Genomic DNA, 144,179 nt, shown 5'->3' with positions numbered 1-144,179 from the left:
TTTCTCAACACACAGTGCCCGAACACTTCTAACGCTGGATCTCCGTAGCCGACGACTCATGTATGGTCCAATATTAGGACACGACGTCGGCAACTACGAGTGAACTGGGCACGTGACCATCGGCACTGGACTCTGGCGCAGTGGCAGAGCGTTGCACGGTCTGATGAATCTCGATACCTTCTTCATCAAGCCGAACGGAGGGCGGGAACACGTCGTCTTCCAGGGGAACAGTTCCTTGGCACCTCCACTGCGGGACGGAGACAAGCTGGCGGCGGCTCCATTATGCCCTGGATGCAAGGCGCCATGACGGCCAAGGCGTTTCGTACATTGGCTGCAGACCACGTACACCCCTTGACGACGATCATGTTTCCCGACGGCAGTGGTATTTTTCAACAAGATAATGCGCCATGTCACAAGGCCAGGAGTGCGATGATTCGAGGAACGCAGTGGTGAGATCCGGTTGATGTGCTGACCCCTCGAAGCGCCAGATCTGAACCCGATCGATCACATCTGGGATGTGATTGAACGTGGCGTCAGAGCTTATCGGTGTCCTCTCCGGAATTTACGAGAAGTAGGTGACCTGTGTGTGTACAGATGTGGTGCCAACTCCATCAAGCGACCTACCAAGGCCTCATTGCTATCACGCCACAACGCGTCGCCGCTGTTATCTGTGACAAATGTGGACATACCGGCTGTTAGGCAGGTGGTCATAATGTTCTGGCTGCTCAGTGTAGTCAGCAACTGTACCACAGTGCCATTATCTGCACGGAAGTAGCATCGCAGGACGATCATAATGAAACTCTGGGAGACCTGCACACTATCTGCACATTGTTCAAGACGAGTAGCACCTCTTTTCATACGAGGAAAAATACAGAACAATGCCCAGCATGAAGAGAAAACCCGATAGTGTCCGATTACAAGACCGATGCGTGCATACATAATCAGTACGTCACACCGCATAATTTTTCTAGGGTGCCACTAGGGAGTTATATGTAAACGAATGAAAACGTAAAATCAGTTGTACTTAACTTGTTGCTATGGTTCCCGAGAAGTGTAGTACATCTATAAAGAAAATCACATGCAAGGCTACACAATGAACAATTCTACAGTATTCCTGTCGTTTTCGCAGTCCTTATCAAGTAATCATGATAACCGACATCTAACTGTATAATTAATTAGTATTAACTGAAATGTTGTCTTTTACTGATATTTGGTGTTTTACAGTGAGACAGTCTGGCATCCAGCGACGCCTGTATGGGCAGTCACTCTTGTTAGTGATGCAGCCAAAGTGATACAATACGACCTACTCAAATCAATACGACCTACATAAATCACCATTCATGCGGTGTAATCGATTAGATTAATGAGATAGTTCTCCAGGAAACGTATTACGCCTTTATTCAATATGAGTACTCTTCTGTTCCAATAACTGTTAGTATAATTTAGCATTTTCACAAAAGAGAGGACTAGTTGTATGTGTTGGCGTACCTCACTACAGCGTATCCCAGGAGGGCGGTATGTACATGGATATGACATGAACGATCGTTCGAAGCAAAAATATCTACTAAACGTGGGCTCAAAAATACATACCTTAAGACATATGAGCACTTCGTCATCTTCGATACTGTAAAACACGTCTCTCCACTGCTAGCTCTTTGTTTTCCACATGCTAGTAGGGGGTAGTATGTAACGAAATCAGAAACGATGTCCAATAAACATGTGCTCTAAAGTGCATACCATGAGAGATATGATCACATGTTCATTTTCGCTGGTGTGAAACAATGTCTTCTACTGAACAAAAGCTCGTAGCTCGTAACGTATGCATTTCACAACCGATGTTTACTGGACAATTTTTGTTGTTTTGGTCCATATGACCGCATCAAAAAGTATGGAAAAGAAAGAGCTTGCAGTATAAGACATCTTTTTCGCAGTATCGAAGATGAAGAAGTGCTCATATCTCTTAAGGTAAGAATTTTAGACCTATGATTACATGACTTTTTTGCTTCGAATGATCGTTGCCGTCATATCCCTGAATACTAACTATTCCTCGCGGGAAATCATTTGTACTCACAACAGCAAATGGTTTTCTACATGACTATGGAAGAAAATATCTGGTTCTAGAGGGCGATATTCCTAATGAGGACATGCCTCAGGAAACTATCGCTCAGAGCATAATGAGCAAAAAAAGGTCGTAATAGGACACACAAGGCCGAAAATGCTTTCCGAGGATGGTACACCTACTTGAAAGTGGAGATAAAAACCTTTGACAGTGTGAGTTTCAAAGGTTGAAAGCACACACGAGAATACACCAGGCAAGTGGGAGTGTTCTGTCTCTGCTACAGTATTAGCTGTCCAGTCAAGAGGGGAGCACTACGGACCGCACTCTCCACTGTTGTCACGGACTCACTCTGCTGTGGCCGTTCGCAGTGTTGCGCAGCGCTGAGAGACGATGGTCCGGTACACCAGTCAGGAACACTTCGGCAGGGTGGTTCCATACAGACAGGCAAATGGCAACGAGCAGGTGGCAGTACGGCTGCACTGGGGAAGTACGCCCAAGGACAGCTACCGCAGCATCAACTGTTCGCAGCAGGGTCCACCGTTTGCGTGAGACGGGCTCGTTTACGGCAGTGGATAAGCACTAAAGTGGGTGCGCCAGTGCGTACACAGGCCTTGCAAGGACAGGCGTTGAACACTGCAGAATATGACCTCGATACCAACACCGAGTAGGCCAGCAACAGCAAGCCAGACAAATGCGTAGAACCGTCTCCACCACACCTGCCACTATCCGTAGGACTTACGAGGCGTGCAGGCCATGTTATGTATTGCCACCGCAGCGACGTTTCTGTTGCTGGTTCGTTGCAAAGGCCAGCACTGTGATGGGATTTCTGTTCTGGACTGGACAGGACGTGGTCACAGGTGAGGCTACCATTACGAGCGACTGCACCGTCAGCCTCGATGACACCCTCCTGTGGGGTACAGAGAGTCCCCACGGTATGGTAGCACCGAACTATCAGCACCCTTTCGGCCTCAGTGTGTGGCGACCGCCTCTTGGAGTGAGTCATCCTTCCACAACGCCTCACCGGCATAGCTGCACTTATTGCAGGTGACAGTGCCTCCCTTGCTGTAAGACCGGCCACACGTGGCACGCAGTGTAATGCGGCTACTGCGCGATGGTGCTCCAGCTCGCTTCCACACACCCATGCGAAGTCACCTCGACAACATCTACCAAAGCTGATGGATCAGGCGACTTGGTTCAGTTGCACGTTCTGCCAGGTCGCTGGACCTCAGCGCTTTAGCCTGACCGAGGTAGCACAGCGGTTAGCACGCTGGACCCATTCACGACGCGTCTCGACATACAGATTTGGATCTCAGGAATGCAGGGACTGTTCTTTGAAAGGGTACAGCCGATTTCCGTCCCCATCCTCTTATGACCCTGATTTTCCTTCCTTCAGCCCTTGAGATTTGTACTTGTGGGGCCCCTGAAAGAAATCGTGTGTGAGGGGCCCACTGGAACAGCGCATTCGTGCTTGCTGTGATGTCAGTTCAGTTGCACGGCTGCGCATTTGAACGAGTATGTCAGTCGCTGCTGCAACGTGTTCGCGAATGCTTAGAGGTCCGTGGGGGCTGCTTAGATCACTTTGTCTACGGTGATCTCACCAAAGCATTTCGTGCACTGCAATGTACATTAGAGATACGATGAATTACTAAATACCTTGTAGCACATGCACCGTGCATTTCCGTCTACATGCCCGGATGGTAATTGGTGCGCCTTTATCCTCTCAGAGATCTTCAGTTTGTCCCCATTCAGCAAACTCGCCCTGTGTGGACACTGAGACTATTTAGATGTGTGCTTATGCCCATAACCTAGCAACTACCAGCAGAATACAACCAATTATTTGGAGAGCGGCCGTTACTCTTCCACCGTTTTAAGGCTGTTGACTGTGACCTCTCTTCGAGGCCACAGTGACATTATCTTTTGACAACATAGTGCAAAGCTCTACTCGCCTGGATGAGAGAGTTTTCAGCTGCTGTCCTGAGGAGCACGTTCTCCGTATCTCTTAGCGACTGAAAACATCAGGACGCTGGTTGCCGAGAGACCAGCGTTCCGCCACTCGTCAGAGGCTACGGCTGATTAACTCTTGAGGCACAGCTGAAAGAGCGCGTACCTGTCATCTGAGTTCGACTTCACTCCCAGCTGTCGTTGCTGCTGGAGGAGGCAGCTCCGTACTGCAAATCTCGCGCCCTGTAGCCTACACTCCAAAACCACTTGAATACATTATCATGTATTCTTCTTTGTGTAACATGTACGCTCAATAAGAAACGTATCGTTATTTGGTAATTTTTCCCAATATTGCATCCGTAATGGCCAGTAGGACAGGCGTCCTTAAGGGGAGCGGGCAGCGAGAAGGGGGAGGGGGGGGGGGGGGGTTGCAGGGCACTTGCTCACTCCTCGAATCTGGGTTCAGCCTTTCCATTCATTATAGAATTCTCTCGAATTTGTAGCAATCATTCTCTACGACACGACTAAAATGCGGATTTGACTTTTCCGATCACGCCGAGCGGTACCGCAGTCTTAGGTATCATCGTTCACGGACCAGTCACATTAATGCCACCACTGCCTACGTTCGACGTCAACGTTCAGTAACGACTGAGAGGCGGCTCCTGGCAGCACTAGCAGTGGAGGGTATATAAAGCATGTCGGAAGGGGACGCGGAAACGGAGCGATTTAGCTGACGCCCAAAAGGCGTTATCATTGGCTTTCGGGCCAAGGTAGGAAGCATTTCCGAAACAGCTAAGTTTGCCAGCAGTTCGCCTGCCGCCGTGGTTAAAGTACAGGGTGATCAAAAAGTCGGTATAAATTTGAAAACTTAATAAACCACGGAGTAATGTAGATAGAGAGGTAAAAGTTGACACACATGCTTGGAATGACATGGGGTTTTATTAGAACAAAAAAAGTTCACAAAATGTCCGACAGATGGCGCTGGACAGCAAAACTGCTGCCATGACGGGTGAGAGGTACGCCGATATGTTACAGAATCGAATCATCCCCAGCCTGCCTGATGAACACCAGCTGGAACGTACGGTGTTTATGCAGGATGGCGCTCCACCCCATATTGCTAGAGCCGTGAAAGATCTCTTGCGCGCGTCGTTTGGTGATGATAGTGTGCTCAGCCGCCACTTTCGCCATGCTTGGCCTCCCAGGTCCCCAGACCTTAGTCCGTGCGATTACTGGTTTTTTGGGATACCTGAAGTCGCAAGTGTATCGTGATCGACCGACATCTCTAGGGATGATGAAAGACAATATCCGACGCCAATGCCTCACCGTAACTCCGGACATGCTTTACAGTGCTGTTCACAACATAATTCTTCGACAACAGCTATTGTTGAGGAATGATGGTGGACATATTGAGCATTTCCTGTAAAGAACATCATCTTTGCTTTGTCTTACTTTTCTTCTTCTTCTTCTGCTTTTACGGCCTCATTGGACCACTTCAGTCAATCATTTCTGGTCCTCTTCTTTGGTATTTTCCCCTTCCGAGTGGCCCAGTATCTCTTCATTCGTTCCGATGCTTTTCGTCGTTCCTTATCTGTAAATACCCTTTTCATTGTATGTCGTTTGTCAATTTTTGGTTTAAATCTTATTTCTGTGTCCCTCAACTTCTTTAAATTTGGCGTTTTGTTCTGCAAATCATCCAGAGTTATTTCCAGTTCTTCCATATCCTCTCTTATTTCCTTAAGCCATCCTCCTTGTTGTTTCAAATTCCAGAGTTTCTCAATAATTTTCCTTGATAATCTGGTTTCTGGTGTCCTCAGAATGTGACCACAAAAAGAGATCCTTTTCTTTCGTATAGTATCAGTGATGGGCTCCAGTTCTCTGTATACCACTTCATTTGGAACTATCCGCCATTGCCCAGCTTTTTGATATTTCTTATTTATGCATGTTCTAGCAATTCTTCTTTCTACTTTTAAAATTTTGTCAATTCTGTTTTTCTGGGTGACTTTAAAAAGAGTTTCACTTCCGTATGTAACCTCTGGTTGAACCACCGTCTTGTAATGTTTTAATTTTGTTTTAATTGATAGACATTTTTTATTGTACGTAGACCATGTTACTTTTTGAGCTTTTACCATTTTATTAGTTCTTGCTCGCCATGCAGGTTTCTCGTCCAATTTATGTGTTATAATTTCACCCAGGTATTTAAATTGTTTCACTATTTTAATTTCCCTATTGTTCACTGTGATATGATCTATTACAAGTGGATCCGTTACCATTATTTCAGTCTTTTCAAATGATATCTGGAGTCCTAATTTTTGTGCTATATTTTGTAAGCTTGTTATTTGTTTCGTGGCTTCCTGAATATTATTAGCTAGTAATGCTAGGTCATCAGCAAATCCCAAGCAATTTAGGTTTATTTTATCTTTCTTAGTTCCAATTTTAATATTCATAGGATTTTCCTTGTACCATTCTCTCATTACATATTCAAGAGCACAATTGAATAGCAATGGTGATAAACTATCTCCCTGTCTCAACCCTGTTTTAATCGTAAATGGTTCAGATATTTCTCCTCTAAATTTTTTTTTAAATTTTACTTTGGATTTGGTGTTTGTTAAGGTTAACTGTATCATTTTTATTAATTTAGGATGAAGTCCAAAATTCCTTAATATTTTCATCATTGAAGATCTATGGATGCAATCATACGCCTTTTTGAAATCTACAAAGTTATGACTAGTTGTTTTTGCCTTCTTTTGTAGACATCCATAACTAACTTCAAGGTGATTATCTGTTCCGGGCAGCTTCTCCAGGATCTAAATCCTCCTTGATATTCTCCCAGTTCCAGTTCTAGTTGATCTTTACAGCGGTTGTATAGTATTCTTGACATGATCTTATACGTGCAGTCCAAAAGGGAAATTCCTCTATAGTTGTCTGGATTTGATTTTTCTCCTTTCTTATGTAATGGATGTATTATAGCAGTAGTCCAATTTTCTGGTAATTTCTCTTCATTCCAGATTTTTACTATGCATTGGTGTAATGCTATCTTTACTGGTTCTGCTGCATATTTCCAAAGTTCAGCAAACGTTTGATCTTCTCCACTTGCTTTGTAGTTTTTGAGTTCTTTAAAAGCTCTGTAGACCTCATTAATTGTAGGTGGATTTATATTTTCTGCTGGTGTTTTAATTGGGGTTTCTGTGTTTATCTGAAGAAGTTCTGGGGGATCTTCACAATATAGTAACTTGTTAAACGTTTCTGCTAGAATTTCTGTATTTTTACTATTGCTATGGGCTAGGTTATTATCTTTATCTTTTAACATTAATGTTGAAGGATCATATCTTTGTAATTGTCTGCCAAATATTTTGTAATAGTCTCTTGAGTTTGTTTTTTCACTATTTGTTTCTATCATTAGAAGTATATCTTTTTGGTACTGACGTTTAACTCTCCTTATTATTTTTTGTGTTGTCTTCCTTTGTTTTGTGAGTTCCAAATATGATTTTTCTGTTTTTTCATTTTGATGCCTTAACCAGGCTTGGTGTCGATCCAACACTGCTTCATCACATTCATCGTTCCACCACTGGTGTTTTTTCCTTGGATTTATAGGGGCAACTTGTTCAGCTATTTGTTTCAATTTGGGAATTATTTCTTCCAGATCATCTGTTATTTTTATATCCCTGGTTTGTGCTTCATAATCCTCATTTTGTATCAGTTTATGCGGGTCATAGGTTCTCTTCTTCTACTGGTGGGATTTTTTCTTTGCTAATGGGGTTAATTTAATTTTAATTTTTATCATGTAATGATCTGATCCGGTATCTGTCCCTCTCAGTACTTTCACATTGTAAATTTCCTTGTGGTAATTCTTATCCATGCAGTCATGGTCCAGTTGCCATTCTCCTTTTTTCCAGTCTGGATGTTTCCAAGTTTTTAGTTTACTTGGTCTTCTCTTAAAATACGTCGACTTTGAGATCATGTCATGGTTTCTGCAAAATTCCATTAGTCGTATGCCATTTTTGTTTGTTCTTCTTTGTGCTGTCCATTTCCCTATTATGTCTCTATATCTCTTTTCCCTTCCTAACTGGGCATTGAAGTCTCCAATTAAAATTTTGATGTGATTTTTATTAATGTTATTTGTCTTACTTTATTATGCTAATTATTGCTATTCTGACCAGATGAAGCGCCATCTGTCGGACATTTTTTGAACTTTTGTATTGTTTTGGGTCTAATAAAACCCCACGTCATTCCAAGCATGTTTGTCAATTTGTACCTCTCTATCTACATTATTCCGTGATTTATTCAGTTTTCAAATTTATACTGACTTTTTGATCACCCGGTATACTGCGCATGGCAAAATGGTGCTATCCAAAAGCGAATAAGTGTGGCGCACCACGGGCCGTAGACGACAGGGGTGATCAATTGGTACAGAGATGTGTACGGGCGGATAGAGATGCAGATGTTGAGCGACTGACCGCCCACACGAAGCAGTGCCTCCTCAATGACCGTCGATGTGTGTGGGTCTCCGCCTCGTTCACACACCTACGCTGACTGCTATTCATTGGCGACGACAGCTGGAATCTGCACGCCTATACCACTGAATAGCGACAGGTAGTCAGTTTCAGATGAATCACGTTTTACGGTCCGTAGGACAGATGGCCACAGGCGTGCACGGCGTGAAACGTCTGAAAGAAAAACACCGTGGAACAAACGTCTGAAAGGTACAGGCCGGAGGAGAGAGCGTTATGGTCTGGGGAATGTACCCGTGGCATTCCCTCGTAGGCACAGTAGATCAACACAAGCTTACATCTGTTCTTGGGGACCACGTTCATCCCATCGACAGGATGGCAGCTACCAGCAGGACAGTGCAACGTTTCGCACAGCTCGTAGCGTACACGCGTGGTCCGAAGAGCACCGGGGTGGGTTTACTGTACTCCCCTGGCCACCCTGCCCTCCCGGGTTTAAACCCACTGGGTCGGCTCCACGCGCCACGGATCCTCAGACGCGAAATCTGTCGCAGCTGGTCACGGCACTGGAGTCGCCGTGGCTCGACATCCCAGGCGAACTTGCCCCCCTTCTAACAGCCGTGTACCGCAAGTCTCTAGAGGAACGGAGGGTTCCAAATGATTGGAAAAGAGCACAGGTAGTCCCAGTCTTCAAGAAGGGTCGTCGAGCAGATGCGCTAAACTGTAGGCCTGTATATCTGACATCGATCTGTTGTAGAATTTTAAAACATGTTTTTTGATCGCGTATCATCTCATTTCTGGAAACCCAGAATCTACTCTGTAGGAATCAACACGGATTCCGGAAACAGCGATCGTGTGAGACCCAACTCACTTTATTTGCTCTTGAGACCCAGAAAATATTAGATACAGGCTCCCAGGTAGATGCCATTTTCCTTGACTTCCGGAAGGCGTTCGATACAGTTCCCCACTGTCGCCTGATGAACAAAGTAAGAGCCTACGTAATATCAGACCAGCTGTGTGGCTGGATTGAAGAGTTTTTAGCAAACAGAACACAGAACACAGCATGTTGTTCTGAATGGAGAGACGTCTGCAGACGTTAAAGTAATCTCTGGCGTCCCACAGGGGACTGTTATGGGACCATTGCTTTTCACAATATATATAAATGAACTAGTAGATAGTGTCGGAAGTTCCATGCGGCTTTTCGCGGATGATGCTGTAGTATACAGAGAAGTTGCAGTATTAGAAAATTGCACCGAAATGCAGGAAGATCTGCAGCGGATAGGCACTTGGTGCAGGGAGTGCCAACTGACCCTTAACATAGACAAATGTAATGTATTGCGAATACATAGAAAGAAGGATCCTTTATTGTATGATTATATGATAGCGGAACAAACACCGGTAGCAGTTACTTCTGTAAAATATCTGCGAGTATGCGTACAGAATGATTTGAAGTGGAATGATCATATAAAATTAATTGTTGGTAAGGCGAGTGCCAGGTTGAGATTCATTGCGAGAGTCCTTAGAAAATGTAGTCCATCAACAAAGGAGGTGGCTTACAAAACACTCTTTCGACCTATACTTGAGTATTGCTCATCAGTGTGGGATCCGTACCAGATTGGGTTGACAGAGAAGATCCAAAGAAGAGCGGCGCGTTTCGTCACAGGGTTATTTGGTAACCGTGATAGCGTTACGGAGATGTTTAGCTAGCTCAAGTGGCAGACTCTGCAAGAGAGGCGCTCTGCATCGCGGTGTAGCTTGCTCGCCAGGTTTCGAGAGGGTTCGTTTCTGGATGAGGTATCGAATATATTGCTTCCCCCTTCTTGTACCTCCCGACGAGATCACGAATGTAAAATTAGAGAGATTAGAGCGCGCACGGAGGCTTTCCGGCAGTCGTTCTTCCCGCGAACCATACGCGACTGGAACAGGAAAGGGAGGTAATGACAGTGGCACGTAAAGTGCCCTGCGCCACACACCGTTGGGTGGCTTGCGGAGTATAAATGTAGATGTAGATATCTTCCAGAGCCTCATTTTCTCTCTTTTTCTGCACGTCTCACAGCTGACCGCGATGCGAAAGGTGGTTGTTCAGGGTTTGTACAGGTGGTTACATTAACTGGACGGCGCACATCTTGAGTTCTCCTACTTGTCGCTCTGTCCATGAAAGATCACGCCGAATCCTTGGTGCGGCTGTTATTTCGACGCTTATCTGCAGCCAAGATGGACACGAACCTTCACAGAACCGTGCCGAAATAATGTCTTCAGTCTTTTCGCGTTGCTTCCTTGTTAAGTCCTTGCCGAGCAGCAGAAAGGACCCAGTCTAACACCTCGGAGCACGGGTTCCGTCGCCGTTGACCAACACGCAAACATGGCAGTAGCATACCCGTCATTCGTCTGTCCGCAGTTCCCATAAGGACACTCCTTCCCCTTGATGTACAACGAAATTTCAACAATAATTTACTATTTGTTTGTGGAAAAAGAAAACTCTTGATGGATTACTGATTCTCCATTCAGCTTCACATAACAGAACTCTCCTAGTACACTCCGAACAATATAGTCATGCTACACTGAAGAGCCAAAGAAACTGGTACACCTGCCTAATATTGTGTAGGGCTCCCGCGAGAACTCAAAAGTGCCGCAGCACGACGTGGCATGGACTCGACTAATGTCTGAAGTAGTGCTGGAGGGAAGAATCCTGCAGGACTGTCCAGAAATCAGTAAGAGTACGAGGCGGTGGAGATAACTTCTTAACAGCACGTTGCAAGGCGTTCCACATATGGTCAATAATATTCATATCTGCAGATTATAGTGGCCAGAGGAAGTGTTTAAACTCACAAGAGTGTTCCTTGAGCCACTCTGTAGCAATTCCGGACGAGTTGGGTGTCGCATTGTCCAGTTGGAATTCCTCAAGTCCGTCGGAATGTACAATGGACATCAATGGATATAGGTGATCAGACAGGATGCTTACGTACGTGTAACCTGACAGAGTCGTATCTACACGTATCAGAGGTCCCATATCACTCCAAGTGCACACGTCCTACACTATTACAGAGCCTCCACCAGCTTCAAAAGCGCCCTGCTGACAGGCAGGGTCCATGGATTCATGAGGTTGTCTCCATAGCGCCGGCCGGTGTGGTCGAGCGGTTCTAGGCGCTACTGTCCGGAACCATGTGACCGCTCCGGTCGCAGGTTCGAATCTTGCTTCGGGCTTGGATGTGTGTTATGTCCTTAGGTTAGTTACGTTTAAGTAGTTCTAAGTTCTAGGGGACTGATAACCTCAGATGTTAAGTCCCATAGTGCTCAGAGCCTTTTTTTGTCTCCGTACCCGTACACGTCCATCCGCTCCATACAATTTGAAACGAGACGCTTCCGACCAGTCAACATATTTCCAGTTACCGGCAATCCAGTGTCAGTATTGATGCGCCCAGCTTTCTGTCGTGCAGTCATCAAGATGATGTTTCGTTGAATGGTTCGCACACTGACACTTGTTGATGGCTCAGCATTCAAATCTGCAGCAATTTGAGGAAGGGTTGCAATTCTGTCACGTTGAAAGATTCTCTTCGGTCGTCGTTGGTCCCGTTCTTGCAAAATCTTTTTCCGGTCGCAGCGATGTCGGAGATTTGATGTTCTACCGGATGCCTGATATTCACGGTACACTCGTGAAATTGCCGTACGGGAAAATCCCCACTGCATCGCTACCTCGGAGATGCTGTGTCCCATCGCTCGTGCGCCGACTATAACACCACTTAAATCTTGATAACCTGCCATTGTAGCGCCAGTAACCGATGTAACAACTCCGTCAGACACTTGTCTTATACAGACTTTGCCGACCGCAGCGACATATTCTGCCCGTTTACATATCTCTGTATTTGAATACGCATGCCTGCACCACTTTTTTTGGGGATTCAGTGTATATTGTAGGTGTGTACATCTTTATTCAATCGAAAATCGGAATAAAAAATACAATTTTTTCCCATAGAAGAAAGGGAAAATAGGCGAAATTTCAAGGTTGAAAAAAATGTGCTCTCTATGACTGGACCTTCTCAGAGTGTACGTTTGCAACAAAGCGCCACATGTAGTGTCACAGCCACGTCTCCTGCACTCCAGTTGGCGTACTGCACGGTAATGTGACAAGCTGGAGATACTGGACATCCCCCGTGCAGTTCTCAGCTGCTAAAACTTTATCCTAACGGCCGATTTGAGGATGGTTTCCATAGAGTTCGAACGTTTATCTAGTCGCGTATTGGCACTAGGATTAACATTACCAAAGGAAACTAAAAAGAAAGCAGCTTTCAAAAAATATTTTATACAACTTCAGTAATGCCGTAGAAGTCGTTAAAGTAATGCAATAAGTCATTATCGTGAACAGACGTGCAGCATTGTGTGTGGCATCAACGTCGAATAAGCCTTTAAAAAGTTTGTTCCGTGTTTCGCCATTTCTAGGAGTATTGATTTGGCATTTTTGTTGATACCCAGCAGGATTTTCTCAGTCGTTCTGACATTTTTCCCCATCTTATGGTTTCAGTTTTTTGTTTCAATGTAAGAGTATAGATGTATGTATAAATTATTTTGTGAATATTTTCTTTCTTTACTTAGTAACACGTTGGATACCCTGCATTTAATTACAAGATGATCTAATCTCAGATTTTTGAATCAAAAGCGGCATCCATATTTACACTAATAACGTGAAAGGAATATGCTTCCTGGTTTTACTGTTGAAATACGCCAATCGTTTAGGTAGTAAAGTAATTTGCTCTGAAAATACTAAGTACATAGCTATCAGTCTTTTGAGATACAGTAAGCTTTCCGTACTGCTCGTCCAATTTTGGTTGTAGGGGCACGATAAATTTTGAAACTCACCTAATCAGTTATATCAAAACTGACTTTGGAAAACCTTCTACGGATGCATTTGGGCAGCAGTGTATCAGAATTCCCATTTTGATCAAGGAATTACCTGAAAATGAAATCTTGAAACAGGCAGTGAAATAAATGAATATACTGAATTTTAATCTGGTTACCGTGAAAGTGCGAACACGACTACGAAATTATGGCTTCAGTGCAATGGTTTTCGTTATCTTTGAACCACGAGCCTATTCGGAACACAGTGTCCTCCTTTCCTGTATGGGTATTACAATTATGGTTTGTGGGAAAACTTCCACGGTTATTTACTGTTGCAGATCACCTTTCCTTTTCCCAAATTCTTTTCCCGATTACGCCCAACCATTTGACATTGCTCTCAGTCAACACGCTCCCATCTAACATAAAGCTACAAAATGGGAACCCCTCCCAGTTCAAAACAAAACTGAAAATAAAGATCATTAGTCAATCCCGTGTCAGAGTAAATATTTAAACATTAAGTTTCCAACAGAAGTTAAGCCGCAGATGTTTAACGGAGGAAGCCATTGTTTTGTTTTCCCAGAGTTGCATCTTGCCTTCTGATTAGATTACATTTAGGTGGCGTAAGCGAAAATAGTATTCAACAGGATGGTCACAGTTTATTGTTAATAGAGCTGCTTGTTCTTTATTAATGTATACCTTAAATATGCTCACATGCTTGACAGATTTTTTTTTTCTCGAACGGATCTAAGGAACATGTCAAATGAGAGACTGAATCTCCAGTGGAAAGCAGTAGATTGTCCAGTGCGTAAACTTATCGGCGATGCCCGCCACACATACTCCGCACTCGCTACTAGCAATATGCTGCAGAGTGATCCATAGCGCCAAATTACTGTATTCCAGACACAGCTCGTCCCTGTTTCAATTTCTCGACCAAAATACCATTGCACTAATTTCTTTGCAATGGTGACGGCAAAATTTAAGTCGCAGAAATTCAGTCCCCTGCTGAAACACAATTTCAGGGACTAGTTGATGGAATTCGTGACCGCATTCTGGCGTCTCTTTGATTTACATCTACGGGTGTCTCTGAGTCTCCTTGTCAACATCCGCCGACCTCGATCACCCGAGAACCAGTTTTCGTCCAGAACTACTTTTCGCTGGTGTCATGTATGGCGTTTTTACCTTGGAAATCCTTTGGTTCGATCTGGGTACCACGCCTGCCGGTTTGCGATACTCGTTGCGAGTAGCCTCAATCAAGCAATTCGCCTCGTTGAGAGTCATAGATTTTTCCATTCTGTCCCTACTAAACTTTATCATTTGCAGTAGGTTGCGCGTAATGTTCGGCTCGTCGGTTACTCGTTCGTTAGATTGTAAAAGCATTAACCACAACACACGAATAATGAGTTTGTAAAACTCGGGACAAATCTCCACGCCTCACCTGGATCCCATTTGCATTTGTTACTGAGTCTGCAACGAAACTGGCTTAGTCCAAGGCCATATTTATACATGGACTGTTGCACACCAAGCAATGGCGCGTGATGACAAAAGACAGTAAATCGCTTGCGTTTATAAGAAAGATAAATCAATGAGGTTGTAAGAACGATAATACGACAGACGAACAAGTATTAACGTTATGTCGGGCCTGGCGGTATAGTGATGAAGCACGTGCCTGGAAACTGAATGACTACGGGATCGAATCCCATTCGGACTGGAAAAAAGTGCAGTGAGTTCTGTGTGCAAGAAGGGTAAAAGAACGGTAGCATAAAATTACAGGCCGATATTCTTAACATCGGTTTGTGCAGAGTTCTTGAACATGTTCTGGGTTCGAACACATAAATTTTGCCGGCCGGAGTGGCCGAGCAGTTCTAGGCGCTACAGTCTGGAACCGCGCGACCGCTACGGTCGCAGGTTCGAATCCTGCCTCGGGCATGGATGTGTGTGATGTCCTGAGGTCAGTTAGGTTTAAGTAGATCTAAGTCTAGAGGACTGATGACCTCAGATGTTAAGTCCCATAGAGCTCAGAGCCATTTTTGTTTTTCGTCAGCGTGATCATCATCATTGTGGTGTCACCGCGAGGCACCACGCTGGCCAGGTTGTAGGCATCAAATCGGCCGCGGTCCGTCAGTACACATCGGACCCGCGAGTCGCCACTGTCGACGCTAGCAGACCGAGCGCCGCCACTCGGCTGGTCTTATGAGACTGCCCAGTTCTACAGCCGACTTTAGTAGGAATGGTTCACTTGTTATAGCTTCGGAAATCTCATTTGCAGAGACGCTAGTTAGCATAGGCTTCAGCTAAGTCAGTAGCTACGACCTAGCCAGGCCCCACATACAGTTTATGCATTGCCAATTGATCTATATTTGTGAAGCAGTCAGAATTGTAAAGCAGTATTGGCAGTTCAGTCTATAACTGCACTTGTAAATATTATTGTACAAAGTCAAGATCGACGATCACCGCTGATGCGGAATTAAAGCTAAGTATTTAAATGTATTCGTGTCTACTAACTTTCTAATTCCCTAAGATGTTCCAGATACATTCCGTCAAGTATAGTTCATTGATACTCAGGTCAGCAAACGTGATCAACGAGTGAAATTAATTGCCACACCTCGTGATCAGACTAAGAGTCAAATTGCGTGACTCAGCCGGGTCAACCTTTTTCCATGAGGCCCATAGTTCCGCCTCATACATAACAATCATCATCATCATCATCATCATCATCATTAGATATTTGATGTTCTTCTGTGAGTATCCGATACTGGTTTCCTTGACTGTACACTGTTGGACTAGTGCACTACCAACACAGATGAAAGGTACGTAGTACACGCATTTCTCTCTTTTAAACCAATTACCGATGACACAGATTTTCTTTGGTGAGGAGCGTTACGTGGACTTGAATGATCTAAAACGCCGATTGTGAGCCATATTTTCAGTGGTAGCGCCTCCGAGGGCTGTTTAAAGTGTCTGCGGCGTAGACGACGGAAGGTAGGTTTCTTCTACATGGATGACGCTTCTGGTTTATACGGTTACCATTGTGAGTCATCCAACAGTAGCGTTATATTAACTGCGTGCGGCTCAACGGCCTGGTTCAAATGTGACTAACGGAAAGCCATTTCGCCAGCTTGTGAGTCGCTAACCTACGTCGGTATTCCTACAGGGAAAGATGACCTACAGTTTAGCGTGGAATTCGAACCACGTTCCTGCCGAATCTTCTCATCACGGAAAAGGGAAGGCTAGGTTAAAGGCAGATTGAAATATTCTGCAGTCTACATCTACATCTATATGCATACTCTGCAAGCCACCGTATAGTGCGTGGCGGAGTATTCCCTGTACCACTACAGGTCATTTCCTTTCCTGTTCCATCACGTATTTTGGTGGGTTTGGTCGTTTTCTAATCATTCCTTCTCACAGCGTTCACCCTAGGAGCTTTTCGAATTGGGTTGATGCTAAATATAAAATCAAATGACAGAAATAAAACCACAACAATTAAACTAAACAGCGCAACCGAAATTCTTGTATAAAAAAAATATCGTTAGGATGAGTCCACTCACGAATGAAAACACTCGCAAGTTTCGCAAGCTGGTATTTTCGAGCAAAACACTTGTACCAGAAGCTAAAGTTTGAGCCAGCTAACATAGCGAACACCAGCTTCAATTCTGTGATGTCATGGCAACTCCCCTTGTTATACCTCCTTTTTCGAAATACTGTGAAATGGAGATACCTATCGCGAGAATTCATTACCTGTCCTTCGTCTGGTGAAAAGCGATTCATACATACATACACACATATGTACATTAATACCTGTTCCATATATCATGAATACGACATTACGTAATGATGTGGAATGTGTCACTTAAACATAAGTTTTCTTTACACAGTATATATATATATTCTTTCGCTTGTGCCTTTATCCCGCAGGGTCGGCATGGTTAGGTACGGATTTGGCAAGATTAATGTTAAGGAGTGGCGGGATGCCCTTCCTGCAGCCACCCCACATCCCCCGGGATGAAATTAGTGTACCCCAGCTGTCTGCATCTAGTGTAATCCATGGAATAGTGCGAACGTGTTCAGACGTCTGCGAGTCGTGTAACTGAGGCGGGATTTGGGGACCAGCCTGGTATTCACGTAGGGGGATGTGGAAAACCGCCTAAAAACCTCATCCATTCTGGCCGGCACACTGGCCTTCTTCGTTAATCCGCTGGGTGGTTTAGATCCTGGGCCGGTGCGCCTACCTGAGTCCAGGAAGCAGCGCATTAGCGGTCTTGGCTATATATATATATATATATATATATATATATATATATATATATATATATATATATATATATAGCCAAGAGCGCTAATGCTCTGCTTCCTGGGCTCGGGTAGGCGCTCTGGCCCCGGATCTAATCCGCCTGGCGGATTAACGAAGGAGGCCATTGTGGGTTTTAGTCGGTTTTCCACATCCCCTTAGGTGAATCCTGGGCTAACCTTGGTACAGCAAGGAGTAAATTATACTGCCACAAAAATCTTTGGAAAAATCTTTTATCGTTTGCCATATAGCATTATTTTTAGATATGATGTAACATATATATTAATCTGACCTTGGTGCAGCAAGGAGTAAATTATACTGCAACAAAAATCTTTGCAAAAATCTTGCTGTACCAAGGTCAGATTTAACCCAGAATAGTGAAGATCATCCTTTCTTCTAGTGTTGTAGCTATGCACTTTTTGAATTGTTATTAATAACAAATTCCGTAAGTGAATATGTGTATTACGAAGGTATTTTGAACAGCCCGAGTTCCTTAAATAAATGTCTGTAAGGTGATCTTGGGTGGCCTCCATTCTAGTAACTTTGGTTTATCTACAACAGTTGACTCCGAACATGTAGCACAGGTGTTCAGGTCATGCAAAAACGCAGAAAATTCTTTTTCCTGCTACTAATAAATTACAACGAATATTAACTCAAAGATTAAGCAGTAACTCATATCACTTACTGGATTCAGGCATAAATAAAATTATGTACAAAATTTATTAATGCTAAGACCGTCACCAGATACTGTAAACGCAGTAACCATTCTCAAAAACGAATGCGAAAGATAACTTAAAGTTGAACAGAATTCGACTGCATCGATGTGCTCTTATAGTATTCAGATTTCTATTTTTTTCCGTCACACATCTTATATCAATGGCAACACCCCTGAAATGTATGAGACCACAATAACGCATGTCCATCCACATGGAGCTGTCACAAAATTCGAGTACTGCAATGCAATACACGAAAATCGTAGTGTTTACGCAGGAGCATAACAGGTGCAGTATTTTACTCTCAACATACTGACCACTACGTTTACTACGCGCAGAATAAACTGCAGCAGTTCCAGGCGGTAACTCTGACTATTTCACAAAGTTGGTCCAAGGTAACTCGTTACATACTCAGTGAATTTAAGCTCACTTTGCCTAAAAGGAAAGGTCCTTCTCAGCGACCCTGAACGGCGTCATATTAGCAGTTGCAAGGTTAACTGAGGAACGAATTGCGAATAACCGAAGCCCTACTTGAGCGCTGCTTATTTCCACCGTTTATTGGACGGTAAATGATGTTCCTACTTAACAACATGGACAACAGAATTATTACACGGTTAAAAGAGCAGAAAAATATATTTTGTCATGCACGGAAAGGAGCCACACAAATATACAAAGTTGTTGCATGTGTGATAAAAATCAGAAACTTTGAAGGGAAATACTTTTATTCATAGAAATAAGTACTACCTTTTGACATTTGCTTCATTCGTGAATTGTATCTCTTTGTCGCTAGCATTTAAGCAGATTTCTCTCTCTTTTTCTCTGCAATATCACTGTTTTATGTACGCATCCGCTACAAACTACTGTCTTAAACATACTAAGATGGTATCTGTTCTTTCGGTCATGTCCGAAAGAACAGATACCATCGGTGACCATGCAGCTCGTTAGAATGAAATTACAATGAAATGAACACCCTTAGCTGCTTACAGGAGTTGACATACGTCAACGGGGACAGATGAAAATGTGTGCCCCGACCGGGACTCGAACCCAGGATCTCCTGCTTACATGGCAGACGTTCTATCCATCTGAGCCACCGAGGACACAGAGGATAGCGCGGGAGGCGTGCCAGAGATAAATCCCTGCAGTCGCGCTATCCTCTGTCCTCGGTGGCTCAGATGGATAGAACGTCTGCCATGTAAGCAGGAGATCCTGGGTTCGAGTCCCGGTCGGGGCACACATTTTCATCTGTCCCCGTTGACGTATGTCAACGCCTGTAAGCAGCTAAGGGTGTTCATTTCATTGTAACTGTCTTAAACACTGCAGCCTCCAGTGAGTGTCATATCCAACGGGATGTATGGTCAAATCTTGCGCATGAACTTATTTGGGATCCTAGGCGAAAGTGATAAATTGCAACGAAGGCATCAGTGTGGGCTCTAGTATTTTATAGCAACCTTGGCCTATCTGCTTCCGTACTACAGTCCCAGCAACGTTCTACATCTGCGTCAGTACTCTAAAAGACACGTGACGGTGTGTGACAGAGGGTACTTCTGGTTCCACTATCTGTTCCCCCCCCCCCCCCCCCCTTTGCTGTTTGATTCCCGAATGGTTGTCAGAAAGCTTCTGCATTAGCACTAATTTCTCAAATCATCTCGCTGTGGTCATTTTGCGAGACGCATGTGGGCGGATGTAATTTGCCGTACAACTCTTTCCGGAAGGTACTCTATCGAAATGTCAACAGTAGACCTCTGCGTGATGCACAACGGCTCTCTTGTAGCGTCTGTCAGTGGATTATCTTGAGCTTCTCTGTGTCGCTCTCGCGCCGACCAAACGATCTCGCGACGAAACGCACCGTTCTTCGTTGGATCTCCTCTATCTCTTCTGCCAGTTCTACCCGGTGGGAAACCCATACTGATGAACAATAGTCGAGAATTGTTCGAACAAGCACCTTGTTATTCACTTCTTAAACAGTAACAGTCACGGTCCTCACACATTTCCTTGGGGTAACGCCGAAATTACCGGTACCTTTAAATGTGACGATTTTGTTACGCAAAGAGAGACGTTTTGAGTTCTGTCTGTAAGAAAGTCTTGAATCCAGTCGAAAATGTGGTCTGATACTCGGTAAGCTTGTATTTCTTTCACTAAACGGCAGTGCGGGGCAGCGTCAAATGCCTTTCTGAAGTCAAGGAACGCGGCATCAATCTCAACGACGATGTCTGCAGCGCTGTGGAGCTCACGAAGAATCAGAGCGAATGAGTTTCGCAAGTTCTCTGTTTGCGGAATCCATATTAATTTTTATAGAAGAGATTTTCGTTCTCCAAAATGTCGCAGTACATAAGCATAACTCGTGTTCTGTTCCAGAATTCTAAAACAGATTGGCGTCAACGATACAGGCCTATGAGTATATGCACCTGTCTTATTACGTTCATGAAAACGGAAATGACCTGCGCTTTTTTCCAGTCGTTGGGTACCCTTTGCTACTACAGCGATCTACGATAAGCTGGCGCCAGAAGATAACACGTTACTAGCGGGTAAACAGATTTAAAAAATGAAATTTCTGAAATTTGATATAAATAGGAAAATAAGTTGTAATCGGGATAGATGGTGGTTGCTCGCGTGTTGCAGTCCGAAAACAAAGGAAGTAGGTCACAGTACACTTGTTCGCCCACTGCTTGAATACTGCTCACCGGTGTGGGATCCGTACCAGATAGGGTTGATAGAAGAGATAGAGAAGATCCAACGGAGTGCAGCGCGCTTCGTTACAGGATCATTTAGTAATGGCGAAAGCGTTACGGAGATGGTAGATTAACTCCAGTGGAAGACTCTGCAGGAGAGACGCTCAGTAGCTCGGTACGGGCTTTTGTTGAAGTTTCGAGAGCATACCTTCACCGAGGAGTCAAGCAGTATATTGCTCCCTCCTACGTATATCTCGCGAAGAGACCATGAGGATAAAATCAGAGAGATAAGAGCCCACACAGAGGCATACCGACAATCTTTCTCTGCACGAACAATACGAGACTGGAATAGAAGGGAGAACCGATAGTGGTACTCAAGGTACCCTCCGCCACACACCGTCAGGTGGCTTGCGGAGTGTGGATGCAGATGTAAATGCAGATCAGCAGTACGTACGACTGAGCGCAAAAAAATCATTCAGCGCTTCAGGCTGAGTTCTGCGACAAGCGGACACCGTCAAATTAAACTAATCGTGGGAGCCTGTGTCCGACTGGTGTAACATCATTGTCAGAGGATGAATGACCGAGTCGTACAATGTATGGCTTGTAAGAAAAATTCCACAAGATACAAGAAATAACCGCCACAGATATACTGCGTAATGCGCAATGAAAAGCAACGGCAGCACACGGTGAGAGTTCCGTCACTAACGTCCACTAAAAGTGTGCCGTCGGCTCCTCTCTTCCAGGCGCGCCCTTCTGATCACACATCATACGAATTAAAAGAACATAGAGAGATAAGTTATTGTATGAACAGTTCATGCGTGCAAATTCTGGTAGATGAAATGTAATTATACGAAGGGGAGTACGTTCTTTCGCATAATCTCTGTAGAATCCTACAGCTATCTCATCTGGTCCTGATGCCTTGCCTCTACAAAGAGATTGCAGTTGTATTTGTAGTCTGCAGGCAGTCACCTGAATGTATGCCTTTTCTACGTTCGTACGGACGTTTCTTCTATTCAGTTATTTACTCACAGACAACACCAATTACATACTGTGATGTACACGGAAGTGGAAGATACTACGTCATGAAAACCTACACTGAATATTGCCCAACTGGTATTCCAGTGTGTCCGTGCTCGTGGGGTATAATGTTTAAAAATTTCATCCTTATGAAAGCTTATTTTCCTTACAAATAAAAACTGTTCCTACGTAGCGTGAAAAGTGATGTGGGTAATTGATGGCTCTAGCGTGGGTCCAACGTTATGAAGCATGTCAGGTGGAGGTTGCAAAGCAGGGCGCTGGGTGGCGTGCGCGTGCAGCTAGTCGCCGTCTTTCGGATTCGTATCCGTAGATGATCTGGAGGAACGTCGCACGACGCAGCTATTCTCGAGACCTGTAGCTCTGCAATAACTCGAATCGACGTGTGAGGAGCTGTTGGATATGAGAACAGGGCTGACTTGGTGATTGTCAAAGAGAGGCTGAATACTAGCCAGTATGTGGCAAGTTTGGTAAACGCTACTATCATACGATTCATGACCAGGGCACCACATGGCATATTCCAGCAAGACATTACGAGACCCCTTGCTGCAATTCAGATCACACCTGTCTGGAAGAAAGGACGGATCCTCGACTGGTTTTTCAGGTCCCCTAATCTGTCGCCCACAGATGCAGTGGGGAGACGTAGGCTATACCTTCATATACGACTCCAGCCAGCAGTCTTCATAATCTGACACGGTATGTGTTTCAGGCGTGGCAAGAAATTCCTCGAGATGACACTTGGAGGTTGTTCCCTCCCGTTCCACAATAAATAAGTGTGCATTCGTGGCAGTGTTTTCAGACCACATGCTGGTGTTGGTCATGGGCATCAGTTCCGAAGTTTAATTGTTTCGCAATCGTCATGTGCTGAACATCACCACAAAGTCTGGTAATGGCCGGACTGGTGTTTCTTGGTCCGACACTTCCTACTTACGCTAGTGCGATTCCCTTGAATTCAGCGCTCTTTTATTCAATCAGAAATCGTTCGACGTATAATCGATTGTTTCAGACTGAAAGCTCCTTTTTACTAATACCCTATGTCAGTAAGTGCTTATAATTGCTTTTAATGTAGGGTAATACCTTTGCTTACAACAAGAACTGTACACGTACCGCAGGCTAAGGTAGACCATCGGAAGTCAGCGTAGACTACGGCAATTTTCCTAGTCGTGTTGGTCAGTTAAGATCGCAACCGCGCTACCTGTACGCAGGTGTGTTGCATACCTATCGGGCGTTACCTCGTGACGATCGCTTTGTTTGCGTATGTGATCAGTGTCGATTCCCCTACGGAAACGGTGAACCGCCGAGAAAGTGAGTGCGGATGTATATAGCGCCGCATAACCTACGAAACATGTTTGTTCTACGTATGTAATTATTCTCTTGTGAGTTACTTAAAAGTAGACAGTTTTTATAGCAAAATTGAAAACTTCACTCTTTAATTCACATTTAAATCGAAAATTCTTGATTTATAACGCGAAACGCAGGGATGTTGTAGTAAAAATAAAGAACAATACAAATTTACCACATAGCGCTAGAAAATGGACTTTTCCCAAAAAAAGTAAACTTAAAAAAATACGCAACAAAAACATACCAAACATGGCTACAATACTTGTATGAGCTTGCACAAAACATGATGAAATTTTTACTCTGCAGCGGAGTGACCGCTGTTACGCAAGTTCCTGCCAGATTAAACCTGTGTGCCAAACCGAGAGTCGATCTCAGGACCTTTTCCTTCCTCGGGCAAGTGCTCTACCACTTGCATTTGTCCGCCCTTGTCAGCAAAAGGCAAAGGTCCCGAGTTCGAGTCTCGGTCCAGTACAAAGTTTTAATCTGCTACAAACTTTTATATAAAACATGTCTCTGTTATTGCTAAACAACTCTCGCATTTGTCAATAATAACAAGAAACTCTTGCCTTTGATCATGGTGAATAACATTCTACTGAGTACAACATAACTTTACAGGTTTTTTTTTATGTTTGAGCATGCAAACTCCATGAGCAGTAAGAGTAATTGCATTAGTTGCATAAAAGCGTAGAAGTTACATGGTGAAGTAATTTTTATTACTTATAAAATGAAATTTATATTGTGTAAGAACGTAAAATACGCAATCGACTAACACTGAATGATGTGCGGTCCTCATTATGTGCAAAATAAACGACCAAACAAACAAAAACAAACGAAGTCGTCGGTTCGCATTTTCTTCCCTTAGACATTCATTTATGTTTCTTTAGCGACCAATTCTACCAATACTACCGTTAATACTACCATTTACTACATCATTTATGTAGCACACCAAAACTATCGACCCATAGTTTTGGAAGAGCGCAACTCTACTTAGGACATAAAAGTGCTTCAAATTATTCGTCTTTTTTCCGCAGCTGTCATTTAACCTACACTGGTGAGTAAAAATATCATGAAGACTGCCCACCGCAAGATAAATACCGCACGGTGACCTTTAGGACACGTAACGCTGTGAGCACAGTATGTTGATGGAACAGAGACGAGAAAGGTGAGGAATCAGTCTAGGGGCGATAAGGGACTGAAATGAGGAAATCCACTGACGTCAGCAACTTTGTAAAAAGGGCAGATTCTTATTTACCAGAGCATCGCGAAAATGGTGAATCTGGTAGGTTGTTCACGAGTTGTTGTCGTGTGCATCAATGGAAAGTGGTTGAAGGAGGACAAAACCACGAGTAGGCGACGAGGTTGGGGGCCTTAACGCTTCGTCATGCCCGCGGAGGTAGGAGGTTTGTGTTACGGCGTAAAGTCAGCGCCGGCACGCCAGTCGGGAATGACAGGGAAAAGAAGGCAATGAGAAGAAAGCCATTCGCACGCTGACCGATCTCCTTCCAGGACGACAACGCGACAGCTGCCCCTACGTGAAGACGACGTAGGCGTCGCTCCCAACCGTTGGCAGCCCCCTCGATAACAGTTTCAACGTTGGCCACTTTGTTAGCGACGCATCGTAGCCTTTATCTCTCTACATAGCACAGGCTTGTGGTTGTCTATTCTGAGGAAGACTGATTATTTGTATGTCGCTCGTTGCTTGCGACACGTCTATCAAAGTTGAGTATTAAAATTGTCTTGGTTGTAATAAAACTCACTAATACAAGTTCTTTGATTGTTTATCTAGCAAACCGAATATGCTGCACTCCTAGACACAACAACATTGGCGACGGTGTGAACCAATACCACAGCAACAACCTGTTAACACAGCCACCAGCTGTCACAGATTGTCCGTTTTTTGTACTGGGCTTTTGGCTTTTGTTGGTGCCTTAATTTTACCTTGTCTTTTCCTTGCAGTGGTGTGTTTACATCTTTTAAGTGTCCCTTATAGTGTTTTTTTTTCTGTTCAGTGTTTTCAGGTGGGCGTTGCAGAAATTTTCTTTGCTTGTGCCCTTATTTTTATTGCTTGCATTGTCTCTTAATTGAATTTGCCTATTCCAAAATGAGCAACCCACCTCTCTCACTCCCTGGTCTGGCGCCTCAACTGCAAGTGACAGATGCAACGCATCTAACACAAATGTTTCAGTTTCAGACGCAACAGATTGCAACCCAACTAATCATGGTACAGCAGTTACTGGCCAACGAAGCGAAATACGCAGAGAACCCAAGCAACCAACATGCAATAACTGTAGCTCTGAGTGCTGTACTGCCTTTCTGCCATTTTAACGAAAAACAAGAGCAATGGCTCTAGTGGTTGCAACAGTATGAAGCCCACATCATTGCTCACAAGGTATCAGGTCTGTGAAACTTTTTGTAAATGGTAGAAGTGCACTCTTTCGCTTCATTCAGAAATTGTTCCCTAACGCCGCTCCGAGTGAACTTTCCTATGATCGGATTGTAATTTCCCTAATATGGCCAACAAGTGAATGTCGTGGCAGCTACGTACCATTTACTTCGTTGCAAGAAAAGCTCAGAACAAACTTATCGCGAGTGGGTAACATATTTGCAGGGTATGACGACGAAATGCAAATTCAGATGTGCTTGTGGTGCTCTATATTCAGATGTTATGTTGCGTGATGCGGTCGTGTACAACGTAACTGATGTTAAACTTAGAGAGCAGATTTCGAAACAGTTCGATCCATCATTTCATCATGTAGTGCAAATTCTAGATCAGTGTAATGAACGAACCATAGCGGCCAATAAATTTGGGCAGCCACCAGTTTGTCGGACTGAGCCGTCCCTTGCTCACGACCGGCCCAGAAGGCAGCAACAGCGCGTGTGCTCCAAGCTGCGTAAACAGTTCTCTAAACAGGTGGCTACATCAGTGAACAGTATTAAGTCAAGCCCTCAGTCCTGTTCCCAGCACAAACGCCAAGACTGCCTGCCTGGACAAGCATAGCGTTAGGCTTGCGGCAAGAAAGGTCACGTACAGTCTGTATGTTTAGAATGTAACAAACATAAGAATTTGGCCCACTCACAAAAATCTAGTCACAAGGCGTATGTAATCAATGGAGTGCATTCAAAGCCTACTGCAGGCATTAGCAAAACTAGCAAGCAGACAGTTTCGTCAGTGCTACGCCAGTCCAATAAACTTTTTGTTCATTTGCATCTTAGTGGGAAACGCGTGAAATTTCAGTTGCACATGGGTGCCTCTGTTATATTGCTGAATCGTTACACAAATGAACTGTTAGGCCCCCCTCGCCTGTCTAAAACTAGCACGCACCTGACGGCTTATAATGGACAAGACATTCCTGTTCTCGGAAAATGAACTTTGCCTTCCATGTACCGCTCGCATCACGTGATTGTGAGAACATATTTGGCCATGATTCGTTTGATTTGTTTGACTTTAAAATTCAGGACAGTCTGTTGTTAATGACGGCATTAAATGCCAACGACAGTGTAGCTCGCTTGCTGAATGTGCGCCCATACAAGCTAGTCACTGGGCAAGTCCACTGGTTTTGCCCCCCAAAACTTCAGTCGCATTCGCCTCTGTGTTGACTTTAAGTCTACAGTCAACCCATAAACTGGGTTTGATACTTACCCATTGCCATGCCCAGAGTATCTCATGGACAGATTAGGCGCTGGTCACTACTTTTCAAAAATTGATTTGCGCGACGCATATCTTCAAATACCACTAGATGAAGAATCTCAAACCGTGTGTGTTGTGAACACTGATTTGGGCTTGTCTAAATATTTTCGTTTGCCTATTGGCAGTGCTTCCGCAACCGCCATTTTCCAACGGTGTTTGGAACACGTGATTGCTCAAGTACCAAACTGTTCAAACTATTTGGACGATATTGTCGAAGCAGGTCGTACACCTGAAGAACACGCTGCAAATTTATGTGCTATGTTTCGTGTGTCATCTGATGCAGCACTAAAATGTAGACTGGACAAATGTGATTTTTTTAAACCGGAAATGCAGTGTCTTGGTCATGTCATAAACAGTGAAGGTGTGCATCCTCTTCAGTCACACTTATTAGCCATACGTGGCCTGCCAGTTCCTCGCAATGACGCAAAATTGCAGTCAGTCTTAGGGAAAATGAATTATTATATTCAGTTCATACCGAATGCTACACAAATCGCAGCTCCCTTGCATTGCTTGCGTCGCAAGAACGTCCCTTTTTTGTGCGGATGAGTGCCAAGAAGCTTTTTAAAAACTTAGAGTTGCATTGCTCAGTGATCGATGATTGGTTCACTTTGATCCTGACAAACCAGTTGTCTTACAAGTTGACGCTTTCTCTTACGGAATCGGTGCAATGCTTTCGCACAGACTTAGTGATAAAGACAGGCCTATTGCTTTCGCATCAAAAGTGTTGTCCAAAGCTCAGTATAACTATTCACAAACAGGGAAAAGACATTGGCCATTGTGTATGGTGTCACCAAATTCCACCACTATTTGTATGACAGAAAATTCTACTTAGAAACGGATCACAAGCGTTTGCAGTGCTTGTTTCAGCCGAAGAAGCCGATTCCTGTACGAACTGCCCAAAAACTGAAAAGATGGAGTTTGTCTATGTATCAATACCGGTACGAGCTCAACACGGTAATGCGGACGCACTTTTATTCCTTCCGATTGCCCCTGATACAGACTTCGACACTTCTGCTGCGTCTTGTTGTCACATCAATGCTCACTATTCTGAACCGCTTCAATCCTTCCTCTGAACTATAGGAAAATTCTACAGGCCACGGAAACTAATTCAGATCTGAACCTTTTGCTAAAATACATTCGCACTTCTTGGCGTCTCTCATTGCACAGCATCAAGAACTCTGTAGTGCGCCGATACTTTTCACGTCGGCATAGCCTCGCCATACAGCAAGGTGTGATTCTTGTTCAAAATGGCAGTGGACAGCCAAGTGTGTTGATCCCCAAAGCTTTGCAAAAAGAAGTATTGCAGTTACTTCACCGGGGACACTGGGGGATTGTTCGTGCGAAACAGTTAGCACATGTACAATGAAATAGAACGGATGACGTCACAGTGTCACGCATGTGAGGAAAATGAGTCCGCTCGGCCACAAAAATTCTCTGCTTGGCCTAAGTCGCAATCACTATGGCAACGTGTGCACATAGACTTTGTGGGACCTTTTTGGAACACGGGTTGGTTGATTATGGTAGACACTTGTAGCAAGTTCCTTTAGCTGTGCCAATGAACTCGATAACGTCACATAGCACAGTTCAGGCGTTGTCCTCTATTTTTTGCCTCGAACGTTTGCCTGAAGTCATAGTGTCGGATAACGCCCCTGAGTTCACGTCAAATGAATCTGAAACAATCTGTGAACGCATTGGCTTACAGCATCTGATTAGTGCACCGTTCCATCCACCGTCAAACGGCGAAGCGGAGCGTTTTGTCATAATCTTCAAGCAGCAGACGGCCAAACTTTGCACCGCACCCACCAGGGATCAGGCACTGCAACTGTTTCTCGTCTCCTATCTTTCGCGTCCACGAGACGGACCATCGCCGGTGGAACTGCTTCACGGCCGCCGCCACCGGACACTGCTCCACCCGCTCCACCGCCCTGAGCATCTGGCTCCGAAGCAAGGCCGCAAGTATCGTTTCGCGCCGCATGATATTGTGTTTTCCAGGGTTTTTTAGCGGCAGCAGGCGGTTGGCGTGAGGCGATATCCTTCGTCGACTTGGCGCATGCATGTAACTCATTTCAGGCCCAGACGGATGCAGCGCCGCCATCACAATCAGATTCACCACTGTCATATGCACGGTGATCCTTCTGTATCTCTTCCTCCAGATTCACGCATCCCGAGGACAGCGCGGCCACAGCAGCCGCCAGAGCGTGTCATCACGACACCGCGGGACGACCCCACGGAGACGGAGCCTTCATCTCCTCCGTCTCCTCTCGTCTTACTGCCCATGGCGCAGCGGCCGACGCCTTCTACATCATAGTATGGACCTGAGGAACTGGGCGCGTATCCTTCTGGGCGTTTTCCGGGAGACGTTTCCACCAGAGCCGAGGCCGAATGGCGGAGTACGACCGGAAGTCTGACGTCCCCTGCAGCCACCGCTTCCGGTCCTGAGAGCGGCCACGCTCCTGCCTCCCCCCACTCCTCCCCTCTCCCCCGTTGTGGTGCTCCATATACGACGGTCTGTCGCTTTGAGGAGGGGATAGGGGAGTGGGGAGAAGGATGTTACGGCGTAAAGTCAGCGCCACAGGGAGCGACAGGGAAAAGAGGGCTATGAGGAGACGTCAGCCAATCGCGCGCTGACCGACCTCGCTCCAGGGCGACAACACGACAGCAGCGGCCCCTGCGTGAAGACGACAAAAGCGCCGCGCCAGATTGGTGGCAGTTCCTTCGATACCAGCTGCAACATTGGCTACTTCATTAGCTACGCATCGTAGCCTCTATCATTAGTGCTCTCTATGTAGCAAAGACATGTGTTTGTCTACTCTGAAGAAGACGGATTATTTGTATGTCGCCATTTGCTTGCGCCACATCTATCAAAGCTAAGTATTGTAATTGTCTTGGTTGCAATAAAACTCATTAATACAAGTTGTTTGATTGTTTGTCTAGCGAACCGAGTAAGCAGGATTCCTAGATACAACAGTTTGCCCACTCTATCAAGTAGAGCATACGGCGATCTATGATAGATCTCACACCTTCAGATAATGCTGTGGCAGGTGCAAGTGATTCAGAGCACATTGTTTAACACTGGACTTCTGTATGTGCCTTGAAGGAACGAGGACTGTCATGAGTTCAGCAACGCCCCAGTTAGAAACTTAGTTGACATCCAAACGCTTACATCTTTCAGTTCTTAAGACGGCTATTGTTAACATTGGGAGGCGAAGGATTCCTTAGGGACCAACACACAAAACGTTAAATGATTAATTGTTCCCAGTAAACAAACTAAATTTCTGGAAATGATAACGTACTCACCCGTCTCATGGACGGAACATATCGTATTTCTCATAGAGAAGATTAAGCCTTATCTCAACGTCTAGCGATAGATCACAAGTGTATGCTGGGGAGCGTATTATAATATTATTCCGCTAATATACATAACTCTAAAGATCCCTAAAATCGACTATGAAAGCTTGTTGTTCTGCAGAGGCAATAGAAAATCATTTTAGAAACCAGAAAATATCCAATTTAGCCGCAGCAGGACTTGATTAGGAGCTATACCGTCCACGCCAACAAATACACTGTTAGCAGAATCCACAGAAATGCTCAACGTCTTACAAGTGAAAATAATGACGTATCCCCCTTAAAAGACTTTCTCAAGTTGTACGCCCACAGAAACTCAACGGCTTGTCTCAAATAGAAATTAATACACAGAGAATAATCATTGGCCAAAAATTATGTACATGCTTCATAGATTTATAGAAACATTTACCTATACTCCACAGAACGCCAACATACGCTAACTCCGATTACTAGTATAATAAAATAACTTCAGTAACCGACATTTTGTATCGTCCAAAAAAACATACGCCACTAAAATCCCGCATTGTTGATAATTTCCCCGAATATTTCTAGATATACAGAGTCATTCATAAACCATACACACTTCGTGGGCGTAATGTATGCATGAAAATAAGAGTAAGATGTTAAATAAATTTTTGCCTGAAATTGCTTTATTTCCGAAATATAGTGAATATGTCATTTGAGGTAGGCATTACACCATAGGCCAGTAAAGACTTTTGGCGTGTCGTGTTAGCCTGCATATCGAATGATGTTGCTTTGTACACCCCTATACACTGCTCGGTTGATTCCGGCACGAAGTGCGTTTACTTGACTTCGATTTGGTGCATTTTATACTATGGCGCTGTTCTGGTGTACGGGCACCGGACGTACTATGTATATTCGTCCTGTCGATTGTTCACAGACTGCAGTGGTTGTGCACGGTACGATGGCGTTCTCAGACGGCGAATACGCGGATGTGCTCCACTTTTATGGCACAGCAGAAGGAAAGACACGGGCAGCAACACGACGGAGTCGACCCGGTATTATCGCGCCCGGGAGAGAGGGCGCTTCCGTCGGCTTATCGTGAGTTATTATCGTGATATTTCACGAGTACACGCTGAAACACTTGACAGCAGATGCACAACTGTCTCGAAATAATTCACAATGCGATTGAATTTCCTTAGTCACAACTGTATTTGTTTACTGTGACGTCATCGCGTGGTTCTGGTAACGGCCACGGGAGACCAAGTGCAGTAATTTCATCGTCGGGTAGTATACGGAAATGTTTCAAAACAGAAGAGTACCAAAACGTCAGACTTTCACAGCTGTGGACACGCATTTAAGGGAATATGGCATTCGTCGTGCACAACCGTTAGGTCGGCCTGAACTGGATGGAGTGGGTGTCCTTTATTTATTTAATCGCATGCACCGTGCTGGCGACATAGGCCGGTGTTGTGTTTCGTACATTCGCCTTGACATCCATCGGATCTGTTATGATAATCGAGGGCGCTACAATAGCTGCTGACTGCGTGGTCGTTATTGTGGACCCCTCATACTTGATGTCTTTCTCGACGGCAATAGCATCTTCCACCAGATTAACTGTCCATGTCACAAGTCCAGAATCGTTCCACAGTAGTTTCAGGAGCACGATGGTTAACTCACTTTAATGCCTAGGGAACCCAATTCACCTGATCTAAACCAGTGGAGCGCATCCGGGACGCAGGTGCGTGCAAGGTCTGCGCCCACAACCAGCGGCCTGTTCTGCACGGGAACAGCGTGCCCCTGGACTGGGCCTTCGTGCAGCGCCCTACTGTGCAGTACGGCTGAAATGTCGGCTGTGTCAGTATACCACTATTTTAAGCATTTTGTGAGATAACACAGCGCTACGTCCACAGGGAGTTTATTGAGATTGTTTATTACGTACGGAAGATGGGAAACATTACAAGACCGTAATATTTCTGGCTGTGAACGGTTCGAGTTCACCTTCCACATAATCTTCTGCACACCTGAAAAGACGTAAGTAGTGCTAAACAGTTCTCTTCGATTGTAGACCTTACGTTATACACCGAAGCGCCAAAGAAAGTGGTATAGGCATGCGTCTTCAAATACAGATATGTAAACAGTCAGAATGAGGCGCTGCGGTCGGCGATGCCTATGTAAGACAACAAGTGTTTGCCGCAGTGGTTAGATCGGTTATCAATTTTATGTTATTAGTGTATTTCGTACTTTTATACTTTGACGATAGCGTCATATTATGAACGCTGATTGGCAGTTGTGAAGAAGTGTGAGAGGAAGTACGCGGAACCTCTGCATATTTAAGCTCATGCTCAGCACTCATAACCATCAGTTGACTTCGTAGCAGCTGAGGAGAGCTCCGCCTACCATCCTCCGAGGTAGCCATGGGTACAATAAGTTTTATTTTATCTTGTTAAAATTTTGTCGTTATTAGACACTTTTCATTTTATTTTAAGATTGGTCTCTAGTATTTTCTAAAATTAATTCACGGGTCTGAAGATGGTTATATAAATATAACCTATGTTATTCAGACATAAATGTTGTGATCAAGACTGAACTTTAGTTAAAATATAATACTCTGTTGATTACTGATTCCAAAAATGTTTACCAAAATTGTACATACCATGCAGTCGCATAAGTGACGGGAACTGCATATTTGATGAAAAAATGACAATGCCATGCAGAAATAATTTAACGATTTACTTGACAATGAAAGGGCAAAACATTACAACGATCCACAGGCCGGATTCATTGTTCTGTTCATCAAGAAGCACTTTCTGCTAAATTTGCAGGCATGCAGCTCGTGAGGAATTTGGTGGTACGTATAGTAAAATTTCCCAAGTCGCACGCATTATTCCACTGTCAGGAGCAACAGCTTTCGATGGGAATGAACGAAGAGTATGGACACTATATAAATTACTGCAAACTACTTTATGTAACTTAAGGAGCGTGCCTGGAACAAGTTTTCGGTTTGAAACACGCCATTGTTGAATTTATGAAGGAAAAAGGGGTGCACGAACGAAATTTAGAACAGCCGGAGTGGATTGCGGTTGGGTTGTTTGAGGGAAGGAGACCAGACAGCGAGGTCATCGGTCTCATCGGATTACGGAAGAACGCGGAAGGAAGTCGGCCGTGTCTTTTCAAAGGAACCATCCTGGCATTTTCCTGGAGCGATTTAGGGAAATCACAGAAAACCTAAATCAGGATGGTTGGACACGGGATTGAACCGTCATCCTCCCAATCCGAGTCCAGTGTGCTAACTACTGGGCCACCTCGCTCAGTGGAATGGATTGCAAACCTCGCATTTTAGATGGAGATGACTGCACATTGCCCACAATAACACTTTCCAAGGTGACAAACAACTTCTCTTTGGTTTGATGGGATGAATTTAAAAAGAAAATCGCACTGTAGAAGGAACACACTCTGAGCTAACTGCCGTTAAAAAAATCGTGAGGTTCGAGAATTCATTGTGATCTTGAAAGAATATCGAGGATAGTTTCCTAAACATTTTGAAGACGCAGCCAATCTTACATCTGTTTTCGAGACCGTTTGCTGTTTCAATTGTTAAGTAGCCCTGTGTACGTTCAGATATAACTGACTGATCTGCAAGGTAGTTCCCGTTTCAATGAGAAAGCCTCAAACGTTCGAAACGTCCAGGTCCGCCTTTCCACCAGAAGCTGTTCGAAGACTGAAACCAAGTGGTGCTTTTCCTCCGAGGCTTTATGGAGATCCAAAGATCCATGAGAAAGGTGTTTCTCTGCGTCCGACAGTGAGTAACATTGGCTCTCTAACCTACGACTGTGCCAAACAGCGTCGTTATTAAGGCCTCTGGTGGGAAAATCCGCTCATCCCATACTTAACTCTGTGGACTTCATTGGCAAACTAAAATCAGTCAAACTGAACAGTACTGGTATGTAGTTTCGATATAGTGTCGTTTTCTGGAAGGAAACTGTTTCAGAATCATTATTTCTCATTGGTAAAATCTTTGATAAAGAGATTTCAGCTTTGTTTGAACATGTTTTGACATCGTCATATTTTTTATTCAGCAACGAATTTTATGAACGGACTATCGGTGTCGCCGGCCGATGTGGCCAAGCGATTCTAGGCGCTACAGTCTGGAACCGCGCGACCGCTACGGTCGCAGGTTCGAATCCTGCCTCGGGCATGGATGTGTGTGATGTCCTTAGGTTAGTTAGGTTTAAGTAGTTCTAAGTTCTAGGGGACTGATGACCTCAGTAGTTAAGTCCCATAGTGCTCAGAGCCATTTGAACCATTTGAACTATCACTGTCGCCGTGCGTAGTCCTTCACCCTTATGGAGGACTTCGAGGAAAAGGCGCTAGCATTTGCTGGCTTGAAGCCCACAGAATTTTGGAGGTATGTTGATGGCATGATTGTAGTGTGGTGCTATGGTGAATAGAACAGAATTTTTAAATTATCTGAATTCCATACATAAACAAATTAAGCTCACGATAGAAATCGAAAAAGATGGTGCCTTACATTTTTGAATGTTTTAGTCAGACGCAAAGATGATGGCACTCTGGAACATGCAGTTTATCGGAAACCGACCCATAGGGATTTATATTTACGTGCAAATAGCTGCCAGAGCACGCGTCATTGCTGACGCGAACTGTCTGGAGGACGAGCTTCTACACTTGAGAACAGTTTTGGAAGCCAACGGGTGCTCTCCGCTGCGGATATGTAAGGCACTACGTATGAAACCAACAGTGGGCTTAAGGAAAGCAGAAGAAGACACGGAAAGTTGCTTTTCTGCCATACGTGGGTGGCCTACCGTTAAAAATAGGATGGATCCTCAGAAAACACAACGTGAAAATGATTTTTCGCCCTCCATCAAAGACAGCAGCATTCCTGGGTTCCTTTAAAGATGATCTGGTGCTTCGGAAGCCTGGGGCATACAAGAGCCTCTGTGAATGTGACCACTCACACATCGAACAGAGGACAAGTACAGGCCATGAGAGACACAGAGAGTACCGCAGGTACACACGGCTCTTACAACCTAATAAATCTGCTGTGGAAGAGCGCTGTATTGACACTGGGCATTCTATGGAGTACCATAACGTCGAAATTTTAGCCTCGATTCCATCTTTCTGGGACTCAGTACTGGTAGAAGCAAATGAAATTTGGCTGGCGAGAAATCATGGAATCCAGCTCTTTCTGTAACAAACTCACAAAGACGTCGCAACGGTGCATCTCGCTGTCATACATCGATATCACCATCTGGATCGACCGCGTACCCATATACCTAATTTAATGCATATGTTGTACCTCTTTGCCGCCGATCGACTTCTATGGCGCCTTGTGTAGTGGGACGAAATTAAACGTCACCCATCCACCAAGTCAGCCCAGTTTGCAGGTGACTATAAGTTTAATTTAGTTTTTGTTTATGTGTTTTCTTATTATTTGTAATAAATGTGAATTATCTAAAAGTTTTGTATTTTTTTTATGTGTTTCATGTACGGAGAGATCGGCGCAACGAACGGGGACAGCATCTTCGTTGCCGCGACCAGAGAGGAAATTGCTGGCCGCTATACGTCGCGGGTCGACAGCCAAGGAGCAACAGAAGATCCTGGAACCGAGTTGTTGCGTCGTGTTTCTAAAAAATTAAAAATGAAGTTTTATACTCTTTTTGTACAACAATGACATCATGTAGATCTTAATCTTATTGAAATGTTAGTCACTGTCTGTCAACGCTCAAGTTCACATCTGTATGTGTAGGAAGCTAATAAAATAGTGTATGTTACTAAAGGTGAAACACGTGTCGTGAAGATTTATTTATGAAGAGTTATGTGAACGGATTAATAATATATTTGACAAGATTATTGATTCAGACAGCGTTGGCCGAAACTTTGAATCTAAAAAGTTTATTTAATGTGTGATTCTGATATCGATTAGATCAAGATAACGTGTGTCGATATAATTTTCTGAGGAGAAACAAACGAACTTTAAATTCGAAAAAGTTACGAAAACCAATTGGCCCAAGTGATGTAATTCTCTGCACACGACTCAACTGATGTTTTACAGTTTCGTTCAAGAACCATTCTATGACAATTTAAAAAGAATATAAATAATTTTTTGAAGTGAGTGTAACTGACGTGGGTGACGAAGTCTGCACATGGTCATACATATATCAAACGAAAACCTAAACACGTCGTTACACTACACCGTGGCGACCTTAGAAACAGGACTTGTGTGCAACTAAGGCACACAGGTACGAAACAAAGCATCAAGAGTCCTTCGGAAGTCAACGCGAGTTTCTTGGAGCCTTCACCAGCCAGCGGCGACTTCGTGGGTGTGGGCATCTGACGGAGCCGCAGCCAAGCAGTACGGTCACGCAGTTGTTCCACGAGAAGGCGCATCTGTTGGGCAGCAGCTGAACGCTGCAAACCCCGACAACCTTTTTTCTCCCTAAACTAGTAGGCCCAGTACGTCAGCTGCGGGGCGTTCCTCCGGCTGGTATTAGAGGTGTTGCTGAGGGCTTCGCCTGTCTACGGCGGTGCCGGGCGTGGTTGCAGCCAGCGACGTTTCCGGTGTTCGACTCAGCGTCCTGCCGGTTGCGGAAGCGGGGTCGCAGCATCTCAGCGGCTGCATCGACGGCTGTTACATCTGCAGCCCATAGCAGCACACTGATCATCGAGAACTACAAATTACAATATTAGTGTCCGGTGAGTTTGTTTCAAGTTGGAAGTGGAGTGTTGTACATAGGGAGTGTGCTTTTATAGGATTGTTGATTGCAAATCTGCGTGTGTAAATAGTTAATATTTTACAATAATGTCGGGAAGTGAAATGTCAGACGAAGAGCAATCTATGTCCGATAGGAGCATGAGAGCCCTTTTTAGGGCGATCGCTAAATTAAAACAGTCTAACGAGGAATCTACTGCTAGACTTAAAGGGGAGCTAATAAAATCAACAGACAGGTTGCAGGAATATCTTAATGAAACCAGTCGAGAATTAAGTGATAAAATAGTCTTCTAAAGTTGAAATGCAGGAAAAATTAGTAGGACTTAGTAATAAGATTGCTGATAATTGTAAAAGGTTAGAAGAACATATCCAGGAATCGCGCGAGGAAAAAGCTCGCATGCGACACGATATTGCTGACTTATCCGAGAGACTAGATAGTGTCAATATCTTAGTTGTAAATGAAATACAGAAAAATAACGATATGTTACGAGATGAATTTTCTATGCAAACAGAAACTGTTCGCAGAGAATTATTGAAATCTATTAAAGAGGTCTCTACCAAACCCGTAGAGATTTCTTCAATAGATAATGTAGAATTAGAAACATTAACTCATCAAGTAGAAAAGGACCATACCGAAATCGAAAACATGAAATTTTTAATTACTGAGATATGCAGTAATCTTGAGACTGCCAAAGATAATAATATTGACGAAGGTACAGAGCGTTCACATCGTGAACACAGTGAAGAATCGATATTAGCTAATCGCGTATCCAATACAGAAATGCGGATACAGGAAATTACTAAACGGTTGTCGGAATTAGATAATAGCGAGAACATTTCAGGTAGCAGAGGTAATAACATAATCAGAGACAACAGTCGCATCGAATTTGCTAGCACGGATGACAACAATATGAATAAGGCAATCACGGCAAGCCAATCCGATGCAACTCCGTCTCTGCAAGCTAAACAAAATCCGACTATTTCTCTCGCAGAATGTCTGGATGACATAACAACAAATTCAAATGTAGCAAGTCGATTTCCTGTATTCAAACCAGGAGGCGAACTGCACCCTATAATCTTTATAAAAGCTTTTGAAACATCATTATCTCCTAAATGGAGTAATGAAAAACGCATTCAATTTGTAATAGGACATTTAGAAGCAGAAGCTGCGGAATGGGCAGTACTGCATAGAACTGAATTCAGGGATTGGGATGATTTTGTTAAGCAGTTTAAACAAAATTATTGGTCAAGACGAAAACAACAACACTTAACTTTAGAGTTGTTAGCCCCTCCTCCATATTCCAAACGGTGGAGAGGTTATAGGAATTATTTTGAATGGAATTTAAACCGTGCCAAATTAATTGAAAGTCATCTAATACGAGTCCTAAGTAGTAGGTTACCGTATTACATAAAGGAAAGAAAAATGTTATTCTACGAATTATACAAAACCTTAATAATGGGGACGAAACAGTTAACACCCGGGGTGTGTGGTTATATTTTAACGACTTGTTGTATTGGAAAGCACAGAGGGAACACCAGAGATGGAAAATCTGCATTCCGAAAACTGTTGTGGACGAGTTAATTACTTATATTCATGAAGGTTACGGGCATTTTGGAATTCATAAATGTATTAAACATCTAATGAAGTATTATTATTTCAAAAATATGTCACGTATTGTGAGAAGTATTATTAGGGCTTGTGAAACCTGTCAAAAGGTTAAAGTTAATAACAAATCCAAGCGTTATAAATTATATGCTGTAATTCCTCGAGGTTTGTGGGATCTACTGTCATTAGATTTTTTCGGCCCTCTGCCTCGGAGTTCAGGAGGATTAACATATGTGTTTGTTGTAATGGAATGTTGGTCCAAACATGTGAAACTATATACTTTGAAACGAGCGAATACAGCAAGCGTTATACGCTGCCTCACCCGAAATTACTTTGTTAACTGGGGCATTCCTAAACGACTTATGTCTGACAACGGTAGTGCCTTTATTAGTCAAAGATTTCAAGATATGATAAGACAATATGGAATCAAACATATCTTAATTTCGAAATATCACCCTCAAAGTAATTTAGTAGAAAGAGTCATGAAAGAATTAGGACGATTATGTAGAACTTATTGTGCACATAAACATACTCGGTGGGCCAAACTAATGCCTGAATTCGAAAAGATATTAAATGAATTGCCTCACCTAACGACGGGATTATCACCTATAGAAATTTTAGGCAAACGAATTATAGGTGAGCCTTTACTAGCTGCTTTACCTTGGCCACCAGTAAATGAGATACAACAAGATATTCCAGACGAAAAAGTTTGCGAACAGATTGTAAAAAATGCCGAACGGAGAATTAAAAGTTATAATCAACAGGCTATAGAACCCTCATTTCAGGTAGGAGATCTTGTGTTAGTACGATCTCATCCGAAAAGTTCTAAGATCGATAAGGAATGTAGAAAATTCTTCTTTATCTTTGAAGGTCCATATGTTGTACATAAGATTGTACATCCCAAAGCATTACTTCTTATGGAACCTTCATCAGGTGTAATTAAAGGATTATATAGTGTTGATCAAATGAAACCCTTCATTCCTAAATAAGTTAATAATTAGTATATGCCACACACGGAAGAGCATTCATAGTTTATTCATGTGAAGTTTTTCGTGATAGTTACGTATTATTTTAAAGAATGAAACAGAAAGCTTAAACAAGTGTTCTACAATAATCTACTGGTACTTCAAAAAAAGAGAAAGATAACCAAAAGGGGGATTTATATGGAGGAAATTTTGCTCTTAGGTCTAAAGGAATTTTGCGTATTTTAAATTTACTCGGATAGTAGGAACCAAAGGGGATGGTTGATAGTTTTAGGGACCATGGGCGTCCAGAGCTATAGGGCTCACGAGAACATAGCAGAGTGCCTTTAATAGAGGTTTGTAATAGTGTTAATATAGAACACACCAAACGGGGCTCTCTCGCTTGTTTCTCCTAAATAAATGGCCATTACCCAACAAGGTGTCCGAAGGTAAAGAAAGCCGTGCCGAGATTCTAAAGAAAGTTTTGCTTGATTTCTTCTTGACCTCAGGCATAAATAAGGCATTAGGGAAAAGAATGACGTAAAGTAAATAGTACTATTAGTTATTGTGAGAAACGTATTGGTAATATACATTCTTGGAAAGAATAACTCTAGTAAATAAATGAAACTATAACTAATCTATCACAATTTGAATGCTCTGTCCTAATGTACAACGTTAAAAAACGTACTAAATTAGTATTTATTAGCAACTATTAACTGAAGAGGAGCAATCTCCCTATATTCGGCTACGAATTACCATAATAGCACAATTAAGAGTAAATGACAAATAGTCACAACAATATCGTATTAAAAGGATTAAATCTATCTAAGAGCAAGGGCTCTAGGTTACGTAAAATGTGAGAAAAATGTATTAACAGTTAAATATTGTATATTGAAAAGTTTTAATTTCGGTTAAGACCTGACAAACTGAGCTTGTGGGTGGGGTATGTAGTGGGACGAAATTAAACGTCACCCATCCACCAAGTCAGCCCAGTTTGCAGGTGACTATAAGTTTAATTTAGTTTTTGTTTATGTGTTTTCTTATTATTTGTAATAAATGTGAATTATCTAAAAGTTTTGTATTTTTTTTATGTGTTTCATGTACGGAGAGATCGGCGCAACGAACGGGGACAGCATCTTCGTTGCCGCGACCAGAGAGGAAATTGCTGGCCGCTATACGTCGCGGGTCGACAGCCAAGGAGCAACAGAAGATCCTGGAACCGAGTTGTTGCGTCGTGTTTCTAAAAAATTAAAAATGAAGTTTTATACTCTTTTTGTACAACAATGACATCATGTAGATCTTAATCTTATTGAAATGTTAGTCACTGTCTGTCAACGCTCAAGTTCACATCTGTATGTGTAGGAAGCTAATAAAATAGTGTATGTTACTAAAGGTGAAACACGTGTCGTGAAGATTTATTTATGAAGAGTTATGTGAACGGATTAATAATATATTTGACAAGATTATTGATTCAGACAGCGTTGGCCGAAACTTTGAATCTAAAAAGTTTATTTAATGTGTGATTCTGATATCGATTAGATCAAGATAACGTGTGTCGATATAATTTTCTGAGGAGAAACAAACGAACTTTAAATTCGAAAAAGTTACGAAAACCAATTGGCCCAAGTGATGTAATTCTCTGCACACGACTCAACTGATGTTTTACAGTTTCGTTCAAGAACCATTCTATGACAATTTAAAAAGAATATGAATCATTTTTGAAGTGGGTTGTAACTGACGTAGGTGACGAAGTCTGCACATGGTCATATATCAAACGAAAACTAATACGTCGTTACACCGCACTTGCTTACCTTTGGCCGCATGCGCAGTGTCACGGTCCGCGGGTTTAAAAGGACACAGCCAGTGCTGGAGCGTGTATCGGCTGCTAAACCCGCAGTCGTCATTGCCACTGCAACACGGCATCGAGCTATCCCTAACTTGGTTTCGCCCACTGTTGGAGTATGCGGCCGTGGTCTGGGGGACAGCCGCAGATGTTCACATTGTGACTCTGCAGCTTATACAGACTCACCCCCAGAAGACAGCCATTCATCTTCTGAGGCTGTCCACGAGGACACCGGGATTGGACCCGCGCCACCGCCAGGAGGTTCTACGACAAAGCGGGAGACTCCCGCAACCGGCTCATACCAGGACTGGGCCAACAACCTCACCGTAGGTTAACCACGTGTTGGCCTCACCTGCTGAGGGACCAAGTTTTACTAATCCTCCAGCATAGTCCGTTTACTTTGCCCGCAGGTACCCACCAGCAAAGATGAACCGAGAAGCCAGGTAATATATTCTCTCCCCCTTAGGAACTGCAGAAATGACTGCACCATCTCTAGCCAAGGACCTGGCTCGCCACATAGAATCAGTGTCAGCGTCTGGAGCGTGTCACCTTGGCTCATTCTGAAGATAGCTGGACGGTATACAGCCGAAATATAAGAAGAAGTGAAATTTGTGCAGCTGCACACCCGAAATTTTATGAAATAATCATTGCCCCGCGAAAATGTGAGGATGCACATCGTTATAATATGCTTTCACATAGCCTTATTACTTCCGTATGTACTACACAGCTACTGACTAGCTCTGCTAACCAGAGTCTAAAGTGGCAAATAACATTGCCCCCTTTCGTCCCCTCGACGTGGGGTCATAGTTCTCCGCACCTCACACTCTGCTGACGTCGAATCTTAAATTAGCACTGACAACTTTCATCGACTTCTATCAATTTCTGCCAAGCGGATCTACTGCGTCTATCACCAGAACTTGAAATAAAAGAAACGGGTTAAACAACATAGTGATTACCATAAATCGGAAGGATTTTAATGCTTTAGATTTTAGAGTGTCTCAGAGTTTCATTCATAGTGATGTAACAACAGAAGTTGTTTCGAAAGGCGTAAAAACACCCGGTGGCTGTGTCCTGTTGACACTTACCAATCACCGAGCGTGTTCCTTTAGAAGAGGGTTAAATGAAGAATAGAGTCTGTGGAGATTTTCTACATCTACATCTACATGGATACTCTGCGAATCACATTTAAGTGCCTGGCGGAGGGCTCATTGAACCACTTTCACGATTCTCTATTATTCCAATCGCGTATGTATCTATATCTTTCCCTAAGAGCTCTGATTTCCCTTATTTTTATCGTGGTGATCGTTCCTCCCTATGTAGGTCGGTGTCAACAAAATATTTTTGCATTCAGAGGAGAAATTTGGTGATTGGATTTCATGAGAAGATTCCGTCGGAACGAAAAACGCCTTTCTTTTAATGACTTCCAGCACAAATCCTGTAACATTTCTATTACACTCTCTCCCACATTTCGCGATAATACAAAACGTGCTGCCTTTCTTTAAACTTTTTCGATGTATTCCGTCAATCCTGCCTGTTAAGGATCCCACACCGCGCAGCAGTATTCTAAAAGAGGAAGGACAAGCGTAGTGTAGGCAGTCTCCTTAGTAGATGTGTTACATTTTGTGTCCCGCCAATAAAACGCAGCCTTTGGTTAACCTTCCCCACAACATTTTCTATGTGTTCTTTCCATTTCAAGTTCTTCGTAATTGTAATACCTAGGTATTTAGTTGAATTTACGGCTTTTAGATTAGGGTGATTTATCGTGTAACTGAAGTTTAACGAGCTCCTTTTAGCACTCATGTGGATGACCTCACACTTTACGTTATTTAGGATCAACTGCCACTTTTCGCACCATTCAGATATTTTTTCTAAATCGTTTTGCAGTTTGTTTTGATCTTCTGATGACTTTATTGGTTGATAAACGACAGCGTCATCTGCAAACAACCGAAGACGGCTTCTCAGATTGTCTCCCAAATCGTTTATATACCGGGTGATCAAAAAGGCAGCAAAATTTGAAAACTTAATAAACCGCGGAATAATATAGATAGAGAGGTAAAAATTGACTCACATGCTTAGAATGGAATGGGGTTTTATTAGAACCAGGCGCTCCACCCCATATTGCTAGACGCGTCGTTTGGTGGTGATCGTGTGCTCAGCCGCCACTTTCGTCATGCTTGGCCTCCCAGGTCTCCAGACCTCAGTCCGTGCGATTATTGGCTTTGGGGTTACCTGAAGTCGCAAATGTATCGTGATCGACCGACATCTCTAGGGATGATGAAAGACAATATCCGACGCCAATACCTCACCATAACTCCGGACATGCTTTACAGTGCTGTTCACAACATTATTCCTCGACTAAAGCTATTGCTGAGGAATGATAGTAGACATATTGAGCATTTCCTGTAAAGAACATCACCTTTGCTTTGTCTTACTTTGTTATGCTAATTATTGCTATTCTGATCAGATGAACCGCCATCTGTCGGACTTTTTTGAACTTTTGTATTTTTTTGGTTCTAATAAAACCCCATGTCATTCCAAGCATGTGTGTAAACTTGTACCTCTCTATCTATATTATTCCGTGATTTATTCATTTTTCAAATTTATACTGACTTTTTGATCACCCGGTAGATAAGGAACAGCAAAGGGCCTGTAACACTACCTTGGGGAACGCCTGAAATCCATTCTGTTTTACTCGATGACTTTCCGTCAATTACTACGGTGACCTCTCTGACAGGAAATCACAAATCCAGTCACATAACTAAGACGATATTCCATAAGCATGGAATTTCACTACGAGCCGCTTGTGCGGTACAGTGTCAAAAGCCTTCCGGAAATCCAGGAATACAGAATCGATCTTAAATCCCTTGCCAATAGAACTCAGCACTTCATGAGAATAAAGAGCTAGTTGTGTTTCACAGGAACGATGTTTTCTATACGCATGTTGACTGTGTGTCAATAGATGTCTAAAATATTTCTTCACACTGATTACATGAAGGGGGTTTCAGTGCTTAGCGTGACTGAGATTATGTTGTTTGAAACGTAGGTAAACCTATGGATTCGGTTTCTTTCATCTTTAATAATTCAATGATCAGTAGGGAGGGATTATAACCATCTCAGTTACGTAGCGACCCATCAGGGCAATTAAATGTATGTGTAACATGGAATGACGGAGTTTGTTAACCACTAGGATTAATGGTTGGGAGCAACTGATAATCAGAGTTGTATCTTTTTCGTTTCGGGGAGTACGCCTGGGAGATGCGACGGGACCCAAGGCCGAGGCGACAAGTCAAGCGAGGATTAGCAGTTCTCGGAAAGCAGGGTTCGGATCACCCGGCCTGACACAAGACACAAAAGCGGGGACCGCACCGTATTGTGGAGACCGGCGGCGTCCATCGGCTGTCATGTTTTCTGCGACGCTGCGGGACGTGTTTTGTTCGGCTCGGGCGGCGCTGGGGCATTATCAGCTGAGGTCAGTCTGGCGCCTGCCTAATGTGTCGCTGTGGGCAGAAGGGCAGTGCCTGCCGCGGTGGAGGTATCCAGTCAGGCCCCAGGGTGGCGTGGGTGGCAGATGGCGCCTGCAGCGTTTCTGGCGCGGGAGTGTTGGCGCGCGCGCCGGATGACAACGGGGCGCGGTTGGAGGTCCGCCGCTGACGTCAGAGCTTTGTAGGGATGTGCATAGTCTTTGGCGGCAAGCTTTCCCTTTGCAAGAATACTTCATGCCGTGTCCAGGAGGGGTATCTGGAGTTGTGTTGTAAGTACGCCACTGGCGCGAATGCGCGCGCCGCTTGGCGACTGGAGACGATAATTTTCGCGACGCTCCTCGTGGAGGACGTTGCTGAGAAGTCAAGAGAAAAGAAAGATTTTTTGGTGCATTCGAGGCAGAGTGCAGTCCCGGCCGTGATTCTCCAGTCAACTTGGATGCAAGTGAGCGTTGTTCGCCGTGTTAGCAGTTGGGCACCTTCGAGGGGACTCCACATTACTCGTTGAGCCGTTCACTAGTGAGCAGATCTGCAGCCCGTGCGAGTTATCTTTGTCCGAGGAGCGTAGTTTTCACTGCAATGAGTCCATCTGACCTGCAGCATTTGTATTTCAGCCAATGTATGTCTATTGAACGTTCCCGTAGAGGTTCATGATCTCTGTCAGATCAACGTACAATATTCAGATAGCGTTTGTTACAATTATTATATGGGAAGCGTCATGTTAACGTGACCACCCCATTCCCCTTTAATAATTTTGCCAATTGTCAATAACATCCATGACCGTGTTTCGTATTTGTTTTTCAGTTTTGACCAGTCATCTATTTACGAGTATTCACATGTTTTATATTACAATAAAACTAGTTCTGAGGAAAGAAATATTTCGTTTCAGTAGCTTTTTCTTCCTGATCATTTATGAATTTATTAATGTTCTTCTGATCTGAGGTTATGTTACGAGGACAGAGTTCGCACACTAAAACACTCAGCTTAAAGGCAATACTGGCGGGCTACAGTTTCATTGCTAGTGTTGTTTGGTCCGTTGCGTGGATATTATCAGCGGTGAGCCTTAAGGGTGGTTCTGACATGCGAAGGAGATTCCGGGTCAGGTATCCTAGTAATGTAAATTGACTTCAACTGTAACTACTTGTAAACCACCCGGGGGCATTTCGTACGTTTGTCCAGCTCATTGATCTCATATTTCACAGTAAGTTTTATTTATTTATATTTTGGACTAGTGAAACATTATTAGATCATGCTAAAATCACATGGCAATAAATTCAACTTTTGTATCACCCATTCAATATTAAGATCAGGCTGTTACCATTTAAATAAATCATAAATTGCCTGTTTCTAGTGCCTTTTAAACCCATTAAAAATAAGGAAGATAGACCCGTTGGGGAAAAATACTTCAAGGCTGGAAATGTGGTTTTACGCACTGGAGAGCCAAAATAAAAAAAAGATAGATCTGCTTAATATCGTGTAGGGCCCCCGCGAGCACGCAGAAGTGCCGCAAGACGACGTGGCCTGGACTCGACTAATGTCTGAAGTAGTGCTGGACAGAACTGACACCATGAATCCTGCAGGGTTGCCCATAAATCCGTAAGAGTGTGAGGGGGTGGAGATCTCTTCTGAACAGCACGTTGCAAGGCATCCCAGATATGCTCAATAGTGTTCATGTCAAGGAAGTTAGTGGCCAGCGGAAGTGTTTACATCAGAAGCCACTCTATAACAATTCTGGACGTGTGAAGTGACGCATTGTCCTGCTGGAATTTCGGGATGCACAATGGACATAAATGGTTGCAGGAGATCAGACAGGATGCTTACGTACGTGTCACCTGTCAGAGTCGTGTCTAGATGTATCACGGGTCCCATATCACTCCAACTGCACACGTTCGCCGGCCGAAGTGGCCGTGCGGTTAAAGGCGCTGCAGTCTGGAACCGCAAGACCGCTACGGTCGCAGGTTCGAATCCTGCCTCGGGCATGGATGTTTGTGATGTCCTTAGGTTAGTTAGGTTTAACTAGTTCTAAGTTCTAGGGGACTAATGACCTCAGCAGTTGAGTCCCATAGTGCTCAGAGCCATTTGAACCATTTGCACACGTCCCACACCATTACAGAGCCTCTACCAGCTTGAACACTACCCTGCTGACAGGCAGGGTTCATGGATCCATCATGTTGTCTCCATAGCCGTGCACGACCATCCATCCGATACAATTTAAAACGAGACTCGTCCCACTAGGCAACATGTTTCCAGTCAACAACAGTGCAATGTCGGTGTTGACGGGCCCAGGTGAGGCGTAAAGCTTTGTGTCGTGTAGTCATCAAGGATACACGAGTGGGCTTTGGGCTCCGAAAGCCCATATATATGATGTTTCGTTGAATTGTTCGACGCTGACACTTGTTCAAGGCTCAGCATTAGAATCTGCAGCAATCTGCGGAAGGTTTGCACTTCTCCATGTTGAGGATGTTTTTCGGCCGCAGCGAAGTCGGAGATTTGATGTCTTACCGGATTCCTGATATTCACGGTACACTCGTGAAATGATAGTATAGGAAAATCCCCACTTCATCAGTACCTCCGAGATTCTGTGTCCCATCGCTCGTGCGCCTACTATAACACCACGTTCAAACTCACTTAAATGTTGATAACCTGCCATGGTAGCAGTAGTAACCGATCTAACACCTGTGACAAACACTTGTTCTCTTATATAGACATTGCCGACTGTTACGGCGTATTCTGCCTGTTTACATATCTGTGTATTTGAATACGCATGCTTATACAAGTTTCTTCTGCGCTTCAGTGCATATAGGCCTACTTCAATGTATAGATTAATCTACGTAAATGAACTGAAAGTGTTTCATTATTCATTTAATTACTGCAACGTAATTGCCATGCCCACAGGGCTGTGTGTGTGTGTGTGTGTGTGTGTGTGTGTGTGTGTGTGTGTGTGTGTGTCTGTGTATACGTGAGGAGTATTGGGGGGGGGGGAGGGGGGGGCACAGCTCACGCTACTTAATGGTCACTTGCTGTTATGGAACTAACTAAAGGAAGCAACAAGGCTTAGTGAAAGCGCGTTACAGCGACGTTCAAGTTCACATGTGGTACTTCTTTGAATCTATGAAAGTGAAATGAAAATAAACCAGTGCCACAGCGCAAGTTCAAGCAGTTCCCTGCGAAATGGCTAGTGCAGTGCCACTTAATGATCGTTCGAGTAGCTGCCTGAGAAATACTCTCAAGCGCCAGAAAACACACTACTGCACACGTGTAGCTACGGTGACGCAGTAACACCTTGCTCGGTGTTTGCTCTGCTGAAACGCTTCTCGTCCCACTTCTGCTAGGAATTACGTGCGTACAGGCGATTTCGTGCCACTGGGCAGCGCTGTGACATATTGTTGAGATGAGGCGTACGGAGTTGTTGCACTCAGGGCAACTATTTTATCGTATCCTGTATTACAGTGGAACTGGGATGGGAACAAATTATAACACAGTTGTGGGAAATCATGACTTGCCATGGGCATAAAATGAAATACACGAATTTAATTCAGATACTGGTAACTGTGTGATGTTTTGTTTCGAGAAATAATGTTTGTTAAAGTTCCTTATGTAAACATTTGTTTGCTTTCTGCGGTGCTCACAATTACTCAATTATTAGGTATCATGATAATGCAAAGCACCCGAACTTACGACCCGTAAATTCTCACGCAAGTAACGATTCATTATCCAGGGATCACGTCACAATGATCTAGGATTTGTCATCTTAATACAATGAAATTAAATTATTGGTACTCAAAATATAGATACATACAGCAAACATAAAGTTTAGTTGTGCTGAAACATTGCAGTTCTGCAGTGAGCAAACATAAAGTTTAGTTGTGCTGAAACATTGCAGTTCTGCAGTGAGATATGAAGCGTAAACACGCAAATACTACAGAGACGGCTACTGCAATAGCTTCGAAAACGAAACGCCACAAACAGTTAACACGGGTACCGCGGAAATTACTCCCACTAGAAATCATACAGCTATGCGCATCCGCGAATGCTGCAACTTGCAAGCGCCAGAAAAAAAATTTTCTGGGAGCTTCTGGTTACTTGTTAGTCGCTGCTCAGATCGTTTTCAACCATACCCTCAGTACTTGTAAAAATACATATCGACACAGTGCAGTCATATAAAACTATTTATTTACAGCCGATTTCTGTCATAAACCATTTTCACGGTGAGAAACAAAATTTAGAGTGGTGACATCACATCTGTTCACGTATGAAAAATAACAAGGGCAAATCAGAATATGATAATTATTGCTTTACCAAAGCAATGTGACATATATGTCATGAGAGATAGCCATTGTAAAATTTTTCTCCACCAGGAAGATGGTCTATGATCGATACCGGTTGCAAATAAATAATTTTATAAGACAGCGCTGAGTCATCATGCATTTTTCCAAGAATATCGATGGTTCCCTGAAAATAATGCTGCACTCCAAGTAGCGAGAACCGGGAGAAGGCACTGCCTAAACGCGACTTGAGCTTTGCGCATACGTTTGAGCCTGCTGAAGGTGGAAAGCGTCACGAAAACATCCGAATTCTGTCGACGAATTCCGAGCAGTACTAGGAAGCATTGCCTCAAGAAAAGATGTTAACGGTACGTGAATGCAGTGGTCCCTAGCGTACAATGTAAGAAACTGCATTGTTACATGAGGTAGACATTTATGTACGATGCAGGTTAAGTCTTAGAATCGCTGTCACATGAGTGTGAAAGAAAAGGAAATGGTAATTTACATGTCCACTACTTTCACCTAGAAAGAGAAGCTTTTCGATTTTACATAAAAAGTGCGCGTTATTTTTGAACAGTAGTACCGCAACACACTTTTTAATTTAAACCCAAAGACATTCAAAATATAAGTGTAACTCATACCCCGATCACACTAGCGAACTCCGTACAAAACCTTCAAAGTTATTAGTTATCTTGTAATTAATAAAAAATTGTGCTTTCTTTAATGGGTCAATCTTTTGGAGTGTTACCAAAGTCAGTCTGCAGAATTTTTAATCGTTTCATTCTACGTAATTTCTCACTTTTCAGAGTACATATCAGAAAACACATATTCATGAAAACCACCTTTTGCAAGAAACGATTGCTTCATGTTTTTCAACGTACAGAAGGAAAACTGGAATACAGAAATACAACAAGCTAGCTTCAGTTTGACGTCTAAGTCTGATGCAGTCAGTTCAGCAGGTAACTACTATTCTGGTAGTGTTTCTCCATTTCCTCGTCCATCTCTAAAAAATGGCATTTCATCGTTTGTTGACAGAAGTAACTTACGTGATGCTGACCGATTTGAAATATTAAACGATACGTCGGTACCAAAAGAAATATGTACATTTCCAGTTTCAAAACATTATGCAGAACAGGGACGAAGCCTCAGATTTCAACATAGATGGCTGTCTAAATGGAAGTGCCAAGGCATACAGTGCTGTTGATGATGGTGCTTACTACAAATACTGTGTCTTATTTTCAATGTCAGGGGCTGGAATGAATTTTCAGCCTCTTGGTTCACTGTGTAAATAGAAGTATAACAACTGGAGGGAATCACAAGAATATTTTGACAATCACTCAACAAATCGCTATCATAAAACTTGCTTTCTTGATGCAGATCTATTTTTATCTACAATAAATAAACCTGAGGCATCTGTTGACAACTTACTTGATAGTGAAAAAGTAAGAAAATAGAACGAATTTACTAGCCACAACTGAAACTTATTTTATGTGGTAGGCAAGAACTTGCTTTAAAAGGTAGAAAGGATTATGGAACAATGCACTGTGAGCAACCACCAGCCCGTAATGAAGGAAACGTTAGCGTTATATTGAGATATCGTTGCCAATGCAGACAGTGAGTTAAAACCAACATTAGAAAGTCATGGAAAAAAGAGTAAGTGCAAGTGCTACCATGATTGTTTTGAGATGTTTGTGGCATCTGTTTGAAATCTGATTGATTCCGCATTAACGAGGAGATAAGTTTTGCATGTCATTCAAGAGGAACGACCAGAAAGTCTCAAGTGTATACTGTGTGGAATCTTAGGCAACTAAATTGCGACTGCAAGCGCCAATGTATGTTAGGTGGTCACTCGTGGCGTTGTCAGAGGACAACGAGAGCCGTGTCAGAGGGAGCACTAAATTTAACTGGCTGTGTTGTGTTAATTTGACATGATCTTGTTAATTGTCTGGTCGGTGGAAGAACGTGGGCACCTCTTGTTACGTCGACGCCTTGTGTTGTTCTTTGTTTCGCTTGATTATTCTCGTCGTGATTTCGATACTACTTGTGTTTTGAATACACGTCTGCACATCTATTTTCAGTTGCCGGCGTGTGGCTTGAGGATTGCCGTTGTGTGTTTCGACTGGTTCTAAGGAGCGAGGTCCTTGTTGGTTGTGTTCTGTGAACATTTCGTATACTTGTCCATGTTGTTTATTTTATGAACGTGTGAATATTTATTAAGTTATGGCCTTGTGTTGCCTAAAGAGCAACGGACGTGCGTTCGTTGTCGAGGTTGTCCACCTTCCTCCTTTTCTCACAACTGACGTCTCTCAGTTCCAACAGGAATTTGTACTTAAACATTAGTACACAGACCCAACCCGCGTTACTAACAACGCCTGCGACGGTGTGCGGTTGTGTTGCTCTTGGTTTGCACACAACAGCGCTTGCAGTCTTTCTGGGGGGAGAGCGGAGGGGGGGTTAAATATTCAGTACAAGTGTTTCAGTATTGTCATACATATACTGTGAAAATGAACGAAAAAAATTTATGAGTGGAATGCAGGTTTTAAATATTGTGGCAACCAAGTTAAGATACGTGCTAGAAGGCTAGGAGACTCTGTAAGGACTCTCTGCAGTGACGTCGACATTAAATTGGGAATTGGGAATTTTCCTAATTCAAATGCGTTCTATTATTCATAAAAAGCTGTCTGCTCCGGTGCATCGGACTCCCATAAATGTTGCTAAATACAAGAATGTCATTCAAGTGGCATTGATTTTGCAGTTCATGAATGTAGTTCTGAGGGATGTTCGGATATTACTTTCGACATAGGTGCCTACTGTGATTCTGCATATTGTCTCATGCACTTGGTTACGGAGTCTCATGCACATTTTTAAAGCCGCGCGGGATTAACACAGCGGTCTGGGGCGCTGCAGTCATGGACTGCACGGCTGATCCCGGCGGAGGTTCGAGTCCTCCCTCGGGCATGGGTGTGTGGTTTGTCCTTAGGATAATTTGGGTTAAGTAGGATGTAAGCTTAAGGACATGACCTTAGCAGTTAAGTCCCATAAGATTTCACATACATGTGAACATTTTTAAAGTGCGATAATGGGCAAACTAAAACATAACTGAATGCTTTCACCATGCTGACCACACTAGTGCGTAAAGCTAACAAATATAACTCCAACGCCGAATTCCTGCTCCAAACAAGAGACTCCCTTCTCTTGTCAGTGGTTACCTTGAGCTCTCATCGGCAAGATCCTACAACGAGAACTGCTCTAACTCTTTTAGTGATAAATTAGCGTAGATCGCTGGTTACTACACTACTGGCCATTAAAATTGCTTCCCCTACAACAAATGCAGATGATAAACGGGTATTCATTGGACAAATATATTATACTAGAACACGCAATTTGGGTGCATAGATCCTCAGAAATCAGCACCCAGAACAACCACCTCTGGCTGTAATAACGGCCTTGATACGCCTGGGCATTGAGTCAAACAGAGCTTGGATGGCGTGTACAGGTACAGCTGCCCATGCAGCATCAACACGATACCACAGTTCATCAAGAGTAGTGACTGGTGTATTGTGACGAGCCAGATGCTCGGCTACCATTGACCAGACGTTTTCAATTGGTGAGAGATCTGGAGAATGTGCCGGCCAGGGCAGCAGTCGAGCATTTTCTGTATCCAGAAAGGCCCGTACAGGACCTGCAGCACGCGGTCGTGCATTATCCTGCTGAAATGTAGGGTTTCGCAGGGATCGAATGAAGGGTAAAGCCACGGGTCGTAACACATCTGAAACGTAACGTCCACTGTTCAAAGCGCCGTCAATGCGAACAAGAGGTGACCGAGACGTGTAACCAATGGCGCCACATACCATCACGCCGGGTGATACGCCAGTATGGCGATGACGAATACACGCTTCTAGTGTGCGTTCAACGCGATGTAGCCAAACACGGATGCGACCATCATGATGCTGTAAACAGAACCTGGATTCATCCGAAAAAATGACCGTTTTGCCATTCGTGCACGCAGGTTCGTCGTTGAGTACACTATCGCAGGCGCTCCTGTCTCTGATGCAGCGTCAAGGGTAACCGCAGCCATGGGCTCCGAGCTGATAGTCCATGCTGCTGCAAACGTCGTCGAACTGTTCGTGCAGATGTTTGTTGTCTTGCAAACGTCCCCATCTGTTGACTCAGGGGTCGAGAAGTGGCTGCACGATCCGTTACAGTCATGCGGATAAGATGCCTCTCATTTCGACTGCTACTGATACGAGGCCGTTGGGATCCAGCAAGGCGTTCCGTATTACCCTCCTGAACCCACCGATTCCATATTCTGGTAACAGTCATTGGACCTCGACCAACGCGAGCAGCAATGTCGTGATACGATAAACCGCAATCGCGATAGACTACAATCCAACCTTTATCAAAGTCGGAAACGTGATGGTACGCATTTCTCATCCTTACACGAGGCAGCACAACAACGTTTCACCAGGCAACGCCTGTCAACTGCTGTTTGTGTATGAGACATCGGTTGGAAACTTTCCTCATGTCAGCACGTTGTAGGTGCCGCCATCGACGCCAACCTTGTGTGAATGCTCTGAAAAGCTAATCATTTGCATATTACAGCATCTTCTTCCTGTCGGCAAAATTTCGCGTCTGTAGCACGTCATGTTAGTGGTGTAGCAATTTTAATGGCCAGTAGTGTACTAAGGCTACCACCATATGCTGGGTTTCACTGTTAGTGGTTGTAAGTGACGTGAAGCTCCCTAAAGTTAACAAACAGCTGGCGCTCTATCTCGAGGGCTTTCAGGTAGCTTAGAGAGTGGCCTGGCAACTTTTATTACTAACTGGCACGTGGAAAATAATGTTAAAAATGCTACTATTGGCTGTGAACGTTGTTTCTTAGTTATTGTGCGTCTTTCCGTCATGTTTAATTTTCCTTGCCGCCAAAAATGTTGAAGTCCCAATGTGATGGTTATTCTGCTCTAATTTCAGTGCATTCCTCGACTGTATCTTTTGGTGTGGTTTCAGATATTATCAGTGGTGTTGTTGACTGAAGCGAGATCACGCAGTTATTAGTATCTCTGTTTCAGAGATAGATAGAGAGGGAGGGAAAGAGAGAGAGAGAGAGAGAGAGAGAGAGAGAGAGAGAGAGAGAGCTTCCATTTGGCGTCGGTCCCACACGCTCATCACTTGAGGGGTGCCCTCTGTCGTTGCACTGGCGCTTCTCCGGTCCAGCTGGGTCAGGTTGTCGTAACCGGAACCTGGCTCACTCCAAGGACGTCGGGCGCTCCATACTGACGACACATCCGGTGACTTGTTAATGACATTCGAGAAAGAAGGAAAAGAATAACAAGTCGAAAACAATTTCTGTTGGCCTAACCGACCCTCAGTGACAAACACTCAGCTGTCCCCCCTTAACGACGTTCTCTGCTGTGTATTTTCTCGATTTTCACCGAGAGGTGGTTAGCGTAAGAATCGACTACATAGCACTGAGTAGCGTGAACATCAGAAATAAATTGAGAAGGTGGTTATTGAACTAGTTAAAAGAATTCGGGGAAGATGAGTTTGGGAATATGCCACACTCCACTGAGTAATACACTGAAGCGCCAAAGAAACTGGTGTAGGCATGCGCATTCAAATACAGAGATATGTAAACAGGCAGAATACGGCGCTGCGGTCGGCAACGCCTATATAAGACAACAAGTGTCTGTCGCAGTTGTTAGATCGGTTACCGCTGCTACAATGGCACATTATCAAGATTTAAGTGAGCTTCAACGTGGCATTATAGTCGGCGCACTAGCGATGGGACACAGCATCTCCGAAGTACCGATGAAGTTCGGATTTTCCCGTGCGACCATTTTACAAGTGTTCCGTGAATATCAGGAATCCGGTAAAACATGAGATCTCGGCATCGCTGCTGCCGGAAGAAGATCCAGCAAGAACGGGAGCAACGACGACAGAAGAGAATCGTCCAACGTGGCTGAAGTGCAACCCTTCCGCAAATTGCTGCAGATTTCAATGCTGCGTCATCAACAAGTATCAACGTGCCAACCATTCGACGAATCATCATCCATATGGGCTTTCGGAGCCGAGGACTCACTCGTGCACCCTTTATGACTGCACGACACAAAGTTTTACGCCTTTCCTGGGCCCGTCAACACCGACGTTGGACTGTTGATGACTGGAAATATGTTTCCCAGTCGGACGATTCTCGTTTCAAGTTGTATCGAGTGGATGGACCTGTACGAGTATGGAGACAGCCTCATGAATCCACGAACCCTGCATGTCACAAGGGGCTGCTCGAGTTGGTGGAGGCTCTGTAATGGTGTGAGGCGTGTGTAGTTGGATACTACTCTGAAGGGTGACACGTACGTAAGCATCCTGTCTGATCACTTGCATGCATTCGTGTGCACTGTGCGTTCCGACGGACTTGAGGAATTCCAGCAGGACAATGCGACACCTCACACGTCCAAAATAGCTACAGAGTGGCTCGAGGAACACTCTTCTGAGTTTAAACACTTCCACTGGCTGCCAGACACCCTAGACATGAACATTATTGAGCGTACCTAGGATGCTTTGCAACGTGCTGTTCAAAAAAATTCTCCACCCCCTCGTACTCTTACCGATTTATGGACAACCCTACAGAATTCATGGTATCAATTCACTCCAGAGCTTCTTCAGACATCAGTGGAGTCCATGCCACATCGTGTGTTGCGGCAGTTCTGCGTGCTCGCGGAGAACCTACACCTTATTAGGCAGGTGTACCAGTTTATTTGGCTCTTCAGTGTAGTTGAGAACTGGATAACTCACCAAATTATTCTTTCATCTTTCAGAAATTAAGTACACAGCAAAACATCATTACGTCCTCGATCGTTTACATGAAAACAATTGAAGTGTCCGACATGTGTAAAACAAAGTCATGCCGTCGTACTGGGTGCTTTCCATTCGGCTTTGAGAGCCTCTATATCGTTACGTCCTCTGTGAGCGTTTATCAGTGCCTGACACCTAAGTGGCATCCTCCGCAAAAGCCTACGTAGGTCACGCTGCTGTATCCGCTCCCATTCTTCAAAGAGAGCCCATGAGGATTGTTGGAGAGTCTGTGGCGGAACAGGAAGACCACGAACACTCCGTTAAGCGTGCCCCACACATGCACGGCGAGTTCTATGTAGGGACTCACCGCTGGCCATTCCGTTACTTCAAAGTCCTGGCTTCACAAGACATCCCTGCTGACGTCCGCCACGTGGTCGCTGGCATTACAAGGAATTCAGGGCCACTACTGTATGCAGCGTCCATCACATGATCAAACAGAATCTGCTTGATGTACTGCCTGGCAGTAAGGCAGCCATGGACAGCGACAAGATCAAAATGATTCAAATAGCTCTGAGCACTATGGGACTTAACATCTGTGGTCATCAGTCCCCTAGAAGTGAGAACTACTTAAACCTAACTAACCCAAGGACATAACACACATCCATGCCCGAGGCACGATTCGAACCTGCGACCGTAGCGGTCACGCGGTTCCAGACTGAAGCGCCTAGAACCGCACGGCCACAACGGCCGGCGACAAGATCCGTATGGCTGTACACACTGAAGCCTCCCTACAACGTCACTGAACCTTGGAAATCTGTAGCTTTCCTGGACAACATTTGGCAGGTACCCCTCACTACAGGTCTTCGCAAACGAACACGGCCACCACCTTCCAACACAGGATATCTGGACTCATCTGTAAATAATACGTTTCGCCAGTGACGAAGTTGCCAGTTGACATGGAAACGGCAGAACTGAAGGTGAGCCCCAAGATGATGTCGAGTCAAGCGGGGTACTCGAACGGGACGACTGAGGCGTAAGGTCCTTTCTCGTAACCTAGCTGTTCATTGCCGTCTGATCGGACACAGCAGCTCCATTGGTCCTTCGGAGATCATGTTGTAGGGCCCTGGCGGTACACGCAACGCATAGATATCGGCTTTCACGTAGGGTCGTGATGTGTCGGTGCCCTTGTCCAACTCGCCTTGTGTACTGACCTGTCTCCTTGTGGAGTCTCCACAGGCTATGGATGATACACTGGAGAGGCGTTGGCACCTGCAACACCACCGAAAGTCCGTCCTTGTTTTTTATCAAACAGACCGCCCTTGCAGCTCACACTGAATTAATATGTAGTACTGCACCATATGACTACAACGTCCACAAATGACGACTACCATCCGTGTACCACGCTAGAGATCACGTGAACAACGGTACTCACTTCCTTCTTAAGGGTCACCTGAGTCTGTCGTGCATATCACAGCCAAAAGGTGGCGAATAATTTAAATTGTTGTCTATATTGAAGGCGAAGATCTCAAGCCATTCAATAAGACCACAGGTACCGCCTTTATCATAACAGATTTAACAAACCGGACATTGATGAACGTGCTCCCCTAATTCTTTTGAATGGTGCAGTTGCCCGTTGTTCAGCCTGTCGTTGAGTTTAGCAACCAGAAACGGACTTCATCGCATGCAGATGCACAGTGGCCGCTCGCAGGTATACATTCTGGGTGTTCTCAAATTTTGAAATTCAGATAAATATGAGAGTACGAAATTAATCGCATTTGCTGTATAACAGTTACGTTTATCAACAGATTTATACAATTTCAGCTGCTATCAATAATAATAATAATAATAATACGCACAACTTGTCTGAAAAAAGGAATAATTGTTTTTGTGTAATATTGTTGCTTTGTACATAATTAAGTACAGTTTATGGCAATAACGAAATAATGTTTAAGCTTTCACTACTCGCTGTTTCGCATTTTTGTGTAAGTGGGAGTTTTCATATTTTTGTATTTTTTCAGGAAAATGTACTAGATCCCTAATTCATGTATTAGTTAACGAATTACATTCCAGGCCGAAAATCAGGCAGTCTTACGTTGCACCCATACAACAACTTACGCTTATTATACACTTCTTTGTTAAAAGTTCGCTTGTAGTCAGGCATGTTTGATTTCGCCACTCTCTCAGATAACAGATCTGGTCTGGGAGGCCTTACATCCTTCGCCGCCAACTTTTCCTGGTAATTTTCTTTACTGTTAGAGCTTAATACAGGTTGAACAGAGCTCATGGTGGCACTACACAGGAAAGCCGATTCCGCACAGCAAACAACCAACACAGACACAAACTGCCGTTTGCGGACATTATTAAATTCAAGTAGTTCTATTTACCAACAAGGTCACCTCACTTAAATACACTCCTGGAAATGGAAAAAAGAACACATTGACACCGGTGTGTCAGACCCACCATACTTGCTCCGGACACTGCGAGAGGGCTGTACAAGCAATGATCACACGCACGGCACAGCGGGCACACCAGGAACCACGGTGTTGGCCGTCGAATGGCGCTAGCTGCGCAGCATTTGTGCACCGCCGCCGTCAGTGTCAGCCAGTTTGCCGTGGCATACGGAGCTCCATCGCAGTCTTTAACACTGGTAGCATGCCGCGACAGCGTGGACGTGAACCGTATGTGCAGTTGACGGACTTTGAGCGAGGGCGTATAGTGGGCATGCGGGAGGCCGGGTGGACGTACCACCGAATTGCTCAACACGTGGGGCGTGAGGTCTCCACAGTACATCGATCTTGTCGCCAGTGGTCGGCGGAAGGTGCACGTGCCCGTCGACCTGGGACCGGACCGCAGCGACGCACGGATGCACGCCAAGACCGTAGGATCCTACGCAGTGCCGTAGGGGACCGCACCGCCACTTCCCAGCAAATTAGGGACACTGTTGCTCCTGGGGTATCGGCAAGGACCATTCGCAACGTCTCCATGAAGCTGGGCTACGGTCCCGCACACCGTCAGGCCGTCTTCCGCTCACGCCCCAACATCGTGCAGCCCGCCTCCAGTGGTGTCGCGACAGGCGTGAATGGAGGGACGAATGGAGACGTGTCGTCTTCAGCGATGAGAGTCGCTTCTGCCTTGGTGCCAATGATGGTCGTATGCGTGTTTGGCGCCGTGCAGGTGAGCGCCACAATCAGGACTGCATACGACCGAGGCACACAGGGCCAACACCCGGCATAATGGTGTGGGGAGCGATCTCCTACACTGGCCGTACACCACTGGTGATCGTCGAGGGGACACTGAATAGTGCACGGTACATCCAAACCGTCATCGAACCCATCGTTCTACCATTCCTAGACCGGCAAGGGAACTTGCTGTTCCAACAGGACAATGCACGTCCGCATGTATCCCGTGCCACCCAACGTGCTCTAGAAGGTGTAAGTCAACTACCCTGGCCAGCAAGATCTCCGGATCTGTCCCCCATTGAGCATGTTTGGGACTGGATGAAGCGTCGTCTCACGCGGTCTGCACGTCCAGCACGAACGCTGGTCCAACTGAGGCGCCAGGTGGAAATGGCATGGCAAGCCGTTCCACAGGACTACATCCAGCATCTCTAAGATCGTCTCCATGGGAGAATAGCAGCCTGCATTGCTGCGAAAGGTGGATATACACTGTACTAGTGCCGACATTGTGCATGCTCTGTTGCCTGTGTCTATGTGCCTGTGGTTCTGTCAGTGTGATCATGTGATGTATCTGACCCCAGGAATGTGTCAAAAAAGTTTCCCCTTCCTGGGACAATGAATTCACGGTGTTCTTATTTCAATTTCCAGGAGTGTACAAATGAGCCGCTGAGAGCCATAAGGGCCAAAAGCACATCGTCCTCGACCCCCCCCCCCCCCAACTTAAGTGAATATCAGGGAAACCAGAGATACAGCTTTTCCTGAATGTTCTGATGTACGTACAATGTGGGCATACAGTACAGATAAACCTCACCCCACCATAAGATCAACGGATGGCAGAAGCATGAATAAATGCTGCAGTCTCACTGTCGATAACGATGTGCTTATGGTTCTCAGCGCCTCAAATATATTACTGTATGATAAAATCCAAAACTTTAGAGAGTTTATTAACTTTAGAGAGCTTCACGTCACTTACAACCACTAACAGTGAAACCCAGCATATGGTGGTAGCCTTTGTACATTACTGGCCATTAAAATTGCTACACCACGACGATGACGTGCTAGAGGCGCGAAATTTAGCGGACAGGAAGAAGATGCTGTGATATGCCAATGATTAGCTTTTCAGGACATTCACACAGGGTTGGCGCCGGTGGCGACACCTACAACGTGCTGACATGAGGAAAGTTTCCAACCGATTTCTCATACACAAACAGCAGTTGACCGGCGTTGCCTGGCGAAATGTTGTTGTGATGCCTTGTGTGAGGAGGAGAAATGCGTACCATCACGTTTCCGTCTTTGATAAAGGTCGGATTGTAGCCTAACGCGATTGCGATTTATCGTATCACGACATTGCTGCTCGCGTTGGTCGAGATCCTATGACTGTTAGCAGAATATGGAATCGGTGGGTTCAGGAGGGTAATACGGAACGCCGTGCTGGATCCCAACGGCCTCGTATCACTAGCAGTCGAGATGACAGCCTGTAACGGATTGTGCAGGCACGTCTCGATCCGTGAGTCAACACATGGGGACGTTTGCAAGACAACAACCATCTGCACGAACAGTTCGACGACAGTTCCAGCAGCATGGACTATCAGCTCGGAGACCATGGCTGTGGTTACCCTTGACGCTGCATCACAGACAGGAGCGCCTGCGATGGTGTACTCAACGACGTACCTGGGTGCACGAATGGCAAAACGTAATTTTTTCGGATGAATCCAGGTTCTGTTTACAGCATCATGATGGTCGCATCCGTGTTTGGCGACATCGCGGTGAACGCACGTTGGAAGTGAGTATCCGTAATCGCCATACTTGCGTATCACCCGGCGTGATGGTATGGGGTGCCATTGGTTACACGTCTCGGTCACCTCTTGTTCGCATTGACGACACTCTGCACAGTGGACGTTACATTTCATATGTGTTACGACCAGTGGCTCTACCCTTCATTCAATCGCTGCGAAACCCTATATTTCAGCAGGATAATGCACAACCTCATTCTGCAGGTCCTGTACGGGCCTCCTGTACGGGCCTTTCTGAATACAGAAAATGTTCGACTGCTGCCCTGGCCCGCACATTCTCCAGATCTCTCACCAATTGAAAACGTCTGGTAAATGGTGGCCGAGCAACTGGCTCGTCACAATACGCCAGTCGCTACTCTTGATGAACTGTAGTATCGTGTTGAAGCTGCATGGGCAGCTGTACCTGTACACGCCATCCAAGCTCTGTTTGACGCAATGGCCAGGTGTATCAAGGCCGTTATTACGGCCAGAGGTGGTTGTTCTGGCTACTGTTTTCTCAGGATCTATGCACCCAAATTGCGTGGAAATGTAATCACATGTCAGTTCTAGTATAATATATTTGTCCAATGAATAGCTGTTTATCATCTGCATTTCTTCTTGGTGTAGCAATTTTAATGGCCGGTAGTGTATTTCTCATTCAGAATCCCAAAAGTGGGTTTTTCTGTCAGTATAATTATAATGTAACTGATGTCCGGCCAAAGTTTACTTCATAGTGAGTTAACTGGCATGTCTGTGGAGTGCGCTACTGTCTAGCGGGAATTATGGCAAGCGAACGGGGATAAAAGTCTGCTGCAGTGTGCTACCACCTCGTGGCACTGACGTAAACTTATAGTTGAGTGGTGAGGGCTAGCATGTGTGCTGTGAACCGTGCACATTATTTATCTAATCCGCATGAATTTGGTACGTAAAGCAATTACGTCACGCCAGTTGCGCATGCGCAGAAGCTCCTTAAAATGTGCACACGTGAATGTGTGCTCGCGACGCTGATGCCGACTTTCACTGACAAGGGGAGGCCGCCAATTGTGAAATTCAGATGCGATTCATACTGCGCATAATAAAAGCTCATGGCCAGAGGTGTAATGTGGCAAAGCGCCAAAATGCACTTCTCTGCCGTTGTCGAGAAAATCGACAGTTAAAAGAAACCGTTGCGGTGAAATACTCTCTACGATTAATAACTTTTTACAGCGTCGTGGTGCAGCGGTAAGTGCTCAGGTTCGTAATCCGAAGGTCGCCGGATCGAATCTGGCGCCATGCAACTTATTTTTTTAGTATTTCTTTTTTGTAATTCAAATATATATATATATATATATATATATATATATATATATATATATATAATTCCCAGCAATCAGTTGCAACAATTATGCATATAATAAGTTGTTGAAAGTCGTTTGTCGTGGAAAAACTGGCGACTTCGAACATCATTATGTTTTCCGTAAACAAAGTTGTATTTCACAAATGTTATTAATTGTCTTCATAATGTTAACCACGTATAGTTAACGGAAGACGTAAAAACGATATTCCGAAACGAATACGTATAGCGTAAGTCAAACGTTCGAATTAGAATAGAGACCCCACGAACACAAATTTGCTGTGGCAGGTATGAAATATAAACTCCGTTACTCGCTCGTTACACTTGAAGAACAGACGTTGAATGGGCCGAAACGAGCCGCCGCATAACAGCGTAGTTGCCTGCTAACTTCGAAAGAAGGTAGATGCGGTCCCTAGCGCAACTTATAACATGGTCGAAAATTAGTGCGGACACGGGAGAGCTTTGGTGCACCCTGTTAAACAAACGGAAAAATGGAAGCGTTACAATTGGAGAGCGACCCGCCTTCACCAACATGCACAAGCAATTCATTAATAGTATATATATATATATATATATATATATATATATATATATATATATATATATATATTTGTATTACAAAAAACTAATTATAAAAAAAATTGCATGGCGCGAGATTCGATCCGGCGATCTTCGAATTACGACCCCGAGCGCTTACCTCTGCGCCACGACGCTGGAGAAAATTATTAGTCGTAGGGAGTGTTTCACCCCAACGGTTTCTTTTAACTGTCGATTTTTCTCGATAACGGCTGAGAAGTGCATCTTGGTGCTTTGCCACATTACACCTCTGGCCATGAGCTTTTATTATGCGCAGTATGAATCGAATCTGAATTTCACAATTGGCGGCCTCCCCTTGTGAGTCTAGAGGAGCAATGTATCTGAGGGCGGTAGATTTAGTGCGGTACGATTAAGAGCATTCAAAAAGAAAGTAACCGGTAAATTCGCAGGGTGTCAAAAGTTAGGGTGTTCACGTGCTCGTGTGCTCTAATACAGCAGCCGTGACTGTTAGCGGCGATGAAACGGGAAGCTGTTATTATGCAGAACGGGGAGTGGGCTGTAGCCTGGCGCCACCTTTCGTATCAGGAGGGCGTCGCGGGTCTGTAGCCGTTACAGGAAGCGGGATGGTCGCTGGCGCACCAGTCTACTGGCGCGCTCATCACAGCAGTCGCAGGTTGCGTAACAGCACTCGAGGTCTGCCGTTTACTCTGCTCGCCGCCTCTGTGGCCTGAGCACGAGATTCTGCACGCGGGTCTGAGAGGTTACGGTGCTCCTCTCCTGACACGGAGAACAGCGAAATTCCAAATGAGCCCCATTATAGCGACCGCGCTGCAAGCCCGGATCTCCACCCACTGCAATTTGCTGTTGCGTACTAACATTTCAGCAAAGCGAAAGGGAGACGTAATTTGGCGGACTCCGTTATCGGGTTTCGGCACGTGACCTGGAGAGGGGAAGGACGGAGTGAAAGAAACGAAATAGAAATGGAATCGAGTCGCACTACAGAGGCGGCTCTCTGATAACCCAGATCCGAGAAGAGGTACGATACTACTAGTAATGAGCTCGTAATCGCTACGCAGTCTGTAGCGTACGATAATGTAAACTGCTCAAAAGAAGGTTTTACGTCACGTGCACACTTGAAAACGTGCGTGGGCTGGATTACAGGTCAGCAGGGAATGGAGAAATAAACCTTGTCTAGCTAAAAACTTTCCTGGTTAAATAAATACATGTTTCGGTCGAGGTTTGAAGTTCACGCAGTACTGCTGCTAACTATTCGCCAATTTCAGCCACACGGTCATCACGAAACTTGTAAAGGGGTTTCTGTGTATAAACGATACATGAAGTCGAAAGATTAAATAGCTCATTAAAACGAATGCTGTGGCATGTTCTGGGCCTCCATTGTGGACCCATGAGTGAAATATTCCTCGGTATTCTTTCCAGTATTTTATTTTTTGACTTGTACGTCCATCTACTTGCAAATGATTCATAATGACCATGTGGTCGAAACTGGACTATCTGATATATAAAAATGAGTATTTATTTCTTTGTTTGTTCGTCTTCTATGTGTTCGCACACCAGTAAACCGATTGTGACGAAATTTTGGTGAAATGTTGTGCGCACGCCTGCACAGGTTTCAGAACGGGTAAGAACCATCTGTCTCCCATTGCGATGTCAGTGAAAAGGGGTTGGAGCAGTTTCAATAGACCTCTATCAACCACAGGAACTGGCATCGATGTGAGAAGCTGTGACATATAAAAATAGTCGATATTGACCGATATTAGTAACGATTCCAAGGTTTTCGAGGTCTCTAAGTCCACTGATGACAGTGTCGATAAATCGGCACCCCTAGGAGTTGGGGGAGTCTGGAATGGACGATGCAAAGGCAGAGACTATCAGCATATCTGAAGTGATTACTATCAAACTTGGCACGCGTATCAGGGGGAAAGCTTACTCTGACAGCAAGACACTGTCCCCATCACTGAGCGTGAGGCTGAGCCATAAAACCATAACTCAGGAATGCCTAGAGAAATTTCAACCTTTTTTTATATAAATGACTCATTATTTGTATGAAAATTCTGTGGGGGAAGGGGGGGATAACAGAGAGGGCTAGGGGCAACAAAAACGCAGCAGGCAAATTTGCATTCCTTTTTCGTTAATTTTGATATCAGGTTAGTAATTAAGAGAACGAGAACGGTGGTAGCTACAGTAAGAAAATATTTATTAAAAATCTCAGAGCACAGTGACTGGTAGTACAGTGCTCTATGCAATTTCCTTTTTTTAACTTCGCGAAGGAGCCACGGGTGTCGGAACGCTTTTCCGTGAGTGGAAAGAGAGATTTGGAAATTGGAAATTTGTGGTAAGTTCCTATGGGCCAAATGGCTGAGGTCAATCGGTCCCTAGGCTTACACACTGCTTAATGTAACTTGAACTAACTTACGCTAGGGACAACACACACAGCCATACCCGAGGGACGACCCGAACCTCCGGCGGGGGGAAGCCGCGCGAACCGTGGAAAGGCGCCTGGATCGTGCAGCTAGCCCGCGCCGCCGTGGAAAGACACGATGTGTTGCAGCTGAGATGGGTGAATGTAAAATGTTATGGGAAACAGCACTTTGCCCGGCGACCGGACGGGCAGGCATTGACTTCGTGGACCTGGTACTGCACCAGTGTCTCAGGGAGCTGCAGGCGAGGGCTTTGTCCTCTTGTTCTGCAGACCGGCTTTATAGACAGCCATCGGCCGCTTTCTAAAACACGAGGTGCACAAAGTAATGCGCTAGTCTCGCTGGCAGTATTTCGCTGCCCTCTCCTGTGCAGCTAATTCAGTAGATGTGAAGATATGGGACTGCTTTGTTGGAGTGTGACGTCACGACAACACAACTGCCGCAGACCTTTATTAGCACTAAAGGAGAGTTCTGCAATATGACTTCCATCTGAAAGCGATGCGATGTTTCGGTGAGACTCAACATCAGAGGGAAACCTCAGTAAGGGCAGCGGTGTTTTGTAATTTTGCTATTGGCAACAACACTGTTCGGCGGGAAAGAAGAGTGCAGAGAATAAAGGTAAGCCAAGTTTTAATATTCGTGGGCGGACTTTGGTCGGTGGCGGTCCGTGGAGATTTCGTGGCTGTATATCTGTCGAGGGCTGTCTGCAGAGACGATTAGCTAGCTGGCTCCGGTTGGTAGCAGACGATTGTCGGGTTTTGCTGGCGGACCTCAGACCAAGCGGAGCGCGTGTTAACTGTTACGTCAGATGGCCACTTGTTACGACTTCTGCAGTACTTGTTATGGCCGTTTGCTACTTGTTACGACTTCTGCAGTACTCGTTAGCAGCCGACAAAGTGGCTGCGACAAAGACTGAGACGGCGTGGAGTTTTACAATTGTTTATTGAGCTTTCTTTACAATTTCTCCCTCGTCGTCGCTGCCCAGCCCTGCGGATCCTTCCGCCTGGCTGCGGCTGTATAGATTCTCCGACAATGCTCGCAACGCGCGCCACCAGTGCTCCGCTGAAGTCAGGATGCCCTGTGGTTGAGATGAACTCGTCGCCGCTCGGCAGCCCAGTATGGCACCCCCACGGAGCCGCGTCGCCGTGAGGTCAGCTGCCGCCGCCAGCTGCACCGGCGGCTGGGAAGCCGTCAGTCGCGATGTCCGCGAGCTCCCGTCATGGACGGACCACGCGCCGTGGGGCCGGGTTGCCGTGGAGTCCGGGCGTCAGTCCCCGGCGGCGCCCGTGCCCGAGACCGCGCTGCGGCCGGTCCTGCTGGAAGTTCTCGTTCTAGTCAGTCAGCTATGGTGCCGACCGGATTCGGGCCGACCCCCAGAGCTAAAGTAGACATCTGGCGGCGAACAGATGACTCTTGAGAAATGGAACAGACTTCCGGAATCGTCACCTACGAGGATTGAACATTCGGACACGGACCACGTCCGCCCTCAGATCCGAACTGCTTCCTAATGGCTTCTGTCCGTTGCTGCCTGCGCTCCACTATTTATATCCGGCAGGAGGACGTTTTTTACCCTCAGTGGCAGCTTCTTGTTATTACTCCCACAGTATATTGCAGCGTAACTTAGCGTGCTGGCCTCACTTCTCTTACTCAGGACTCTCCAGGCTTCGCTCGGCGCTCGGTCTGCCTGCGTCCTGGCGTCAGCCGGTTGGTAGACTGCAACTGTCAGCAAGGCTATCTGTGCCGCGCCTACTTCGCAATGCCTCGATCGCCGACTGCCTCTGTTTCGCCATTCTCCACTGCGTGAAGCTACGCTTACTACATGTGGCCGCAACATAACAGACGACCAGGAGACGGTGCTGCGGGTATCGTGAGGTGACCTCGTCTTCTCCAGTGAGTCACTTCCACGCAAGCAGCATTCGTCTCGGCGCACGGGAAATACACGGTGAGCATTAAGGGCGCAACCGGCGAGCTAGGCCATCCTGTTCGGCACTTGAGGAATTTCGTAGAGTTACCCATCCCAGGTTCAGCGCCCATATGCTGCATATACGTTCGATATAACAGGTCACCAAGCTTTTAGTCACTCTGTTTCTTGCCAGCAATCTGTGCTGTTAACTGAGTCTCAGATCGGGAGTTGAGTTACGTTGATGCAATTTATCAGGACTAGAGACATTCCTATCTACAATAATCTACAACCTGAAATTTCATACATATAGAATTTATCAACTGTATCACTGTCTCTTACTCATGAGTATGATAATCAATGTTTTAGTGAAAAAAGTGAGTGTTTGTCCAAAAGACTGTTTTTATGAGATACACTGCTGTGATCTTAATTGTTATGCAATTCTCCCACTTTAAAAAACTACACCTAGGACGTAATATCGCGTTATCCAACAAAAATTATGCACATGTAAATTCATGGGGTATATCTTAGAGAATCGGCAGGCCAGCAATAAGTTTTCTGGATTGGGGAGATAAAACCACGAAGGGGAAACTTTAAAAGACAAGGCGTAACTTGTAAAAATGTTCAGTAACGCACCTGCACTTAGTTGATTGGAACTATGGCGTGCAGTCAGTCTCTTACCCACGTTGTTTAATACGTCAACCGGCAACCAGTCGCAAGAATGAGCACTGCAGCGACCCAGTAATTTAGCTTGTATGTACAAGGTGTCCCAGAACGCTCAAAAATCTCTAGTGTTTTTCAGTGTTCTGCAGAAAAATAAACTTGAGATGGTAACCCGTGCGAGAAACCGTCACCCACCCAAGCAACAGTGGGGACAAGGCCATTGTGCGCAGTAGGTAGCTCCAACTTCTCCACTGGCGATCGTGCCAATCATTTGTGATCACTGAATAACAACCAACAGTGCGAGACGTTACGCCTATGGTCCGTCAGCATACAAAGTCACCTTTGCTGCCGAAGGGATGGGCTACAGGCTGGTACCGGTGCGTACAACTTCGACTGTCTGTAGCGTCGTTGAATGATGTTTCCGGACACGAGATCCTATCCTCGATTTGTTCTCCAAGATACCCTCTACTATCTTTCGAGGTTTGTCACAAGATATATACACTGACAGAAAAAAATCGCAACACCAAAAAATTATTAATGTAGGATAATGAAATCTTGGACATACTTTTGTCGAGGTAACATGCAAATATGAAATGCTGGTACATTACGGAAGCTGTTTCCAGACGTCTTAGTAGATATTCTACCCTACAGGATTACAGCGCCAATTTAATTCTGGCAACACAGGGATGTAGACAGCACTGTCAGCAGCTTTGAGAAACAGCAGAAACCGCTGAAACTAAACAAGGTTCCAGAGCCCGATGAAATCCCAGTCAAATGACATGCAGAATTTGCAGGTGAGTTAGCCCTTCTCTAAGCCGTAATATAGCGTAGATCCATCGAACAAAATACGTGACTGCTGATTGAGAAGAACAACAGGTCGCTCCTGTTTACAAGAAAGATAGCAGAAGTGATCTACAAAACCACCTACCAACCTCGTTGCCACCCATCCCCTGTAGAATCTTAGAATATGCTTAAAGTCGGTACTTAATGAGGTATCTTGAACAGAATGACCTCCGCCATGTCAGCTACTATGGATTTCGAAATGCCCATCATGCGAAACCTAACTGGCGCTTTTCTCATATGACATCCAGAAAGCTTTCGATCAAGGCTGTAAAGTAGATGCAGTATTTCTTGACTTCCGAAAGGCATTTGACTCAGGACCACTCCAACATTTATTAACTAAAGGAAGATCATGTAGGCTATTCAACGATATTTGCGACAGTATTGCGAATTTCTTTGTAGGGAAGACACAGCGTGTTTCTTCGATTGTGGACAATAGATAACAGAGTAACATCAGGCAAAACCCAAGAGAGTGTGGGGTGACTCTTTCTGTTCATGTTATCTATTAGTGACACGGCAGACAATAGTAAAATTAACCTTATAAATACACTGACGGAAAAAACCGCAACACGAAAAAATAATTAATGCAGAGTAATGAAATTTCGGGAATAATTTTCTCTAGGTAACATATTTAAGTGATTAACATTTCAAGATCACAGGTTAAGCCAAGCGCGACATAAGCCATTACAAATGTGAAATGCTAGTACATTAATAACTGATGTAACCGCCAGAATTTTGAATACAAGCATGCAAACGTGCATGCATTGTGTTGTACGGGTGCCGGAGGTCAGTTTGTGAGATGAAGCTCCACGCCTGTTCCACTTGGTCGGTCAGTAGAGGGACGGTTAGTGCTGTTTCTGGATGACGCTGGAGTTGTCGTCCGGCGATGCCCCTTATGTTCTCGACTGGACACGGATCTGCGCTCGAGATGGCCAAGGTAACATGTCGACTCTCTGTAGAGAACTTTGGGTTACAACGGCAGAATATAAGCGAGCGTTATCCTTAAAAGCCGTTCAACAACCAAAATCGCATAAAATATTTCTTTAAGACAACCGGTTGTTTTGAATAAAGAAATATTTTATGCAACCTTGGCTGTTAAATGATTTATAAGAATTAAAACAGATCGCCCTTGAGTACTCTCATCAATCGAGCTTTGCACTGTTTGAAAACATCTCCTGCAGTGCTGTTCGTGAATGGCAGCACAAGTTGAATCACCAGATTGACGTCAGATTTGCAGTGAAGGTGCAAAGTGTGTGGGATAACCACGAGAGTGGTCCTGCTGTCACACAAATCTGCACTCCAGACCACAGTTCAAGGTGTAGGCCAGTGTGTCCAGCACGCAGACAGGTTGGCTGCAGGACCCCAGCTGGCCTCCTCCTAACCAGCACACGGCCATAGCGGGCACTGAGGCAGAACCAGCTTTCATCAGACAATATAGCAGACCTCCAACCTACCCTCCGATCAGCTCTCGCTTGACACCACTGAAGCCGCAAATGGCGGTAGTTACGTGCACGCTACGGGAAGTCTAGCTCGAAGCTGTCCTTGAATAAATCGATTTGTAACAGTCCGTTGTGTCGCTGTAGTGCCAACTGCTGCTCGAAGTGCTGCTGCAGTTGCAGTAGGATGGGCCAAAGCCATACGCTGAACGCGATGGTCTTTGCTCTCGGTAGCCCAGTCTGGAGACCAGTCTTCTTGCCAGTAATCAAGTACAGTGGCTACATTCCTGCAAAGTGGCCGGCCGGAGTGGCCGAGCGGTTCTAGGCACTACAGCCTGTAAACGCACGACCGCTACGGTCGCAGGTTGGAATCCTGCCTCGGTCATGGATGTGTGTGATGTCCTTAGGTTAGTTAGGTTTAAGTAGTTCTAAGTTCTAGGGGACTCGGAGCCATTTGAACCATTTTTGAACCTGCAAAGTGTTTCTGCAATAGTCCATTAAATTTCGTGCATATAATCCGGCTCCTGGGGTAATTAAACTGCAGAGAAGTCGTAATGGTGTCATCGCCGCCGATCATACATCGATAAGCAAATCGAATGTCTGTACGCCTTCGCCACGGGCGGCGCATGTGTAAGCGCATTTCTTTTCCGCCGACCAGTATCTGTGACCCGCATGCGCAGTTCCGCTGCGGTGGAGCATATAAGGCCGCGCTTGGGATCTTGTCGTCAGTCTTGTGACTCAGTCTGAGGATGACCAGACGATACGCGGCCGAAATATCACTGGAGGAAATTTTATTTGCGCAGCTGCATGCCCGAAATTTAATGGACTATTCATTAAGCCGCGATAAGTTGAAGATGCCCATGTTCTGCAATATCGCAGAAGGGATATCCAGTCTCGTAGCCCTGTTACACGACGTCGTTCGACCCCAGTGGGGTGTTGATAATGGCGTCTTTGCCGCTTTAAAGGCATTCTTGACCGACATCAACTCAGCACGCCCAGTCTCGACGGTAACTAATGACGACCGTGACAGCGCGTATTTAAACCAAACCTGAATTGCGTCCTGACACTGCCGCTACTAAAACGACGCTTACCAACTTTCTTTCAAGTCACACAGGTACTTCTTGTTGTTGCGATTTTCTTCGCGTCGTATATATATGTGTGTGTGTGTGTGCGTATGCGTGTGAAACCGCGGGCAAAAGATTAGTAGTAAATAAAACTATTATATAAAGTTACACCCTCAGTGGAAGCATGTCTTCATTTATCCAGTATCTGAAGGCTGTTGAAGTTATCAAGAAAACGATTGAGAAAGTTTTACTGTAAAAGGCTTAAATGGCTCTGAGCACTATGGGACTTAACATCTATGGTCATCAGTCCCCTAGAACTTAGAACTACTTAAACCTAACTAACCTAAGGACATCACACAACACCCAGTCATCACGAGGCAGAGAAAATCCCTGACCCCGCCGGGAATCAAACCCGGGTACCCGGGCGCGGGAAGCGAGAACGCTACCGCACGACCACGAGCTGCGAACTACTGTAAAAGGAAATAACGTGAAATCTTCGATGGCTCACCTGAGTATAAATGACAAATGGCGAGTCGAAATGTAATGCTGTCAAGTGAACAACAACAGGGTGCAAGGTCGAAACTCTTTCGAATAACTGAGTAATTTTATACGATCTTTTCTTTTACCCCAGTAGAGATCAGAAGAAGCAACCGTTCTTAACGGATTTAGACAGGCTATGGTAAGGTTTATTCGCCTAAACCATTTCCGTAATATTACTCGGTATTATAACCCCCGAATAAGAATACAAAATGCGTACCGTCAATTATATGACTCCAAACATAATGAAACTGAATCAGGGCCAACGTTTCATCGGACTGCCGAAATTAATAAATCGTAAAAAGACAGTATTCCAACAAGGATGGCGTAACGCCAAATTTTAAGCACCACCAAAATTTTATCAGTTCTTTGAAGTCATGGAACAACACACACTCTATCTTGCCTTTTTTATCCGTCTCGTATCTGCATCCTCTATCACTGGATAAAATTCCCTCCCCTTCCTCAGATTTCTGCTATTTATTATAAAATTCTCTACGTCCCGTGAAGACGAAGATTGTAACCCAACTGTCTAATCCATTCTCTGCAGGGTAGGGGTATTGCCGCGGCTGTATTAACACGTCCGAACCTCCCTGCGCATGTACGCGCTCCATATCCTATTCCAAGACTGCTTCAACACGCTCCCTCCTCCTGATCCAGAAGTCCACCCTCACATCTAGCCATCCTACGAGCATCTTCCTGATCTACCCTCTCCCCTACCTGTTCCAGCCGCAACTTACACATCCCAGATTGATGTCCTCACAACGTAGCATCACCAGCAGCCGCTGCAGAAACACTACCCGCACCATCGCCATTTATGCTTTCACCAGTGATCACCCGCAGCTTCGACTCCGTAAAGGATGTAACTCCCATGTACAATAGAGATCCGCCCTGGATGAGTATAGACTGTGTAAATTTCACTCCGTTCCAATAAAAGATAGTTTACCACGCATCTCAATGTGTATGACGTCATATCTGTCGAACTGTGTGTCGTCCGATACAGTTTGATACGTATATTCAATGATATATAAAGATACTGTCTGAAAAATGTGTTGCAAGTAGAGTAAAGAAGTAACAAACTGAAAACGTAACAATTTGTTGGAAGTCGTTAAGCGCTCTCTTTCTCAAATATTGGCCGAATATAGTCTGGTTAATTTGCGCATCATGAGTTATGATACCTCAAGAGATAAACAGAGTTTCAAACATAAATACTCGACATTTGTTCAAAAATGGCGCTAAGCGCTATGGGCCTTAACATCTGAGGTCATCAGTCCCCTAGACTTAGAACTACTTAAACGTAACTAACCTAAGGACATCACACACATCCATGCCTGAGGCATGCGATCGTAGCAGCAGTGTGGATCCAGACTGAAGCGCCTAGAACCGCTCGGCTACAGCGGACGGCTCGACTTTTGTGTTAAACCTTTAAAGTCGCGGGACAGCGATGTCTACATATACTTATGGCGGTAGTATTGCGTACACAAGGTACAAAAGGCATTGCATTGGCGGAGCTGTCATTTTTCATCAGATGATTCACGTGAAAAGGCTTCCGCCGTCATTACGACGGGAATTAGCAGACTTTGAACACGGAACGAGAGTTGGAGCTAGATGCATGAGACATTCCACTTCGGGAATCCTGCAGGACCCAATATTTCGAGATCCACAGTGTCAAGAGTGTGCCAAGAATCCCAAATTTCAGGCATTGCCTCTCACTACCACGGACAAACCAGTGGCGGACAGCTACACTACTGGCCATTAAAATTGCTACACCACGAAGATGACGTAATACAGATATGCTGTGATATGCAAATGATCAGCTTTTCAGAGCATTCACACAAGGTTGGCGCCGATGGCGACACCTACAACGTGCTGACATGAGGAAAGCTTCCAACCGATTTTTCATAGACAAACAGCTGTTGACCGGCGTTGCCTGGTGAAACATTGTTGTGATGCCTCGTGTAAGGAGGAGAAATGCGTACCATCACGTTTCCGACTTTGATAAAGGTCGGATTGTAGCCTATCGCGATTGCGGTTTATCGTGCGAAATTGTCGCCCGCGTTGGTCTAGATCCAATGACTGTTAACAAAATATGGAATCGGTGGGTTCAGGAGGGTAATACGGAACGCCGTGCTGGATCCCAACGGCCTCGTATCACTAGCAGTCGGGATGACAGGCATCTTATCCGCATGGCTGTAACGGATCGTCTAGCCGCGTCTCGATCCCTGAGTCAACACATGCGGACGTTTGCAAGACAGCAACCATCTGCACGATCAGTTCGACGACGTTTGTACCAGCATGATCAGCTCGGAGACCATGGCTGCGGCTACCCTTGACGCTTCATCACAGACAGGAGCGCCTGCGATGGTGTACTCAACGACGAACCTGGGTGCGCGAGTGGGAAAACGTCATTTTTTCGGATGAATCCAGCTGTACCTGTACTCGCCATCCAAGCTCTGTTTGACTCTATGCCCAGGCGCATCAAGGCCGTTATTACGGCCAGAGGTGGTTGTTCTGGGTACTGTTTTCTCAGGATCTAAGCACCCAAATTGCGTGAAAATGTAATCACATGTCACTTCTAGTATAATATATTTGTCCAATGAATACCCGTTTGTCATCTGCATTTCTTCTTGGTGTAGGAATTTTAATGGCCAGTAGTGTAATATAGGACCTGCGACGGACGTATCCACTAGGAAACTGCGGCCAAATTTGGCGTTAACGCGCTGCGGCAGCAGACGGCCGATGCGAGTGCCTTTGCCACCAGGACCACAGCGACTCTCCTGCGCTCGTTACCATACTGGTTGGATCCTAGACGACAGGAAAACCGTGGCTTGACGAGTGTGGAGCACGCCGCACGGAGCCAGGACCCAAGATGTCGGCAAGGCACTGTGCAAGCTGGTGCTGGGTCCATAAAGGACTGGAATGAACTGGGCCCAACTACACCAACTGAGAAAATCTGCAAACAACCAAACTTCCCGAACAACGATGGAATTTTTATAGACGACAATACCCCGTCTCACGGGGCCATAGTTGTTCACAGCTGCTTTTAAGAACATCCTGGATATTTCGAGCGAATAATTTGGTCATCCAGATAGACCGAGATGAATCCCATAGAACACTTACAGGACACAACCGAGAGGTCCGTTCGTGCACATAATCCTGCACAGATAACTGTTTCGCAATTATGGACGGCTATAGAGGCACCTTGGTTCACTGTTTCAGCAGGGAATTTCCAACGACTTATTGAGTCCTTGCCACCTGGAGCTGCTGGACCGCCGCGCAGGAGGAGGCCCGACAGGATATTTGGAGGTACACCATGACTTTTGTCACCGCAGTGTACTATACCTCTCAGTAACTGTATTACGATAGCATTTAAAAAAAAAATTGTATTTGGTCAATAACACGAACTCTAACATTTTCTTCTCTCTTTAAGCTGCCTTTAGTGCGTAGAGGACGATATCACAACAATGTTTGTAAATAATAAAACACAATCACACGTCACAATACACTCATATTTAATATATAAAGAAAAAGGTGTGGCTTTTTTTTGCATTGTTACACCGTCACAGTGGGACAAACAAATTAGGAATGCACGCGCTATACTTAGTTTTAGGTGTCGCTTGACCAGTATAAGTTGTGAGACAATAGTTTGGTACTGAGATTCTAAATTAAGCCTGTGTTTAATATGCCATTTATTTACTCAAAATCTCAACTTTTACTACATTATAATGAAATAAGATAACTTTCCACATTATAATGAAATAAGATAACTTTCCAATCACATGAACGCAAACGCATAATGTTGACTAAGAAACTGCTCCAACACAACATGTACAAAGTCGTCTAAAATACGGAAGCAAAAGCTCTGTAGTTGCTCAGTCTCATGATCAACGTCCCGCTAACACTGTGGGGCCGGCCGTTGTGGCCGAGCGGTCCTAGGCGCTACAGTCTGGAACCGTGTGACTGCTACGGTCGCAGGTTCGAATCCTGCCTCGGGCATGGATGTGTGTGATGTCCTTAGGTTTAAGTGACCTCAGAAGCTAAGTCCCGTAGTGCTCAGAGCCATTTGAACCATTTTTTTTCCTCCTGAGTTAACGAGCCTTGAATTCTCCTCAAAAATAGCCAGAGAATGAGCAGGAAAATGATCAGATATCGCTCAGTGGTATGTGACGTGTTGAGAGGTGGCATGAACCCCCTCTCATATTTCTATCTTACTCTGAGTGATTCGATTTTCCTCTCTAATTGCATGCGGTGAAAAGTTGCTATTACTTCACACGCGGACTTCCCACGCAGCGTCTCTCGTCACCAGGGTGGTCTGATGACAGGTGGGTTCTGCTGATCTTGAAAGGGTTAAGCCGACGGGTGTGAGGGAGTCGAGTGGATGCTTCCCAGACGCCTACATTGTCATAAGAGCGGGGGCGACACGCCCTGTAGGAGCGGCTTGGCTAGAGATTCCGTTACTTCGCGGAAACTTGGTGAAAACACTTTCTGGCGAGCTACCAGTGAGGCGTGGGAATGACTTGTGTTCCCAGGCAGTCTGGGCGGGCAAATTCCCGCGTTTTCCGCAAAATCGTAACTGTGATTGGCTTGCTCAGGGCCTAACTCCGTGACGTAGCAAAATCGGCGCAGAAATTGGCGCCAAGAATCTCCCTCCATTGGTGGAATGGTAGTGCTTCGGCAATAGAGTGGAATTTTCCGCCGGTTTTCGAGTTACTGATTGGAACGTTTAACCACGACCACTGTCGTGGGGGCGAGAATGTTCTGTGTTCGGCTTGTACAGGTGCTCTTGAGGGAGTCGGCTCTCGCCTTTCGGTCGGAGTAGGTTACAAGACTGAGCTCTCGCTGCTCTGAACAGCCTACCTTCCGTTGGCTGTGTAATATACTTTCATTTAATTGTAACTGTTTGACGAAGTTGCTGAAGTTTCGACTTCAACGTAGCTTTCCGAGCACAGTTGGCAATTGAGCGTTCTGTGTACAAGTGGTCTATGTTGTCCGTCTTGAGCAGTTTTGGCAAAAGTTGACTGTATCGGGGTTACTGTGTAACTTCTCTTGTTAAAATCAATCACTGTATCATCAGTGCTTGTGTAGCGAGCCTTCTTCGTCTCCCTCAGAGGCGTATTTGTGTTGCTAGGAAGTCTTTAGTCTGGAACAACCAGACCAGGAGAATTTGTTTCGGGCTATACTCGCGACATTATCATCACCACGACGGGACGTCGAAGCAACCAGCCATCGCCTCCGGTACGCCAGGTCGTGTCCTTGCAGTTAAGAAGACAGCTTGGTAATGTACGTCCGCAGCACCGGCAGATTAGGGAATTTTGCTCTGTGAAAATCAGAGTTCAGCAAAGCGCGCCTGTTCCCGTCTCTTCTTACGTGGTTCTGTCTTGGATGTTCATTGTCTGAGTTCTCACTACTGTAGCAGCAATTAATGTTGGGTTGGCTGGGTGTTTCTCTTAAGATTTGAGTTGCAAGAAATTGGCTCCACATACCACTTGGTCCTAAACGTCACAAGCTAGTTTATGGACAACTTCACCTTTACAACTTTTATTTGAGTATCCAATTTGACGTATTGTAAATGTTTCATGTGTTTTGTTTATTATTTTGAGTTTAGTCATAATAAATCAAATTGTTATTTTGTACAGAACTTTCATTCTGTGAATCGGTAAAGCAACACTTTCATTTCTCTCTACGTTAATGGAACTTTCCTTTATCTAATTAATTTCTCTTCAGTTAAATTATTGCAGGTGCCAAACTCTTTTCTACTTCACTTGCAGGGTCGATTACAGTCAGTTCGCGTTTCTTCTTAATCCATGTGCAACAGCGAAAGTCGGAGTTAGAAAAGGGGGGGGGGGAGGCTTAGAGCATCATTTTCATATGAAGATTCTAGAAGAATTTAGTGTTAAATACACTGCTAGCCCCGGCACCTCGCAGTGTGACAAATTATATGAAATACAGAAAACCAATTTTTTTTTTTTGCATCTGGAAGCCATGTAACCTGCAACTGGGACTGGGTGACCATTGTAGCTTTCTTATAATGTAGATAGTAAATCGTCAAAAGAATTTTTTGTCTTTCGGTCCCGTTATTACAATCCATTTAACTGCAAAAAATGATGTAGAGGGGCGTTCAATAAGTAATTCAACAGTTTTTTTTTTTAAGCAGGTTGAGTTTATTCAGGATTCCAATACACCATATTATTCTCCAAATCTTTCGGCTACGAATCCTGTTTTTCAGTTTAATCCCCATTCACTGTGAAGATCTTACGACACATTACTGGGAGGGCGTGTATGGTAGCCCCTCTACTGTTCGCGGTCGGAGCCAACATCTTGCTGCATCAACAACCTCCCCATCATCCGCGTTCTGCTTCCCGCGGAGCGCATCCTTCCTCAGGCCAAACAGGTGGAACTCCGGAGGTGCGAGATCTTGGCTGTAAGCTGGATGAGGAAGAAGGACGTTTTGTGAGTTCCTCTCGGATGCGCAAACCTGTGTCAGGCCTTGCGCTGTCTTGTAGAAGGAGAAGTTCGTTTGCATTTTTGTGGCGATGAACACGTTGAAGTCCTTCCCTCAGTTTCCTGAGGGCAGCACAATACACTTCATAACTGATCGTTGCGCCATGTGGTAGGACATCGAACAGAATAATCCCTTCTCAGTCCAAGAAGACCGTCACCTTCACTTTATTGCTGGGGTTGCGGCTTTGAAAGTTTTTCAGAGGAGAGGCGGTGTGGCTCCACTCCATGGATTGACGTTCTGTTTCCGGCTCGCAGTGATGAACTCATGTTTCATTGCCCGTGACAAAATTCGAAAAAAAAAAATTGTCACCATGAGCCTCCTAATGCGCAAGCAATTCTGCACATGTGGTCGTTTGTTGCTGTTTAGGGTCTTTTTTTAGGTGGTGAGGAGCGCAGCAGGTACATATGATACTGGCCATTAAAACAGTTACACCACGAAGATGTGCTGCAGACGCGACATTTAACCGACAGGAAGAAGATGTTGTAATATGCAAATATTAGCTTTTCAGAGCATTCACACAACGCTGGTGCCGGTGGCGACACCTACAACGTGCTGACATGAGGCAAGTGTCCAACCGATTTCTCATACACAAACATCAGTTGATCGGCGTTGCCTGGTGAAACGTTGTTGTGATGCCTCGTGTAACGAGGAGAAATGCGTACCATCACGTTACCGACTTTGATAAAGGTCGGATTGTAGCCTATCGCGATTGCGATTTATCGTATCGCGACATCGGTGCTCGCGATGGTCGAGATCCAATGAGTTTTAGCAGAATATGGAATCGGTGGGTTCAGGACGGTAATACGGAACGCCGTGCTGGATCCCAACGGCCTCGTATCACCAGCAGTCGAGATGACAGGCATCTTAACCGCATGGCTGTAACGGATCGTGCAGCCACGTCTCGATCCCTGAGTCAACAGATGGAGACGTCTGCAAGACAACAACCATCTGCACGAACAGTTCGACGACGTTTGCAGCTGCATGGATTATCAGCTCGGAGACCATGGCTGCAGTTACCCTTGACGCTGCATCACAGACAGAAGCGCCTGCGATGGTGTACTGAACGACGAACCTGGGTGCACGAATGGCAAAACCTCACTTTTTCGGATGAATCCACGTTCTGTTTACGGCATCATGATATTCGCATCCTTGTTTGGCGACATCGTGGTGAATGCACATTGGAAGCGTGTATTCGTCATCGCCATACTGGCGTATCACCCGGCGTGATGGTATGGGGTGCCATTGGTTACAAGTCTCGGTCACCTCTTGTTCGCATTGACGACACTTTGAACAGTGGATGTTACATTTCAGATGTGTTACGACCCGCGGCTCTACCCTTCACATGATCCCTGCGAAACCCTACATTTCAGCAGGATAATGCCCGACCGCGTATTGCAGGTCCTGTACGGGCCTTTCTGCATATAGGAAATGTTCGACTGCTGCCCTGGCCAGCAATATTCACCAGATCTCTCACCAATTGAAAACGTCTGGTCAATGGTGGCCGAGCAACTGGCTCGTCACAATAAGCCAGTCACTACTCTTTATGTACTGTGGTATCGTGTTGAAGCTGCATGGGCAGCTGTACCTGTACACGCCATCCAAGCTTTGTTTGACTCAATGCCCAGGCGTATCAAGGCCGTTATTACGGCCAGAGGTGGTTTTCTGGGTACCGATTTCTCAGGATCTATGCACCCAAATTGCTTGAAAAAGTAATCACAAGTCAGTTCTAGTATAATATATTTGTGCAATGAAAACCCGTTTATCATCTGCATTTCTTCTTGGTGTAGCAATTTTAATGGCCAGTAGTGTACCTGGGAGTACCTGAGCTAGTGGAGGAGTCTGTCAGCACTACCGACAGAGACGTCCAGTTCAGCAGGGAAGTGTTTGACTGCGATCCGTCGATAACTTCTAGTGAGAGTGTCCGCACGTTCCAACACTGCAGGAGTCACAGCTGTGTGCGGCCGGCCGTACGCGGGAGATCGGACCGGTGTGCGAGACCTAGTTGCGATGACAAACGCCTGCGCAACGACTCGTCGTGCCCTTGATCACTGGCAGGTCTAACTAGACATTCTGCAAGCGCCTATGAATGTCTTTAATGCTCTGGTTTCCCGCCACAAGAAACTCCGTATCAGCTCTCTCCTTGGCCCACCTCCATCACACGCGCCAGTTTGAAGGGTACGTATAGGGCCGGCATTCATCGGTACTTCAAGAAGCTATAGGAACTGAAGCGGAAATATTCCGCGGTGTCCCACAACAAATTCCGCATTTCTTCAGCCGAGATTGTCCAAGAAAATAAAGTGTTGCATTACCTACTGAGCGCCCCTCGTATTTATATCTTAACATAATTGGGCTGAGATGCACCAATATGGCTCCAGCCATCCCCACCCCCTCTCTCCAATCAACGAAGAAATAAGAAAAAAGAAGACACTCACCATCTGAAAAGTTGAGGGCAAACTGCCACTTTACGTGGCATAAAACTTCTTTTAGTCAAGTTGTGCCACAAATTCCTTCCCTCCCCAAATCCGTTCAGTACCTCCTCATCACTTACGTGACGTACTCAACTGATCTTCTGCGTTCTTCTGTAGCATCACACTTCAAAAGCTGCTATTGTCTTCTTGTCTGATTTGCTTTGCGTCCACATTTCAGTTCCGTACAACGCAACACCTCAGAAAAACGCCTTCAGAAAAGACTTTCCAACACCTAAATTTACATCAGATGTTAACAAATTTCTCTTTTTCACATACGCTGTCTACTTCGACCATCGTTAAGTCATTTTACTGCCCAAATAGCAAAACCCATCTGCCACTCTTTGTGTCTCACTTCCTAATCTGACCCCTTCAGCAGCACCTGATTTAATTCGATTACAATCTATTGTCCTTGTTTTGCTTATGTTAATTTTCATCATATATTCTCCTTTCAAGACATTATACATTCTGTTCAACTGCACTTTTAAGTCCTTTGCTGTCTCTGACAGAATTACAGTGCCGTCGGCAAACAGCAAATTTTTTATATCTTTTTCTTAAATTACCTTTCCAAATTTCTCCTTACTTACTTTCACAGACTTACAAACGTTGGGAATTAACAGCCGACTCGTTTCTCTACAACTTATAAATAATGTGTTGCTCCCTGCATTACACCCCTGCTACATTCAAAATTTCGAAGTGAATATTTCGGTAAACGCTGCCGAAAGCTATCTCCAAATCTAAAAATGCTATAAATGTGAGCTTGCCTTTCCTTAACCAGTCTTCTAAGAAAATTCGTAGGGTCAGTACCACCTCACGTGTTCCAACATTTCTCCGAAACCCGAAGTGATCTTCCCGGGCTTCTACTCATTTTTCTGTAAATAATTTTCGTCAGTATTTTGCAACCATGACTTATTAAGCTAATAGTTCAGTAACGTATAATACATGTGTGAGCACCTGCTTTCTTTGTAATTGGAATTATCACTTTCTTCTTGAAGTCAGAGAGTATTTCTCCTGTTTGATGTACTTAGTTTAGTCATCCAAACACATCAGCAGTTCTTAGGGAATATCACCCGCTCGAGTGGCCTTATTTCGGTTTAAGGTCTTTCAGTGCTCTGTCAAATGCTTCTTGCGGTATCGTATCTCCCATCTCATCTTCATCTACTTCCTGTTTCCTTTCTATAATCTTGCCTTCTAGTTCCCTCGTATAGCGGCTTTATGTATTCCTTTCACCTTCCAGTTTTTTCTCCTTCACTTAGAACTGGTTTTCCATCTGAGTTCTTGATATTCATACAGCTTCTTCTCTTTTCTCCAAACGTCTATTTTATTTTCTTGTAGGTAGTATCTATTTTTGCCGTAGTTGTACAAAGTTCTATGTACTTATATTTGTCCGTTAGCCACTATTGCCCAGTTATTGTGCAGTTCCTACCAGTTCCATTTTTAGACGTTCCTACTCCATTTTGAAAACTTCATTCGCTGCATTGTTATAAATATATTTCTTCATCGATTAAGTTCAATACTTCCTGTGATAGCCGAGGATTTCTGCTAGGCGTTGGCATTTTACCTATTTGGTCCTCTTCTGCTCTCACTATTTCATCTCTCAAAACACCCCGTAGACGTGCAGGTTAGGTCCTAACAAAGGCAAAAATGTGGAATGTCATCAAGTTTAGCGACCAATGCAAGGGACCCCTCCAGTCAATTGTTGGGAGCTGAACGCATCACCACCACCGTGCGTCGCATACATTTAATATACTGAAAAGATGCTGATTTTTTTCTTTCTCGCTCACTGCATTGGGAATAGCTCTCTAACGCATAACTGTAAGGTCAGCTGTGAAGTCCATCCACACAGCCACAGCATTTTACAATTTGTGTTTCATCGGAAAGCGGCACTTTTCGAGTAGTTCGAAGTTCATAGCATCTACCACCGCGCTGTCCACAGAAAGTGATCGCTTCCAAGACACAGGTCGTTTCGTAACCTAGCAACACATTAGCACAGTGATGGTTGCCGACGGCATCACTTGTGTACCTGAAGCGAATTCATTGCCAAAAAGTTGAAACTTAGAGGGTCAGAATGTTATAAACAAGTCAGTTCACTTACGACCCACTTACTAAATGTGTGAGATATGCAATTAGACGAATCACCATCAGACAACTTCTTTCAGTTATCTGTTTCAGTAGGAAGTGTGCGACCTAGTTATTTCAAGAGGCGTTGATAAATGTGCCTGCGATCCCTAAACAGATTACGCAATGTAAACAGACCTCGGCGTAACTGAAGCTAGTTTAGCAATCGTTACGCATAAAGCGGTTTTATCTCTGCAACAAGCAGAAATATTAAAAATGGAGGGGGGGCTATCACTTGTGGAATATTCATCAAACGCTCTCCCGGCACTTCTCTGTAGTTGTACAACAAAATACAGATAGTGAACCTTGTGTTTCTGATTTGATCCTTGTACCAGCCAGCTTACGCAACTACGCGGCTGCTCTCAGAAAACGATAGCACCGTCCATTCTAACTCTGTGTCTCCCACCAGAAAATAAAAATCTTGCACGGCTCGTGGTCCACCGTGATGGTGTAACCTGGTTACACTAGCTGAATCAAGGATGTGATACGAAAACGTCATTCTTTTCTCAGCTTCCTAATGTCACAGTTTTTAAATTTGAAGAATAAATTTAAAAAAAGTCCTGCCTCTAATTACATACCATTAACTCGATGTAAGACTCCATTATTTTTTTATTTATTTTTTTATAAAATACGTTCTTAGCTACATTTTCCGTAGGAAACTCAATACATTATGATGTTGATGATGTTTGGTTTGTGGTCCGCTCAACTGCTCGGTTATCAGCGCCCGTACCAATTCCCCTTAAGCTATGCATAGCACAATACTAACACCTCTTTCTCTTTATGAGCTCAGTATCTCACTCATTATGGAGGGATGCTGACTCAGTTTTCAGGATAGCAAACGGGAAGTTGCGGTACAGAAATGGCCCAGAGATCACCAGTGCGTGTGTGTGTGTGTGTGTGTGTGTGTGTGTGTGTGTGTGTGTGTGTGTGTGAAATGTTATGAAACAATGTGTGTATAGTGTGTGCAGTGACTGATAGTGAACAGTGTGGCATTACATTATTTAATAATTTATTTGTACAAAAAGTATTGTATACCAGGAGTAAAATCTAATGATTATCTCTAACTACAAGTCTGTAAATACATGTGTATACGAATTAGGTTATTTTAAATTGGTATAAACTTGTAAATACTTTGACATGTCCTACATCCTTGTAAAAAGAGATCTACGGATGAATAAAGCTACTACTGCTACTACTACTACTACTACTACTACCATGTGTGGATTCGGTTCGCACGTAAGCTCAGTCACAGAGCTGGTATCCGGAATCAACAGTTGCGAGCCAGCTCGCCTCAGGAGAGCATACAACTGCTTTGTGACAGCCTTCCAGACAAAATCAGTGCGTGCGTCCAGGCCAGAGGGATGCGACGTCATACTGATCAGTGGCCGCGTACTGCCAAGTTCGTTCTAGATTTGACTCTCTTCTGTCATCACTGAAATAACATTTACTTCTCCTCTCTATTCCGTTTCCTCCTCCGCTTCCGCGTGCTTCGATTTTTTTTTTTTTTTTCAAGCAGCCTGTTTCACTTGTTGCGTCGACGGAAACGCTAACGCTAGTACATCTACAGAGTTCTACAAAAAAGTACTGCCAAACTTTCAGGAAACATTCCTCACACACAAATAAAGAAAAGATGTTATGTGGACATGTGTCCAGAAACGCTTAATTTCCATGTTAGAGCTCATTTTAGTTTCGTCAACGTGTACTATACTTCCTCGATTCACCGCCAGTTGGCCCAATTGAATCCGCACGCAATTGTGCAATCACGTCATCAACACAGATTTTCTGTGAACGTTTGGGCAGGCATTGTTGGTGATGTCTTGATTGGGCCCCATGTTCTTCCACCTACGCTCAATGGAGCACGTTATCATGATTTCATACGGGATACTCTACCTGTGCTGTTGGAACATGTGCCTTTACAAGTACGACACAACAAGTGGTTCATGCACGATGGAGCTCCTGCACATTTCAGTCGAAGTGTTCGTACGCTTCTCAACAACAGATTCGGTGACCGATAGATTGATAGAGGCGGTCCAATTCCATGGCCTCTACGCTCTCCTGACCTCAACCCTCGTGACTTTCATTTATGGGGGCGTTTGAAAGCTCTTGTCTGCGCAACCCCGGTACCAAATGTAGAGACTCTTCGTGCTCGTATTGTGGACGGCTGTGATACAATACGCCATTCACCAGGGCTGCATCAGCGCATCAGGGATTCTATGCGACGGAGGGTGGATGCATGTATCCTCGCTAACGGAGGACATTTTGAACATTTCCTGTAACAAAGTGTTGGAAGTCACGCTGGTACGTTCTGTTGCTGTGTGTTTCCATTCCATGATTAATGTGATTTGAAGAGAAGTGATAAAATGAGCTCTAACATGGAAAGTAAGCGTTTCCGGACACATGTCCACATAACATATTTTCTTTCTTTGTGTGTGGGGAATGTTTCCTGAAAGTTTGGCCGTACCTTTTTGTAACACCCTGTATAATTTAGTTACTCTCAAGTGCACATCTTTGAACAGTTAAAACGATGCACCAGCGCCCGAGAAATGTCGCTGTATTTTATGGCGTGCTGAATTATATGCCCATATCATTGACATCGAATCGTAGCAGGATTATCGAACTTATATTGCTTCCCAACACTATGAAATACTCTTGAGAAATACGCAGCACTGATTCAGAAAGAATCGTTTATGTGAAACACAACTCGATCTTAATTCAAACGAAGTAATGAGTGTTATCGACAGGGGATCTCAAGCTGATCCTACGTTTCTAGTTTTCTGGAAAACGTTTGACACAGTTCCTCACAAGCGGCTTGTCACTACACTGGTGTCCAAAATTAAAGCAACAAACCGCTATCTCTCCATCCTGTGTCTAAATCACACTATAATCACACAAACTGTCAACCAGATGTCCGTACGATCATGTTCTGCACGGAAGATGGCATTTCGGTGAACGAACAATCACGCCAACGATGACACCAGAGCACCTATGAAACGAGGTAGAGTTTCCTGGGTAGCCCCACATCCACAATCGCTGCGTACAAAGTCACAGACGGTGCGGTATGGCATACAGAAGATGCCTACCAGACTCTCTGCGGTGGAAGGCCATAGAAAGAAAGGAAGCACGACAGTCGCAAATTGATTTCGCCCGATGGCTTAATGTGAATCGTTCTGTTGTTTCTCGGATGAGGCGACAGTTTATAGAAACCGAAACTGTGTCCTAAGACCAGGATAGGGCCGACCACGTGTGACGTCAGAAGAGAGGACCGTTATTTGGCTGTAAGGGCACGACGGTACGGCCTTAGTACTGCACGGCAACTGGCGCGTGAGCTCGCAGCATCCACTGGACGTGTATTGAGGCGAACGGCGTGCACAAGGCTTCAGCAGAGCGGCCTTTACTGTCGGAGACATCCATGTCTACCTCTGAAACGCATCACAGAAGGAACATGCTGCTCGACAGTCGAACAGTGGGCCGATGTGGTTTTCACAAATGAGTCCCGATTTAGTCTGGAGAGTGATTCTCGATGGACTCGCATTTCGAGGGGCCCAAACGTTGTGGAAGGAGACCGAGATCGAGGAAGGTCCCTAAAGGTGTGGTCAGGGATTATGTTTACCCTCGAAACCCCTCTTCATGAAATTTTGCGGGTGAATCGACAAAGTTTGACTGCTGTCAGGTATCGTGACGAGATCTTGGACCTCGTCTGGGGTATTTACGTTGTGCTGTGGGCCTAGACTTCGTTCTGATGGACAATAACGCTCGCTCTCCAGTTCTGAATCCCATACAGCATGTCTGGGATGCACTAGGGAGACGGGTTGCATCGCGTCAGCATCCACCAATCACTCCCCAACACTTACGAGCAGCTCTGCAAGAATAACGGGCGTTACTGCTTCAACATGAGACTTACGACACCATTCACAACATGTCCCGTTGTTGTCAGGCCTGTATTACTACCAGAGGTGGTGACATCCCATACTGGGCACGTTAACCAGTTGTCGGAATGTTTGTGCCCTATCAGACAATGTTAAATTTAGTGATATGGCTTCCCTGAATTTCAGGAACCACTGAAGGCATTGATATGAAACTTGTACAGGACATTAAACTGTATGTTCTGTGTCTACTGAATCATAATAATTGCGTTTCAGCTACTGCTTTCGGAAATACAATTTTTAATCACTAGGTTAAAATTTGTGTACCTTTTTTGTGCGTTACTCTAAATAATTTAGCTATACATAACATTATGTTCTTCTTTTACTTCAATAGACTCAGGATATGTATCTTATTACTCCCTGAAAATTTGAATACTCACTAGCAGTGGTTTCTGAGATTTAGGGAAAAATGCAACAGAAAATGAAAATTTTCAGCAACGGCTTCTAAAGTTTCAAAAGACTGTAACTCACTTAACATATGTTTAATTTTTTTATTTTTACTCACTCAGAAGCACCCTGCACCATTTTGTATATCGTCCTCTTGATCTTTTTCCAAGTTTTTTTTTCTTTTCTTCTTTCTGACTCTTTAGTGGCCAACTATGCTGCATACTCTGCTTTACCAATGCGAACCTTGTCCATCCGTTCAAGTCCTCTGATGCACTTTCCTCCAGGATTAGTTCCCATAGTTCGCCGGCCGGTCTGGCCGTGCGGTTCTAGGCGCTTCAGTCTGGAACCGCGTGACCGCTACGGTCGCAGGTTCGAATCCTGCCTCGGGCATGGATGTGAGCGATGTCCTTAGGTTACTTAGGTTTAAGTAGTTCTAAGTTCTAGGGGACTGATGACCACAGATGTTAAGTCCCATAGTGCTCAGAGCCATTTGAACCATTTTTTTTAACCTGTAGCAATTTTATCCTACCAATGTTGCCACCACTAAAAGCAATAACAGCATCACTGACCCCCCACTTTCTTGGTAAGCAAGTCCATATAAGATTATTGAACGACTCATTGGGATTTTGAGACTGACCATGCAGGCACTTCTTCAGTAATTCAGGATTTGCCAGGTCTCTGTAAATAGGTTTTATGATATTCATGAGTGCTGCTGGGATGGAAAGTTTATGGCTCTATGAAATGTTTGAGTACTGGGCATTGCAGTAGTTGCACAATGAATCAGGCCCAAGAAGGGAAAGGCGGTGTACTGATTTTTCATTTCAACAAATCCTCATTTCTAAAGTCCATCCATAATACTACTGTAGTTCATCAATCATTTTGTCTGTCAGCCTGCCTCTTATGATTTTACCATCAGAAAGTTTCTTGTCTCTCAAAACTTTGTTTCAACTTCCTCAACTTGGTGCCCATCCTCTTCTGGGAATGACCTTTATAACACAACAATCCACACCCTTGTACGTTAAAAATTACTGATTTTATTATATCTTGAAGTAATGCACCTAAAAATTTTAACATTTTCAACCGGTGCAGATTATATTTAAAAAATAAAATAAAATACTTCCCATTTGCGTTTATAAGTGATATATATATATATATATATATATATATATCATTTTACGCTGAAAATTGCAAATTTCAGAATGAGATAAAAATCCGAAAATGTGAAGAAAACTTTTTCCGTTCTAACTCCCCGTAGAAGTTGGAAAAAAACGAAGAATATTTTTGTCTACCATTATGCGTGTTGCAATTGTTTGCGTTCTGTATTTTTTCACGGTTTTTACTTAACTATCACCTGTTTATATCATTTTGTGCAAAATAAACGCAATCTTGCAAAATTTCTTTTTCTTGCTTTAATTTTACACACGAGTGTAAATAACACGCCAAGGGAGTATCGACTCAGCTGTGCGACTCATTCGTGTTTTCCAGTCAGAAACGTCACAATTCGTAGCGATTCGTGGGAAATCATCTAGTGAAACATTTACTTATATCTTGGCTTCCCGAAGAAAGCGTTACAGACCCTCGGCCGTTCTTAATCAACACAAACGATGTAGGAAACAAACTGAACAGCGCTCTTAGATCGTTTGCAGATGATGCTATAGATTACCGTCTAGTAAAGTTGTGAGATCAAAGCGAATTACAAAATGATTTAAACAAGATATCTGCATGGTGCTAAAATGGTAACTGATCCTCAACAATCAAAAAATATGACGTCCAGAACACGAGTAGCAAAAAAATTCCCTTTCCTTTCGGTAAACGATAAATCACAACAATTCAGTTGTTGTCGATTTAACTAAACGCCTAGGGATTACAATTGTGAAGAATTTAAACTGAAACTAACAGAGGAAAAATGTTTCGGGGAAGGCGAAACAAAGGCTGCGTTTCACTATCAAATTTTCTAACTGTCCGTCCTCTTCTAGAGTGCTGCTGCGCGGTGTGGGTCCGTACCAGATGTATTGAGGCAGGACATTTCGTATTGCATTATTGCGAAACAGGGAAGAGAGTGTTACAGGTATGATAAGCACTTTGGGGTGGCAATCACCAGAACAAAAGCAGGTTGTTCATTGCACCTAGATCTCCTCAGAAAATCCCAATCATCACCTTTCTCCTGCGAATGCCAAAATACTTCGCTGACTCCCACCTACAAAAGGGAGTATGAACACCTGGATAAAACAAGAGCAACCGAAGCTCACACGGAAAGATTTACACGTTAACTTTTATAACGTCCTAATCGAGAGCGCAGCGGTAGAGAAATGAAGCGGAAGTAGTTCTGTAACCATCTGCCAAGTGTGAAATGCAGAGCAGCCATGTAGATGTAGATGTAGACGTAGATACTAGCGTGTCTGCTTCTTAGCGTAGAGAGGGGAGATTCGAGTCGCTCGTACAGGTAGGTCCTGGATACAGATTCTCCATGTGTCGTTACTGTGGTAGAACCAAATGTAAGAAATGCTCACCTATTCGCGTGGGACATGTGCAAATTAAATATTAGAAAATTTGTGTTACAAGCAATCTGACATTAATGTTTGTCCAGAGTAATCACGAACATGAGTGAGTTTTGAAAAACGGTTGACGTGTTGGCTGAATAACCAACGCTGAAAAATGCAACTGACTCTGCAAGCCACTAGCGTAGCGTACATACTTTGTGTGAGATTAAAGCGTCGAAGGTCTCGCTAGAATTTATTTCACCACGAAACTTCTAAGGGCTATGCTGTGCAAATTGTCTATACGCTTGCAAACGACCTCTCGCACTTACGGTGAGCACAGGTAGTAGAACATGCTGATGCAGACTACAAAATATATCAGATCGCTACGCTACGAGATCAACAGCTCCTGTAATTTGTATACATAATCAGACTCGTATGGCACCTGTATAATAGTTTGCCCACGTTGAAGGTTGCATTTCGCTGATGAGTACTGGCGAGTGGAAGTGTTCTGAAAGATCAATCCGGTACTCGACATAACGATCAGTATTTACGATTTAGGGCGCTCTGTCGACAATGCAACACTCGCCGTAAGGAACTGAGGAACAATTGTCCTATGGGCAACACGAATAAATCGGCAGTAACATAACATGCATTGAGACCACGGAACTACCGAATTAGTTTCTCCGGTGCCAAAGATCAAGGTATAATCTTTACTATGTTAAAATGTACACAGAGGCTCTAGAAATTCGAAAACACAAAAACAACTTTAAGAGAAAAGAGAAGGTTTGAAATTAGACAACATTTGGGTCTTAGTACTGCATAATGATCCATGACACACATGGGTACTACTTCGAGATCATAGACAGCGATCTGATGAGGTCACGAACTGACCATTGCTTCGATATGTTTAAACAGTTCGGTTCGCTGAGCTTATTCGAGAGTGCAACTGCTTTCTGATTCGTCATAACTTGATAATGTCTCCAACATTGGAAGACGAAACGTTAGGCTGAGAAATATGCCTTCGACCGCAGCCTAATCTCCATAAATCCAATGTCACTGAAACTCCGTGGACTGTCGATATGAAGTAATTATGGATTCCTTTTCTGTGTGTGAGGTGTAATGTAGACCGCCTCGGTCTGGCTTCGCCAGCAGCTGCACCATGGATAAAGCTAAATGGTCGACAGAAAATGTACGAAATGCATCTCAACACAAATGTATCCCGAGTTAAAACAGTCCTCCATTCGTCGGATCTCAGCGAGAGAAGTGTATATTGAGACACAGACTAGTCAAGAAATCATTAAACATATTAACTGGAATGCTGGAGGAATTGTCTTGAACTAAAATGTCGGAACTTGAGAAAACCTTAGATGAAGAAAAAATAGATGTACCTATAATCGAAGCTAAGATTAATAACAGAAGGTTCTATGAGTATACAAATTACCAGATCCACTTTTTTATTCGTAAATTAGTAACAAACCTGGTTTAGTTATCATTAATACGTCTTTCGAAACATTGGTAATTTGTGATTTTATTGCTCACTATTTTCTCTTCAGTTATAAAGATATTAATGGTGCTGATAAAGCTATTGAAGAATCCATTTCTTCAAATGTAACAGAACTAAAATATAAGTCCACTGACTCACATTCTTACACACCCTGTAAAGGTAATACGACAAACCCAGATATAGCTTTCAGAACTGCCGATATTGCTTATAATAAACCGTACCAGAAAAAATAATAGTTGGTCTTGGCAGTGGACACAGTACAATAGTTTCCAATATTCAGATATAAAATAAAGGAAAAATATGGCTAAGTATTCTATCACAAAGCAGCAGGGACTTTCAGAAGGAAAACTGGAAATAATATCTAGAAGAGATATTAAATTCATATGAGTTTGATTTCATTACAGACAGAGCAGATGAATACAATGAAAAGCTGTGTAATATAATCACTGAGACAGCTAAAAGAGGTAGTCCCAAAGGAAACAATTTAGGTATAAACCCTTACGGGATGACACATTAACAACATTGAAAACATATACAGAGAAAATTCAAGTAAGAAAGCTGAATGTTTTAGAATGGAAAAAAATAGAAGCAAAATTTAAAAACACAATAAATAAACAAAAAAGTTTTTTCAACATATTCGTTGAAATCTTTGATTACAGAAAAGGCAATGTCAAGGTTTATAAATTCTTTGGGAAACTTGAAAACAAATATACATGTAAAAAGACAAGAACCAATGAACGTCTGTAATGTTAATGACATAATATATATATAGATCAAAACATAGGAAAAGCCTTCAATGAATTATAATCTCTACATAAATGCTCGAAGAGTTTAAGAAGAAAGAGAAAGCACTGAAGCTTCTAAATGTGTACCTAAATTATAGATATGTTTTTGGGTGGGGTCTGCCTTGAGCGAAACACAATTTTGTTTATTGTCCCAGACATGTTTCACTGCAGCTGCAGCATCAGTGGGTTTTTTATTTTGTGTCTTTTAAACATAAGGAGTGTTCTTTACTGTCTACATACATGTAAATATTAGTTTTTAAATCGTAACTACAGATTTTTGAAAAGCGCATAAAATACATAATTTTAAATCTGTAATTACGATTTAAAAACTAATATTTACGTGTATATAAACAGTAAAGAACACTCCTTAAGTTTAACAGCCACAAAATAAAAAACACACTGATGATGCTGAGACTGCAGTGAAACATGTCTGGGACAAAAAACAAAACTGTGTTTTCCTAAAGGCGGATCCCACCCAAAAACGTATGTATTGTTAAAGCAAACACCAACAAAAGAGCTTCAGCCTCAAGATGATTATACCTAAAGACTTTAAAAAGGACGAGAAAGCAATGAAACATCTGTTTAGATACATATAATAAATGATTTAATGATGATTTCGCTTTAGAAGAACTTACACAAGCGATTTCAAGTTTCAAGGACAGGAAGAAACCTGGACTAGATAACATCTTGTCTGAGTTCTTAAAATATTTCAACCTAGTTGCAACAGAAACATTACTAAATTTAACGGACCATATATGAAAATCACACATACCTGACATCTGAAAAAAGCCCATCATTATACCGATATTAAAACCAGAAAAACCAATAGATAATATGGAGAACTACAGACCTGTATCTTTAACAAGCTTATTATCTAAAGCCGTAGAGAAGACGATAGATTCTGGACCGATGTGTTTCTTGAAACAGAGAAGCTTCTTTCTGTGAACTAACAAGGATTTAGAAAATTCCGTTTCACCACAAATGAGATTTTCAGCCTCTCACAGGAAGAAAAGATGCCCTGATTAGCAGGAAAATTTCTTGGAATTATTTGTTCATTTTAAAGGCGTGTATGATAACACATGGAGAGTGAAATTGGCCGAAAAACTAAGAAACTTGAACATTTCTGGGGAAATTATGCGCTGGATATGTGACTTCACGTAAGGAAGATCATTCGCAACTAATATAAACAATACATTAAGTAAATATAAGAAATTCAAGAAGGGCTTTCCTCAGGGTGCTGCGACCAGCCCAACATTACTTAATACTTTCATCAGTGACCTCTCCTCATACATATCTGCAACAGATGACATAAAAGCTGCACTGTATGCAGATGATTTAGTTATTTGGACGGCGTTACCAAACAACAAGAGTAATCAATTATTAAAATAAATGAATAAAGTTATAAGTCGCCTTGAAGAACTGTCACATGAAAACATTATCGAAATACACACTCAAAAACCTAGTATCAATGATTTTCCTTAAGTCTCTCCCATGCAAAAGTAGCTCTAAAAATTGGAGGGGAAGATATACAGCGGAATGAACATTCTAAATACTCGTCTTTAGGGGTATATATGCATCAAAAATTAAATTGGCAGACCTACAGAAATAAAACTGCTGAGAAAGAAAAAATCAGACTAAGTATACTGAAGAGATAAACTGGTAATAAAGGTGTTGTTCAAGAACAGAGTACAACAATACCTAGAGAACATACATAAGACCAATTTTAACATATGGTAACGAAGCACTTGTTACACTATTACCAGAAATATCAACAGGTTAGAAGAAGTCCAGAACCAAGCATTAAGAACTGTAACTTGCGGTCAGTCCCTTTAGTACATCCATGAGAATTCTGACTGGATGAGAACCTACTGAATTAATTATTAATAGATTAACACTACTTCAGTATGATAAATTAGTTCCTCTACCCGATCATATTAAGTCGTTAAAATATAAACATTCATGTAACAATAATAGTAGACAGTTGAAAACACAAATTACTCGTAGGCTGCATCCAAAAAGTAGAAGACATAAGATTACAATATTAACTGCCGAGAGTTGAAGCTGGAAAATTTATTGTCCCACTCTTTCCAATTCTGCTTCGTCAAGTGCAATACCAGTTTGACATAATGGATAATTGTAAAAAAAAGTTAAACAGATAAATTAATAATGACAGCTACAGCACTGGGAACGACAAATCTGAGATACCCTGAATATCAGCTGCTCCACATCTACACAGACGGTTAATTAATGGAAAAAGAAGGAAACGTTGGCGTAGGAACAGCAAAATTTTCTCTTTCTGTTAGACTTTAGGACCACATCACTCAAATTTTGAAAATGAAGTTGAAGGCATCAGAATTGCAACAAGTCAGCAAAGGAACTACTTATACACATTCGACAAATCAGTTATAATTTGTGATTGTAGAGCCACGGTATCGGCAGTTATCAATATACAAGACCCAAAAATCGTCCTCTACGAAGGAATTAAATATCTACAGCGGAACAACAAGACAACTGCAGTGCAATGGGTACCATCTCACTATAGCTTAGATGGTAATGAAAAGGTAGATTTTCTAGACAAAAAGGTCACAAAAATTAAGTAGTCTGGAAAAACCAACGTGTCGTATTTTGCAGTTAAACGCTTTATTGACAACACATTTGAAGAAAAATCAAAACGATCCAATATAATTTCATGTGAGGGAAAGATCTGGAAAAATCTCATGTACGACCATGTGGTGCCTGATGGACCAAGAAGAGAAGTAGTAGCTATAGTGCTCTGGACTACTGGAGTTTTAACTGTTTGGCAGCCAACTGCAGAAGATTTGCATCCTGCCATCTCCAGAATGTGTTCCGTGTCAAATGATTGGTTCGATCATGAACGAAGAACATTTAAAAAGAGTCTGCAGAAATAAGTGATTTCAGTTCACGCTTTACAGCTCTGTACTGGAAAGCAAGAAGGCGAATGACAAGTCAAATGCCGCAACATTAAAATAATGGCTGTCTGTGAAGTTCGGATAGAGGGTCCGCAGCTGCAAAATGTTTAGCATGGAGATCTTAACTTAAATAGCAACAGCTGTCTGATTCCCTCTTTCCTCTATCACTATCGGCTTTGAAATATAAAATTTCCGTTTTCAAGTGCGCCTTTAGAATTCTTCAGTGCATTTCGGAACACTACGATGTGAGTCGGCCATAGAGGCTGTGGCGTGCTGCGTATTTATCTGTAACGGCAGAGTTTAGTATTACTGCTCTCAAGGCATTCATACACGACATGTGTGCAAACGCGCCACAGCCTCTGCTGCGGAAGCTTTTATTTACAGCCTGAACATTGCGAATACATGGTCGAGTGACATGGTGATGTTCCGAAAAGCAATGAACTCATGCATAGGTGCAACTGCAAATAATAATTGACATTTAGAAACAGATCGTTTTATAGTGAAGAGAATACAAAATAGTTGTTACAAGCAAAGTATTTTCTCAGCGTTCAAGAAGTAGTGAAGTAATGAAGTTTCCGAGATTCTGCACGCCTCTCTTTGAAATGTCTCTAATGAGCTAACTTCTCATAACATCAGTACTTACGGTGACGAGTACTGCATATGCTTTACATCAGTACACACGAGTGACGCGGAAGCAAAATCTATCACAAGGTCTGCTACTATTAGTGAGACTATAGCATAGAAAACCTGTGTAATTCATGAGAATCCCGCTACAGCACAGGTTCACTTCTGTTCACAGAATTATCGAGGGTCAGAGCTCGCACGGGAAGATATGCTCGTAGGTGTTAGTTTTTCAGCGCGCTATACGAGATTGGAGTAATAGAGAATTATTGTGAAGGTGGTTCTATGAACCCTCCGCCGGGCACTTAAATATGGTTTGCAAAGTGTCCATGTAGATGTAGATGTCGCCGACGAACGTTGAGAACGCAGGTGCTACCCACAGGACCATTTTTTGTTGAAGATCGTATGCTTCTTGATCCACCACACATGAGCTACACGCATACGATATCTTTAAGCTTTACAGGATTTATTACAACAAGAGTTCACAGATTTAAAAAGATGTTTAAATAAAATTACACGTTTGATATCGAGCAATGAGACTCCACATCACCGAGCAATGGAAGATTTTATTTCACGTTGTTAAACTCATCATTGATGCTCTATTAGTCCAGCTGGAACGAAAACTGGCAACTCTATTTAAATGTAAGGCACGAACGAACGAGTACGAAACGCTTATATCGCGCTGCGAGCGGGTATTGAAAACCGAACAGCGATAGAACGGAACATAGAAGTTGTTTGTTTTCATTCGATATTGTTTGTAATACAAGCTGACAAATACGGCATTGCCGCTGTGTTCATTCTGCAAATTTTCTATTAGAAACGAAGACAAAAACTAAGTGTGTTCGTAGTGTAATATCGAAAAAAATTCATTTTCAAGCATATCTGAAAACACCTTTGTAATGACGAATCAGTCCTACGAAGAAATATGCTTAATGTACAAATGCAGAAGTGCAGTACCCAGGGCAGTTTGTGAACGATGGGCGCAGATGCTTTGCTCGCCAGCAAAGCTATTTTGCAAGCGTCCCAATGTCAACGCCTCTTGATAGTTCTGTAGGAGGCTGTTGTTTTCGCCTGCAGCCGTTTGGATTTCGCAGTTGAAAGTTGTCGAAAGCGCTGCCATGTGTAGGGATTAATTTGACTCGATTGTACGAGTGACATAGTGGTAACGAATAAACATATTTAAACTTCATGCATGATGCAGAGTTTTTTCACGTTTCTCAGCGTTTATGACCTGATATCTCTTCACCTTTGTGGCGTACCGTGACATATTTGTGTAGTACATTCAGTGCCATGCATGGATACTGTCTGCGAAAAATGAAATGAAATGAGCGTATGGCATCGTTGGACGCCACACTAGGCGACCTGCGAACCGGTGATGAGGATGGGAGGATGATGAGGATGAAATGATGATGAGGACAACACAACACCCATTTCCCGAACGGAGAAGATCTTCAACCAGACTGGGAAACGAACCCTGGTCCACTTGTATGGAAGGCTAGCACGTTGCCACTTCACTAAGCAGGCGGACTGTCTGCAAAATTTATTGAGAATATATACACATCAAAAAAAAGTTTTGCGTCACCTCGGTTCCGAGAATTTCGGAACCTGTACATAAAACTGGTATAGAGATCAACATAAGCATCATTTCCGCCCTTTTTATTCCTCACGGAAACGACACATTGCATACTGTACCACCATACAGAGAGGCCTTTAGAGTTGGTGGTGCAGATTGCTGTACACACCGGTACCTCTGATACCCAGTAGCACGCCCTCCTGCATTGATGCATGCCTGTACTCGTCGTGGCATACTATCCACAAGTTCATCAAGGCACTGTTGTTCCAGATAGTCCCACTCCTCAACGGCGATTCGGCGTAGATCCCTGAGTTGTTGGTGGGTCACGTCGTCCATAAACAGCCCTTTTAAATCCATCCCAGTCATGTTAGATAGGGTTCATGTCTGGAGAACATTCTGGCCACTCTAGTCGAGCGATGTCGTTATCCTGAAGGAAGTCGTTCTCAAGATGTGCACGACGGGGGCGCGAATTGTCGTCCATGAAGACGAATGCGTCACTAATATGCTGCCGATATGGTTGCACTATCGGTCGGAGGATGGCATTCACGTATTGTGCAGCCGTTACGGCGCCTCTCATGACCAAACAGCAGGGAACCTCCACCTTGCTGCACTCACTGGGCAGTGTGTCTAAGGCGTTCAGCCTGACCAGGTTGCCTCCAAACACGTCTCCGACGATTGTCTGGCTGAAGGCATATGCGACACTCATCGGTGAAGAGAACGTGATGCCAATCCTGAGCGTCCATTCGGCATGTTGTTGAGTCTATCTGTACCTCGCTGCATGGTGTCGTCGTTGCAAAGATGGACCTCGCCATGGACGTCGGGAGTGAAGTTACGCATCATGCAGCCTATTGCGCACAGTTTGAGTCATAAAACGACGTCCTGTGGCTGCACGAAAAGTATCATTCAACGTGGTGACGTTGCTGTCAGGGTTCCTCAGAGCCATAATCCACAGATAGCGGTCATCCACTGCAGTAGCCATTGGCAGCCTCAGCGAGGCATGTCGTCGACAGTTCCTGTCTCTCAGCATCTCCTCCATGTCCGGACAACATCGCTTTGGTTCACTCCGAGACGCCTGGACGCTTCCCTTGTTGAGAGTCCTTCCTGATACAAAGTAACAATGCGGATGCGATCGAACCGCGGTATTGACCGTCTAGGCATGGTTGAACTACAGACAACACGAGCCGTCTACCTCCTTCCTGGTGGAATGACTGGAACTGACCGGCTGTCGGATCCCTCCGTCTAATAGACGCTGCTCATGCATGGTTATTTAAATGTTTGGGCGGGATTATTGACATCTCTGAACATTCAAAGGGACTATGTCTGTGATACAATATAAACAGTCAACGTCTATGTTCAGGATATCTGGAAACCAGGGTGATGTAAAATCTTTTTTGATGTGTGTTGTTAGTAGCACGGAAGTATTAAATCTAAACGTCATGCATGATGTGGCAATTTTTCGCGCATCTCATGGTTTATGACGTCATATCTCCCGAAGTATAAAAGGTACCGCCACATCAATTGATTCCTCGCAGAAAGAGATGTGTGTACCAAGACTGGTTAAAAACGGTCTGGTGGTTTAGGAGGAGATGTGGAACATACACACATACATATATATGTATGTATTTTTGCGGATGATGATTGTGGCGATAGAATGATGTGCAGTGCAGATCTATTTCGAAGCTAAAGGAAGATAATTTGGTTGTGAATCAAAATGTGCGAAATTCTCAACAGAATATGTCTCTTTGGATAAAGTTTGTAATGGCAGATTGGTCTCTAGTGTATCCCGAGGTCTAAATCAGGTTGTAAGACCATAATTTGGTTTTGAGTTGTTGAAGGCAACGAATGTAATAGCAGAAGTAGTCCAAGTACTGACAGAGCAGACAGGAAGAGTACAGAGGCTACATACGTACGTGTCACACCACTTTAATTCCATGCCACATCATTTGCAAAGTAGATTTATTTGGTATGAACGGACATGTTGTGAACTTTTGAGAGTAAAAGTACACTACTGGTCATTACAATTGCTACACCACGAAGATGACGTGCTGCAGACGCGAAATTTAACCTACAGGAAGAAGATGCTACGATATGCAAATGATTATCTTTTCAGATCAGTCACATAAGGTTGGCGCCGGTGGCGACACCTACAACGTGCTGACATGAGGAAATTTTCCAACCGATTTCTCATACACAAACAGCAGTTGACCGGCGTTGCCTGGTGAAACGTTGTTTTGATGCCTCCTGTAAGGAGGAGAAATGCGTACCATCACGTTTCCGACTTTGATAAAGGCCGGATTGTAGCCTATCGCGATTGCGATTTATCGTATCGCGACATCGCTCCTCGTGTTGGTCGAGATCCAATGACTGTTAGCAGAATATGGAATCGGTGGGTTCAGGAGGGTAATACGGAACGCCGTGCTGGATCCCAATGGCCGCGTATCACTAGCAGTCGAGATGACAGGCAATTATCCGCATGGCTGTAGCGGATCGTGCAGCCACGTCTCGAGCCCTGAGTCAAGAGATGGGGACGATTGCAAGACAGCAACCATCTGCACGAACAGTTAGACGACGTTTGCAGCAGCATGGACTATCAGCTCGGAGACCATGGCTGCGGTTACCCTTGACGCTGCATCAGAGACAGGAGCGCCTGCCATAGTGTACTCAACGACGAACCTGCGTGCACGAATGGCAAAACGGTCATTTTTTCGGATGAATCCAGGTTCTGTTTAGAGCATCATGATAGTCTCATTCGTGTTTGGCGACATCGCGGTGAACGCACATTGGATGCGTGTATTCGTCATCGCCATACTGGCTTATCAGCCGGCGTGATTGTATGGGGTGCCATTGGTTACACGTCTCGGTCACCTCTTGTTCGCACTGACGGCTCTTTGAACAGTGGACGTTACATTTCAGATGTGTTACGACCCGTGGCTCTACCCTTCATTCGATCCCTGCGAAACCCTACATTTCAGCAGGATAATGCACGACCGCATGTTGCAGGTCTTGTACGGGCCTTTCTGGATACAGAAAATGTTCGACTGCTGCCCTGGCAAGCACATTCTCCAGATCTCTCACCAATTGAAAACGTCTGGTCAATGGTGGCCGAACAACTGGCTCGTCTCAATACGCCAGTCACTACTCTTGATGAACTGTGGTATCTCGTTGAAGCTGCATGGGCAGCTGTACTTGTACACGCCATCCAAGTTCTGTTTGACTCAATGCCCAGGCGTATCAGGGCCGTTATTACGGTCAGAGGTGGTTGTTCTGGGTACTGATTTCTCAGGATCTGCGCACCCAAATTGCGTGAAAACGTAATCACATGTCAGTTGTAGTATATTATATTTGTCCAATGAATACCCGTTTATCATCTGCATTTCTTCTTGGTGTAGCAATTTTAATGGCCAGTAGTGTAATAACAGATTGATCTCTAGTGTAGCCCGAGGTCTAGATCAGGTTGTAAGGTCGTAATTTGGTTTTAAGTTGTTGAAGACAACGAATGTAATAGTAGAAGTAGTGCAAGTACTGTCCGACGAGACAGGCAGAGTACGGAGGCTACATACGCACGTGTCACACCACACGTCACATCATTTTGAAAGTAGATTTATTTGGTGTGAACGGATATGTTGTGGACTTTTGAGACTAGAAGTATTCTTTCCTTTCGTATCACCATTGTAGTGATTATGTGAATGGGATGCAATTCTGATATTCATTCCGCTGTTCCAAGTATTAAGAAAGCTTGACCCGTTGCTGTAGTTTCCGAATTTAGTAACTAATCTAGTCCGCAGATCAGATGCCAGAGAAATTTCCTAGCTCAGAGGACTGGAACGCGGTGTACAAGCTTCGTGACGCCAGTTGAGGAGGTACTTGAATGAGAAGTCTCGGTTGCAAGGTCTGCACATCAGCCAAATGCCGGGAGAATGGTGTGCCCGTGATCCCGTGTACCGCAACGTTTCATCGAAATGACGCCTCATGACTGAGGGAGACACGGCGATTTGTCGGCATCGGGTGGTCTTCCGGACATGATCCTTTACTAATTAACAATTCTTACTGTATGATACGGAGAAATACGGCTGCAAGTAATAGAAATGTTATGACCAGCTGCTTCAAAGTGTTATGGCCCACTACCGGAACGCAGTACGAAAGCTATTCTGCGTGGCGTGATTTGAAAAATATCCTTGGTTGGTTTCCGGAGGTATGTGGCACCAGGTGTCTACGCACAGGTCAAAAGCCAGTCCCGCAAATTACTAGCTGTTGTAGTGTGGCCGCAGAACTGGCGCCCAATAGGGTCATCCCCGATGTGTTCCATCGTCTTCAGTTCAGGTGAATTTGGTGGCAGAGAGTTCGGTACCATGCTCCTCAAACCACTGAAGCACGATCCTGCCCTTGTGAGACTGATAGTTACCCTGCTGGAACATTCCATGGTCGGCGGGAAAGACATTAACCCTTTCTGCGTCTGCGATTCCAAATGGCATCATTAAGTATTCCTGGCTTTTCTGAGCTTCCCAAAGCTTCAATGATACCGTTTGGCATCGCTTCAAGTAGTTCAAAGTTTGGCCAACAGATCACAGTGGCGTTTGCTTTCATGACTCGCCGTTTGTTTGAAGTGCAGAACAGAGAAGTGCCGTGGGTTGTGTTACTGCATTTGTGACTGAACGATAACTGTTGTCTTTAGTTTTATTCTGTGTATACTGAAATTCATGGTTATGGAACCAACTTTACGTAGTTCCTCAAGGGCAAGGGAAAGAAATACGGCAAGTTTACAATACAGTTACGTATGCATTTTTCTTTTTTTGAGTAATTATTATGTAATTTCTAATGATGGCATTTGGAATCATTACTTTATTTACTAACCAATAGCTTCAAAAGAACTTTTGCAACGGATATGGCAAATGTGCAACATATACAGTAAATATTCATGACAAGAAAAATTTTTCCCAATTTTTTTTCTAAATGTGACGCACAAAGGGTTAAGCGAGGAGGAATGCAGGTGATCCACGATACTGTTGCTCTACTCTACAGCTGCCATACCGCCTTCGACTACTACCATGGGCCCATGAAGGCCCAGATGAATGTCCACTGTCCCCCGCTCCTCCCCCTAATCCCCACCCCCACCTGCCTAACCTTAATCCGTGGTACGGTGCTTTTTTTGAGCAGATCTTCTCCTCAATGACAGCGTATCGAGACAAGACAGTCAATCAGGCACAACAAGGATCTTGATTCATGCGAGCAGCCAACACGTTTCCAATCTGAATAGTCCCCTGCCCACCGCATTGCAGTTGTAATTCCTGATGTCGTCGGGTCAACATCATATCACTTACGGGTGTTCTGCTCAGTGTGTGCTGAACAGTGGGCTCCGAAACAGTTGTGCCTGCACCTGCATTTGCCGCCTACCCTGCTGAACAGAGAGGGCAAGCATTTGACCCCATGTGTTGCGACGAGGGGTGGACATCCAACATATTATCGCCTACTCGTGATTTCACCATCTTTCAACCACTTAGCAAGTATACTCATGACAGTCGCACGTGAATAGTTTTGCCGTTTCCGAGAAGCTGGTTCCTGGCCACCGGCTCCTAGCAATCTACCCTTTGTCGAAGTCGGTTTCGTGAGGGGATTTCGTCGTTTGTTGACCGTATCGTCACTACAACAATTCCTCATTCGTCACAGGCTCCGCTTACATGCTTCCCTCGTCGTATCACTCCTGGTAACGCTCCGAGCCGGAGTTAACCTCGTGGCGGGCAGTCTCACGATGATTCAGCTCATCACCGTACATACTTATGTAATATACAGTGAGGTTACAAAAGGCATGGGATAGCGATATGAGAATATACTGACGGCGGTAGTGTCGCGTACGCAAGGTATAAGAGGACAGTGCATTGGCGGAGCTGTCCTTTGTACTCAATAATATCCAAACGGCTGACTCTGTACACAATTTATTAATTAGCAATACTAAACTGTTTTAAATAACAACAAATTCATATAACTTACAGAACTTAACAAATGGTTAAAGAATGAACTTTAAGAACAATAACGGCGGCTTGCCACCATAAAATGAAAGAACCTTTTACAATAGTGCTTTTAGAGTTTACCCAAAAGACAAAATCCAATAATAAGTTAACTTGGCATTACAATTTAAAATGATTTATATAAAAAACTTTGAGAAAGATAATGGCGCTTGGAACCATAAAATGAAAGAAGCGCAACAAACAACCAATAAATATAACAACAAGGTAATAATTTGATACAACCAAAGGGCGAGGGAAACTCCCAACGGAATCACAGACGAGCGAGCTCTCAACACTTGGGAGCCTTCCCACCAGAAACGGTCCCCGAAATAAACCGCTGACATGCCTCCCACAACTGCCCATCACTTACGCACCTTGGTTATGTTCCGTAACACGCGACAGATAATACCAACACAAGATAAAATTCAAAAATACAGTATAACAACCCGACAGCACATGATAACCACGGCGCCGCTAACTCGGGCGCTCTTAACAAGTGCCGGAAGCCAACACACACACAAATCTTAATAAACAACTCTCGCTTCTTAAAACGAAACAAGAAAAGCCAAGCGCACATGAATAGTCAAACTACAGTCTTAGAAGTGCCTTAACGACGCCAAACGCGACTATTCCACCAAGTTAATAAGAACACAGTAAAAAAAAAAAATACAGAACATACCACTAAATGCTGTTACACAACCAAATTGATGAGATCTTGTTGTTCAGGTCCCAGAAGACCACATGCACCAAGCAGCAGTAATTCACTATGTATATACTGTACAAAACCACCCTTCTTAGGCAGACTTTACCTAACACATGTTGTTGTTGTTGTTGTGGTCTTCAGTCCTGAGACTGGTTTGATGCAGCTCTCCATGCTACTCTATCCTCTGCAAGCTTTTTCATCTCCCAGTACCTACTGCAACCTACATCCTTCTGAATCTGCTTAGTGTATTCATCTCTTGGTCTCCCTCTACGATTTTTACCCTCCACGCTGCCCTCCAATACTAAATTGGTGATCCCTTGATGCCTCAGAACATGTCCTACCAACCGATCCCTTCTTCTGGTCAAGTTGTGCCACAAACTTCTCTTCTCCCGAATCCTATTCAATACTTCCTCATTAGTTATGTGATCTACCCATCAAATCTCCAGCATTCTTCTGTAGCACCACATTTCGAAAGCTTCTATTCTCTTCTTGTCCAAACTATTTATCGTCCATGTTTCACTTCCATACATGGCTACACTCCATACGAATACTTTCAGAAATGACTTCCTGACACTTAAATCAATACTGGATGTTAACAAATTTCTCTTCTTCAGAAACGCTTTCCTTGCCATTGCCAGCCTACATTTTATATCCTCTCTACTTCGACCATCATCAGTTATTTTGCTCCCCAAATAGCAAAACTCCTTTACTACTTTAAGTGCCTCATTTCCTAATCTAATTCCCTCAGCATCACCCGACTTAATTAGACTACATTCCATTATCCTTGTTTTGCTTTTGTTGATGTTCATCTTATATCCTCCTTTCAAGACACTGTCCATTCCCTTCCACTGCTCTTCCAAGTCCTTTGCTGTCCCTGACAGAATTACAATGTCATCGGCGAACCTGAAACTTTTTATTTCTTCTCCGTGGATTTTAATACCTACTCCAAATTTTTCTTTTGTTTCCTTTACTGCTTGCTCAATATACAGATTGAACAACATCGGGGAGAGGCTACAACCCTGTCTTACTCCCTTCCCAATCACTGCTTCTCTTTCATGTCCCTCGACACTTATAACTGCCATCTGGTTTCTGTACAAATTGTAAATAGCCTTTCGCTCCCTGTATTTTACCCCTGCCACCTTTAGAATTTGAAAGAGAGTATTCCAGTCAACATTGTCAAAAGCTTTCTCTAAGTCTACAAATGCTAGAAACGTAGGTTTGCCTTTCCTTAATCTTTCTTCTAAGATAAGTCGTAAGGTCAGTAACCTAACACATCGACTGCCAAATGTACCATACATGAACGCAACTCCGGGCAGGACTCCAGTTGAGCAAATAAATTAGTACCAACAAATATCGTAACGAGCCACACACACACACAGCAAAAGGTTTCAACAACACCGTCCCACATCAGAAAAGTTCAGAAATCGCTGCTGGAGCTTCCAGGGGAAAATCTGAAGAGCCAACCGAGCCCACACCCTAACCTGGCAGACGACTCCAAAATTCCGCAACTAGTTGTCTCCGGGCCAGAGTATCACAGGACCCCACCGGACCTCCCCGTCAGACAGGCAGGAAGAACAAGTACGCCGACTCCAATTAATCACCACCGCATGGTCAGCACAGCAGCCAGTCACCTCCGCCCCAGACCACTCTGCTCATATTGCGAGGCATAACAACCTTAGTGCTAGACACCAGCAGGTCAGGCAGAGCGAACTTCACGTTCCGTGCAGTACCCGGAAAACCAACTACCCTCTCGCTTTCCGCCGGCCACCGCAAACAGACGCCAGCGACGTCATAGCAAATTACCACTGGAGCGCCACCCGCACCAGGACAGCGAACTATAATCGATTACAGTGCGCGCTGTGAACAAGATCACAGGATAGCGGCGCGCGCCACATCACTCATTTGGCACATACAAAAAGATTTGCGAAGTGATTATGGCCGCTCGACGGAAATTAACATACAGGGTTATTACAAATGATTGAAGCGATTTCACAGCTCTACAATAACTTTATTGTTTGAGATATTTTCACAATGCTTTGCACACACATACAAAAACTCAGAAAGTTTTTTTAGGCATTCACAAATGTTCGATATGTGCCCCTTTAGTGATTCGGCAGACATCAAGCCGATAATCAAGTTCCTCCCACACTCGGCGCAGCATGTCCCCATCAATGAGTTCGAAACCATCGTTGATGCGAGCTCGCAGTTCTGGCACGTATCTTGGTAGAGGAAGTTTGAACACTGAATCTTTCACATAACCCCACAGAAAGAAATCGCATGGGGTTAAGTCGGGAGAGTGTGGAGGCCATGACATGAATTGCTGATCATGATCTCCACCACGACCGATCCATCGGTTTTCCAGTCTCCTGTTTAAGAAATGCCGAACATCATGATGGAAGTGCGGTGGAGCACCATCCTGTTGAAAGATGAAGTCGGCGCTGTCGGTCTCCAGTTGTGGCATGAGCCAATTTTCCAGCATGTCCAGATACACGTGTCCTGTAACGCTTTTTTCGCAGAAGAAAAAGGGGCCGTAAACTTTAAACCGTGAGATTGCGCAAAACACGTTAACTTTTGGTGAATTGCGAATTTGCTGCACGAATGCGTGAGGATTCTCTACTGCTCAGATTCGCACATTGTGTCTGTTCACTTCACCATTAAGAAAAAATGTTGCTTCATCACTGAAAACAAGTTTCGCACTGAACGCATCCTCTTCCATGAGCTGTTGCAACCGCGCCGAAAATTCAAAGCGTTTGACTTTGTCATCTCGTGTCAGGGCTTGTAGCAATGCAAACGGTAAGGCTTCTGCTTTAGCCTTTTCCGTAAGATTTTCCAAACCGTCGGCTGTGGTACGTTTAGCTCCCTGCTTGCTTTATTCGTCGACTTCCGCGGGCTACGCGTGAAACTTGCCCGCACGCGTTCAACCGTTTCTTCGCTCACTGCAGGCCGACCCGTTGATTTCCCCTTACAGAGGCATCCAGAAGCTTTAAACTGCGCATACCATCGCCGAATGGAGTTAGCAATTGGTAGATCTTTGTTGAACTTCGTCCTGAAGAGTCGTTGCACTGTTATGACTGACTGATGCTAGTGCATTTCAAGCACGACATACGCTTTCTCGGCTCCTGTCGCCATTTTGCCTCACTGCGCTCTCGAGCGCTCTGGCGGCAGAAACCTGAAGTGCGGCTTCAGCCGAACAAAACTTTATGCGTTTTTCTACGTATCTGTAGTGTGTCGTGACCATATGTCATTGAATGGAGCTACAGTGAATTTATGAAATCGCTTCAATCATTTGTAATAGCCCTGTACTTTAGACGCGGAATGGTAGTTGGAGGTAGACGGCTGGGACATTCCATTTCGCAAATCGTAAGAGAATTCAATATTTTGAGATCCACAGTGTCAGGAGCGCGCCAAAAATACCAAATTTCAGGCGTTACCTCTGACCACAGATAACGCAGTGGCCGACAGCCTTCACTTAACGACCTACAGCAGCGGCGTTCGCATGGAGTTGTCAGTGCTAACATACAAGCTGGCCGCAGAAGGAAATGTAGGCCGTACGATGAACGTTTGGCTTAGGACAGTGCGCCTAAACTTAACGTCAATGGGCTATGGCAGCAGATGACATACCGAGCGCCTTTGCCAACAACACGACATCGGCTTCAGCGCCTCTTCTGGGCTCGTTACCATATCGCTGGAACACTAGAGGATTGGAAAACCGTGGCCTGGTCAGGTGAGTCCCGCTTTCAGTTGGTAAGAGCTGATGGTACGGTCAGAGTGCGGCGCAGACCCCACCAAACCATGGGCCCAAGTTGTCAACAAGCCACTGTGCGAGCTGGTGGGGGCTTCATAATGATGTAGTCAGTGTTTACGTGGAATGCACGGGGTCCTCCGGTCAGATCATCGACTGGAAATGGTTATGTTCGACTTCCTGGAGACCGTCTGCAGCCAGTCATGGACTTCAGGTTCAAAAACCAACAGTATCAAGCCAGTGGGCAACAGTTATTCGCGATCGGTTTGAAGAACATTCTGGACAATTTGAGTGAAATATTTTGCCACCCAGATCGCCCGATGTGAATCCTGTCGAACATCTGTAGGATGTAATGGAGAGTACAGTTCGTGAACAACACTGTCCACTGACTGGCAACACTTTCGCCATTATGCACGCGTATACCAGCAGCATGGCTCAATATGTCTGCATGGGACTTTCAGCGTCTTGTCGAGTTGCTGCCCTACGTCGGGAAAAACGAGGTCCGACTCGATACTTGGAGGCATCCCATGACTTTTGCTACCTCAGTGTAAACCTTGTTAGGCAATCGGTCTGAGGCGCTGCAGTCATGGACTGTGCGGCTGGCCCCTGCGGAGGTTCGAGTCCTCCCTCGGGCATGGCTGTGTGTGTTTGTCCTTAGGATAATTTAGGTTAAGTAGTGTGTAAGCTTAGGGACTGAAGACCTTAGCAGTTAAGTCCCATAAGATTTCACACACATTTGAACATTTTTGTAAACCTTGCGGTGAGCAGTGGTCGAGATGTTTCGGCTCATCACCGTAAATGGTGTTGTCGTGGCCTTCAGTCCGTAGACTAGTTTGAAGCAGCTCTCCATGCTGCTTTATCCCGTTCAAGACTCTTCATTTCTGAATAACCACTACACCATATACTTCTCAATCTGATGACTGTTTCCATTTCTTGGTCTCTGTCTGCAATTTTTCCTCCCAATACTTCCCTCCAAAATTACATTCGTGATCCCTTAACGTCTCAGAATGAGCCCTACCAACCGATCCCTTCTTCTAGTCAGGTTTCCCCACAAATTTCTTTTCTTCCCATTTCTATTCAGCACTTCCTTATTAGTTATGTGATATACCCACCTATTCTTCAGCATTCTTCTGTAGCACCACATTTCAAAAGCGTGTATTCTCTTCTTGTCTAAACTGTTTATCATCCATGTATCATGGCTACACTCCATACAGGTACTTTCAGAAAAGTCTCCCTAAAACTATCCAAAACCATCCACCAATGGCAAGGTCCATGGTTCATGGGGGGGGGGGGGGGGGGAGGGAGCGGGGGCGGGGGGAGGGTAGCGTAAATACTTGTGTAATGTAAACGCACTCAAAAAAAAAGTTAAGAACCTAGAAAAAGATGAGGAAATGAGAACGGAACATCGCGAGTTTATTAGGTATTATTTGAGTTGTTATAAAATCAAGATAAATAAAGAACTAAATGGTCAGTGCAAGCACCCTGCCGGGCATTGTCAGTATGAAGGACATCCTGGAGCCTGGTTATGTATGCTCTGATTTGGTGGCGAAAGACGTCCCACAGCTACCATCCGAGATAAGATGGCCTACAGCTGTTGCAAGAATCACCCACTATGCTGTTATTGTCACTGAGATGGATTTGATGTCGCGTTTTACGCCATAGTCGTAATATTAGAGACAGATCGGTGTGACATACGGTGACGGAAAAGTGTAGAGGTGAGAACTGCACAGGAAGATCGTGTGTCGACTACAGTAAATAGTTTCGAATGGGCGGCTGCAGTAGCTATGCATAGACGAACGAAAGGGCAAGTGTCTCGTCGTTGTAGCGATTTATCGATTCTGTTGCTGGTACGCATTGATAAGGTCACATTTTCGGCCTCTAGCACGTTTACTTAATTCTAACCTTCGCGGCACGTGTCGGTACAGATAAACAAATGGTCCACTTATATCAGTCCGTATCTACCAAGCGATCTCGTCCACGTTATGTGACAGAAAACTTGTCTGTAGGCTGTGACCCATAAGGCAATCGACACGTGTGTCGAATACAGAATAAAATTTTATGTTGTCTTCCCTCATTAACGGACTGATTACTTCGTTCGCGAGGCATTTTCCATACTTCTCAGCGCGAAACCTCACTTCTGTGACTTGAAGTAAGTCTAAAAACGTAGGAGAAAAGAGCAGCTTCTATAAAGCAGACGTTACTTGTAGTTCACCAACTACTGACTTTCGACAGCAGTTGTCTTATGACGACTTCGGGTACTTCTTATTATTGCCTAAAATGATTTAAAATGAATATATCACTCAATGTAGGAAAACTTGCAGCTTAAAAGAGCACATGTGTCATTTCTTCCAATTCTGGGCTTAATTTCTTGCCAACGGAACGGTCTGATCCAACACACTGCAAAGAGGATTTTATGAATACCGTAAGACTTTAACTGTTTCCGTAATATTGTACGATCTTCATAATGACATAACTTTGCACGGTAATTTAAGATGATAACTGATTATTTCCCCTATAGACGTTTGTCGAAATTAATTTTTTTTTTTTTTTTTTTTTTTTTTTTTTTTTTTTTTTTTTTTTTGTAAAGAAATTTTTCGGAATCCTGTTCCCTTCGAAGAGCTCTATTCTGTGATAAAGCACTTTCTATAGCTGCACGATTAATATGGTTTTTACCCACATTTGTAGCTTCACTTTAGCATTTTTCTGTAAATATATGTTAGGTCTGTTAATTAAATAACGTTTCGATCCCACGATGCTAACCATCCTCTCTCTTCACTTCAGTTTAAATTCGCTGCCGTCTGTCTGGAGGACAAGTGTAGGAGGCCTAGTTAAACTTGTCAACTACTGTTACTGTTCTATAAAATTTTGCTCATGGTTCTCCTTGTACAGTTCCTGAAAATATACTAACTGAACCACGATTTCTTTAGATTGTAATGCTACTTTCTTCTTTATAAGTGGTACTCAGCTTACGACAGAACATGATAAATGCATTCACGAACATTGTTTACTTCTCTTAAAACTTCCGTGTCAATATACAAAAATACTGTTAAACAATCGCTTACATCGACCACAGATGTTTTAATAAAATTGAACTTCAGACAGCTGTAAGGGACGAGTTCCCAGTGAATGACGCACTATTGCATGTTTCACCTCGACGGAACTATTACTGTGGAGAATACACTAAAGTGGATACACAACTCGAGTCGTCGAAAAAGTGTTTACAACACTGCACGTAATCGCTCTTCCAAGCTATCACTAGCATTGTCTCGATTGTTTCATATTATTTGGATATAGGAGTGAAGAATTTCCTGCTTACTTGATTTCCTTTCTTCTGATGTAGTATTTGAAGACATACACACCGTGCTGTTCACCAACGTCTACAACCAGTTTATTCCATTTTCATTGCCTATATCCACTCACTTTTCCTTCTATCATTTACACACTAGTATGTTATTACATTGCGTTGCTCAAACTGAAATCATTCGTTCCCAGCCTTTTACGTATTCAGATGATTTTGATTTATTTGCACATAACCTCTTTTCTGTTTTAATTCTTATATTTTTACGAGGGTCGTTCATTAGGTAATGCCCCACTTCCTTCTCTGAACATATTTATTGTTAAGAGTCAGAATTTGGTGACAATATAAAAGGTCTTGTCCTGTACGTGTAGCCATATCTTCACTGCATGAGTGACACTCTCGTCATCTTCAAAGTGTGTTCCGTGTAGAGAATCTTTAAGCGGCCCAAAGAGATGGAAGCGGCACGACTGAGCACGTCTGGAGCAGTGGCTGTGACAGGACGTCCCGAGCGTGGCTGATCAGGGAGCTCTGTTTCTGCATTTCCTGAGGCTGTAACTTTCTCTACCCACCGCTCAGCTGTATTCCTATCAACTAAGCACCGCACACTGCACACAATCGTTTACGGATGTTCACCACGGCATCTTTTTCTGCACACAAGAATTCAATAACTGCACGCTGCTTGTAACGTGAGTCGTATGCAGACGCCATTTTGACGCTGCACTACAGCTTTGCCAGCTGCCAGAACGGTTCGAAACTTCACCGGCGCACAGAACAAACATCAAATGTAATACACCTACAAGGACGTTTGTCTATGTATATTAATGGCTTTTTTTTTAATGTGGAGCATTACTTATTGAACGACCCTCGTATTAAATGATCTTATTTTCATGATACGCATTGAAAGATTGTTCATTTGTACCATTGCCTATGTTCACGACTGAATATTTCCAGGGACGTTATACACCGTAATAATTGATTTATTTATGCCTTCGAAAACGATCTGATAGATCTCGATAACAGATCCAATGTTTATAATTCGAGAGTCTATGCCTTGTGATAAATTCTGTTTAACCAGCATGTCTTTGAGATTAACTGACTGCCCCTGCTTTCCGCCTTTAGATATTTGCCTCGAAGTAACTGTCCTTTACTGCCGGCCGGTGTGGCCGTGCGGTTCTAGGCACTACAGTCTGGAACCGAGCGACCGCTACGGTCGCAGGTTCGAATCCTGCCTAGGACATGGATGTGTGTGATGTCCTTAGGTTAGTTAGGTTTAATTAGTTCTAAGTTCTAGGCGACTGATGACCTCAGAAGTTAAGTCGCATAGTGCTCAGAGCCATTTGAACCAACTGTCCTTTAGTACCACCCAGAGGAAGCGTGTGAGTTACAGCGGAAGCGAGGAGGGTTCTTGCTGAAGATGAACTCAGTGTCATGCAAACGCCGCTGGTATCAAAACTGTCCTCCACAATACCTGAAATCGCCCTACATCCAGGAGAATCTCCCTCAAATGACCAGCCTCGCTCAGTTTAGATTACTCTGGATCGGATCCGAATGGACCAGGAAGATGTGCAGACGCTCTCCTCAATTGGGAAAAATCTTCCTCGCCATCTTCTGACTGTGCTGCTGAACGCCAGATTGTTGTTCATATTGTGTCAGCATGCCCACCATGTGTCTGCAAGGGCCCGATCCAAGATTCCTGATAGTGATGACTGGAGTGATAAACTGTACGAAAGACTTCGATATTTGCCTATAATTATTGACATTTCTGCTATATTATAGTCGAGAGCTATGTTCAAGCGTTGATACGCAGCAGTTTAGTAATTTTTATATATGTACAGCTATTCTTGTGATTCGAAAACTCATAATATAAGCCATACATCGTATAAGCAAGTAAATACTTTAATAATTGCAAACCGGAAGTGTCACAATTATTAAAATATTCCGGTCATTGGTGTCACGGTGGAACGCATTTCTTCGAGAAATCCAAAGTTTTGTCGCCATTTTGTAATATTTATATCGATTAGGAGCAGGTTTATACTTGGTAACTGTGTATCTACGATTATGAAGAGTGTGTTCTTTGCTAGTTAAGGTCATTGATTTGTGACAGGAAATTTAAAGTTTGTGATGTTTATATGAAAAAAGAGAAATGAGTGTTTAAAATAATGAAATTTTATAATACGTGTATATTTATAAGAAAAACAATGTGTATTAGAAGCTGGTACATCCTTAAGGCACTTGTATTGTAAAATGTAAAAGATGGAGGGAAGTTCCTCCACAACGGAAGCGGCATGGCGAGATGTAAAAGGTGGTTCTGGCGGTCGAACTGGGCGGTTCGTTGGTGTGAACGGTACGCAGTCAGTGGCTAGCCGTTGACGGTACACATCGACGGTGCCAAGGGAGGCAATTGGAAGCCGTTTTGCAAGGAATTTTGCCTCGGATGTGGATTTGGCTGTTGCTTGGTACTCTCGTCAATAATAAATGGTTCTAAAATGTAAAAAATCCATCGCCAAGAAGAAATTTTATTGAGCATTCAAACACCAAGAGCCGTGAGTACAGTTAGCCGCCATGTCGCTTGCCACTAAAACTTCACCACCTCCACTAACTTCATACTTACAGATATGTATCAGAGCATGGTCCAGTTAAATTGTGTGAGTGATTTAATAATAATACAAATGCTATAACTCTGTGTTTGGAACCATATCTTCTTTCCTGATCATGAACCTATGCAGGGACCTCTCCTAAGTGTTTATCAGACCGAGTATCTTGTTTCAAATGAACTAGTGATTTATTTATGTTTAACAAATGTGCAAGAATTAGCAAAAGTTGAAGTTAAAAATACAAAAGTGAAGTTAATTAGAATTATGCTAAAGTAATCTCATTTTAGGGCAAAGTATCATTTTGCAAAAATACAATGCCAGATTGTGTAAATGTTACTGTCTAAAATACCAGCTTCACAGATGATGAAAGAGGCAAATAAGTTAAACTTATTTGAACATAATGTAGTCTTAATTACTATCATGAATGATCTTTTTTGGAGTTAATTGAGTTCAGTGTTGAACAATTTGCCTTGAAGAGTAAAATATAAACCATTTCAAGTGAAGCTAAGAATTAACCTTGGTTGAATTAGTCTTTGCTTCTGAAATAATCATAGGACTTGACTAGGGACACTATACTAGTTTATGCGTCCCCACCATATTCTTCACATATTAGAAAGATAAGTGGAATAGCATTTCTACCGAGGAAATCTGATATATTTCTATAAATGGGAGTATAAACAGTGTAATTGTGGTATTATTTATTTTATTTGTGTTATTTACATGTCAGTTAAGACAGAAACCCCTCATGTCCAGATTTAATTCTGCACTGCTTGCATTAACATTTCAGTACTGGTTCAAGTAATGATCTTGAGTGTAACTGTTATTAGTATAAGTTTGGTACATTTTTGCTTTCTATGATTATTCGTTTATGCATTATTGGTAACTGCTGCTACCCACAGCCCAGAGTGTCCTGTGTTTGCTAGTATCCTGTGCGCTATTCAAAAGGAAATATTAATGGAAGTCACTTCAACAACTAATATTTAATTTTCTTAAACATATATTTTCAAATTCATGTGCCTAATTTGGTTGGCGATCGTTAATTTTTTCATTCGTATATGAATTTTACCACTTTCATTAACCCCCCAAGTTAAAGCCTGTGTGGTTTTTTTGTTAGTTGCAATATATTCAAAATTACAGTCAGATACCTTTATCCGTTAGACACATAAGCGGTCGAAATTCAAAAATTCTAAATGCTCTCATAGGGTAACATTAGCTTGTGTCACAACACGTTAGTGTTATAATTTGTAGAGGACAAATTTATTAAGTAAAGAGGCTGGGTGTGAATCTGACACTCAAAGAAGCTACAACTTCCATTGAAGTTGTCCTCTGCAGATTGGAACGTAACGTTGGGTTTCTGCAGGAAGTCCTTCGACGACGGCGTAATTGCCCGGATGGTGGTTAAGACTGAAACAGGTTGTAAAATATAGGTTTACCATACGGACGAGTCATTTTTGTATTACGAAATTCAGATAAATTACTACAGCTTTTGGTCATCGCCATCATCTTCTTCCTCTTCTGAAGGTTATGCATTTCTGTAAAACTATACGGTTTATAATTGAAAAACAACTGAAACAGCAACTAGCCACAAGTATGGTTCGACAAGGTTTGTCTGGATCAAACCATGACTGGCCTCGGGGTTGTTATGCGTTTCGTTTTGTTTTCTCGTTGGGGCCTCGTTTCGTATCCGGCATAGCAACAAAACAAAACGAAAACGTGTAACAGTCATCTGAAGATGGACTTGTAAAAAATTCCGAATAAACCTTGTTAAGCATTGCTTGTGGCTGCTTGCTGTTTCAGTTATTTTTCAATTATAAACAGTATAGTTTTACAGCAACGGTTCTCATCATGTTTGTTTTCGATAAAATAGTGACAAAAATTATGGTGCGCATAGCACGAACAAGTGAAGGAGGACTCTTCGATAACAACCACTACCGCACATCACAGTCTCCCGAATAATCCATAGGGCTCAGAATTGTCTGTATATCACCGACTGGACGCTTTAGCCAGGTCTTACAAGCAGGGTAACACAAGCCGACCTCGTGCACGTGTAGACAATATGCATCCCACTGAGAAATGGTACTCTATGTTGTTCTGTCTTCGAACATATATCACGGGACACGAGACAGACTTCAAATCCTAGAGCAACGAATATTTTTGTTTGTAATTCGTTTACATTGCCATACTTCGGGCTAAATCATATCTTCCTGCAAGAGTGATTGTTCCTAGCTCGAATAATTTTATTTAACTTATTATTTCACACTATGTTCCACGCTACAAAAAATTGTTGTTCAGTTAAATATTGGAAACTCTGAATTTACCCCAAAGTTTATCCAAGATTAATTTTAATTTCAATAATCTCGTACAGATTCCATTGTCTCGAGATATTTGTTACAAAATCATGTTGTTTGTTCTATAGCAAACAGAAAAACCAAGAGTAATTTTAGAGTCAACAGAAAGAACACTCAAGAGGCAATTTTATTCTGTAAGTATTCCATACAAGTAGTCATTATCAGAATAGCAATCGTAATTACGAGTACGTTAGTGACTATTCGTTAGCAATGCCGGCTTCAGGAGAACTGTCACAAGACGGTAAGCAGTCGAGTCAAGGCTGTCTCACTCTTAAAATAAATATTTTTCACTTACCATGGTTGCGTCTGGAAACCACTCTCCGTCTTTCAAGACGTCGACGCCACTGGACACGTCACGCAATTCTTGTCCGGGCGACAAAAGACGCACTACGACCACGCTTTACGCACTGACAGTTTTAACACGCAGCTGACTTTCTCACCGCTAGCCATTATCTCAGGCTCTCTTATCTGTCAACAACTTACTTCGACATCTGTTAATCTGGCGCTACTTCTTTACCCGATCACCAGATATCACACATGCCTTTGTAGTGAAAAAGAATCTGTGCTGACATAATCTGTACAAGGAGGCTATCGCATCAACAGACAAATATATGGAGTTAAGGCTTGGTCTAACCGTATCAGTTACGCCAAACAAACCGCTAAATTTTTCCACTTGCATTTAGCACAAGCTGGTTTTGAGTCCCCGTGTGCCCATCTAAATTTAGGTTCTCCTTTGTTTTCAGGAACTTCAGTCCATATTACATTACATCAGAATCAATCTTTACATGTGAAAAGTTGGATTTCAGAACTTCTGATCAGAAGTGATTGTTCAGAAATCGACAGTGTGATTCCTGACAATCTTATAAACTTGAGAACGGTTGGAACTCGGACTCAACAGAAGGTGATGTAGGCCGAGGTTCCAATAAAAACCAAGTGACGTCATTCTGGAGGCGCATTCGACTCACACAACCGGTTACACGCTACACCAAACTTCACCAGACTGGAAGCACATAAACTACGTGATTAAAAGTATCCGGACACCTCACTGTAAAATGACTTACAAGTTCGTGGCGCCCTCCATCGGTAATGCAGGAATTCAATATGGTGCTGGCCCACCCTTAGCCTAGACGACAGCTACCACTCTCGCAGGCATACGCTCAATCAGGTACTAGAAGGTTTCTTGGGGAATGCCAGCCCATTCTTCACGGAGTGCTGCACTGGGGAGAGGTATCGATGTCGGTCGGTGAGGCCTTGCACGAAGTCGGCGTTCCAAAATATCCCAAAGGTGTCCTATAGAATTCAGGTCAGGACTCTGTGCAGGCCAGTCAATTACATGGATGTTATTGTCGTGTAACCACTCCACCACAGGCCGTGCGCTATGAACAGGTGCTCGATCGTGTTGAAAGATGCAATGACTATCCCCGAACTGCTCTTCAACAGTTGGGAGCAAGAAGGTGCTTAAAACAGCAATGTAGGCCTGAGGCTGTGATAGTGACACGCAAAACAACAAGGGGTATAAGCCCCCTCCATGAAAAACACGACCACACCATAACACCACCGCTTCCGAATGTTACTATTGGCACTGCACAAGCTGGCAGATGACGTTCACCGGGCGTTCGCCATACGCACACCCTGCCATCGTATCGCCACATTGTGTACCGTGATTCGTCACTCCACAAAACGTTTTCCACTTTTTAGTCGTCCAACGCTTACGTTCCTTATACCAAGCGAGGCGTCGTTTGGTACCTACTAGCGTGATGTGTGGCTTATGAGCAGCCGCTCGACCATGAAATCCAAGTTTTCTCACTTCCGGGCTAGTACTTGAAGTGGATCCTGATGCAGTTTGGAATTCCTGTGTGATGGTCTGGGTAGATGTCTACCTATTACAATTACTACCCTCTTCAACTGTCGGCGGTCTCTGTCAGTCAACAGACGAGGTCGGCCTGTACGCTTTAGTGCTGTACGTATCCCTTCACGTTTCCACTTCACTATCACATCGGAAACAGTGAACCTAGGGATGTTTAGGAGTGTGTAAATCTCGCGTACGGACATATGACATAAGTGCCAGCAAATTACCTGACCACGTTAAAGTACGTGAGTTCCTCGGAGCGCCCCATTCTGTTCTTTCACGATGTCTAATGACTACTGAGGTCGCTGATATGGAGTACATGGCAGTAGGTGCCAGCGCAATGCACCTAATATGAAAAACGTATTTTTTTGGGGTGTCCGGATACCTTTGATCACACAGTGTACACGGGTGAAGAATAATGTGTTAACACCAAAAAAATGACATATTACCATACCTACTAATGTGTGGCTGGCTTTCAAAACAGCTGTCAGTCGTTTATGAATAGATAAATACGTGTCCTGGTTTACAAGAGAATCTTGCACCGTTCTTCCTGCAAAATAGCGGCAAATTCCGGTATCGGTAATGGAGTTGGTTAGCGATCATGCACCCTTCTGTCTAAAGTACATCACAAAGGATCAGTAATACTGAGATCTGGTGACTGTGGTGTCCAGGGGAGGTGCGACAACTCATAATCGTGCTCACGAAACCTGTCCTGGACGATGTGAGCTGTGTGGACAGGGGGTAATCTCGTCCTGGAATACAGTATCACACTCGGGAAACAAACATTAGGCAGTGGGAGACGGACCTGATCAGCCAAAACAGCAACATAATCTTTGACAGTACTACGACCTTGCAGAATAAGCATGGGACGCATGGAACACCACGATATGCCTCCCAAAATCATCATCGAACCCCAGCGAGGTTTCATTCTTGCGACGCAATCTCGGCCATAAGTTAGAAACATGCGAAACAAGACTCATCCGACCAATGACTTTCTTCTGCTGCTCCGTAGTCCAGGTTTTATGGCTTCGGCACCACGTTTTCCTGTGAGGGGCATTTGCATAACTGAGGAGTGGTTTTGGGATTCCACCTCGGCCTGTAATTCCCAGCTCACGGAGCTCCCTCGGTGTTGTTTTGGCGCTGGCAGTTTTGAGTGCCCTTTTCGGCTGACGTCCTCGTTTGTTTCATCACAGTCCTCTTCAACGACCGTCCGTCACGAACACTCAGCACACACGTTCGTACGAGTTGTGACTTAGCGGACGATGTGTTTCCTCTTTCCCCGTATGTGGTATAAATCTTTTATCAGGTGCCTCCTGAAATATCAAACGCTTCGGTTACCTTGGTTTTGGAACCATCCAGCATATTAGCGCCAACAATTTGTCAACGTTCTTAGTGTGGTGTCACCGCCAGACACCACACTTGCTAGGTGGTAGCCTTTAAATCGGCCGCGGTTCCGTTAGTATACGTCGGACCCGCGTGTCGCCACTGTCAGTGATTGCAGACCGAGCGCCGCCACACGGCAGGTCTAGAGAGATTTCCTAGCACTCGGCCCATTTGGACAGCCGGCTTTGCTAGCGATGGTTCACTGACAAATTACGCTCTTATTTGCCGAGACGATAGTTAACATAGCTTTCAGCTACGTCATTTGCTACGACCTAGCAAGGCGCCATTATCAATTGCTATTTATCTTGTGATGCATGTGCCGTCAGACCGATGTTCACCAATTATTATGTATTTCAGAAGCTACGTACCTTCTTTTGCTAGTATAATTACTTTACCTGTTCCAGACCTCACGCCAGCCTGCGGGAGCTTAAACGCGTGCCTTTCGGCTTCCTCTCCTAGTGGCTTGGCTGTCTTGCCAAGTCACAACACTAAGTCACTCAGCTCCGACATAATGCACTGTCAACTGCACAGAACACTGTTGTGACCACGGCTGACACTTGGAGAGTACTGAGTACATCGCACCGGTGCCGTTCGTGGTCGAATACGACAGCGCAACCTGCAGGCATGGCTAACATCTGCATTTATGTCCAAGCACGCAATTCTCGCGATCTTTCCACATTTTTTACCAACCCCTGGCCTCAGCGATTACAAGCCGGTCACATGTGTCCAGAATGAGATTTTCACTCTGCAGTGAAGTGCACGACACACGCCCCGTCCTCACAGCTTCACATACGCCAGTACCCCGTCTCCTACCTTACAAACTTCACAGAAGCTCTCCTGCGAACCTTTGTAGCTGTTAGGACGGGGCGCGAGTCGTGCTTGGGTAGCTCAGATGGTACAACACTTGCCCACAAAGGCAAAGGTCCTGGAGTTCGAGTCTCGGTCCGGCACACAGTTTTAATCTGCCAGGAAGTTTCGATTACACGTACCCTTTACCCTTCACCCATTTATCGAACCGTCCGTAACGGCCTAGTTGTTAAAGGGATGTCAGATCTTTCTGTACATGAATGTGTGTGTGTGGTGGGGGGGGGGGGGGCACAGGCCCCACGTCTGATGCTGCCCGACGATTCCTCTTGCTGTGCCATCCTCCTTACCCCAGAGTAGCATTAAGTCCCAGAGTTCTCAAATACTTGCTGGATGTTTTCTAATGTCCTGTCTTCCCCTACAGTATTCACCCACTAGGAGCACGGAAGCTGTTTCCAGACGTCTTGGCATATGTCCTGAAGAAAGAAAGATCCTTTATCATTTAGCTACAATATAGCAAGTCAGCAACTGGAAGCAGTTACTTCCATAAATTATCTGGTAGTAGGTATTAGGAGTGATTTAAAATGGAATGATCATATAAAGTTGATCGTCGGTAAAGCAGATGCCAGACTGAGATCCATTGGTCCATTGGAAGAATCCTAAGGAAATGCAATCCCAAAACAAAGGAAGTAGGGTACACTACATTTGTTCGCCCACTGCTTGAATATTGCTTACCAGTGTGGGATCCGCACCAGATTGTGTTGATAGAAGAGATAGAGAAGATCCAACAAAGAGCAGCGCGCTTCGTTACAGTATCATTTAGTAATCGCGAAAGCGTTACGGAGATGATAGATAAACTCCAGTGGAAGACTCTGCAGGAGAGACGCTCAGTAGCTCGGTACGGGCTTTTGTTGAAGTTTCGAGAACATGCCTTCATCGAGGAGTCAACCAGTATATTGCTCCCTCCTACGTATATCTCGCGAAGAGACCATGAGGATAAAATCAGAGAGATTAGAGCCCACACAGAGGCGTACCGACAATCTTTCTTTCCACGAACAACACGAGACTATAATAGAAGGGAGAACCGATCGAGATTCTTAAAGTACCCTCCGCCACACACCGTCAGGCGGCTTGCGGAGTATGGATGTAGATGTAGATACCCGACAGGATTACAGCGTCAGTTTATTTCTCGTAACGCAGGGTTAACGAGTCACACATACAATAGTATCAGCGGCTTTGAGAAACAGAAGAAATCGCTGAAACCAAACGAGGTTCCAGAACCTGATGAGATCCCTGTCAAATTCCATGCAGAATTTGCAGATGAGTTAGCCCTTCTCTTACCCATAACATAGCGTAGGTCCGTCGAACAAATTATGTGGCTACTGACTGAAAAGAAGGACAGGTCGCTCCCGTTTACAAGAAAGGTAAAAGAAGTGATCTACAGAACCACCTCCCAACGTCATTGTCGCCCATCGCCTGTAGAGTTTAGAACATGCTCAAACTCCACAGTTAATGAGGTATCTTGAACATAATGACATCTGCCATGCCAACCACCATGGATTCCGAAAACATCGATCGTGCGAAACCCAACTGGCAGCTTTTCTCACATGGCATCCAGAAAACGTTGGATCACGGCTGTAAGGTAGATGCAGTATTTCTTGACTTCCGAAAAAGATTTGACAATTATTAAGTAAAGAAAGATCATGTAGATTATCCAGCGACATTTGCGACAGTATTGAGAATTTCTTTGTAGGGAGGACGCGGCATGTTTCTTGCATGGTCAGTCATTGATAGATAACAAAGCAACATCAGGCATAGCCCATGGGAGGGCGTTGTGCCTCTTTCTGTTAACGTTACCTATTAATGAGTCGGCGGCTCGTGTTCGTGCGGTAGCGTTCTCGCTTCCCGCGCATGGGGTTCAGGGTTCGATTTCCGGCGGGCGAATGTGAAATGCTGGTACATTAATAACCGATGTAACCACCAGAATGTTGGATGCATTCGTGCATGCATTGTGTTGTATTGGTGCCGGATGTCAGTTTGTGGGATGGAGTTCCATGCCTGTTGCACTCGGTCAGTCAATATAGAGTCGGCTAACGCTGTTAGTTGATGACGCTGGAGCTATCGTCGGATGATGTCCCATATGTGTTCGATTGGGAACAGAGCAGGGCAAGGCAACATGTCTGCACTTTGTAGAGCATGTTGGGTTACAACAGCGGTATGTGGGCGGGAATTACTCTGTTGGAAAACACCCCCTGAAATGCTGTTAATGGCAACACAGCAGGTCGAATCACCAGACTGACATACAGCTTTTCGGTCAAGATTCGTGGGATAACCACGAGAGTGTTCGTGGTGTCGTATGAAATCGAACCCGAGATCACAGCTTCAAGTGTAGGTCCAGTGCATCCACCATGCCAACACAGGTCGACTGCGGAGTCATAGATGTAACTCGCACATTGTGCACGTCTCCGCCGCCGACCAACGTCTCTGGCCCATTTGCTTCTGTTCAAAAATAGCTCTGAGCACTATGGGACTCAACATCTGAGGTCATCAGTCCCCTAGAACTTAGAACTACTTAAACTTAACTAACCTAAGGACATCACACACATCCATGCCCGAGGCAGGATTCGAACCTGCGACCGTAGCGATCGCGCGGTTCCAGAGTGAAGCGCCTAGAACCGCTCGGCCACACCGGCCAGCATTTGCATCTGTGGCCGCATGCACAGGTGCGCGGTACGTGACTATAAAGGGACGAAGCGAGCACTGGAGCGGCAGTCTTGCGGCTCACTCTGAAGATGGCTGAACGTTATAGGCCGAAATATTAGAAGAAGGAGAATTCTTGCGGCTGCACACCCGAAACTTAATGTAACAGTCTTTGCGCAGCCTAAACCTGAAGATTCACATCAGGTTGGGTGTAGTTCCTCAACTGGTCTCGTTCTAACCGACAAGTGGGCATCACTGGCACTGACGCAGAATCAGCTTTCTTTCATTAGGAAACACAACTACACCCTGCCCTCCACTGAGCTCTTGCTTGTCACCACCGAAGTCACAAATGGCGGTGATTTGGGGTCCGTGGAATTCACCCCAAAGGGCGACTGGCTCGAAGCTATCCTTGAAGAAACCGAGTTGTAACAGTTCATTGCGTCACTGTGGCGGCAACTGCTGCTCAGATTGCCGCTGCTGCAGATGCAGTTTGTTGCGCCGGAACCACACACGCATCACGGCAGTCTTCCCTCTCAGTAGTGCCACATGAGCGTCCAGACTGCGGTCTTCTTGCGACCATACTTTCTCGTGACCACTACTGCCAGCAATCATGTACAGTGGCTACATTCCCCAAGTCTTTCTACAACGTTGCAGAAGGAACATCCAGCTTCTAGTAGTCCTGTTACACAATTTTGTGGAAACTCAGTGAGGTGTTGATAATGGCATCCTTGTCGCCTTAAAGTCATTCTTGACAAAATCGACTCCCCACATCCAAACTCAAGGGTATCTAACGCTTACGACCACTACACTGGCGCGAAATCTGAATAAACATCCTCTTTTAGATGTAGTGTTGCTATTCTTTTTATCCATCAGTGTATGTAGATGATACTCGTACTATAATGAAGTACTATATAGAAAGTGCTGTCATGCCATGATAACATTTCAAAGTGGCGTAAGGCCTGACAACCTGATTTCGGAAATTCAAAATTGTGGACTTCACATAAACCATAAAGTAGTATCCTTTGACAACAATATCAATGATCCACAGCTGGAATCAGTAACTCATACAAACACCTGGGTTTAACAGTTCATGGAGATGGGAAATGATCATATTAGTGCAATCAAAAGTAGTGGGGTAAGGGTGGTATGAGGAGACTTCTGATATTAAATTCATATGCTAAATAATTAAACTGATATCACACTGATATTAAAAGTGTCCTTGTACACCCCCCCCCCCTTCCCCATTACTACAGTGCAGTTTAAATTTATTCAAGATGGTGGTTGTCCCTAGTGGGTCCCACCATACCCTTTCCTGGGGGGGGGGGGGGGGCCTTGATGAGGCGACTCACATTGTTGACATCACCACCCCCACTCCTCACCCTTCCCCACTTCCACCCCCCCCCCTTACCACCCCTCCCTTCGTCTACTTCTAAATTGGTGGGAAGCACCTGCATATGTGTTCAGCTTTCTCCCATTCTTATGTCCTTCCGAGTAGCTATTCACTGGTAGATCGGCAGCAGCCTACTCCCCTGCACTTCAGTTACAGTTTGCTGTCCTATTATTATTATTATCCATCCTTCCCACATAGCGATATTGGCCAGACTGAGTGGAGCAACTATCTCGTGCTAGACTAATGGCGAAAGTATCCTTTCTATATCTGCCAGCAATTGACGAAACAGGCTAGAGCAACTCTATAGCGCTCAATGAATGGCCACTACCCCTCCCCAATTCCTAGGCTCCATACAGGTAAAAAGTGAGGATTGCCTTCCCTTTGGCTAACTAGTTCAGGCTACTTTTCAATGTAATGCAACTACCCATATCCCATACAAGTAGTTCATCATAAGTAAGAGGTATACCTACATTTCTTCCTGTAAACTATCTCTTTAATGGCTTTAACAATTAGTTATGTTTCTCCCAGCAGATGTTCTAGACGAGAGCATTCGGTGACTTTAATCTTGCCTCCTATTTCTTGCGTAACACTAGTGATAACACTCCATATTTTCCTGGGTGTATGCCGCCAGATCTTATATCTGCACATCTTTGCTGAATTTCTGTATGGAACTTTATGTTTACAAATTTAGCAAACAGTGGTCCTCAGATGTACACTACTGGCCATTAAAGTTGCTACACAAAGAAGAAATGTAGATGATAAACAGGTATTCATATATATTATACTAGAACTATAGAAATATATTATACTAGAACTGACATGTGATTACATTTCAACGCAATTTGGGTGCATAGATCCTGAGAAATCAGTACCCAGAACAACCGCCTCTGGCCGTAATAACGGCCTTGATACGCCTGGGCATTGAGTCAAACAGAGCTTGGATGGCGTGTCCAGGTACAGCTGCCCATGCAGATTCAACACGATAGCACAGTTCATCAAGAGTAGTGACTGCCGTATTGTGACGAGCCAGTTGCTCGGCCACCATTGATTGACCAGACGTTTTCAGTTGGTGACAGATCTGGAGAATATGCTGGCCAGCGCAGCAGTCGAACATATTCTGTAGCCAGAAAGGCCCGTACAGGACCTGCAACATGCGGTCGTGCATTCTCCTGCTGAAATGTAGGGTTTCGCAGGGGTCGAATGAAGGGTAGACCCTGGGTCGTAACACATCTGAAATGTAACGTCCACTGTTCAAAGTGCCGTCAGTGCAAACAAGAGGTGACCGAGGCGTGTAACCAATGGCGCCCCATACCATCACGCCGGGTGATACGCCAGTATGGTGATGACTAATACACGCTTCCAATGTGCGTTCACAGTGATGTCGCCAGATACGGATGCGCCCAGCATGATGCTGTAAACAGAACCTGGATTCATCCAAAAAAAAATAACGTTTTACCATTCGTGCACCCAGGTTCTTCGTTGAGTACACCGTCACAGGCGCTCCTGTCTGGGATGCAGCGTCAAAGGTAACCGCAGCCATGGTCTCCGAGCTGACAGTCCATGCTGCTGCAAACGTTGTCGAACTGTTCGTGCAGATGGTTGTTGTCTTGCAAACGTCCTCATCTGTTGACTCAGGGATCGAGACGTGACTGCACGATCCGTTACAGCCATGCGGATAAGATGCCTGTCATCTGGACTGCTAGTGATACGAGGCCGTTGGATCCAGCACGGCGTTCCGTATTACCCTCCTGAACCCACAGATTCCATATTCTGCTAACAGTCATTGGATCTCGACCAACGCGAGCAGCAATTCGCGATAGGATAAACCGCAATCGCGATAGGCTACAATCCGACCTTTATCAAAGCCGGAAACGTGATGGTACGCATTTCTCCTCCTTACACGAGGCATCACAACAACGTTTCACCAGGCAACGCCCGCCAACTGCCGTTTGTGTATGAGAAATCGGTTGGAAACTTTCCTCATGTCAGCACGTTGTGGGTGTCGCCACCGGCGCCAACCTTGTGTGAATGCTCTGAAAAGCTAATCATTTGCATATCACAGCATCTTCTTCCTGTCGGTTAAATTTCGCGTCTGTAGCACGTCATCTTCGTGGTGTAGCAATTTCAATGGCCAGTAGAGTGGCTATGCTGACGGTTTTAAGCTCTGCAAAGCCGTTGTTCTGTTTTTAAATGCACAACATCTGGTCTAGCACACAGGAATGCAACTATCCTTCTTAAGCAGATCAGGGTGGGAATAGAGCTTTTTAAACTGGTTTTCTGTGAGTTCTTTAATATAATAAATGTGCTCCAATCCATCCTTTTCGGCCTGGTCCTCAACATTTGGGCACTTACCAGTGCTGTTAACAGTAAATACAGATAATTTATATTTCCCAGTGATAGCCAGATTTCGCCACGTACTGTGTTTATAGCAATATGTAAGCCTTGCCTGTGTATTTGCAACAGCTTCTTCTTCTTCTTCTTCCAATTGCAGTTTATATTCTTCCTTTATGGCTCTTGTCTTCGTTATAGAGTAGAGTTTTCGTTTTTTGGCTTCGATCTCTTCCATTTCCAATTTTCTTTCTCGTAAACACAAAATAGTAACAGCACTTAAAGGCGTCCTCCTTGGGTAAACAACATGGCCTTACCAGACTGCAGGCTGCAGCATACAACTACAGAATGGATCGTGTGTACGATACTGTGGAAAACTGTTAAACGTTTTAGTCTCTAATAAGCAGTATTTACTATGTGATCCACTGCACTCTGTGCCAATCACATCCATGTGGAATCAGCAAACTAATAACCTACAGAAAAGCTGGTGGGTGGTATTTAACAACGTTCTGCAGTTTGTCTACTGGAGTAATAAGAATACCTGAAAACTAAACGGTGTGCAGGTAAGTCTGTCAGACTCTCAGGACCGATAAAAGCTTATTACGTTATGCTGTGTCTACATATCGTTTCAAGTATCTACCTGTAAACTGCGTGTAGATTCTTAACATTGATCCAACAAAGACAATATAAGTATTACACACAAGTGCTGTATTGAAGTAGGAGAAACGTATTCTCTCAATCCAGGGTATTGTTCTCCACAATACCGTCGGGTATAGATATCACCGAATTAGGACTCTGACCCACAAACAATGTTATCCCACATGACCTGAGGAAAAAAGTAAATGTCCCACGCAGTCTCAAGCCATTACCCATCAAAGACATTACACCTTTAAGTGTTGTTACTGTGATGTGTGTACGAAAAAGGAAACTGGAAATGGAAGAGATGGAAGCCAAAAATCGAAAGCTCGGCTCCATGGCGAAGACAACTGTCATAAAGGAAGAATATAAACGGCAATTGGGAAAAGAAGAAGCTGTTGTAAATACACAAGCAAGGCTTACATATTGCTATAAACACAATATGTGGCGAAATCTAGCTATCACTGGGAAATATAAATTATCTGTACTTACTTTAACAGTATTGGTAGGTGGCCAAATGTTGAAGACCTGGCCGAAAAGCATGGATTGGAACACGTTTATTACATTAAAGGCCACACATAAAACCAGTTTAAAAAGCTCTATTCCCACCTTGATCTGCTTAAGAAGGATGGTTACATTCCTGTAAGTGTGCTGGACCAGATGTTGTGCATTTAAAAACAGAACAACCTTTGCAGAGCTTAAAACCGACAGCATAGCAACATCTAAGGGCCACTGTTAGCTACATTTGTAAACATAAAGTTCCATACGGAAATTCGACAAGGATGTTGTAATATTTTTGGATTTCAGATCCTTTTCATATGAGATATTTGTCATAAAAGAAAAGGACAGCCAACGAGCTGTAGTTCGCAGAAATGTTAAGCATCACAGCGCGAGAGTAAAGAGACGAAATATTTTTTTGATGTGCGCCTATACCAAGACCCGCGTCCAGCGTTCAAATACTCTTTTAAACACTATGACCCGCTGGGCGCAGATATTTAAAATCATTGCCGCAGCGCTTGATAGCAAGAAGCTGCGAAACAGAAGAAATAACAATCCATCATTTTTTAACAAATATTCTAGAGACTTCATTAGCCTTTGTACTTTTGGTCGCCGACATGTTAAGACGTACTACATAGCATTGCTACAGGTTGTATTTCTATTTTGTGTAAAAATTATGTGAAACGACGAACAAGTGGCAGCACTTGTATGAAGGACCATTTATTATACTGAGAAAGCCGCACATTGGTTGATATCTATTAGCTGATCCTGTATCTGGACGAATAAAAGGATTGTTTCATCACGCGGACTTAAAGAAGTACCAAGTCAACCATTGAAGATATTTGCTAAGTTAAGCTTCTAATATAAGTTGTCATACTATGTGTGAAGTACAAGCGTACATCATAATAATGCACAAGACTAACACCCTGTCGACCTGCCTCCACAAGATAAATAATTTATGTGAGCACCTGAAATAAAATACATTTATTGTAGGAGAGCAAGATTTGACTTAGATGTAAGTTAGTCTTACGTTAATTAAGCCATGAACAGCCTCAGCCAAAGAGCTGACAAATAAATAATATAGTAGAGACGTTCTAAGTGCTACCTGCTGCCACTAGTTTTAAGTATAGCAAAGCTCACTCCTCTTGAATGAAATAAATTAAAATGATCATTCGGACCAGAATGTGTTGTTGTTGTGGTCTTCAGTCCTGAGACTGGTTTGATGCAGCTCTCCATGCTACTCTATCCTGTGCAAGCTTCTTCATCTCCCAGTACCTACTGCAACCTACATCCTTCTGAATCTGCTTAGTGTATTCATCTCTTGGTCACCCTCTACGATTTTTACCCTCCACGTTGCCCTCCAATGCTAAATTTGTGATCCCTTGATGCCTCAAAACATGTCCTACCAACCGATCCCTTCTTCTAGTCAAGTTGTGACACAAACTTCTCTTCTCCCCAATCCTATTCAGTACCTCCTCATTAGGTACGTGATCAACCCACCTTATCTTCAGCATTCTTCTGTAGCACCACATTCAGCCTTCTTCTGTAGCACCTCATTTCGAAAGCTTCTATTCTCTTCTTGTCCAAACTGGTTATCGTCCATGTTTCACTTCCATACATGGCTACACTCCATACAAATACTTTCAGAAACGACTTCCTGACACTTAAATCTATACTCGATGTTAACAAATTTCTCTTCTTCAGAAACGATTTCCTTGCCATTGTCAGTCTACATTTTATATCCTCTCTACTTCGACCATCATCAGTTATTTTACTCCCTAAATAGCAAAACTCCTTTACTACTTTAAGTGCCTCATTTCCTAATCTAATTCCCTCAGCATCACCCGATTTAATTTGACTACATTCCATTATCCTCGTTTTGCTTTTGTTGATGTTCATCTTATATCCTCCTTTCAAGACACTGTCCATTCCGTTCAACTCCTCTTTCAAGTCCTTTGCTGTCTCTGACAGAATTACAATGTCATCGGCGAACCTCAAAGTTTTTATTTCTTCTTCATGGATTTTAATACCTACTACGAATTTTTCTTTTGTTTCCTTTACTGCTTGCTCAATATACAGATTGAATAACATCGGGGAGAGGCTACAACCCTGTCACATTCCCTTCTCAACCACTGCTTCCCTTTCATATCCTTCAACTCTTATAACTGCCATCCACCATCTGGTTTCTGTACAAACTGTAAATAGCCTTTATCCCTGCCACTTTCAGAATTTGAAAGAGAGTATTCCAGTTAACGTTGTCAAAAGCTTTCTCTAAGTCTACAAATGCTAGAAACGTAGGTTTGCCTTTTCTTAATCTTACTTCTAAGATAAGTCGTAAGGTTAGTATTGCCTCACGTGTTCCAACATTTCTACGGAATCCAAACTGATCTTCCCCGAGGTCCGCTTCTACCAGTTTTTCCATTCGTCTGTAAAGAATTCGCGTTAGTATTTTGTAGCTGTGACTTATTACACTGATTGTTCGGTAATTTTCACATCTGTCAACACCTGCTTTCTTTGGGATTGGAATTATTATATTCTTCTTGAAGTCTGTGGGTATTTCGCCTGTCTCATACATCTTGCTCACCAGATGGTAGAGTTTTGTCATGACTGGCTCTTCCAAGGCCATCAGTAGTTCTAATGGAATGTTGTCTACTCCCGGGGCCTTGTTTCGACGCAGGTCTTTCAGTGCTCTGTCAAACTCTTCACGCAGTATCTTATCTCCCATTTCATCTTCATCTACATCCTCTTCCATTTCCATAATATTGTCCTCAAGTACATCGCCCTTGTATAAACCCTCTATATACTGCTTCCACCTTTCTGCCATCCCTTCTTTGCTTAGAACTGGGTTGCCATCTGAGCTCTTGATATTCATACAAGTGGTTCTCTTCTCTCCAAAGGTCTCTTTAATTTTCCTGTAGGCAATATCTATCTTACCCTTACGGAGACAAGCCTCTACATCCTTAGATTTGTCCTCTAGCCATCCCTGCTTAGCCATTTTGCATTTCCTGTCGATCACATTTTTGAGACGTTTGTATTCCTTTTTGCCTGCTTCATTTACTGCATTTTTATATTTTCTCTTTTCATCAATTAAATTCAATATTTCTTCTGTTACCCAAGGATTTCTATTAGCCCTCGTCTTTTTACCTACTTGATCGTCTGCTGCCTTCACTACTTCATCCCTCAGAGCTACCCATTCTTCTTCTACTGTATTTCTTTCCCCCATTCCTGTCAATTGTTCTCTTATGCTCTCCCTGAAACTCTGTACAACCTCTGGTTCTTTCAGTTTATCCAGGTCCCATCTCCTTAAATTCCCGCCTTTTTGCAGTTTCTTCAGTTTCAATCTGCAGTTCATAACCAATTGCTCGTAAATAAAAGTTGATTAAGGTCGCTTACTCTTATGAGGTAAATGTTATGTATAAGGAGTGTTTGACAACAATTTTTATGAGACCACCTGTGAAAAGCAGCAGACAAATGCAGCAGATTAGCATATAAGAATCAAGTAAATCAATAACGATCCAGGTAGCCGGAAAGAAGTGCGCAGCTCAATTATTGTTATTACAGTAGATTACAGAGAAAATCGTATGCGGTCATAAGAATTTTACGGCACAGTGCAGTTGAAATACGTATAAAGATCATTTATAAGTAAACTAATTTAGTACCAGAAGTATCTATTTCAGGGCCTCGAGATACGACGATTGTTTTCTTTTTTGGTAGGAAAATCAATTTTACGACAGCCAGAACAGAAGATAGCTAACATACTCTGTTCACTGCTAATGCATGGTATAAGTAATTTTAAATATGCATAGAGAAATGCCTCGAGAGCTGGATCAGACGATACTGAAACTACTGTATCGATTTAATTACGCTAACTACTTCTCATGAAAAACTAGGGTGATACTGCACGATTTATGTTAGGGCCGGCCGCGGTGGTCTCGCGGTTAAGGCGCTCAGTCCGGAACCTCGCGACTGCTACGGTCGCAGGTTCGAATCCTGCCTCGGGCATGGATGTGTGTGATGTCCTTAGGTTAGTTAGGTTTAAGTAGTTCTAAGTTCTAGGGGACTGATGACCACAGAAGTTAAGTCCCATAGTGCTCAGAGCCATTTGAACCATTTATGTTAGGCTCATCATTTCATACGGCATTAACATTGTATATTCAAATTTCTTCGCTCCATAAAAATCTATTACGTTTTCTCTAATCAGTATCCTTACCTTCCTACCGTACCCAGTAGAGAAGTGAATTTTACGAACTGATTGCATGCTTGATACGTACAGACTGAACGTATAGATGGTCGTGACACATTGGTTGTCGACAGGCAATGCTTATTCTCCGCGAACCGCGAATTCAATTAAGGTTTGTTATGTGCAGTTGCACGACAGAGAACACAAGCTTCCCAATTTCACTAATGAAAATTTGAACATGAACCGTTCATCACATCAACGAAGCCACATTGACTATGTCTTCAAACTAACGACGTAATTAACAGAGAGAAAATAAAAGAGCTGAACTTGAGAAAGGAGCAGTTATTGTAAAAAGAAAAGGATGACAAGATTTCGAACAAGGTGTAAACCTAAAGTGCCTTGGAAGCACAAACTATGAATAAGAGACGTTCTTTCGTCAGGCCTTGAAGCCACAGAGACTAATTTTTCTTTGTAAATAATTTTTAGACATAATATGTATACCGAATGTTAACTGTACTTTGTAGTAATAATGCAGTCTTCAATTAATAGACACGTATATGCTGCTGCGTGTGAACCGACTATAGACAAACAATAAGCGGACACGTATAAAAGTGGTGCGTGTGAGCTTAACATGACGACCAAATACATGTGGACACGAAATAATAATAACTTGTGAACTGAAAAGGTGTTAACTCTATGGACACAAGTGAAATTCCGCGTGGGAAGTAACGTTATAAGTACTTGTACCACGAAACCACGATGTAAAAGCCGGACAGTGCAAGTGAATAAGTGTTGTACTTACCTCAACCGGTACTGCACACCGTTCTACGGAAATATTCTTCGACACAGATGCGGAAGTTGCGGTGTCTTGCTGCTCCCGTATTCCCGAGTCGATGAAAGTTTGTAAAACTTACAGCACGGCTAGTAGTAACCAAATGCTCTGCTTCTTGCAGAATACTGCAGCCAGCGTTGTCGAACCGTCAAGTTATTATCACGTGACTATAACAAACGGACCTAACACTGCGTACGCTGCGCTCTCGGCAATTCACATTCCTTTGCACAACGAGCGCGGGGGCCAAATGTGTTTGAAATACTATCAAAATAAATTACGATAAAACAATGAGTTAAGCACTCATATACCTTATGAAATTATAAAGACACTAATCAGAAAAATCTTAAGCTCGACTTTGACAATTGTAATGACGAAACGAGTCAACAAAATATAAAACAAGAAAGTTGAATCAATACGAAAGCTGAGCACTCATAAAAGTATGTGACTTTATGTACATAAAAAATTGTTATCCTTACCTAATCCAATTTCCTTCTAGATTACGTTATTAGTAAGCAAGCACATTCTAACACAGATTTTCTTTGTATTTTTCATGTAAGGGAACATGAATGGAAGCTCGAACATGTGTCAAGTGGAACAGAGACCTCCACCAAACAGCTCAACACGTTACAGAACCAGTCTTCCAGTTCCTGATCCACGACGCATTTCCAAAGCACCATCACGTCCAGACAACCACTTCAGCCACCACAATGAAAGTGATGCCTTAATTTTCCTCCATTGTGAATGTGCAATCCATTTCCCCACTCATGTGCAGAGGTATGATTTATACCATAAATTCTGCCACTCCCAGTGCAAGTTATACCTACCCAGGTGTAGTGATATTTCTTTTTTTTTTTTTGAGTAGGTCATGTAAGCCATAAACAGTTAAGTGCAACGTGTTTACCGCAAGCAATCTTCGTCGAGACCACGACAAAAATGTCCCTGTAAATGTAACTGTAGAACAAGAATGTCAATTCTCTGTAATATATTTTTACAATAGTGCACGTTGCACCAAGACTTCCTGTGAAGTTACATAATTTATTTCTTTATTATTTTTTTAATATTTTTTATGCCATGTACAATGTATCTATGTGTGTGTATCTTTATCCTAATTTCATTGTCTCTTACTGAGAAATGAACATTTGCTATCTGTTGTGTACATAGTTCCGCGTAGTCAGCGCGTACACAACTTTCCCACTAGAGTGCGCCCCGCTAAGCACAACAGCGCAGGCGCAGCGTTTGTCTGTCTCCGCACTACGAGATGGCGCTGTCTTAGAGACGGACCAAGTTCTGCTTGCGCCGATCCGTGTATTAATGTGTAACGCAGCCAATGAGATTGCCACTAACGTAGAACCTTTTCTCCTCACGGATCACACTCGCGCAGTGATAGCTGAACGCGCAAGGTATTATAACGAGTGTACAGACCTCCGATTAATCAGTCTGCATTAGTCTGCATCAGTCTGCAGCCAAGTTTCAGTCTGAGCCTAATAAGATTATCATATTCCTGTACATAGCCATGAAGAGAAATGTATAGACACTTTGTCAAGTATCAGAGATATGTGAGAATAAGATTGACGTACCAAGACCAAAGGAACTTCAGATTGGCAATTTTAAACAGCATCCAGAATCAAGTTACGTAATATCTATGATTTTTATTATTTTAATAATAATCAAGTTCTGTTTAAAGTTGGTCATCGTCAATCTGCTACTCTAAGCTTGCAAGTGGCATTTCTATCGTCTGACCTAACGGCAGAAGATAAACACGCCACAATAAGACCACAAGACATATTGCTGACACTCGCCTACTTCGTTAGAGCGACAAGTCAAATAATCAGATGGTGTGTGTACCGAACGTCTTACAGTACGCACACCACATTATCCTTGAGTAATACATTAGAAAGAGTACGGCTCAATTGTCATGTAATTACCCCATAAACAAGTTACCGTCAACTTCAGTGGTACGAATATATTTCCCTGTTATTATTTATGTCAACCACTCTGTCTAATGTCATATATGAAATCTATCGTAAAGAATTTTTGGCAAGTAATACTAACTTGATTCACGAAAGCAATAATATTACGACTACGCGTAAGTCGCGATGATCCTGACGGAGTCATCGCTCCTCACGCTGTAAGCAACGTAATATCATTGGATTTCAGATACTTTGCATATGAGATATTTGTCATGAAAGAAAAGGACAGCCAACGAGCTGTAGTTCACAGAAATGCTAAGCATCGCAGCGCGAGAGTAAAGAGACGAAATATTTTTTTTTTTATGTTCGCCTGTACCAAGTCCCGCGTCGAGCGTTTAAGTAATCTAAATAAACACTATCACCCGCTGGGCGCAGATACTTAAAAACATTGCCGCAGCGCTTGATAGCAAGAATCTGCGAAACAGAAGAAATAACAATCTATCATTTGTTAAGAAATATTCTAGAGACTTCATTAGCCTTTGCACTTTTGGTCGCCGACATATTAAGACGTACTACATAGCATTGCTACAAGTTGTATTTTTATTTTGTGTAAAAATTATGAGAAACGACGAACAAACGTTTCGGTAACTCGGATGAAGATATAATGTACTTACGCGCACGCAAGAACATTTGATTTTAAGAAGGAACAGACTGACAGAGCAGCGATTATTGGACTGCGCCATGTACAAAAGAAATATCAGATTAAGTCATGTATTTATTGTGTATTTGTCAATGTCTAGAAGTTTAAAGCCAATTTTTTCAAAATACATTAATATTTAACGATGCAGTAATTTTCTTCTTATTCTTTTCTTTGAATAACCACAATGATGTTCAGATTGTATATGAGCTTTGTTACAGGTTCGCTCTTTATCGCGGTGTCTCGATTGTATTTGGGAGACCACTAATGTGTTCAACTTCCGATCTGTTAATCTTTCTTTTACGAAATTCCACTAATTTGTTTTTATTTCCATTTTTATACTCAAATAGGTCCCATAGGTATTTTCTGATTGCGGGAAGGCAATCCAGGTCAAAAGGTCAATTAAGAAAACCCCTTCGCGTAATCAATCCGTACGTCTCCTGAACAAAATCGATAACCGACGCATCGGTGATCAATTAATAATCTCTCTCTCTTTTCAAGTCGTACTGAAAAACGGCCATACAGGATAGCCGTAAGTACGCAATATAGTGTTAGGTTGCATTGTGTCAGTAAGTATTACCAACCAACAGTAACAGCATCACTATTATTATATACTACTATTTCTTATAGAGAATATGCAAGTTCCTAACGTCAGAATGTCCAGTATAAGATCTGGTAGCATACACCCATGAAGATGTGGAGTGTTACCACTGGTGTTATGCAAGAAATAAGAGGCAAGATTAAAGTCACCGAATGCTCTCGTCTAGAACAAATGCTGGAGGAAACAGAATTGATAAACCCTTTAAAGAGATAGTTTAGAGAGAAAAACTTAGATATGTACTGTGATTCATGAACGTATCTTATTTGCATCTGCCAAATTGCAGGCTGGAGAAAGAATTAGAAGAATCCAATGTTGATTTAAATTATAAGATAAAAATTAATGTGGATACAACTAAAAATGATGAAAGAGTTCTTTTCTGCGTGGAAATGTATACATAAACAATAATAAGGATTTTGTACAGTAAAATTATATTCAGACTCTCTCTGCCCTACCAAAAACATGCCCAAACCAGATTACGATTTACATTGATCTGCATGTATGGGAGGCGTGTAGCTAGATGTCCTTGAAAAGTAATTGTAACTAGGTAGTTGACGGCAAGGCAACCCTCGTTTTGTGCCTATGTGAAGACCTCATATACGTTTTATTACGAAGAAGAATCATCCTAAGGTGGTGTTGCGGGTTTTAAGCGAGCTATTGGACTTTTTCCCCTGCCTTGTCTCCTGTGAACTGTTAAACAATTAATTTGATAGCATAATGCAATTTTTTTCTATCGCAATTGTATCAACTCCCCGTTTGTCCTGTGACGTCATACGGGTGGGCTATATTTTCCATCCAAATATAGAGAGCGTCAGCCCAGCATTTTCCACCTATTTAATTAATGAATTAAATTAATGTTTCAATAAATAAACATTGTACTTCCCGACTTTACCACCCATTTCGTGTGACACAGACTGAATCTTTTTCCTGCCAATTCAGAAGAGTTGGATGGGAAGTGAGGGAGAGGAGGGGGAGGGATGCCGGGTGGCCAACAGCACTCTTTGGTTGGTGATATTGGGAACGGGGTCAGCTAGCCTCCGAACAAGCTGAACACACAAAATTTAGAATTCCGACCATTTTTTAATTTTCCACAAGTTTTTGACTTTCCCACCAATTTAATTAATTTGCATATCAGTTTAATTAATTAATTTGCATGCAAATTTGATTATGACGCTGCCACATTAACCCCAAGGGAGAGGAAGTGGGCGATAGCAACCATCTTGAATAAATTTGGCAACAATGCAAACTGTGCCAGCTCTCTCTCTATCCCACGACTATCGTAGCCAAGGATGGCGGACTTCTGTTCATTGGTAAGCTGGTGGGGAAATTGCAGTCAGCCTACGAACGAGACCACTTACAAAACACTCATATTTCCCTTCCCAGAATATTATATGGATCCATTATAAAAGGCACAACAGGGATATAGAACGTCTGTTGACGGAACTGGTAGACGTTTGAAAATAGATCCATCCATCGCGCAAAGGTTTATTTACGAAATTTCAAGAACCAATATTACATGAAAAATCTAACGGTGGTTAAGAAAGTAACATAAAAAGTCCAGTATGATAAACCGTTTACTTAGAAAAATCAAAAAGAAACACGAAAGACATACTGACATGTAGTTCACGTCGCCAAACTCGTGACGTGCAGTCACTGATGCTGATGAGAGATTCCATAATACAAGGTGGCGGTTAATGGGAATACAAAAATGCAAGATGGCGAATTGTTGAAAATTTAAAAATGCCAGATGGCACTTGCGGAAATTCAAAAATGCAAGATGTTGCAAAACGTAAAAATCCAAGATTGCGGAGCTAGCACAGTTGTGCTTTGTACCCCCTTCCCCTTTCTCACTGTCCCATCTCTTTTCCAGCCAAATCAGCACAGTAGCCAACCGAGGCAGCCAATCAGAATGGAGATATGAAGCTATGTATGCTTGTGGTTCAAATAAATTCACTGTTTCCGAAAAAAAAAACATATGGAGGCTGCATTAGAAAGTCAAAGGTATTTGTGTAAAATAATGTTTGTTCAAAGTAACCTTCGCTTGACCAAGAGTCAAGATCAAAGACATTTACATAAAATGATGTCATTTTCTAAGATATTTGCCTTCAAATTGCGTACACATACACCCCCACCTTTGTATTTCATCTGCGTAGTATTAAAGTGAAGCAGTCAACTGTCTGAACTGCATAAAAATGGCGTCATTTTCAAGGATTTTTCCTCTGAGGTCATCCTGAATATCATAAGCAAGCTTATTTCTACTCAGTCATCCACAGGGTTCTTCGCTTTCTCATAGAGCAGTCAGAGACATCGATGGAACTCAGCATTCTACTAAAGAACCGCCATAATAATTAATCTGACAAAAAAATTGTTCGATTGTAGAAAGTTTTTTCTACTGCGTTAATGAAAATCTCGGCTTCGCGACAGGCAACCTCCCACGGCAAGCCCTTCTTTTTACCTGTAGCATTTATTTTTAAGTAAGTATTAACAGAAATATAGAATACAGCGCAAGGTATCAATGAGCTCTGTTATTTCACCAATGCGTAACTTGTTACGGTGTAATAAGTTTTCTTTTATATTATATATTTTCTTTTATATTATACTGATCGCTTTGTTTAGTCAAGTTGTGCCACAGATGTCTTTTCTCCTGAATTGTATTTAGTACTTTTGCATTAGTTAAATTATCTAACCGTCTAATTTTCAGCATTCTTCTGTAGCACCACATCTCAAAAGAGTCTATTGTCTTCTTGTCTGAACTGTTCGGCGACCACGTTTCACGTCAATAGAAGCCTACACTCCAGACAAATACTTTCAGAAAGCGCTTAAATTAATATTCGATGTTGACAAATTTATCTTCTTCAGAAACGTTTCTCTTTCCATTTCCTGTCTACTTTTTATGAACGCTCTGCTTTGGCCATCATCAATTATTTTAGCGCCCAAATAGAAAAACTCATTTACTACTTTTAGTGCCTCGTTTCCTAGTCTCATTTCCTGAGCATTGCCTGATTTAGTTGAACTACATTCTATTACCCTTGTTTCGCTTTTGCTGATATTCGTCTTATATCTTCCTTTCAAGACAGTATTCATTCCATTCAACTGCTCTTCCAAGTCATTTGCTGTCGCTGACAGAATTACAATGGCATCAGCAAACTGCAAAGTTTTTATTTCCGATGCCTGAACTTTATTTAATTCCTTCTCCAATTTTTTTGTTTCCTTTATTATTGCTCAACGTACAGATCGAATTTCAGTGGGTATAGGCCATAACCCTGTCTCTTTCCCTTCTCAACCACTGCTTCCATTTCATGCTCCTCGACTCATGTAACTGCCGTCTGGTCTCTGGTCTCAGATATAACTTTTCGCTCCCTGTTTTTTTTTTACCCCTGCTACCTTCAGAATTTCAAACTGTTTTCCAATCCGTATTGTCAAAAGCTTTCTCAAAATTTGAGTACAAAAGCTATAAACGTAGTTTTACCTTTTATTGACCTACCTTCTAAGATGAGTTGCAGGGTCAGCATTGCCTCGCGTATTTCTACATTTCTCCGGAACCCAAACTGATCTCCCTGACATCGATCTACCAAATTTTCCATTCTCCTGTAAATATTTCGCGTTAATATGTTATAGCCAGGACTAAAACTGATAGTTCCATAATATTCATATCAGTCAGCACCTGCTTTCTTTGTAAGTGGAATTATTACACTCTTCTTGAAATCAGGATATTTCGCCTGTCTCAGACATCTTGCATACCAGGTGGAATAGTTTTGTTACTGCTGGCCCTCCCAAGGATATTAGTAGTTCCGATGGAATATTGTCTACAACAGGGACCTTATTTCGACATAAATCTTTCAGTGTTCCGTCAAATTCTTCTGGCTGTACCGTATCTCCCATCTCATCTTCCTCTACGTCCTCTGCCCTTTATATTACACCGCCTTCAAGAAGATTTCCCTTGTATAGCCCTACTGTATACTCCCTCCAATTTGCAGCTTTCCCTTCTTTGCTTAGTAATAGTTTTCCATCTGAGCTCATGATATTTGTGCTGCTGCTTTTCTTTTCTGTCTTTCCCTGGTCCTATATGCTTCTATATCCTTGAGTATTTTGCATTTCCACGCAATCTCATTTTTTAGGAGTTTGTCTTCCCTTTCACCCGCTTCTTTTGGTGCATTTTTACTTTTTATTTTTTTATCAATTACATTCAGTATCTCCTCTAATATAGAAGGCTTTTTACTAAGCATTGTATCTTTACCTGTTTGAACCTCTGCTGCCTTCATTATTTCATCTCTCAAAGCTACCTATCCATCTTCTACTGTTGCCCCCTCCCCTGTTATAGTCAATCGTTCCATAATGATCCCTCCGAAACTCTCAAGAAACTCTTGTTCTTTCATCTCATCTAGGTGCCATCTCCTAAATTTCCTACATTTGTGCAATTTCTTCAGTTTTAATCTACAATTTATAATCAATAAATTGTGGTCAGAGCCCACATCTGCCCCTGTAAATGCCTTTCGATTTAAAATCTGATTCAGAAATCTCTGTCTTACCCTTGTATGATCAGTCTGAAACCTTCAGGTGCCTCCAGGTCTCCTCTGGGTGTATGATTTTCTTTCATAGTTCTCGAACCAGTTATTAGAGATGCTTAAATTACGCTCTGTGTAAAATTCTACCAAGTGGCTTCCTTTTTTCTTTCCTTTCCCACTACCCATATTCTCCTACTACTTTTCCTTCACTTCCTTTGCCTAATATCAAGTTCCAGTCCCCCATCACATTAAATTTTCCTCTCTCTTAACTCTCTGAGTAATATATTTTATCTCATCATATATTTTTTAAGTCTGCCCATTATCTGCGGAGTTATTTGGCATATAAACTTTACTACTGTGGCAGGTTTTGGCTTCATGTCTGTCTTGGTTTACCCCCGTTCCTACTTTCTTCTTCATTATTGGACCTATTGCTACATTACCCCTATTTTATTTTCTATGTATCAACCTGTACTCACTTGACCAGAAGACCTGTTCATTCTAGCATCTAACTTCACTAGACTCTGCTATATCTAACTCCAACCAACCCATTTCCCTTTTTAAATTCTCTAACTTGATGCCCAATTAAGGGATCTAATATTCCACACTCCGGCCTGTAGATTGTTTTTCCTGTTGAGGACATCCTCCTGAGTAGTCCCAGCAAAGAGATCTGAATGGAGGCTATTTTACCTGTGAAATAATTTACCATAAGGGGATGTCATCATCATTTAACCATGCAGTAGAACTGCAAGACCTCAGGAAAAATAATGGCTGTAGTTTCCCCTTGCTTCCAGTTGTTCATAATATCAGCACAGTGAGGCCGTTCTGATTGTTGTTACAAGGCCAGTTCAGTCAGTTATCCAGACTGCTGCCCCTGCAACAACTGTAAAGGCTGCTGCTCCTCTTCACGAACCACATGTTTGTCTCACCTCTCAATAAATACTCTTCCGTTGTGGTTGCACCTACGGTGCAGCTATCTGTATTGTAGAGGCACGCAAGGCACCCCACTACACCAAGGTCCATGGTTCATGGGGGATCATGGACATGTTGTTGTTGTTGTTGTTGTTGTTGTCGTTGTTGTTGTCTTCAATCCTGAGACTGGTTTGATGCAGCTCTCCATGCTACTCTATCCTGTGCAAGCTTCTTCATCTCCCAGTACTTACTGCAACCTACATCCTTCTGAATCTGCTTCGTGTATTCATCTCTTTGTCACCCTCTACAATTTTTATCCTCCACGCTGCCCTCCAATGCTAAATTTGTGATCCCTTGATGCCTCAGAACAAGTCCTACGAACCGGTCCCTTCTTCTTGTCAAGTTGTGCCACAAACTCCTCTTCTCCCCAATTCTATTCAATACCTCCTCATTAGTCATGAACATAGGCAATATTATTTTAATACTGTATGAAGCATAGAACACAAAGTGTTTCTTCAAGACTTTGTCTACCTGTTTGCTAATTTTTACGTAGGACAGTCGGTATTATTAATTGTACAACATATGGATTTCGTCTCCTTGCTCAATTTTATTTGCAAGCGCAATACTAGAATTTGTACATTCATTACTTTTAACTGATGTTGCCAGTTTCAGCAAAAATAAAATTTAAACTGTCGATTTTCATATCCCATAATTTGTTGAAATTATTTGGATCCTTTTTGAATTTTCGCACGCCACTTTTACTCTAATTCTTTTATCTGAGTTTACCTCTTTTACTTTGAATTTAATTTCACTCATTAATTACAAACCGACCGAAGATATCGTTCAGTAAGTCTATATCTGGCTGAAAATAATTGGATGTAATGTCACATTTCCAAACCCAAGAAGTAAGTATGTGAAAGAAAACGATACGTATCCACTTCATCTGCACCCATATTCTTAAAACAGTTGTGAAGTGTATGGCGGAAGGTATATTATACTGTAACAACAGGGCTACTTTCCATTCCATTCTCGTATGGAGAATGGGTAGATAGAGTGTTTCTACATCTCTGTGTGCAATGAAATTAGTTTAATTCACTTCACCGAATTTCGCCTTCGAATCTGAATCACACTGGATCTCAGTTACCTCCATGTAAATTCGTTCTGGCACTGGTTCAATATTTATCAAAAATTAAAAAAAAACTTGTTTCTCACAATTTCAAAAACTGCTATCCTAGTCTGAAACTCAGTTTTCAGGTTTAAATTTTCCGACATATGCATGAGACAATACCGTTTCACTTGAACTGAATTCGCTCAAATAGCATGTTGGAAAGTGAATCAAATTTTCACGCTGTAGCTGCTTCCTCCAAAGAACTAACTTTCGCTCCAGTACCCAAACTTGGTTTCATATGTTTCCAATGATCTGATCTTGTCCTTGGAGTTTTAAATTTAAATTGTGAAAGTGTTTAATTATACCAAGCATGAAGGAGAAATTTTTCAATCATGTGGCGTTAAAAACTGATTTATTCCTTCTCCCTGCCGCCGCTGGACAAGCAGCAGCCAGCAGCAAGTCGTACTCTTAGCTCACTTATTTGTTTTATAGTTTAATTCTTAATTTCTTTGCGTGTTTTTGGGTACCTGCATAGTTTAATTCACAAATTTCGGGCGTATTATAGTATTTGAGAGTTGTAGCATCGCGTTTTAGTACCCGTGTAGTGTAAATTCGCATAGTTGTCAGTCATCTGTTTGATTTGAACGGCTTGTGACATAAAAGAGAGGAAAAAAATTCTTAAGGATGGATACGGACTGCGCCTGTTGTGTACGGATTCAGGGGGAATTGGCCACCGTCCGTAAACAGCTGGAAGCTGTGTTGGCCGTGGTCGACAGGCTGTTGCCCTGGGCCGCGGTGACGTTGGGACATCCGAGGCGAGCGCTTTGCCACCTCTGGAACCTGTAGCATCGCCTGGGATCTTTGATACCACTGCGCCCTCGGATTCGGACGTCCCTACCGGTCGACACTTACCTGACGGTGATTGGTGAACTGTGGCGGGGTCGCGAATCCCTGGGCGGAAGGCGAAAGTTGGTGCTGGCCGCCTCCGTAACAGGTTCGAGGTACTGCCCACAGCTGAAAGTACTTCTGAGCCAGTAAGGGCAGCCTCGCCTGTTGCGGCAGGGGCCGGTCTTCCTGAGAGGCCCGGACAAGCGCAGAGGATGGGATTGCTTGTCATTGGGAGCTCCAATGTCAGTCGGGTGATGGAGCCTCTTAGGGATATTGCAGCTAAGGACGGGAAGAAAGCCAATGTGCACTCCTGGAAGGGGGGGGGGGGGAGTCATCCAAGATGTGGAAAGGGGCCTTCCGGATGCTATGAAGGGTACAGGGTGCAGCCAACTGCAGGTGGCGGCTCATGTCGCCACTAATGATGTGTGTCGCTATGGATCGGAAGAGATTCCCTCCAGCGGCTATCTGAGTTGGTAAAGACTGCCAGTCTTGCTAGCGAGATGAAGGCAGAGCTCACCATCTGCAGCATCGTCGACAGGACCGATTGCGGACCTTTGGTACAGAGCCGAGTGGAGGGTCTGAATCAGAGGCTCAGGCTGTTCTGCAACCGTGTAGGCTGCAGATTCCTCGACTTGCACCATAGCGTGGAGTTGTTTCGGGTAGCAGGGCCTGTGTGGCGTGGACAGTTCGGTTTTTTAGGTCAGACAGTCTCGGAAAAGATCAAAAAGGGGTCCAGTCTCAAAGGGTACAGGGCAAAAAAACGACGAGAATCGACCAAGCAACAGCCGCTATTGTAGTCGTAAATTGTTGTAGCTGCGTTGGAAAAGTACCAGAGCTCCAAGCGCTGATAGAAATCACTGAAGCTGAAATCGTTATAGGAACAGAAAGCTGACTAAAGCCGGAGATAAATTCTGCCGAAGTTATTACAGAGGCGCAAATAGTGTTCAGAAAGGATAAATTAAATAACGTAGGTGGTGGTGGTGGTGTGTGTGTGTGTGTGTGTGTGTGTGTGTGTGTGTGTGTGTGTGTTGGTAGTAGTTTATCTTGTAGTGAAGTTGAAATAGATACTTCCTGAGAATTACTATGGATAGAGGTTATACTCAACAGCCGTGCAAAATAATAATTGGCTCCTTCTACCGACACCCCCACTCAGATAATATAACAGTTGAACGGTTCAAAGAAAACTTGAATCTCATTACAAATAAGTATCCCACTCGTACAGTTATAATTGGTAGAGACTTCAATCTACCCTCGATTTGTTGGTAGATACATGTGGTAGACAGAAAACATCTTCCGAAATTGTACTA

The sequence above is a fragment of the Schistocerca piceifrons genome, chromosome 6, assembly GCF_021461385.2.
Source record: "Schistocerca piceifrons isolate TAMUIC-IGC-003096 chromosome 6, iqSchPice1.1, whole genome shotgun sequence".
In the NCBI taxonomy this organism is placed as follows: domain Eukaryota; kingdom Metazoa; phylum Arthropoda; class Insecta; order Orthoptera; family Acrididae; genus Schistocerca; species Schistocerca piceifrons.
This window is presented reverse-complemented; position numbering follows the sequence as displayed.